Source organism: Meles meles, chromosome 7 (genome assembly GCF_922984935.1).
Source record: "Meles meles chromosome 7, mMelMel3.1 paternal haplotype, whole genome shotgun sequence".
Classification (NCBI taxonomy): Eukaryota; Metazoa; Chordata; class Mammalia; order Carnivora; family Mustelidae; genus Meles; species Meles meles.
In genome coordinates this window covers 63,012,205-63,156,383 of record NC_060072.1, presented here as the reverse complement: position 1 = coordinate 63,156,383, position 144,179 = coordinate 63,012,205, and the positions used below count along the sequence as shown (strand labels likewise).

At 37.1% G+C, this 144,179-nt stretch overlaps 1 non-coding gene and 1 pseudogene across 1 annotated transcript; both read left to right on the top strand.

Moving 5' to 3' along the window:
- The first annotated feature begins 46,322 nt into the window (after positions 1–46,322).
- Positions 46,323–105,305, top strand: LOC123946353 (annotated as a pseudogene).
- LOC123947786 lies at positions 55,752–55,853 on the top strand. The gene has a single exon (XR_006819824.1). It is a non-coding gene; the product is annotated as a U6 spliceosomal RNA (small nuclear RNA).
- Positions 105,306–144,179: the final 38,874 nt, after the last annotated feature.

The following is a 144,179-nucleotide window of genomic DNA, read 5'->3' as shown; positions in this document are numbered from 1 at the left end:
GGGCTCATGGAGATAGTCACTTTGTCACTGGTGCACCAAAAAAAAAAGATACATTGTACTAAAATCCAGACTTACTAAGAAGGTGCCGTGTTGGATAAGCTATTTAAAACCTAACTGAAAGGGGCGCCTGGTTGGCTCAGTGGGTTAAATCCTCTGCCTTTGGCTCAGGTCATGATCCCAGGGTCCTGAGATTGAGCCCCCCATCAGGCTCTCTGCTTAGCAGGAAGCCTGCTTCCCTTCCTCTCTCTGCCTACTTGTGACCTCTGTCTGTTAAATAAATAAATAAAATCTTAAAAAAAAAAAAAAAAAAACGAACTGAAAAAGGGCAGAATGATTAGTAGGGAGGCCTAAAGCAGGATGTCTCCCTCTACACCCCCCACCCCCACTGGCTCACCTGGATCAGGTAATCTGACACTGGACATAGCTCCTTCAAGAATTAGCCATTAGGGTCTCTGAGGACAATCAGAGATTGAGTTAAAAAGAAGAAAAACAGGGTCTCCTGGGTGGCTCAGTGGGTTAAAGCCTCTGCTTTCAGCTCAGGTCATAATCCCAGAGTTCTGGGATCGAGCCCAGCATCAGGCTCTCTGCTCCGTGGGGAGCCTGCTTCCTCCTCTCTCTCTGCCTGCCTCTCTGCCTAGTTGTGATCTTTGTCTGTCAAATAAAAATCTTAAAAAAAAAAAAAAAGAAGAAGAAGAAAAACAGAGAGGCCAGTGAGGAGAAGCTGGGAGCGCAGTATTCATTGGACAGAACTTCCCCTTCCAAAGGGGAAGGGAAGGAAAAACGGTCCGTAACATCTGCGAGAAGAGAAGGTTGTTGAAAAGAGGTTCCGAGGGATCCTTTGTAAGGATTAGGGCTGCTTGGCCAGAGAGACTGGTATCTTACTGGCTGCCTGGACATGTATGTAGGTCATGGACTTACTGATGTTCCCACCTGTGCCTCCTTGAAAACAAGAGCAGGAGGACTGGAGGAAGAGATTTGGGCCCCGGGGATAGGAGCATAGGAAGCATGGAACAGCCTTAGAGCATAAGAACGTGCACTGCTTGCAGACAAATGAGATACTGCAGAAGTGGCTCGGGCCAGCCGTTTAGTGCCAGACAAACAGAGCAAAATGGCAGGCAGGGGCAGCTCAGCAGCAAGAGGCTGGTGGTGTCCCAACACCAACACCATCCAGAAGCGGGTGCAAGAGGCTCGGTGGAGCTAGCTGTCTCCCACCTGTGAACTGTCAAGTTAGATGCCATCTGCCCAACTCCCAGGGTTGCAGATGGGATTAAATGTTTGGATTTCAGCAGCAGAAGGGTCCCATGACCTGTCCCTGTTGCCAGGGAAGCAGTGACTATTAACAGAAAACTAAGAGGGTCCATGAGGAAGAGACTGGTTTATCTCCCTACCTGCCCCAGCACACGGGGAAAGCTGGAGCCCAGAAAAGGGAATCAAAGGAAGGGTCCCAGAGGCACACCCAATGCTTCCTCTTTCCATTTGAACGTGAGTGAGGAGTAAAAGAGCAAATTACAGCACAAAAGTGATGGGCCCTGGAGAAGGAAGTAAACAAGATGTAAAAGACAGAAGCTCTAACTTCTGTAGCGAGAGATTTTAAGCAATCAAGAGCAGTAAGGAGGTCAGAAAATTTGTATTTTGTAATTTCTATCCAGTGGGGATGGGGAAGTCTGACACAGTGTCCTTGAGGAGGGTGACTGAAGAAGGCAAAATCCCATTCATGTGATGCCTCTGCTAAACAGTGTACAATGAGCTAATTGGAGATGTATGGAGAAGGGCGGGAGGGAGACTGAGGGAGGTGAGCAGGGGTTAGGACAATGTGGGCTACAATGCGCTAACCAAAGAGAACTTTGGAATGAAGCTATAGGGAGCCACTGAAAGGTTCTAAACAGGGAAGTCATATGATGAGTGTAAAAAGTACCCTTTGGCAGCAGAGGAAACACTTTGCAAGAAAGCCAGGCTCATCTAATCTAGGTGGGTTTAGAAATGACAATAAGTAAAACACCATTAAAGAGTCCAGTATAATTAACATACTTTAGTTTCAGATGAACACTATAGTGAGCCAAAGATTCCCAAGGACACTGGACACCCAGTGCTCATCACAACAGGTACCCTCCTTCATCCCCATCACCTATTTCCCCCAACCCTCCCCACCTTCCCTCTGGTAACCATCAGTTTCCTCTCTAGAGTTAAGATTGTGTTTTTATGGTTTGTCTCTTTTCTTTGTTTGTAAAATACCATTTTTGTTAAGGAATGCCTAGGTCATTCTTGGCAACTGTATCAACACGTTACAATATTTTCTTCTCAATGTACAACAATCAGCACAAACCTAAAGGCAAAATAGTTTCCTATGTCTTTAAGATCTGTTCAAAGCTACATAAAGATGCTTTTAGAATCTTTACAGTAAAGCAATTTAGAATGCTAAACTGAATTAATCTCTCTAAATCCCATCTTTTACCCCACCACTGACCTGAAAGTATTCAGTAGAATGTCAAACTTTAGAGAGAAAATTCCCCAAAGGTGCTTCCAAAAATTCATTAACAGTATGGTCAGAGTTAAAAATGTTCTTGAAAACCAAATGTCAAGTAGAAAAACATTTCTAATCAACATTGCTGAACATGGACATTTTTACCTCATTAGCTAGTCACTGGAAGCTAAAAACTGAGCCCTGTTCTAATTTTTTTATGTTAGGGAAAATAAAATATGTTGGTGAAAATTTGACTGAGAAAAATGGGAGATTTTTTTTGACCTGGTACATTTAGGAAAATATATGGCCGACTGTGTTATATGTAATATGTGTCATTAAAACTGCCTTAGGTTAGGACACAGGAGAGGAAGAGGAAGACTACCCAGGCCAGCAACTGATGGTTTCATTTAAGATCTCCTGTCTTTCCCTGGGGTTCCTGTGGTAAAAGAAAGTGAGACAAACGTATCTTTCTTTTCATCTAACTCTAGAATATTATGCCATTTACTTGTTTTTTAAAATTTCAGTTTTAAAGTTTTTAGCTGGCCAAAAAAAATAATAATCCTCAAAGAATAAATATCTAAAATTTAATCAGATAGAACATGTTTTAGTTATGAAGCATAGTCAAGAAATAAAGGTATTTCTTTTTATAAGGTTAAAATATAGTAGAAGTCCAAGATTAAAACAATTAGGGACTGCAAATTAAATCACTGCTTTACCAAAAAAAAAAAAAAAAAAAAAAAAGCCAAAAGTCTTAGAACTCAAAGGGCAGTCTTCAACAACAGCATCATTAGAATCACCTGGAAGTTTATTACAACCAGCAGCTTTCAGGCCTCACTCAAGAATTGCTGAATTAGAATCCATTTTAACAAGACCTCTAAAAAATTCTTACATACCCTGAATTTTGAAAAGTTATATAAAGTCCTGTTGAATGCCTAGATAATTCTAATGAATGGTTTCTACCACATGTCTTTTCAAAGTTAGCCTAAACCTGTTATCAAGTAGGGACACATTCTTTTTTCCTTTTGGATAGCTAAAACAAGCCTAAATTTGTTTTGTACATACTTAATTCTTTCTCAAATTTCCAATACATTAATATCTTTATTTGGAGGAATGAATTTTGTTTTGCCAAATAAAAGGAGTCCAATCAGCTGATTTGAGGAAAAGGATTTCTAGAAATAAACACTGTGGTTTGAAAAGTACCCTCATAAATTAAAAGTTCCATTTTCATTATTGAGAGCTAGCCTTGGCATGTTATAATGAAAGAGGGTTTTCTTTCTGTCAACTGTGCCTTTTTTTTTTTTTTTTAATTTGGGCTGAGTTTGAACAAGAACCATTCACCAGCTTTTATTATTCCTTACCCTCTTTTTCTTGTAACAGTCGCGATCAGCCCCTACTTCAGGCAACACCTCTGAGAGTATAAAGTCCGGGAGATGGGGATAGTCCATTTGCACTCTGTGATTTCAAAGACCTAAGACAAATGTTAAGAAAAATCATGGAGGAGAGACATGATCATGAAAGTAAAGAAGAAAGAATGGGACAAGAAATGTCACCTGGGAAATGTCAGAGATGGCATATTGTGAATAAGCTCAATTGCATAAATCTGCTTAAAAAATAAAGCTGTTTTCCTAGGTGCTGTGTGCTACATCATCTTATAAATTTTACTGGACAACTTTCATGCTGAATGGTTGTTTTGTGGTTATAAAATTATGAAGCAAAACTTGCACTGTAGTCTTTGTTTACGAAAATAATATAGCAACTTTAGCTTTGAAAATGCCAAATGTTATCACTCAGTATGGTTTATTCATTCAGTCCTACATGCATTCCTTCAGTAAATCTTCATTGAGTAAACTATGTTCCAGGAGCCATTCTAGATGCTCAGAATAAATCAGTAAGTCAAAGACCGCTGTCCTCCAGGGGCTTGTGTTCTGATGGGAGAAAGAGAGAAATAAAAATAACCTATAAGCAAAATATATAAATAGTTGCTAGAGGATTCCATTATCAACTAAACTGGCAATCCATTTGCATCGATTCCACATGCATTGAGAATAAGGGTGTGTAAACAGTGAAGGGAGGAAAGTGGACAGAATGAGACAATGGAGAAACTAGGAGCTGTTCTTAAAGAACAGTAACTGAGTGAAGGGGAAACAGCAGGACAAGGAAATACTATAAAAGGCAGATTCTATCAAGCGGTTAAAAAAAAAAAGCATTATAAAGGGTTTCAGAGGACTCAGGGGAAGGAATTTTTTATTTAAATAAATGAAAGGACAAGAAATGAGGAAATGGAATATTCCATCAGAGAAAGGAAGTGCTAATTTTAAAGAGCTTAAATAATAGATGTGACAAGTTGTGCTTTAAGAAAATATTTCAACTGTGTAATAATAATAAAAAAAATTTTCCCAAGTTGAAAAATATATTTTAAAAATCTGGCTGATTTCAAACATCACAGAATGAAGGCTCTGAGCTTTGGCTAATCCAATAGGAATATTTATATGAGGTTTTATAAATGGCCGGTATCCTCGTTTTGAGATGGTTTCCTTTTGGTTCTGTACCTTCTGCATTCACGGCTGGTATCCCTCAGCTACTGTGTTTTTGTGAAGTCTAAATTCAAATTCAAATTTAATTTTCTTAGTTGGCTTAGAAATTGTTTCATTTATTAGTGAAATCACTTTTGAAATATAGGGCACTGTTAGATAAAGGTGGGGATTGTAGCAGTTTTAAGCTGCCAATCAAATAGAAAACCAAGGTCTAAGAGGATAAATCATCAGTAAAACACTCAGCAATAAAGGCTTCCATTGTTAGGCTGATGTTTTCTTAGGGGCTCCAAGAAACGATGAATTCATTCTGATTCTCTTAAGAAATGGGGCTTACCTGATTCTTTTCTTTTCTTTTTTTTCTTTATTTCCCCCTAAGCAACAGACGGTGAAACAAGGAAAGTCAGTGTTGGGACCATGGAGAAAACTAAATGTGCACAGGAAGAATATAGAAAGACTTTCTGAATTCCAAGAGGCAACGAATGAAGCAATAAATATTAGCCCAATATAAAAATGGTATTGAGTAGGGGGCGCCTGGCTGGCTCTGTCGGTATATGTGGCTCTTAATCTCAGGGTCATGATTTCAAGCCCCAAGTTGGGTGTGGAGCCTCCTTAAAACAAAAAATGGCATTGTGTATTAACAGTTAATTTTATATGGTGCTTCACAGTTTACAAATGTTTTTCACATGCCATAAGGTATTTAAATCAAAACAACTCTACTTTCATCAATTATTAATTATCTCTTAGTCACTATTATTCATAAAATAGGCTCAATTTAATTCCACCATCACCTGTGGCTAAGGCCTGAACTGTGGTTGTTTCGAGTTCTTTCTTGGGATGGAAGGATAGAAAGAAACCTGTGAACTGCCTCATCCATAAAATCTGATACCATGCAATAATCTGGAGGAGCAGAGAAACAAATGGATATGCAAAGGTTCTTTCAATTGCAGAAAACCTAGCCCAAACTGACTCCCACCAACAGGCCTCCTGCTTGCTGGTCCATTTAAGGCTAAGTCCAGAACTGCGTTTAATTGTCTGGTCTCCCTGCGTTGGGTCACGGTTCCCTTCAGAACCAAGAGCTATAGCCAGCAAAGGACCCCAAATGCCTTAAATTGTCTAGGATAAACCCAGATCAAATGCTGCATCCCTGGAGTTCAAGTAGAAGATACAGGAGTAGAGTTCGCATTCTGTTGCTGTGAGAATGGAGGATAGCTAGCACAAGCAACACACAGCTACTATAACCAAGGAGCAAAACATTGCAAAGACGAGGGTTTCATACCCTGCTACCGTGTTCTTTCCAGGGCGAGTCTGTGCCCTCTCTAATCCAAAAAGCTCCCTGTTCTTTATGAAACAAATGTCACATTTCTTAGCCTCATGTTTTAGGTTCTTCCCAACCTGGTCATGCCAATTTACCAGACTATTCCTATCTCCAACAGAACCACTCTGGGCTTTTGTTTCTGCTGCTTTCTTTATAAAATGTTTTTGTCTTTGCATTTCTGCCTGTCTTAAGTAAATTGATCATAGACTAATTGAGGCAAGTGCCACGTGTTTCTATAAAGCTGAAAGTCTGTCTTCCTTTCAATACCCCAAACTGTAAACCTCTCACAGAGTACCTACCTTATTCTACCTGAGTCACAGTTATTTCTGGACCTATCTACCAGAATCTCTATTCCTCACTGAAGGTGGGGTTTAGCTCTTTAACATCTTTGCTACCTGTGATACAACAAAGTACCTTACACTCAACAATATGGATGTTTTTAAAAAATAAATAAATAAACATGGAATGTTCAGGAAAAAAGCAACTCATCCTAGGTCTTCCCGATTTAGGCAGAATTTTTTTTTTACATTGGAAACAAAGTTTTAGCAAATCAATAATTCATTTATTCATTCAGCCTTTGATTTGTTCAACCTTTGACCACTGCAAACTGTGCCACGTACTATGCAAGGTGATAGAGATGTGAAATTAAACGGCTTCTTTCTCATCCTTAAGGAACTCAGTGGCTTACATGGAAAGACACACAAGTCATTACAGTACAATGGGATAAGACCATGTGGGAACACAGAAGTGTAAAAGATGAATTATGTCATAAAAATTCTTACAAATCTTCACAGAAAAAGAAACATTTGAGTTGGAAAGAAAGGGGCAGGAGAAGAGCAGGCATAAATAAAATCAAAGACACAAGTTGTAGCTTAGAAATTGTGACAGTGTATTGTAATCAGTGGACAGTCGATTTAGGGGTGCAAAGGAAAATGAGGTTGGGAACATTTACCAAAGCCAGCTAATAGAAGGCTGTCTGTTATATTCCAAGGAGTATGTGTTTCATCATGTAGGTAATTGAGCATTAGCCAAAGTTTGAGGCTGGGGATTGGTATCAGATTTACACTCTAGAAGATGTATAAGGGTGGACCAGAGGTGGGAAAGAGACCCTGGAAGATGGTTAGAAGGTGAGTATAACTTTGAAGATTTTAGGCTGGAAAACAGGATAAATTTTAATGTCACTGTCATTCATTGAGGCAGAGAATATTAAAAATAACAGATTTGGCAGAAAGGAAGAAAATGATCATGTTGAATTTGAGGTTCCTGAAACCTTTAGGTGGAGGTATCTGACAGATGAAATACACAACTAGAAATCATTACCATTTTACCTGTTTCATTACTGGTTATGGGATTAATAAAAATCAAAGTGTTTTAAGGGTAAAGCATGAAAGTATACAGTATTATATACAGTAAAAAATAGTGCACAATGAAAATTATTCTTGTACACTGTCAAGATAGATAAACATATAATTTGCTATTTGGCTTATTTGGTTTACATTTTACAAATGAGGAAGGAGATTAATCAACTGATGACTAAGTCAGTAACATTTCATGTAAGTTTGATCCAACGACTGAATGTGTAACTTTTTGTGTAAGTTTGATCCAAGCTGTTTAGGATAGTGACTTCAAATTCCTGGACTAGACTCTCACCTGGTTGGTGAAGTTCAGAGGAGCTCATACTTTGCAAAACATTTTCCAGTCTTTTCTGTTGAGACTTTATTGTATTTTTCTTTGCCTTTACTCTCTGGAATTTTATCCCAACTACTGTCACTTTCTGTGCACCATAAAAATCTACTCAGTAGTGTGGCTATTTAAAAGAGTTACATTGCTAAGATATGTTGAGTTATTTTGTCAGAAACCAGTGAAACCACAAGAAATGATAAGCTGAAAGATTTCTTTGGGTTTCCTTGAAAAGTTGTATTAATCTCAAGCAATATGGCAAAAAAGTTTTATATGCAGGTTAAACATCAGTCACCTTTAAAGTTAGAATGAGGAGCTCTCATTTGAATGCTTACACACATGGGAAAATCAATTTCTTACATGCTAAAATTCACTTCTGAAAACTTTAGCCATTGACAAACGTTGACAACTGGGCTCACAACTGTTCAAGACTTCTCTGAGGACATTGTGACAGCAGCCAGAGATGAAGTCTAATGTAGATATTACTGAGTTTGCCAACTAATTAAATTTAAACAAAAAAAAAAATTCTAAGATAGAATCCCACCCTCCAGGATGTTATATTCACTTGTAATAGTTATTTATTTAGCCTTGTAATATTTAATTAAATATGATGTAAGTTTAAGAATATAAAAAGACAAGCCACAAACTGGGAGAAAATATTTGTAAATCACCTATTTGATAAAGACTTCTACGGACATATGCAACAATAAGATAACAGCCCGATTAAAAAGTGGGCAAAAGATCTGAACACACACTTCACCAAAGAAGATATACAGATAACAATAAACATATGAAAAGATGCTCAATATTCTGACATTAGGGAATTGCAAATTAGAACAATGTGATACCACTGCACACAGGATACAATGGCTAAAATCCAAAACACCAACAGTAAATGCTGGTAAAGATACAAAGTAACAGGAACTCTTACGCCTTACTGGTGGGAATGCAAAATGATAGAGCCCTTTTGGAAAACATCTTGGCAGTTTCTTATAAAACTAAACACACTCTCACCCCATAATCCAGCAATCACACTTCCAGGTGTTTACCCAAGTGAGTCGAAAGCTTATGTCTATATAACAACCTACACATGGGTGTTTATAGTAACTTTATTCATAACTGCCCAAACTTGGAATCAGCCAAGATATCCTTCAATGGATACACATTGAATGATAAATAAGCTGAATGGCTAAACAAACCGGTATGGCCATACAATAGAATATTATTTAGTGAGGAGAAGAAATGAGCTATTAAGGCACAAAAAGGAATCTTAAATGCATATTGCCAAGTGAAAGAAGCTAATCTCAATGGGCTATATGCTATGTAATTCCAACTATATGACATTCTGTATAAAGCAAGAGGGAGCAGGAAGGAAGGTTGCAGGGGTGGGGGAGAGATGAAGAGATAAATAGGCAGAGCACCAAGAATTTTGGGGATAGTGAAACTGTCTGTATGATACTAGAATAGTGAATACATATAATAGTGAATGTAATGTATTTGGCAATACCCATAGAACTGTCCAAAACAAAAAGTGAAACCTAATGTAAGTTATGGACATTAGTTAATAATAATGTAACAACATTGGTTCATCAGTTGTAATAAATATATCACACCAATACAAGAAGTTAACAATAAGGGGAATACTCACCACCTACCCCCACTGAGGGTAGCAGAGGTAAAGTATTAGGAAGCCTCTGTACTTTCTCTTCAATTTTTCTATAAACCTAAAAATGCTCTAAAAAATAAAACCTATTAAAAACAATGATACAAGAGACTACATTATTTGTCCACTAAGAAACGAACAAATAGTATGAGAATGTTGGTGAATTCCCTAAGAATTATAACTAATGGTGTCCATGAAGACTTCATAGAGGTAGTGAGCTTCTTTTTTTAAGGGGCAGATGGGCAGAGGGAGATAGAATCCCAAAATCCCAAGCCAACTCTATGCTGAACAGGGAGTCCAATGCAGGGTTCGATCTCACAACCTGAGATCATGACCTGAACTGAAATAAAGAGTCAGATGCTTAACCCACTGACCCACCCAGGTGCCCCACCCAGTGAGCCTTAAGTTTTGGATGAAAAACTAAATTTAATGAGAATCATTAAAGCAAATAAGACATATTTTATCAGGTAGCACTTCATAAACAGAATTTGGTGTGAACGATAGTCATTTAGACTGTATTGTGTTACAGTATGTTGACAGGGAAAGGTGGCATAGCAGGGAATGATTTTAAAAAAAGCATTATCTTTCTTATATAATTTATTCCAATGTAATAATGTTTTTCCTTGTTTAAAAGGCTTGGGGGTGGCTGCCTGAATGGATCAGTCAATTAAGCATCTGACTCTAAGAGTTTTTGGCTTAGGTCATGATCTCATGGGTTGTGAGATGGTGAGATCCAGTCAGGCATCCGGCCAAGTTCCGGCTCCAGGCTCAACTGAGTCAGCTTGAAGCTTCTCTCCCTCTACTCTTCCCCCAACTCATGCACACTCTCCTACACTCTCTCTCAAATAAATAAGTCAATCTTTTTAAATGAATGAATGACCGAATGAAAGGTTCAGAAAAAATAAGCATGCTGGAACCATTAATGAAAGTTTGTGAAGGTGTTGAAATCAACAAATTCATCTACCCCAACTTGGAAATATTTTTCCCTTTGCCAATGCTCACGTATTTACTTACCATTCTATTTTTCTCTTACTGCCAAAATTTTCTAATATGTAAGCTATATTCAATTCTTCAGCACCAAAACTTTATTATTTCCCATACACCTACCTCTGCTTCTCTAAGGCTCAGTTTCAAGAGTTACTTCAATGGTCTCTTTTGTCTCAAACTCAAAGATCTTTCCTCTATTCTCTCTCTCTCTCTTATTTTTTTTGACACTTTTTGAGTTCTTACCCCTATTGACCACACCCATTTTTCTTCAAAGTTTCTGTATTCCCAGATTTCAAACATATGGGATTCCTCTTCTCTGATTCTAGTACTGACTATTCTGGTGATAATACCTGGATGGATACAGTACCCTCCTCCCATTACCAGAGTGCTGTGCTGTGAGTGTACAAGTATGGATACGATCTGGTGGAACTCAAGACCACATGGCCTATTTGCTGAAAGAAGAGACATAAAGCACTATGGGAGCTGATGCTGGCTTAATAAATATGTGTGGGTACGTAGCATGGGATCGGGGAAAGCAAATGCAGAAGCATGGTAATAATAACTCAATATATCAGATACTGGCTGAGAAGTTCAGCAAGTTCAGAGTTTAAAAGTAGATACAAAGGTGAAGATCAAGAGAGCTGTAAAGTAGATTGAAGACTAAGTTGTAAAAGATCTTATTCATTATGCTAAGTTTTTGCCTTGTAACTAATAGAACATAATCAGTGCTCAATAACTACAACTTAAGTACTAATTCAAAGAATCAATCTATAGACCACTTAGGATGTATTAAATATTTGAGGGCAAAAATAAGGAATGGTCTCTGATTATGAGAAATTTATTATTGGGTACCTGGGTGGCTCAGTTGGTTAAGTGTCTGTCTTGAGCTCAGGCCATGATCCCAGGGTCCTGGGATTGAGCCTTGCATCGGGCTCTCTGCTTAATGGCAAATCTGTTTCTGCCTCTCCCTTTCCCTCTGTGATCTCTCTGGCTCTCATTCTCTCTCAAATAAGTAAATGAAATCTTTTAAAAAATAAATTTATTATCTAATTGTAGGAAGCAGACATTTATAGAATAAGAGTACATAAAATAATACTAAATTATATGGGGCATTGAATAAGTATGGGAGAAATGAATAATAATTCATATGTTGATAGTCAAGATGTCTTGACTCTCTGAAGTAAATGATTTAGATTTGAATTAGGTAGACCTTGAAAGTTGAGCAGAATTTGGTTAGAGTCTGAACAGAAAGGAGAGCGTTTTACTTGGAAAACCTCCAAGGCATGGAGCTGTAAACTGACCACAGGTGGAATGAGAACAATCCTAGCCTCTGACCCATATGAATACTAGAGTGTGCTGGGACATGAGATAGTCTTTATTGGTTGTGGTACCATTAATCACAAGGGGCCCGCACAAGATCCTCTTCTGATATTTAACAGCAAGCTGCAAAAAAAAAAAAAAAATGGAGATAAGTTGCAAAAACTTTGATAAGAATTGAAATGGATGGTAGTGAAGACAGGAGGAATGAGCATAAGTATAAGATGACATCAGTAGAATAGAAAGAAATGAGGCAAAATTTAGGATTGTTTAGAATAAAACTGAAGTCATTTTAATATATAAAAGTTCTAATGCCTCATTTAGAGCTTTTGTAATAGCCCAAGGGCAAAATACTGGCAGATACAGGCCTTCCTTGTGTGTCTTGTTAACCTCTCTGAATTAGTCTCTTATTATCTTGCCTTCTGTGTCACTATGGCATGCTTTAGTCTGGATGATTTTTTTTTTCTTCCACCTGCCTGTTCCGCTCTGTATGTCATTCTGCCCCAGGAATACCCTGTCTCCTACTCTACGTCTATTCATGTCCTGACCATTTTAAAAAATCTATTATTTATTTTACAAAGGGAGAGAGAGAGAGAGACAGCACGAGCAGGAGGGGCAGAGGGAGAGGGAGAATCTCAAGCAGTCTCCATGCTGTGCATGGGGCCTGACATGGGGCTTGGTCCTGGGACCCTGAGATCATGACCTGACCAGATTCAGATGTTTAACTGACTGTACCACCCAGGCATCCTCAAGTCCTGACTATTTTCACGGCCCAAATGAAATCATACTCCCATTTACCTTTACCAACAACTTCTCAGAAGTCTTAGGGTAAATTAGAAAAGTTCCCTTCTGAGTCAGTGAAGCGCTTCTTTTGGCTGTTAATTGTGGCCAGAGGAAAAAGCTTCCTACCCCAAGTCATTTTATTTGGTATTATTAAATTATTCTTCCAGCCCTAAAGACAAAACAAAAATAAACACAAAACCAAAGCAAAATCTACAGTAGAGACATTCGTATCTTTCTTAAGGACTTTTCTCAGTTCCTTTTCTTTCTTTCTTTATCTTTCCTTCTAGAAAGATTTCCATTATTTATAGTTCTTTTACCACTCCAAGGTCCAACATCCTCTAGTATATACAGAGGAACAAGCCAGTTTACACACATTCCCTCTTGACTTCTAGGCTCGATTTAGAAGCTACACCAAGGTGTTTCACCCAGTGATTCTCCCTGTTCCTGGGCCAACTTCTCAAGGGAATGCTGCTTCCTTCCCACAAACTATAGCTGAAGCATGACTAAGGGATTGGCCATAATTTCTTGTTCTGTTTTTCTCTAGTCTCTACAATACCACATAAAGCTATATATACATATCAGAGTTCTCTAAAGGTGAGATAATTTAATTACAGTTGTGAGAGGTATACCTAAAGATTATGCTTTATGCACATTTCCATTTAAAAGATTCTGAGATAGCACACACTTTGCAGGAAATGTCCTGGTGAATACATCTTCCTTTCTGGCATTTCTTTTTTCTCCTTAGACTTAATTGTAAAGCAACCTCTTGATTCAAATCTCCTGATAGCAGATTATGTCATGCAGTCTGGACAATTCCATGTAGAACAATAATCATAGTACACCCACTAACCATGGGTTAACTTTTAATGTAGCTAGTCTAGCTAACAAGATTTAAGTGAAAGATATCTACCAAATATCAAAGACTCAGCGTGTGCACACAGACATGAGTATAAAGTAATTAATAATTTATATATTAATAGCATAGTGAAATGATATTTTGGATACACTGGATTGAATAAACTCTATCATTAAAATTGATTTTACTGGTTTCTTTTTACTTTTATTAATGTGGTTATTAACAATCTAAATGTGTCTTATTATAATGTTATATATAATTCTTTTTTTTAAAAAGATTTTATTTATTTATTTGACAGACAGAGGTCAGAGGTAGGCAGAGAAGCAGGCAGAAAGAGAGGAAGGGAAGCAGTCTCCCTGCGGAGCAGAAAGCCCAATGCGGGGCTCGATCCCAGGACCCTGGGATCACGACCTGAGCTGAAGGCAGAGGATTTAACCCACTGAGCCACCCAGGCACCCTGCTATAAATAATTTGGATATCGTTGGTCTTGAATACTAGAGAGGGTGGTTTTGCTAGGTGGGGTTGGGGGTAAGTTGTAGGGAGAGGGGGAAAAAAGCCTCAGTAGGAGAGTTGTGGTGATTTTGAAGTTCTAATTACAGCAGAAAAGTCTGGGGTAGATTTTGTCATATGAAAGTTAAGTTGAAGGCCCGGGCATTCTAAAGCTCATGGCTTTATGGGGGTATACCTCCCCTGTGTGAATCCCAGAATTTTTTAAAACTCTCCCTATGGTTATGACTGAGTCATAACCACACACATGCTGAGCTCCAAAACTTAAATTTTACTTCCCCGGACAATGTTTTCTAAATTGGACTGTATGTTCAATGCATGTAGGGGTTAGCGTGGTAACTTCAGCAAGTCAGGGAGACCAGGTGAGCTGTGCGGGAAACCAGAGAACACATCTGCATGACGAGGGGCAGTGGATGCTCGCTCCAGGCAATTGTTACCACGTGGAAATGTCAGCCCTGGCTTGCCAGACCTTCTGATGTTTTTAGAAAAACTAGGAATCCCAGATTTTCATGTGACCTTTCCTTGCTTAGTCTTTTAAATAATACTGGGTACAATATACAACCCATATCGGAGCCATTTATACTTTGGGTTAAAAATCTGTAATTGGTGGCCTAAATTTAGAGAGAAAGAATAGTTTTCTAAATAGTCCCATAATTTTTTGGATTTGCAGCAAAATTACAATGAAGTCAGAATTTCACATAGGGGTGCAGAGCGTGTGACTATCATTCACCTTCTTTATCTCCCTTAGGAAATTTCAAGGACAGGTAGGCAGCAAGAAGGGGCCATTTCTTTGAGTCACATATTCTTCATTAATTTTTATAGATGAACTATTTCAGGCAGTCAACAAAATTAGACAAAACAATATAATGCATGATCAGACTTATTAGCCAGTATAAGACATAAATTTGACAAATGCGTAAATTGGTACTACCTCTATGGAGGCCATTTGGCAATTCTTATGAAAATTAAAATGTGTCTGTCCACTCTGTATTCCTCTCCTCCATAATACTGAATTACACCAATTACTGCCTCTTCCCCAAGATATTACTATCCTGCACTTAGTGTTTACAATTCTCAGACTATGCATTTATACTTCTGAGATGTATTCATAAATGATATAGTATTATCTATTAATGTTTTAATACTTAATATAGTATACCATGATAAAAATTTCTTCTGAAACTTACTGTTTTTCCTGAATGCCCCTAGTCTTTTCTCCTCTGTAATTTTAAATTTTTTTTAAAGATCTTATTTATCTGAGAGAGAGAGAGCAAGCAAGAAAGAGAGCAGAGAGCGAGGAAGAAAGAAGCAGACTCCCTGCTGAGCAGGAATTTTTTTCTCCCCCCTCCCCTCAGCTCCCTAGGCAGATCCCTGGACCTAATGATCTGAGCTTAAGACAGCCACTTAACAGACCAAGCCACCCAGGCACCTCTCTCCTCTGTGTTCTACGTGCCCTTTCTGCATCCACTTCCCCTACTAAAACCAAACCATGATCCCTGTTGGCTTTGGTCCTCCTTATGTTTCATGAAATTCACCCATTTGATGCATGTATCTAATTCATTTCGCTGTAGAAAATTCTAGTCAGAATAACACAATATAATAAGTCATTCTTTTGTGAAGAATCTTTAAGGTTCTTCCTTTTCTTTTTTTAGTATATGTGCTGCCAACGTGAGCACAAGATTTTCCCAATTCTTAACCACAATGCTGAGACGTTCTTGTACAGGCTTACTTCCTGCTGCACATGTGGCAGGTGTTTTAGGGCAGTGATACTCAAAGTGTGTCCCTAGACCAGCAACACTGGCACTACCCAGTTACTTGTCAGGAATGCAAATTCTTGGGTCCCACTCTCACGGAACTGGAAATTCTAGGAGTAGAGTTTAGCAGTCTATCAGAAGAAGCCCTGCATAAGGTTCTGTTGCACACCAACATTTAAGGACCACAGCATTAAGGTATAAGCCTAGGAGTTGTATTGCTGCTCATGGACTATGCCCATCATTTCTCTATTAGAGATTTTAAAAGTTATTTCCAAAATGCTTAAAGGAATGTATAGGCCGAGGCTTTGATACCTGATAGAGCAAGTAGAAGACAAATTATACCACTGTTTTAGTAGTTAAAACAGCACAGTTTTAGCATATAATAACATAAAGAACAGTGGTACGAAATCAAAAGAACAGAAATAAAGCCAAATACATTTGTAAGTGTAGGTAAGAATATGGGGGCATTTTAGAAAAGATTAATTTTCCACTGAGTTCTGTTTAGACAACTGGGGAGACATGTGGAGCAAGATAAAATGCGGTCCGGTTCTAGGTCAATTCCAAATCAATAATTTCAGGAGCTAGACATACAAGTTGTGCATGTGTGTTGTGTGTACATGCGTGTGTGTAACCAAAAGAATGGTAGGAGAAAAGAACACATGGAGAATCTTGCCCTCAGAATGAAGAAGGCCTTTCTCTCTCTGACATAAAATTCAGAAGCCATAAAATAGAATTCAGTTTTAAAAAAAAGAAAAACACCTTATAAGTGAAAAAAAAAGACAAGGTGAAAATATTCAAATTACACACCTGGGAAAAATGTAATTCATATCACAGACAATGGGCAATTTACTCTATGGAAAAATGGACAAAGGAGATGAAAAAGAAAAGGTTCTTCTAGAATAAAACACAAGTATCTCTCTAACATGTGAAAAGATACCCAAATGTGTCTGTATTTAGAGAAACAAATTCAAACAACAGTGACACAAAATTTGCACCTACTCAATAGGCTAAAATCCAAAATATGCTATGTTGACAAAGTTGTTAGAAAATAGTAACTTTCATGAATTTTTAGTGAGAGTCAATTGGTACAACCATTAGAGAGACTATTTAGCAGGATTTATCAAAATTAAAATGCATATACTCTTTGGCATCATAATTCTATTCCTAGGGTTTTATCCTAAATGTATATTATTATATGTGTGAAAGTGCTATATACATGATTATTGTTGTGAAATTATTTATAGTAGTAAAAGAGAAAACAACCAAAGTTCCATTAATACAGGGCTGATTACATAAATCATGGTATATTCACACAATGGCATATTTTGCAACTGCTAAAAAATAAAAAAGGACCAGGAAATATTTTATAAATGGATTAATATGGGTTAACATGGAAAGAACTTAAGATGCAAAAGAACACAGAGTGTATGCTACAAGAAGGGCATAGAAAATTCATTCCAGGTATATTTTTATATTTTTATGTTTGAAGTATGTAAATATGTTACCAATTCAAAATCATATGTGTCTATGTATATTTGAATGGATTTGCTCAGATTCTGTATTACTGAAATCAACTATACTACATTCTATTAATATGGTATAATATTTAGTGGGTGATGTTTAACAAAAGAGTTTTTATGTTGATAGTATAACTACCATATTCCATTTTCTAAAATTGATTTGAGAATATATTTCCTTTTCTGCATGACATTCTTTTTTTACTGGAGTAGAATTGACATTCAATGTTACATTAGTTTCAGATGTATCTGCATATTTGTAGTGATTTTTTTTTCTGATGCTATATTACATGAAATATATTCCAAAATACTATTTGCCTACCGGGAATTTTTTATAAAACCCTTCTGCCATCAGGGAATGATATATCTTACAGAATATTTTTACAAGTTGATTTATTTCAATTTATTCTTAAATATTACTTCTGATTAAAACCAGGGCTTTGACTTAGATGCCCCATTTTCCCCTTCCAAGTTCAAAAAAATTTTCCATATTCCAAATCTTAGTTCCCCTTGGACCTCTCCCCTTTCCACCATTCCTTCCTACCAGACAGCTAGACTTCTTATTAATACACACTGAGAGATTTATTATGATTTTATAAATTTCTGATATTGAATTCTGATTAAATTATGAGCCAAAGTAAAATGTGTAAACATCTATTTTAAAAATTTGTGATTTTATTCAGAATTCTCCATGACTAACCTCAATTGCATCTACTTACTTTAAAGCAAGCCCATGGATGGTTTAGATCTAACAACTGACTTTCAACCCTTCCATTCTTGTTGGCTTCCACTTCTCTCAAGGACTAAATGCAGGAACATTAACAAGTTTTTTTGTGGCTTCCAGGAGTCTACCTGTACATCTGTCAGGATAGCATTCTGTGATGTTCTGTGATGCCTCCTCTCAGATTTTTGTTCAAATATTAATTTCTGAGGGATACATGCCCCTATCATCCTATTCAAAACTGATACTCTGGAATCACAAATCTTCCTTATCTTTTATATAGAGGATTGTGTGTATGTGTGTGTTCATTCTTGTATGTTATATTAAAAATTTTAAATTTATAATAGAAATATTTTTATGTAAAGATATAGATATACCCATTTACCAGATAGAAGCTTCATGGGATTAGGATTTTTTTTTCTTCACTTTTGTTCACTGCTTTATCTCCAAGTATCTAGAACAGTGTCTGGTACAAGAAGGCATTCAATGAATACTTGTTGAATGAAGAACACGTATAATTTTTCATGGAACCCAAAAAGCCTTAGGATCTCAAGTTGTAAATCCAACTAGAATACATCTTCAGATGTAATTTTAAAATGGAGCTAAACTCTCTAACTTGGAAAGTTTCAATTCTATCATTTCTTTGATAACTATCCACTTTTTTTTTTTTTTTAACAAGAAATGTTAATAAGAAAGTCTGTTCCAAAACTGAACCAGCCTGGGAAAAGTCCAAAGAAAAGAGGAGCCCTGGAGGAAAGCAAGGTGAAAATCAACAACAGCAGAAATGTAAATGAACATCCAAAGCTTTATAGGGTTATTATCAACAACAATAATGCCAATTGTATGATAAGTACTTTGGTTACAATTTCATTTTTCTAACTGTTCTCATCTGAAGGCAGAGGCTTTAACTCACTGAGCCACCCAGGCGCCCCAGTAAATGTTCTCATCTGGATAAAAATATACTCATGTGCTTACTGACTAAATATACTATCACTTGTTTTCAGTTTTAGCTGGAGATATTTGAGGGGGGAACCCTCCCAGCATGTCTGAAGACATCGTTGCAGGATATCCTTCTCTAGAATCTTTTTTTTTTTTTTTTTAAAGATTTTATTTATTTATTTGACAGAGAGAGAGAGATCACAAGTAGGCAGAGAGGCAGACAGAGAGAGGAGGAAGCAGGCTCCCTGCGGAGCAGAGAGCCCGATGCGGGGCTCGATCCCAGGACCCTGAGACCACGACCTGAGCCGAAGGCAGCGGCTTAATCCACTGAGCCACCCAGGCGCCCCCCTTCTCTAGAATCTTGAACCACTCATTCTATTAAGAGAGTTTCAAACATTTCTGTTCTGGGTTGTAACTAAAGTTAATGAAAGCTAGATTTCCTTGTGAGGATTTGCTAAATTCCCTCTAGCCAGATGGCTTCTATATCCTCGGTTTCCTTCCTATGCTGATCTTTGATGGTCCTCAGCTGTGTGACTCCCCTGCTATTTAACCTTGCCTCATCACACTGTTATCCTGCTACAGGCGATTCTCTCCAGATCAACCCCTACATAAATCTCTTTTACATAATTGCATCCAGAAATAATACTGAAATACTATATGTGAAAAAAGAAGCAAAAAAATTTCATGAAATAGAATCATAAAAAATGTACACTTTTTATGGCAATCTTTTTTTAAGAGTGTCCAATCAAAATCTTAACCCTTGCGAGTAATGATTACTAGTGTTGCGTGTAAAGTTGTAGAATGTGTGGCAAAGTGCTTGGCTTATAGTTCTTATTTTTAATATTGTGTCTCATTAAAGAAAATTTTTAAAAATCTGGCTCAGTTTATACATATATATGCATAATTAATGAATATGCAATTTCTAAAAACAAGTGCTATTAACACAGTTAATGAATGCTTGTTGACTGATAGAATGAATAGTTACGTTACAAGTTGGCTTTTTTTTTTTCTTATTATAACCCAGTTGTCTCTGCCTCAGCTTTCAGGAGTCATCCTTCACCTTACCATAAATAGCATCATCCTCAACAACTCAGTATCTGGTCTTGGAAGACTTTCTCCTCAGTATTTCTAGAATCACCAAGGAATGTTCACAGGCTCCAGAATTATTCCAGTTATCACTGCTACCAAGTGCTCTGTTCCTCATGGCAGACTTTGTCTCCTTTCTACTCTGGATCTCCTCCTACAGGCTGGAAACTTCTTCCCTCAGGCCATTCTGACTCTCCCTTTGGTATTTCATTCCAGCATGGGTCAACAGTAGCCCCAAATCCCCACAGCAAAGACCAACCAACACGATTTAACAAGAATCTACTAAAGGTTTGGGTAGAATACAGTGAAATACACACACACACACACACACACACACACACACACACACAATTGGATTAGACATATAAAATCTCTCAACATTCTTAGACCAGGCTATGTCACAGTTCCTCCTGGACAATTCTCAGCTGAGTGAGTGTTCCTTCATTATCATTAAAAGGACCACCACACCTTCTTACCTGTATCTTCCTACCAGGGAATCTAGACCACCATTCTCAGATGCCCCCCAAAAGGGATCTTGAGCAGCTCTTCCCAGAAAAAAACAAAACCATTTATAATATACATTCTTGGAAGAATAGAGCTTTCTCTTTTTTAACCCTCACCCATTCCAGAACAGGATATTGGCTCTATCTTTGCATAGCATAAAGGCCAATTAGCAGCAACAAAACTTTCTTCCCCCCCAAAAGAACACATGATTCATCTGTGAGAAAAGCTACTTTCAGCTTTGAAATAATACTGACCGATTCATATACACTCACAACCACATTTATATTAAAGCCATCAATATGACAAAACAGGAGTCCGGTTTATTCTACATCTGGATCAATGAGATGCTTTCTGATCATGTGGGGCACACTCCTATATTCTAACAAGAAAAATATTTTCGGTGTACATTTTCAAATGGTAACAGAAGAACATGTCTATTCTTAAGAAAATGGTAAAATAAGAATTTTGTGAGTATATTTTCAAGCCTCTTATTTAAAAAAACGTAATAGTAACAATTATTTTAAAGTATTTGAAAACCTTGGGTGGAAATGTCAGGACCAAACAAGCCAGCAGCTAGAAAATCTACTGTACCAGTATTTCCAAACATTGTATATTTGAATCATCGGGAGAAGTCCTGTAAAATAGTGATATGCGGGTCCTATCCCCAGTGATTCTGATTTGTGTGGGGTGTATCCTAAACATATTTTTGTAAAAAGCTCTCTAGGTGATTCTACCTGCAGCAAAGATTGATAATTGGCATCAGAAGGGGCAGGGGGTGGGCGGTGGGGAACAGGATTACAGACCCTCCCTCTGAATGGTGTCAATAAATCACAAGTAAGTGGAACAAAGCACTTTCTACATTTGATCAGGAAGACGCATGTTTTTTCCCCCAGAATCTGAGCAAAAATTTACTTGTGTGGTCTTCCCAGAAAATTAGACTTTTTAACTCTAATTTTTTAGAAATTCATGTCTAAATCTATAATTCATCTTTTTCTCAGAGGAAAAAAACAGGTCTAAAAGTTTACATTTTAAAAGACTGAATTTAAAAAATTAAAAATAAATAAACAAGCAAAAGACTGATTTAAAAATAAAACAACATGTTCCACTCTTGATCTGGTAGAAGTGAACATCTTGGCCAAAATAGTTTAACAACAAAAAAATTGAATTTGTATGAATGTAGCTAGTGGTATTTGTTAAATTGGAGGCCCTTCAGTGGGGATTTAAATGTTGAATTTCTAACTCATACACAGGGAACATGGTACCATTTCACAAATTATTATCATTTGTAAAATTTAAAGTTACTCAAGTTTTTGGTACAGTAGGGACTTAGGGATAGATGACATAGGAAAGTATTAATTTATTGTACACCTTTGAGGTATTTCACCTAGTTTTACAGAGTCTAAGCTGTAACCTAGAGAGCTGTGTGCTACTGATATGCATAGTAACACATGTTGATCAAACTTTCAGAAACACCCAGCTGCAAGTGCACACTGGTAATATAATGTGAATATTAGAAAGGGATTATCTTACTGTAGACATTTTCCCCCTTCAGAGATAGTTTGGACTGAGCCAAATAAGAAATTAGTTTTCGTATTAAAAGTTTATCTAATTTTTTAGAAGTATCTACTCAGTTTTGCTTTGCCATCTGCTCTTAATTAGGGTATTCTACAACTTTGTAAAGGTTGTAAACTAACTTGTAAAAATCTGATAGCAATGCAAATTATTCCTGGCAAATAAAAATTAACGATAAATTTGAAAATGAATTTCTCATGTTAAGAAGCATTACTCCTCTTCATAGAGAGTATTGCAGCTCAAACGTTTGAGCTTTTTATTGGTTTATTTTTTGACTTGTATGACATTAATCAGTTGCATTATTCTAAATTCTTCAGAGAAATGACCAACAGAATGGAGACACACACACATACACACGTGCACACAGAAGGAGGGAGAGAGGGAGAGAGAAATTTGCTATAAAGAATTGGCTCACAACTATGGAGGCTGAAAAATCTAAGATCTGCTGTTAGCAAGCTGGAGACCCAGAAGAGACAATGGTACAGTTTCAGTCCAAGTATGAGAGCTTGAGAACCAAGAGAGCTATTGATGTAAGTGCCAGTCTAAGGCCAAGTGCAAAGGCACGAGAAGACCAATGTCCCAGCTCAGAGATATAGGCAGAGACACGGAATCCTTTCTTACTCAGTCTTTTATGCTATCCGGGCTTTTGACTGATTGGGTGAGGCCCACCCACACTGGGAGAGAAATCTCCTTTACTCTCAGACAACTGATTCAAATGTTAGCCTCATCCAGAAACACCTTTACAGACACATTCAGAAATAACATTTAACCAAATATCTGGGCACCCCAGGGGTCAAGTTGACACATAAAATCACCATCTTAACTGGAATCCATACACATCTCCTTGAACTATCCTTCATCTCCAAATAAAGAGAAGGCCATACTCCATCTAAGATCATATAAATCTCCTGCATACAACCAGAAGTGCATTAATATCTTCCCTAGAAGAGAAGGTAAAGTCCTTGAGTGATGCTTACTCTTCTCCTCATTATCCCATAATTTAAACATTGTGATGTAAAATTAACAATAAATATTATGATATGAAGCCGATATGTCTCACATTACATGATAAGAAAATAAAAGAAGGAAAATAAAAAATATTTATGGAAAATACCTTTGTATACACGCATACATGGACATATATGTATAAACACACAAAAATATTTATAACAAATCCAGGCGGAATACTCATATGACAGTTACAGTCCTTATTTCTGTAATTGGTCACATGTTCATAGCTGGTATTTATAACTTTCATTCCTGTAGGGTCTGGGACTTTAAGAATCCTGCCTGGATTGTGTTACTGTAGTTTTCCACTGACCTTAATCACAAGGCATGGTAATACTAAGAGATGCTCTAAGAGAGCTCCTGTATTCCAGACATTCTTTCTTACATTCACTGTAGAATAGTAATCTAATTTCCCCTTGGTAGTCAGGATCAATTATTCCAGCTGGCACAGTAATTCCCTTCTTTGCTTGTTGATTCAGAGACAGGAGGAGTCTAAGGTGGCTGGGCAGCAGACTTAATTTCCAGCTCAATGGAATCATTGTTGCGTCTCCTGGTGGAAGTATTTCTCCCTTTTGGAGTCAAGACTTCCAGGCCAGGGCAGAACATTACATTGCAAGAACAGGAAGCAAACATTTTATTAGTTGCTCACTGGGGTTAGTAGTGGTGTCATTCCCATTTCTACCCCTGGGTTCTTGTCTATGGGAGAAAGAGCACCATATACTGGGCACTGATTCAGAGTCTATATACTTCCCAGAGAACCTTGCCTCAACCCTGTGAGGTATTGCCACCTAGCTGGCTCTGTGATTGAGTCTTCAAAAGGCCATTTCCTTGTTGTATCAAATCAGCTGCTTCAGGATAGGAGGGACTGTGGTATACCAGGGAATTTCATGAGCAGGAACCCACTGCCTCACTTCTTTGGCTGTGAAGTGAGTTCCCTGATAAGAAGCAATGCTGTGTGGAATACCATAATGGTAGATAAGCAGAAACACGGCAGGCAGGAATACAGATTCATATCCCAGTTAAGTATCTCTTCCAGCAAGAATGAAATGCGGACATTTCCACAACTGGTGATGGTAGAGGTCCAAGTTGCTGAGCCCATGAATAACCTCCATCCCTGCCACCATAGCCACTTTGTTCAAGAACCCATTGGACAATGACAGGGTGGCTGAGGAAAGAGGCTGATTACTATCCACAGAACAAGTCTTTCTATCCACTTGGTAATTATTGATTATTGATTAGCAGCAGACACATATACATATACCCTCAAAGATGTATGCAGAAATAATATTTAATCAAGTATCTGGGTACCTCTTGGTCCAGTCAAGCTGACAAGATTAACCATCACACCACTTGTGCATGTAATTTCAAATTTTTCCTCATCATTCTTTCATTTAATCACCATGAAACTCCTGTTTTTTTAATATATTTTTGGATGCAGGTTCAAGTTTGGGTACTAGTTAATCAATCTTTGATGTGTTCCCTTTATATGAGTTATATTTTTTTAACTTTTATTTATTTTTTATTTTTTTATAAACATATAATGTATTTTTATCCCCAGGGGTACAGGTCTGTGAATCGCCAGGTTTACACACTTCACAGCACTCACCATAGCACGTACCCTCTCCAATGTCCATAACCGCACATACCCTCTCCCAAGCCCCCTCCCCCCAGCAACCCTCAGCTTGTTTTGTGAGATTAAGAATCACTTATGGTTTGTCTCCCTCCCAATCCCATCTTGTTTCATTTATTCTTCTCCTACCCCCCTAACCCCCCATGTTACATCTCCACTTCCTCATATCAGGGAGATCATATGATAGCTGTCTTTCACTGATTGACTTATTTCACTAAGCATGATACCCTCTAGTTCCATCCACGTCGTTGCAAATGGCAAGATTTCATTTCTTTTGATGGCTGCATAGTATTCCATTGAGTATATATACCAAATCTTCTTTATCCATTCCATCTGTTAATGGATATCTAGGTTCTTTCCATAGTTTGGCTATTGTAGACCTTGCTGCTATAAACATTCGGGTGCACGTGCTCCTTTGGATCACTACACTTGTATCTTTAGGGTAAATACCCAGTAGTGCAATTGCTGGGTCCTAGGGTAGTTCTACTTTCAACATTTTGAGGAACCTCCATGCTGTTTTCCAGAGTGGTTGCACCAGCTTGCATTTCCACCAACAGTGTAGGAGGGTTGCCCCTTCTCCACATCCTCGCCAGCATCTATCATTTCCTGACTTGTTAATTTTAGCCATTCTGACTGGTGTGAGGTGATATCTCATTGTGGTTTTGATTCATACTTCCCTGATACCGAGTGATGTGAAGCACTTTTTCATGTGTCTCTTGGCCATCTGGATGTCTTCTTTGCAGAAATGTCTGTTCATGTCCTCTGCCCGTTTCTTGATTGGATTGTTTGTTCTTTGGGTGTTGAGTTTGCTGAGTTCCTTATAGATTTTGGACACTAGCCCTTTATCTGATGTGTCGTTTGCAAGTATCTTCTCCCATTCTGTCAGTTGTATTTTGGTTTTGTTAACTGTTTCCTTTGCTGTGCAAAAGCTTTTGATCTTGATGAAATCCCAATAGTTCATTTTTGCCCTTGCTTCCCTTGCCTTTGGCAATGTTCCTGGGAAGACGTTGCTGCGGCTGAGGTCGAAGAGGTTGCTGCCTGTGTTCTCCTCAAGGATTTTGATGGATTCCTTTCTCACAGTGAGGTCCTTCATCCATTTTGAGTCTATTTCCATGTATGGTGTAAGGAAGTGGTCCAATTTCATTTTTCTGCATGTGGCTGTCCAATTTTTCCAACAGCATTTATTGAAGAGGCTATCTTATTCCCATTGGACATTCTTTCCTGCTTTGTCGAAGATGACTTGACCATAGAGTTGAGGGTCTAATTCTGGACTCTCTATTCTGTTCCACTGATCTATGTATCTGTTTTTGTGCCAATACCATGCTGTCTTGATGATGACAGCTTTATAATAGAGCTTGAAGTCCAGAATTGTGATGCTACCAACTTTGGCTTTCTTTTTCAATATTCCTTTGGCTATTCGAGGTCTTTTCTGGTTCCATATAAATTTTAGGATTATTTGTTCCATTTCTTTGAAAACGATGGATGGTATTTTGATAGGGATTGCATTAAATGTGTAGACTGCTTTAGGTAGCATAGACATTTTCACAATATTTGTTCTTCCAATCCAGGAGCATGGAACATTTTTCCATTTCTTTGTGTCTTCCTCAATTTCTTTCATGAGTATTTTATAGTTTTCAGCGTATAGATTCTTAGCCTCTTTGGTTAAGTTTATACCTAGGTATCTTATAGTTTTGGGTGCAATTGTAAATGGGATTGACTCCTTAATTTCTCTTTCTTCTGTCTTGTTGGTGTAGAGAAATGCAACTGATTTCTGTGCATTGATTTTATATCCTGACACTTTACTGAATTCCTGTACAAGTTCTAGCAGTTTTGGAGTGGAGTCTTTTGGGTTTTCCACATATAGTATCCTATCATCTGTGAAGAGTGATAGTTTGACTTCTTCTTTGCTGATTTGGATGCCTTTTATTTCCTTTTGTTGTCTGATTGCTGAGGCTAGGACTTGTAGTACTATGTTGAATAGCAGTGGTGATAATGGACATCCCTGCCATGTTCCTGATCTTATCGGAAAAGCTTTCAGTTTTTCTCCATTGAGAATGATATTTGCGGTGGGTTTTTCATAGATGGCTTTGATAATATTGAGGTATGTGCCCTCTATCCCTACACTTTGAAGAGTTTTGATCAGGAAGGGATGCTGTACTTTGTCAAATGTTTTTTCAGCATCTATTGAGAGTATCATATGGTTCTTGTTCTTTCTTTTATTAATGTGTATTATCACATTGATTGATTTGCGGATGTTGAACCAACCTTGCAGCCCTGGAACAAATCCCACTTGGTCGTGGTGAATAATCCTTTTAATGTACTGTTGAATCCTATTGGCTAGAATTTTGGTGAGAATTTTCGCATCTGTGTTCATCAAGGATATTGGTCTGTAGTTCTCTTTTTTGATGGGATCCTTGTCTGGTTTGGGACCAAGGTGATGCTGGCCTCATAAAATAAGTTTGGAAGTTTTCCTTCCATTTCTATTTTTTGGAAGAGTTTCAGGAGAATAGGAATTAGTTCTTCTTTAAATGTTTGGTAGAATTCCCCTGGGAAGCCATCTGGCCCTGGGCTTTTGTTTGTTTGGAGATTTTTGATGACTGTTTCAATCTCCTTACTGGTTATGGGCCTGTTCAGGTTTTCTATTTCTTCCTGGTTCCGTTGTGGTAGTGTATATGTCTCTAGGAATGCATCCATTTCTTCCAGATTGTCAGATTTGTTGGCGTAGAGTTGCTCATAGTATGTTCTTATAATTGTCTGTATTTCTTGGGTGTTAGTTGTGATTTCTCCTCTTTCGTTCATGATTTTATTTTTTGGGTCCTTTCTCTTTTCGTTTTGGTAACTCTGGCCAGGGGGTTATCAATCTTATTAATTCTTTCAAAGAACCAGCTCCTCGTTTCATTGATTTGTTCTTTTTTTTTTTTTTTTTTTTGGTTTCTATTTCATTGATTTTTGCTCTGATGTTTATGATTTCTTGTCCTGCCAGGTTTAGGGTTTCTTTCTTGTTCTTTCTCCAGCTCCTTTAGTGTAGAGTTAGGTTGTGTACTTGAGACCTTTCTTGTTTCTTGAGAAAGGCTTGTACCACTATATATTTTCCTCTCAGGACTGCCTTTGCTGTGTCCCACAGATTTTGAACCGTTGTGTTTTCATTATCATTTGTTTCCATGAATTTTTTCAATTCTTTTTTAATTTCCTGGTTGACCCATTCATTCTTTAGAAGGATGCTGTTTGGCCTCCATGTGTTTGGGTTCTTTCCAAATTTCCTCTTATGATTGAGTTCTAACTTCAGAGCATTGTGGTCTGAAAATATGCAGGGAATGATCCCAATCTTTTGCTACTGGTTGAGACCTGATTTAGGACCCAGGATGTCATCTATTCTGGAGAATGTTCCATGTGCACTAGAGAAGAATGTGTATTCCATTGCTTTGGGATGAAATGTTCTGAATATATCTGTGATATCCATCTGGTCCAGTGTGTCATTTAAGGCCTTTATTTCCTTGTTGATCTTTTGCTTGGATGATCTGTCCATTTCAGTGCGGGGAGTGTTAAAGTCCCCTACTATAATTGTATTATTGTCGATGTGTTTCGTTGCTTTTGTTATTAATTGGTTTATATAGTTGGCTGCTGTTAGATCTTCCTGTTGGACAGACCCTTTGAGTATGATATAGTGTCCTTCCTCATCTCTTATTATAGTCTTTGGCTTAAAATCTAATTGATCTGATAGAAGGATTGCCACCCCAGCTTTCTTCTGATGCCCATTAGCATGGTAAATTGTTTTCCACCCCCTCACTTTAAATCTGGAGGTGTCTTCAGGTCTAAAATGAGTTTCTTGTAGGCAACATATAGATGGGTTTTGTTTTTTTTACCCATTCTGATACCCTGTGTCTTTTCATTGGGGCATTTAGCCCATTAACATTCAGGGTAACTATTGAGAGAGATGAATTTAGTGCCATTGTATTGCCTGTAAGGTGACTGGTACTGTATATTGTCTCTGTTTCTTTCTGATCTACTACTTTTAGGCTCTCTCTTTGCTTAGAGGACCCTTTTCAATATTTCCTATAGAGCTGGTTTGGTGTTTGCAAATTCTTTCAGTTTTTGTTTGTCCTGGAAGCTTTTTATCTCTCCTTCTATTTTCAATGATAGCCTAGCTGGATAGAGTATTCTTGGCTGCATGTTTTTCTTGTTTAGTGCTCTGAATATATCATGCCAGCTCTTTCTGGCCTGCCAGGTCTCTGTGGATAAGTCTGCTGCCAATCTAATATTTGTACCATTGTATGTTACAGACTTCTTTTCCCAGGCTGCTTTCAGGATTTTCTCTTTGTCACTAAGAGTTGTAAATTTTACTATTAGGTGACGGGGTGTGGACCTATTCTTGTTGATTTTGAGGGGGGTTCTCTGCACCTCCTGGATTTTGATGCTTGTTCCCTTTGCCATATTAGGGAAATTCTCTCCAATAATTCTCTCCAATATTACCTTCTGCTCCCCTCTCTCTTTCTTCTTCTTCTGGAATCCCAATTACTCTAATGTTCTTTCATCTTATGGTGTCACTTATCTCTCGAATTCTCCCCTCGTGGTCCAGTAGCTGTTTGTCCCTCTTTTGCTCAGCTTCTTTATTCTCTGTCATTTTGTCTTCTATATCACTAATTCTCTCTTCTGCCTCATTTATCCTAGCAGTGAGAGCCTCCATTTTTGATTGCACCTCATTAATAGCTTTTTTGATTTCAACTTGGTTAGATTTTAGTTTTTATTTCTCCAGAAAGGGCTTTTATATCTCTAGAGAGGGTTTCTCTAATATCTTCCATGCCTTTTTTGAGTCCGGCTAGAACCTTGAGAATCGTCATTCTGAACTCTAGATCTGACATATTACCAATATCTGTATTGATTAGTTCCCTAGCCTTTGGTACTGCCTCTTGTTCCACTTTGTCATTTTGTCCAGATAAGAGTATATGAAGGAGCACATAAAATACTAAAAGGGTGGCAAAGACCCCAGGAAAATGTGCTTTAACCAAATCAGAAGAGACCCCAATTCTTGGTGGGGAGAGAAAGGGGATAAAAAGAGGTTCAGAAAAAAAAAAAAAGAAAAAATTTAAAAAAGAAAATAAAGAAAAAATATATATATTAGATAAACTAGTTAAAAAAACGTTAAAAAAGAAAAGGGTAAAAGTTAAAAAAAATTTAGCAGAAGAAGAAAAAAAATTGAAAAAAAATTAAATTAACCACAAGACTAAAGAATCATGGGGAGAAAGCCATGAGTTCTGTGCTTTGCTTTCTCCTCCTCTGGAATTCCGCTGCTCTCCTTGGTATTGAACCTGCTCTCCTTGGTAGGTGAACTTGGTCCTGGCTGGATTTCTTATTGATCTTCTAGGGGAGGGGCCTGTTGTAGTGATTCTCAAGTGTTTTTGCCGGAGGCGGAATTGCACCGCCCTTACCAGGAGCCGGGCTAAGTAACCCACGCGGGTTTGCTTTCGGGAGCTTTTGTTCCCTCAATGCTTTCCATAGGAATGAAATGGCGGCCTCCCAGTCTCCAGCCCAGCGGACCAAGAGCTCAGGGCCCCACTCCTCAGTGCGCCCTCAGAGCGCCCAATCGCTCCCATCTCCCTGGCCTCTGGCCGCCCTACGAGCTCACCCAGCCTGTGACTGCTTCAAGGTAACCCTGAGTTGAGAGCTCACTCCTCGGCTCTGTCTCTGTAGCTGGCTTCCCCATTCTAATACCTGCAAGCTCTGCGACAGTACGACACCCCTGATCCTTCTGTGACCCTGTGGGACCTGGGACCATGCTGACCCCACGTGGGCTTCACCCCGGTTTAGTGATGTCCCTCAGTGGAACAGACTTTTAAAAGTCCTGATTTTGTGCTTCGTTGCTCCTTCTCTTGCTGGGAGCTATCCCCTCCCTCCACGGTCTATCTTCCTGTCGCTTTGGATTCACTTCTCTGCCAGTCCTACCTTTCAGAAAGGGGTTGATTTTCTGTTTCTAGAATTGCTGTTCTTCTTCTCTTCGATCTCCCGTTGGATTTGTAGGTGTTTGCAATGTTTAGATAAGCTATCTAGCTGATCTCCTGCTACCTAATGTAGTCTCAACCTGCTACTTCTTCACCATCTAGACTCCTCCCTCTATTTGAGTTATATTTTGAACTTATAAAAGACTATGAGCATTTTGGAGGTTTCACTGAGATGTCCAGGGAAGCAAAGCACAAATTTTCTTTCCTCTTAGAACACCCTAATGAATCATTGAACACTAGATCAAAAACTAATGATGTACTAATTGAATTTAAATTAAAATAAAGAAAAAAAAGAGTACCAAGCAGCAATAAATTAATTTTACTGACTTTCATTTCTTTACTATTTTCATTTTGTATTATATGCTTTTATTTTCTATTTCTTAAATTTGGTTCTGCTTCTAGTTTGTATAGGACGGCAAGAATGAAAATTTGTTTTCATGATCTGACCATTAAAGATTTGTCATGGGTAAAGACACAGATTTGTTCTCTGATAGGTAAGAGATAATAGATTATTTCAGTTACTAGTCTTTTTTCTTAGTTTACTTGTGAGTTCAAATCAATTAAGAAAATATTTCATGCTTGTTGGGAAAAAGAACAGTACTTTGGGACCTGAACCAGTGATTCGTGTGTGTTATGTTCCTGTGTCCTAAGTTGTGAAGTAAAGCTGCAAAGTCTGTGTGAGCATCTGTGTCTATAATTGAGAAAAAGCTTTACTTCTCATTGGTGAGTGTGGAATATTTTCCTGCTCTAGGGGGTATTAATATTTTAGATAGAAAGTCTCTAAAAATAAATAAGATCTGTTCTCATATAGAAACTGTTATCATGGACATAACTCTAATATCCCCAGAATATAAAGACAAAACTTCTGATATTTTTAAAATGTGCTTTTTGAAAAACAAACAATCCTTTCTCAGCAAAACTGTTAGCTGAGACGCATTTTTTCATCTGTGATTAAATGAATGTCAATAACGTGAATCTCAAACAAATCAGACCAGCGTGACAATTTTGGATTAAAAAATCATCTGCAATCCCTAATCTCCCTATCAGTATACAGTAAAACTGTAAAAAGTATTTTTATAGTACTTTTGTTTTCTCTTGAAGGGACTAGTTAATCTGTGCTTTCCAGCATCATACAATGATTTACTAATTAGAAAAGCTAATATTGGGGCACCTGGGTGGCTCAGTGGGTTGAAGCCTCTGCCTTCGGCTTGGGTCATGAGCCCAGGGTCCTGGGATCAAGCCCCGCATCAGGCTCTCTCCTTGGCAGGGAGCCTGCTTCCTCCTCTCTCTCTGCCTGCCTCTCTGCCTATTTGTGATCTCTGTCTGTCAAATAAAAAAAAATAAAAAAAGAAGAAAAGCTAATATTAGTCCCATAAAGTCTTTTTAAAGTTTGTCTACTCAGAGGTCCATTTGTGCAATCCATAGCCCTTGATAATTTCTAAGTTAGAATACTGAAATATTGGTTACCAAATAGTTAATTTTATGTGGATAAACTGTTATTAATATAAATATATTTTAGAGACTGTACATCATGCAGGAAGGCTCTGAAGACTGACAATGCTCTCACTGTAAAGAATATTTTCTCACCTTTATTGGAAGACTATTTTCCAGGGATCTCTTTCATTTCTGTATGTCTTACAAGCAATAACAATGGCTACCTTTGCTCTGGATTATTTTTCCAAGGATATTTGTGTAACAAATGGTTTTGGAAGACAGTGTTTCTCTCCACAGCTGGGGGCAAGGTTATTTATAGGCCCAATTAATACAGTTAATGTCGCCTTCAAGTAAATTTCATTTCATTTCCTGGGAGCCTATTGTAAAAGATTTGAGTTTCCTAAACTCCATTTTCTATAACGCAAACTCACTGTATGCTCAGCATCCACCTGGCCCCTTTCCATGGGTCCTTCCAGAAAGCGATAAGCAAGGGCAGCTGATGTGAACATGATGATCATGCCACTTGCATTGCTTGAGTAATAAACAGTCCCTTGTCTCTGACCCAGGAGTGTTGTATGTTCTGCAACATCCATGAAACTATGGCAGACTAACCTGTTAGAAGTAACAGCTTATATTTTATAAGGTAATGTCACAATTCCTGCAGCCAAGTGGGAAACCAACAAAACACCTTCCACACCAGTAATAAAGAGAGAGAAAAAACAGAATTCATTAGTAAGTAACCCCTTCATATTTACATACATGTGGAGGTAGCCTGAAAGTGTCTATGAAGGCTGGATAGAATTTCATGCATATTTATACACTTAAGTGGAAAAAGAATAATTAGAACTTCTCAAATCTTCTTGGAAGATAAAATGGTACACATGTGTCCTGATACCCTGAGAGACAATTCTGAACTAATTCTGAAGGTGTTTATAGTTCCAGTGGTCAGAAGGACTAAGACTTTGCATTGTGAGATCAAAAGGTTGAGACTTTTATTGAGACAATAATGTGTTAAGGAAATACCCTTAGGAGGAAAGGAGGGGAGGCCTGTGCTTCTCTCCTCTTCATTAAAAAAGAAAGCTTGGGGCGCCTGGGTGGCTCAGTGGGTTAAGCCGCTGCCTTCGGCTCAGGTCATGATCTCGGGGTCCTGGGATCGAGTCCCACATCGGGCTCTCTGCTCAGCAGGGAGCCTGCTTCCCTCTCTCTCTCTCTGCCTGCCTCTCTATCTACTTGTGATCTCTCTCTGTCAAATAAATAAATAAAATGTTTAAAAACAAAAACAAACAAAAAAAAATAAAAAAGAAAGCTTGATCCTTTTACCCCATACTCAACACTTAGGGGAAAAACTTCAAATTCTTATGACATAGTTACACATGTATCTCAATAGAGAGTATTACCCTTCTTCAATAATTAATCATATAGGACTGAATGAATGGATAAAGGAATCTATTTTGTGATTTCATACGTTTTGTTTGGAATATTGATTTTTCTTAAGATTTTACTTATTTTATTTGAGAAAGAGAGACTCAGAGAGAGAGAGAGAGAGCACACAAGAAGGGGGGAGAAGCAGAGGCAGAGGGAGAGGCAGACTCCCCACTGGACAGGGAGCCCTACTTGGGGCTCCATCCAAGAACTCTGGGATCATGGCCTAAGCCAAAGGTAAACACTTAACCAATTGAGCCATCCAGGTATCTCTGGAATATTGGTATTTTTGATGGGTATATGAAAGCCTCTTAATATTTTTCTATCTCTAACACTTAGTTTTTTAGACAATGTTTTAATAGACTGAAAGGAAATATTCTTTAAATAGTATCTTTTTTTTTCTAAGAAATCCGTAAGACTGGTTCTCATACTTCAGAAAGAAATATTAACTCTTTAATTTTAATGGAAATATAATTATTTTCATAAGTTCATAGGGATCCCTTTACTTTTAACTGGGATATCATTGTAGAAATCACTTGTGCAGCCAAGACCATATCCTGTTGGAGAATAAATCCACTGTAATTAGAACTAAAAGCCCATGAAGGAACAAAGGTTGTAATTTGGGTCTGGAATCAGAGTCCATTGCCCTCTAGGACATGGGTCTTATACCTTTGGTTGATTTCAAGATCAAAGCCTCATAGGCGGTATAATAGATAAATTAATTCCTCACTTAAGAACACTTCAGCAGGTTTTGTAAACCTGAAGAACTAGAATCCATACATATATAGCCAAAAAGTGAATTTATCATAATTCACAAAAAAATGAATTTATCATTTCAGAAAACGCATTTTCTTTCTGACTTTCACGACATTTTTTAAGACATTTAATTTTTCATCAATTCTCATGTTTATTCTATTTAATCAACCATTTTTCCATATATACTCTTAAATGTTCATGCCTTAAATCATTCATAATACCATTTTTACCTAATTGTGTGCCATGGAACCTGCCCTAACCACTCAGGAACTCAGAGATTTAGTTTTCAAATAAAAGGATAAAAGTCGGAGTAGGAAGAATATTTTATGAAAGTATAATCAACTTGGATTTTGCTATGTGGTCTTAGGAGTCACTTTTTTCCCCCTCTGTAGATATAAAAAATGAGCTGAAGTTTGGAGATTCACCAACATGTAGGAATTTGTTTAGAACTTCCAACAATCCCTAATGTGAAAGGGATGATTTGGGTCCTTTGTCTTCATTACATCCTCTTAGTAAGACACCAGATCATATCATGTATACTTGCTTCTTAAGAGACAAACAGAAAAATCGCAGCTAACAACCTCAGAAACACAGAAAGGAATCTACTGTCGCCCTGTTATTCAGATCGGAGATGGACAAGCAGATGGACCCTAAACTGAATGCTGTAAATCACATAACCTGCTATTTCTTCCAAATTTCTTAGGCTTACTGCCATGTCTGCATGAACTTCATGTAGCTTAAAATGATGGTCTTAAGAAAATCAAAAGTTTTAACAACTTTTTATAGTCTACGCTTTTTGAGACAGTTAAGAACACATGATTTATCAATTAATTTTTAGTAAAATGTTATCTTTTATGTTTAGTATTTTTCCTAATCTGCTGGGGGTGCCATACCATAGACTGGGTGGCTTAAACAACAGGAATTAATTTTTCACAGTTGTGAAGGCCAGAAGGCAAAGGCCAAGGGGCCAGCAAGATAGGGTTTATTCTGAGGATTGTCCTCTAGCTTATAGGTGGTTACCATCTCACGCGGGCTCCAATGACCTCTTCCTTGTCCCCTGAAGGAGAGAGAGCCCGAACACTCTGGTCTCTCTTTCTTATAAGGACATCAGTTCTGTTGGATTAAGGTTAAATGAGGTCATATGAATGAAGCCCTAATTACTTCTACTAAAGATTCCATCCCCATGTACAGTCACACTGGGGGTGAGGTTAGGGCTTCAACGTATGAATTTGAGGCAGACACAAACATTCAGTCTATAAAAGTATTTTTTTTTCAGGTATCTTGTATTCCAGTATTCAGTCATTAAAAGAGAAATTTCTTTTTCTTGGATACTATTGAGCAGGTTATAAGCGAGTGCTCTGCAGAAAAGTAATGTTTGCACAAATCTGTGGAGAATTTTCAGGTACACATTTAAGAGTAGCAAAACTTTCCCTGTAATCCAAAACTTCTGGATTCAAATTCAAGGGTTTACACTGAAAAATGATGATATGTCATACCTCTTAGTATTACCAATCCAAGACTGATATAATCTACAAGTTATATTTTTTTAATATCATGTAATTTTAGAAAAGATGTCAAAAGTTGTTGAACGTGAGTCATTCTAATGACAGGAAAAGAATTCTTTGTAGAAACTGTGCTTCCAACATCAAGGCATAAAGATATAATGATAAAGACTCTTGGTTCCTCTCTCCCTCCACCCTATTTTAAAACTCACCTTTCCCTCCCCATATTTCTATTCTGAATCTGAATAATATTCAAGTTGCTCAAGTATTAGATTTGCAGTGAAGGCAACAAGAGTATTATAAAGGTTCAACCAGAGAAGAAAACCAGGGGGAAATCATATCCATAAACAAATACATGCCTTTTTGTTTATGTTAGTGTGGGGACTGGCTACACAAGTGGGGGGGGGGGGGCTGGTGGGCAAGCAGTCAGGAAAGGAATGTCAGAAGCCACTCCCTGGGAGAGGAGTGGAGGCTAATGATGGCAGGTGGGAGGCTCTCCACTCAGAAAAGCCCTGAGCATGTTTTAAAGGACTTCCAAAGAATTGATTCAGGACGGTACAAGATTATCTTCCATTCCACCAATTTAACTGATAAGCAGCTTTAGTCACATCTGCAAAACTCCTTCACAGCAGAACCTAGATTAGAGTTTGAATAACCAAATGTTGCTATCTGTATGCTACAAAATGGTTTTAACTCCTGACTCTTCCACTGATATGCACGTAGCCTTTTTATTTTTATTTTTTTTAAGATTTTATTTATTTATTTGACAGAGAGAAATCACAAGTAGGCAGAGAGGCAGGCAGAGAGAGGGGAGGAAGCAGGCTCCTGGCTGAGCAGAGAGCCTGATGCGGGACTCGATCCCAGGACCCTGAGATCATGACCTGAGCCGAAGGCAGAGGCATTAACCCACTGAGCCACCCAGGCACCCTGCACATAACCTTTACACAGGTATTAAACTCTGACTTTTAATTTCTACATCTGTGAATTGAGAATAAAATCTGTATCACAAAATTGCTGTGTGGATTAAGAACTTATTACAAGTGGTAGGCATTGCCATCATGAATTAATAGTTTTAAAAGAAATTTGACATATGTTAACTAAGTTCTCATTGTTACCCTAAAAAATATAATGCTTAATATATACTCCTTCCTATTAGAAATAGAAAAGGATAGCAATTATACAGCAATAAAATATCAATTAATCAATAATAATGAAAATTAATAAATTGCCAAAAAAGAAAAGTTTTAAAAAGCATATGCATATGGGGTACCTGATGGCAGGTTGATTAAGCATCTGACTCTTGGTTTCATCTCAAGGTCATGATCTCAGGGTCATGAGATCAAGCCCTAACTTGGACTGCGCTCAGCTCGGAGTCCGCTTAAGGCTCTCTCTCTCCCTCTCCCTCCACCCCTCCCCACTGTGCTCATGCTCACTTGTGCACTCTCTTTCTCCCAAAAAGAATAAATAAATATTTTAAAAAGTATATATATACATACATACATATATACATATATATATATATAATACAGAACTTGAGCAAGTATCTAAAACACAACATTCACAGCAAATAAAATTTAACTCTGAAAACTAGAGTTTAGCTTTTCATAAATGCCATTTGCTCTTAACTATAGAATAGTTTGCTTTATAAATCACACATTCAACAAAAGGTTTTAAGTATACCCTCTTTGATGCTTTTCTTCTCTAATATATTTGCTACTGTAACACATGCTACTTTCCATTCAAGAAAAGAAGATAAATGATAAAGGTTTGATGTAATGAAAATCATAGTTTCAATTAAAATGTTAGTTTGCCCCCAAGTTTTCCCAGGAAGATAGTAGCTAAGGAACTAGCTGTCTCCAGAACCCTTCCTCAGCTTCCTTCCCAATATACAAACATACATAGAGTTTTATTAATGTTTTAAAATACTACATTTGATGTCTTACCTCAAACACAGAAATCCTGACAACCATATTTCAAAAAGACAGAAAGTCTATCTTTCTATAAGATGAAAGAAGCACAGTATAGTAGGGACACGAGACAATGGTGAGAAAAATACTGTAGAAGATGCTTTTTCTCTTCAGGAAGAAAATTTCACTTTGCTTCTGTATGGGTGGATTTGAATGCCAAGAGCTAAGAGGATAGTGGGTCTCCCAGGGGCAAGAGGTATTTATTAATTCATAGTTTTTAAACTAAATATTCTGTGACTCATCTATGACTCAGATGCTGATATCAGATTAAATTTGCTCAAAAAGCTGAATAAAATACAAAGAGAAACCAAATGGTAGCATGAGAGAGCAGCCCAAATGGAAGGAACCCAGCTCCTAGACAGCAGGAAAGGCATGTTGACTAACAAAACATTAAAAAAAAAAAAAAAAAAGTTTAAATAAGCTTGAGGGGGGGGGGGGTGGAAATGAGCCTGCAATGATCCTAACACCAGAAAGCTCAGAGAGGGAGCAGAGGAGCAGCCCCACAGGCATAACCCACGGGGAACAGTGCAAATGATCAATGGGGTATGGCATCCCCATGAGACAGAGAAGTGGGTAGCCAGCAACGGTTCTGCTCAAAATCAATAATGACAACAGCAATAAAAGAGCAGGGTGTGGGGTGGTAGGAAGATGAGGGAAATTACCAAGAAAACATCACAATTCTTTGCCTGGTTTTCAGAACTGAGACAATTTTCAGGTTTGGAACCCACTGCCTGGGTTCTAGGAAGCCTGAGGAAGAGAGACCCTGTAACAGCATGGAAGGGTAAAGTGTGGCTGTTCCCATAGTCCTTTCCTCTGCTTATTCACTCAGGTGACTGTACACTCAAGGAAAGGAGAAATCACCAGACATTTCAAGAACTATTGGACATTGAGCACCAAGTAGTTTGCTGTCTTCAATCCTATGCAGCCCCAGAATCCAGGAATTGTCCAAATTCTCCTAAAGAGAAAATCAGCCACATGACCGGTACATTCCAAATCTCAGCCTCCCAACTCAGTGCCCTCATGTTTATTTCCTCAACAGCTTCTGATACTGTCAAACCCATCACACCATTTTTTTTTAAAGATTTTATTTATTTATTATTTCACAGAGAGAGAGATCACAAGTAGGCAGAGAGGCAGGCAGAGAGAGAGAGGAGGAAGCAGGCTCCCCGCGGAGCAGAGAGCCCGATGCGGGGCTCGATTCCAGGACCCTGAGATCATGACCTGAGCCGAAGGCAGCGGCTTAATCCACTGAGCCACCCAGGCGCCCCGCCATCACACCATTTTATGGGCTTTTCTAGTTGTCCTTATTAGCAGAGCTGGTCTACCCCAAGTTATTCCGTCCCATCTAGAATGAAGTTTTAGTCAGCCCTTTGTTGTCTTCTGGAATCATGTATTCATTCTTAAATTCTTTTTTTCAACAGATATTTATTTAGTGACTGTTACAGCACAGCGTAAGATCAGAGTCAGGGAAAAGGCTAAAAATAAACCACCCCAAAAGAGAAGGAAATATTTGGTATTTAGAGATATCATGTAATAGAATGCCTGGTGCTCTTCATAACTTTGGGCAATCCTCCCATCTCCTCCTCACTCATCTCTAATGCTCTCACAACCTTATTTCTATAATTTTCTTTAAAACTATCACATTTAATTCTACTCAATTATATCTATTAATGTTATTTGTGTCAGTCATAAGAAGCCCTTGACTTCTGGTTATTACCCATCTCTGAGACCCCAAACCTATATGGCTCTATTTCCTAAGGTAACCTCTTCTCCTACCCTTCTCCAGTTCCTAAAAACATTCTGCTAAGCCTTCTGAGATATCCAATCCTTTTACCAGGAAAATATCTTATGTCTTCAAATATATCATTGGAGTCTCCCTTCACCGTTTTTATTCCAACAGAAAAAATGCCTCCTTCTCACTCAGATTCCCACTCAGCCCCCTAGCATGAAGGCTAGTTTCTCTCCTCTCTCCTTATTCCAGTAATCTCTGTCCTTCCCAATTCTCTGCACTTAACTGAAATATAAAATTATATTTATCGTTACCTTCAATTCCTCTTCTTCATGCTCTATTTAATCCAATCCAACCCAATCCAGTCTTTTGGGGATCATCTCTCCATTGAAACAGCTCTTGTCGAGGTCACAAATAATCTCCCATTGTTAAGGCTCTTGACTCTCATCTTCCACGGTTTTCCAGCAATATGTGGCACCATTAATTAATCCTCCTTAGTACACTTCTATTACTTGGTTTTCAGATAGTGAATACTCCTGTTTTTTTTTTCTCCTACTTCACTGGGTGTTCTTTTTTTTTTTTTTTTTCCCTCTTCTGCCTATTTCCCTCAGCCTCCACCCGAGTCTTCTACTCTATATTTATGACTTTGACTGTTTCTTGTTTTGTTTTGTTTTCATTATAAGACTCTACTTATGAATGATGCCTTGCAGTATTATTCTTTCCCTGTCTGGCTTATTTCACTTAGCATAATGTCCTTAGGATCTATCCACGTTGTGTTAAATGGCAGGATTAGCTTCCTTCTCATGGCTGAATAATTCCATTGTGTGTGTGTGATGTGAGATATATATATATACATGTATATACAACATACATGTATGATACAATTATATAGATGATGTGACATATATAGGGTGGCACATGTGATATATATGAGATATAGATCACATCTTTATCCATCCATCCATTGATAGACACTTAGGTGGCTTCCATAGTTTGGCTGTTGTGAATAATGTTGCAATAAACATGGAGCGTAGACTTCATCTTTGTTTATGCTCAATCATGAAACGAACAGTACTTGCTCAGGTGAATTTATTCCATCTCCAGTCTTTAAATGCCTCTATAAGTCGACAACTCTCCAGTCTCTGTGTCATGCAGGGCCATTTCCTCTGAGCTCCAGCCTCATACATCCAATAACCTTTTTAACATCTATGAATTGAATTCCTCATCTCCTGAGCCTCCACACCCTCTAGTCCTTCCTATCTTAGTAAATGGCAACTCACTCTTTCCCTTTGCTCAGGACTAAAACCTCTCTATGATCCTTGACAGATCTCTTTTTCTTCTACCCCATATCCCCAGGTCCTTGACAAAGCTTAGCAATTCTGTCTTCAAATATATATCCATATTATGGCCACTTCTTACCACTTTACTGTTACTATCTCAGAAAACCATCATCATCTCTCACCTGGATGACTTTAAGAGCTTCCCCTCTTTGCCCCTGGTCAGTTCATAATACAGAAAGCCGTTAGAGTAACCCTGATACAGGATAAATTGAATCATGTCCTTCTGCTCTCAGACCATGAACGGTTTCCATGCAGAGATTTTGAGCCCTTACAACCATCTGTAAGGCCCTATATTACATCCATCATCCTCTCTGACTTTATTGAATACCAAATTCTCTGTCCTGACCCCAGCCTCTTCCTCCTAACATTCCAGGCACACTCCACACTTTGGGACTTTGTTCTTACCAGTCCCTTTTCAAAAATGCTTTTCTCACCCCCCTGAGTATCTACAGCCACTTACCTCCTACATATCTCTGCTCAGACATCCTCTTATGTGTGAGGGCTCCTGCATCACTGTGTTTTAAACATCACCTGTGCACATACATGTGCGCACACACACACACACACACACACACACAGAGTACTCCTTATCCTGTCTTATTTGTATTTATTGTGGTTATCCCCATTTGAGTATATATATATTTTATATTTTTTATTTATTTGACAGAGAGAAATCACAAGTAGGCAGAGAGGCAGGCAGAGAGAGAGAGGAGGAAGCAGGCTCCCTGTGGAGCAGAGAGCCCGATGTGGGGCTCGATCCCAGGACCCTGAGATCATGACCTGAGCTGAAGGCAGAGGCTTTAACCCACTGAGCTACCCAGGCGCCCTGAGAGAGTATATATTTAACTTTTTATTTATTCTCTCTTCCTACACTTGAGTGTATGGTATAAGATGGAAGAATTTTTCTCCATTTGGTTTACTGCTGTACCTCCAGTACTGAGAACCACGATGTTGTAGGCACTTAAAATTTTTAAATTATTGATTGGAAGAACCAGCAAATTCTTAGGCCATTCTGAATGTATCCAAAAAGAGATTCCTCACTGGTAACTTTAGTGGGATTATCTATGTATAGATGAATTTGGTGTGATATACATATTCAAATTAAAAAACATTTCTCAGGACACATTTTACCAGTGAAGCCTTTTCAAAAGACGTATTCTCTCTTTTCTATCAGTTTTCACAGACAAGTTGAAAAGTTGCAGCTTTACAATTCCACCTATGAACAAATGCTGTCTATTCATTTTGTTTTCCCCACTAACTAGCTCTGTCTTAATGTGTCAATGTGAAGTTATTCTCCATTCACTCAGCAACTATTCATTGCGTACCTCCTATTTGCCAGGCCCTGTGTTAATCGTTGGGGATACAGGGTTCCTTGCCCTCAGGGAACTCACAATTCTTTTTCTCTTCAGTAGTATGATAGACCTCTTACGTACGGCCTTAGTAATATCAGAGAAAATTATGTGGTTATTAGTGGAAATCCTGATACATCTATCATTGATTTTAACTGCTTTGGGTCTATCCCAAAATAAATACCCCAAAACAGATGATGTGATCTAATGTAAATGACAGCAATTCAACACAGAAGACCTCAATCCTATAACATGATTAATCTTTGTAGCAAGTCAGAGGATGTCCCCCGCCCTCAGCTTTACCTCAGTTTACCTCAGTTCTTCATGTGTAAAAAAGAGTTAATCCCTATTAAGACAAAAGATTTTTGTGAGGATAGGTAATAAAATGCAGTACTTAATGTAAATGAACACTGAATATAGGACTTAAATTTATAATAAAAGTATTATTTCAATTGGGAAACAGCCCCGTGTAATGTGACAGAGAGCAAACTTTAGGAAGGAGACAAGCTGGGGTCAAATCCTAGTCCTGGGACTTAGTAGCAAATAAAAACAATGCCATTTAATTCAGAAGGTTAATGTGAGCCATCAGAACTGACGTCCTTCAAAAGCTTAGCACCCAGCATAGGACTGGGCACAGAATAGATGCTATTCTCAGCTCTTTTAATTTACTGTAATACTGTGGCCCCTGACCATGATGATTGCTACTTTATTCCATTTAAAAATATGCCTTAGATTTTTTTATTCTGTAGCATGAGGAAACTGTATCAGATTGGACTCTTTGAAAAGGGCTCCTCAGAAGTATGACATTAATATTGGACTGGGATGCTTAGGCAGAAGTCACTATTACCACATCCTTGAGGGCAGCGCTTTGACGTGCTCAATTAGAGTTTTGCATGGTCAATTCTGAGAGGAGAGACAGAAAAATCATAGTCAGGAAAAGCTCTTCAAGGCAGGACACCAGAGAAAAATAAGAATAATGAGGTAACACTAACTGTAAAGTAAACCAGGCAAAAAGCCAAGAATTTCCATGCAGAGGGAGACCGGAGACAATCAGCTCTCACGTACCTACAGCTTCCAGCAACTTTCAAATGAAAAGAGACAAAGAACACTCTTCTCAGGCAATTTTTGAAAAGTTAAATCCCCTCAGCTCCACTGCTATGACAGGACATCCCCTCAGAGTTCACTGAGGGCTTCAGATGACTGGCTCTCCTGCCACCATTCTAGGCACACGGTGGGATGATCACAGTTTGTGGACATTGCAGTTCTACTCTACATGAATCTCGTGGCGGGGTTACTCTCCCAAGCAAAATGGAAATGGAAGAATGAAACATTTAAGTCATTTGATCATGATCGAACTGAATGGACATTGTGCTTCTCTCCAGGTTCCCAGAACTGGGAGGGTTGTCTGTCCCCTCTCATTTCAAGTACTTTTGGTCTTTCAAAATGAACAGAAAAGCAAGCTTTATATGCTAACAGCTAGAAATGAGCTGATGTTCTGGCACACACAGAGACTGTCTTCTGACAGCATTGCACAACGGCCTCTAGCCCAGCAGCTCTTGCTCCATTTCAGGAGGCCTGGAGCCAACACTCTGTTCCTTAATCTATCACTCAGTGCGTTAGAGACAAAGAGCGTCACTTTATCAACCAATACTTCATGGGCCAATCGACAAACTTGGTTTCATTACCTACTGGAGCATTCTATTGATTTCATGACACCTCACTTAAAAACCAATTTGTGGGGATTTAGGTCACACTTTGATAACTCAGCCTGTGAAAGCCTAACCGCTTTTTATTCTCTGGTCATAGCTGGCCATATCCAAGAGCATAATGAAGAGTCATATGCTTCCATATCACAAGCTCGAAGTGGGATTCATTATCTTAAAACCAAAATACTATTGCCCTTCAAAGTGATAGGGTTACCATGAACTGGTACCAGAAACAGGATCCAGAGAATATCTGTCATTTAGGTATATATTTATATTTATTTTTGACACTATTGCAAAAAGCCCATCCCTCCTGAAGACATCAAATACTGGGCCGTTTCCTAACCCAAGAATACATGGCAGTTGATATTTATCATAGTGTTCAAAAGGCATGTTTTTAGGGGCGCCTGGGTGGCTCAGTGGGTTAAGCCGCTGCCTTCGGCTCAGGTCATGATCTCAGGGTCCTGGGATCGAGTCCCGCATCGGGCTCTCTGCTCAGCAGTGAGCCTGCTTCCCTCTCTCTCTCTGCCTGCCTCTCTGTCTACTTGTGATCTCTCTCTGTCAAATAAATAAATAAAATCTTTAAAAAAAAAAAAAAGGCGTGTTTTTAAATGTAAATTTTTCTCTGTTCTTTGCCTAGTTGTTTGGGGGTTTGCCCATCTGCTAGTCATTTGCTGCCAGTCTGAGGCTTGTTTTTGATGATTGATTCCGAGTTAAATAAACAGGTTTCTTCTCTCTCATCCATCTCTTGCCCAGTCTGTCTTATGTTCATTAATTCTGTGACCCAGTGACCTTTGAGCAGATCAATCTTTCCTTCCGAGACATCCAATTACAAAATTTAAAATCTATATTATATACTTTGGGTCAAGATAAAGTTTTCTAAAAAGTGCTTGTGAACTGTTTTCTCACTAGAACAGAGAAAGGGCTGTGATTTTCTACATGGCACAGAGACATAAGAAGCTAGGGATATTTTCCTTTGCTGGTTCTAGAGAAAAGGGCTGAAGAACTGAGGGTTTCTTTTGCCTCGCTAGGATCACACACAGATAGCTAATGATGGCCTGAGGCCCCGGTACATTTAAGGGAGCTCTCCAGCCTTCTCTTGAACTAATTCCTTCCAGAGCCTCTGTTCAAGTGTGACTCATCACTTTACAAAGCCACTGCCACTATGTCCTCCTCCTGCCAAATGTGGAGGGCATGTCTTTCCCATTGGATTCCTGCCATTTCTTTCATACATTTGACGTAATCTTCTTTCTCATTGTTTTTGTGCATCAGATTGTGCAAAACTGCAGACAAAAAAAGTAGAGAAAACCTAAAAACCTGCAAAAATGGCTCTGATGAGAGGACTTTGGTTATCCTGGGGTGTTCTTCGGCTATGAAAAATCTTCACCAGTTTGAATATGGAGTTTTAATTTCATTCTGTTTGTCTGTGTGTGTTTGGTGGGAAAGTGGGGTATTTTAAGACTTCATATGATTGAGGAAAGTCAAAGAGATTAGAGGAAACATAAAAATATAACTAGCTTGAAGAAGTTAAAACAATTTTTTAAATAAAAAAAAAAAACCACTTGTAGTCAAATTGATCATCTGAGCAGACACTAGACCTTACTAGAGATTTCATGGTAACAGAAATATTCATCACATCCTGCCCCTGCCTGGACCTTCCTCCATTAATTATCCCCTCTCTTCTCAGTACTGTCAACCTTTTCCTTTCCGCTGGCTTCATTCCTGTAGGCTAGAAACATGTTCAAGTCTCTCCCATCTTGGGAATAAATACTTCCTTAACTGTCTCCACTCCAGCTACCACACCTTCTGCTGTAAGATGTTTTTTTTTTCTTTTCATTCAACTCCTAGAACAAGCAATTTACATGAGCGGTCTCATAACATTTAATTCTTTCCCTTGTTGATTACAAACCCTCTATCCCTACATTATCACATGCCAGAGTCGTATCGATGTTACTAATTCCAACTTTATGAGTCTTTTTGAATATAAGTGACTGAAACCTTATGTCAGTCTGGGCCTAGCCAAAAGAGAAGTTAATTTTATTATTGTGGTTATTGTTGTTTAGCTCCTTTACCAAAAAAGTACATAGTCAGAGCTAACTTTAGGTACAGAGGACCGAGGACTTACTGTCACTTTCCCGACTGCCTCTTATTTTAGCTTTACTTCTTGGCCAGTGCATGCTTCGTGGTGGCAAACAGTGACAAAGATCTCTAGATTCACCTTCTCAGAGCTCCAAATGTGGCAGAAAAAGAAAGTTTGTTTGACCAGATCTCAGGGTTAACTTTGGTCAGCATGAGTCATGTACCAACTGTTAAGCGAAGCAGTCCAAGGGGCTGTGACCCTCTGACTGGTAAAGACTTGTACGTTCTTGGGAATCGAGTAGGGCTTTGAATTTCAGCTCTCAGAGTGTTTATTCTTAGTAACAATACCACCTACCACGTCCCATCCTGTCCAGTGAACATCGGTTACTTACAACAGCCATGCAAGCTATGTATGAAACGTTATGAGGATGATTGATGTTTGAATAACTTCATTGGCCCAGCTCTAAAAATTAACAAAAAGGATTTGGGATCTAAACTCAACTTTGTTTGGTTTTAAAATTGTGCTCTTCCCAGTGCATCATACCAAAATACTCTACTCGAAGCCCTCATCACAAGCCAGGATGTGCTTTAACTAATGTTAGTTAATTCTCTTTTCTCTGCCTATGCAGCTCGGAGCATGTCATAATTCTTGAATATTTCATCTTGTGGTCCCCTCCATAACCTGGCTCCTTCCTACTTTTAATAGTCTCATCTCTGACCATGTTCCCATGTTGTTCTGAACCATTTATTCTTCCCTCAACATACCAGGTTCCTCTTGTCTGAAATTTTGAATATGAAACGTATTCATTACATCTGGCTCCCATTCCCTATGGCAAACCATTCATTTTTCAACTCTGACCTCAAGCATTGATTTTTTCTGTGTCCCTCTGCTGTTCATACACGCCTCCATTATGGAAATGAGCAGAGTGTAGTGGTTCCTATATGATCTTCCCATTGTGCTGGGAAATCTCCAAGCCCAGGCCATGGAACAGGTCACTTTCTTTGCCCATTCCCAGGGACACACTGCAGGAACTATATAAATGTTTGTTGAATTAATAAATGTACATACAAAGAAATGAATTCCTTTTTCCCCCAAAATGGCCCAAACTCCTTTTCCCAGCATAAACTTTGTTGGATACAAGCAGCAACAAGACAAACTGACAGAAAGAGAGAGAAGGAGGGAGAGAAACACCGCTGAACACTGCCAAAAAACCTCCTGCCCTATGGAGGAACTACAGAGAAAATCTTTTCTTACGTTTTATATAATTAAATCATCACTGATATACAACCAATTGTTACAAGGAAGTAGAGAATTTCAGCTGCTTGCCTTCTAAAACAATTCTCGAAAGCTCCTTGAATTACCTTCATTTCATGCTCATTGCTCTTTTTTTTTTTTGATAGTGTTTTAACTGCTCTGGTCTCTAGGTCTTCATCAGCCTGGACTGCAGAACTAGTCACTCCCCACTCCCTTCCATCTGTATGGGCCTCTCTGCAAGTCACCTTTTTTATAAAACAAGAAATCCTACAGGTTTCTATTTTCTGCAGTACAAACTCTAGACTGCATGCATCCCCTTATTTCAAGTCTCTTACTTTTCTTATGCTGCTGCTTCTATATGGAGTCCTCTTTTCGCTTTGTCCACTTGGTGAGTACAAGGTCATAATTATCGCAACCATCATTTTATCTATGAGGACCTGTCATATCTCCCCATATAGAACTAAACTGCTTCTTTCCTTTTCCCTAAAGGAACATAATTTTATCAAAAAGTCTACAATACTTAATTTTTTGTATTTATGCATTTTTATCTTTCCCACTAGATGATAAAGCCCTTATTAACAGGGACTATGTCTTATTTATCTTGTTCCCTGGTACCTAGCCCGATGCACACAACATAAATGTTTGGTGGTTCGGATGAAAAGAAGGAAGAAAAAAAAAAAAGAAATACAGAAAGAATTGTCTACTTTCACTTTTCTTTCAGGCCTCTGAGATTCCAATCCTTAGAGAGAAACATTTCTAATGGAATAAAGGGGAACTGACTTGCTTATATCTAAATTACTTTTGTCAACAATAGCTTTTGTTGCACTACAGGGAAGTATATATATTCATGGATTCTTTGGTCTTGAGTCTCACTTGTCAGACTTTGAGTCTCCCAGGAATTGCCTTTTCCTTAGTTATTTTGAAAACCCATTAAAAATCATTGGGGAATTGGGGCACCTGGGTGGCTCAGGGGTTAAGCTCTGCCTTCAGCTCAGGTCATGATCTTGGGGTCCTGGGATTGAGCCTCACATCAGGGCTCTCTGCTCAGCGGGGAGCCTGCTTCCCCCACCCCCTGCCTGCCTCTTTGCCTACTTGTGATATCTCTCTGTCAAATAAATAAATAATCTTTAAAAAAAAATTCTATCTCTTCCTCTCTAAAAAAACTAACTAAATAAATAAAAAGAAAAACCAAGACTTAACTTTAAAAAAAAATTGTTGGGGAATAAAATCCAAAAAAGACAATATTCTTACTCTATGTGCTAAAATAAATAAATAAGCAAATATGAATAGATGAATTATCTCTGTTAACTACATATTTCTTTCCCCAACAAGTTGACTTGATTTTTAATGAGAAACAAATGGAAACATATAAAAAATATTTTGTCTTAAAGTCATTACAAATTATTTTACTATTTCTTCAATGTCTATTTTGTCTCTGCCTAAACTAGTAGACACTACTGAATTCTTCTTCTTCTTCTTTTTTTTTTCCCTAGAAAATTGTTTCTCTTTTAGCATCTGTGATGTTACCTTCCTGGTTGATGAAAGACTGTCCAAGATTGTTGGGGGAAGCCTGTGAGGAATGACTTTATTCCTCCTGGCCTGAAGAATTTCATGGGACCACTGACGCTAGACTCAGAGACTCTGGGACCAGAGATACGAGGGATGAGGTCAACTCCTCTGGATGTTTTCACAGGGAAGTAGCCCCCTACTCAGATACTGAACCCTAGAACACCAAAAGGTCACCCAGATATTTGGGGATTAAGAACCAGAGCACTGAACAAAAACTTATTCCCTCTTTTATTTTTTATTTTTTGGATGATAGATCATAAGGAAACCATATAAGTTCACTGTTTCATCACTTGGAAAGTAGATTTAACACATATTCAATAAATTGAAGGATGGTTTATTATATTATTTTTCATACTTATTTATGTTACTTTTAAAAATATGGTGCTCCTTAGAAGCAAATTTTTTAGTTTTACATATTTCTATATATCTTTAAAAGGAAACTCTCTGAGATGAAGCATATATATTACATGTACCTAAACACATATATAAATACATAAATTATTATGTATGGACCTATAGTATTCATCAGAACATGTATTTAAAAACTACATTTCTGAATCAATTTTCAAAATAATCAAAAGATATGTAATATCTATGTGATAATGCTATATACATGTGTATACACACACATATCTATGTATGCCCAAACTATCATAGGATAGTTTTAAAATGTAGCATCCAGGGGCACCTGGGTGGCTCAGTGGGTTAAAGCCTCTGCCTTCAGCTTAGGTCCTGATCCCAGGGTCCTGGGATGGAGCCCTGCCTTGGGCTCTCTGCTCATCAGGGAGCCTGCTTCCCTCACTCTGCCTGCCTCTCTGCCTACTTGCGATCTCTGTTTGTCAAATAAATAAATAAAATGTTTTAAAAAAATGTAGCATCCAAAATATATCAGATATTATCATTATCAAAAATGTTGATTCTGTATAAATGCTTCAAAACAGAAAATTAGAAATACTTATCTTGGAAGCCCTTCTAATCACTTCCAGTTTGGCACTGCCCCATTTAAATAAATTTTTGCTTAAATTCTCAAAACTTGAAAAAAAGGAAATACTTAGCTCTTTTTTTGTGCAAAATGCTAATATACATTCATTTCAATTTTCTTCATTTCAAAAGTAATGCTTCTCACTCACCAGTTTTCTTACGACTGAAACATTGGAGAAATATCATGAAATAATTCGTTTGAACAGACTATTTGGTATTCTGTAGACTGAGAAGTCGGTGAAACCGAATTTAAACATTTTGAAACCTTACTTCTGTCAAACTGATTTACCACTGAGGCTTTCTGTGTTCTTATCTCTCAGATCTATCTCCTCCAGCAAAACAAGCCCTCTGATTTAGCACCGATAGTTGTACATGTAACTGTAAGATTTCTTTTAAAAGTGCTTCCAAACACAGTTAATCTTAAATTTTACTTTTCATGCAGTTTGTATCAAATGCTAGTAAAAGAGATTGCTTTACCCTGGAAGCTCTTGACCTGAGACTCTACTTAGTAAATTTGAGTACAATTAAGTAATAGTCTCTTTAATTTCACATGCTCAAAGAAAAAGTGCAGACCGGAAGAATTATCTATGTGAAATTAGAGCTAGATTTCACATTGAAGCATTGCTAGTTTCCTGTGAAAATCCACTTCTCAAATGATTGTAACAACAGCGTACAAATCTACACATTAATACGAGTACCCACAGAAATGAATATCCACCAACAGGACACTTTCCCAATTTAGTTTTAGAGGAGCCATGGGGAATACTTAGGCTCAGGAGTGAAGGCAATAAACAGGCCACTTTACTATTTGGGAACAGGTACCACGTATTCTGAAATGGCAGCATTTTCATGATTTCAGCAAAGACAAAGTATGCCCTATGTGTATCTCATGGGGCCTTGGAGTAAAGCCAAAGTCCACAGCGCTGGACTGATTTGGGTTAAATCATCATATACTATCAACCAGAACAACACAGCGATTCAAATCATTTGCCCCAAAAGCAACTTTGAAATAAACTCAAGGAAATCTGGTTAGAACAAGTCTATCCCTGTTTTTAGGAAGTTAAAAAAGTGGAAATTTAGTTTTTCAGAGCCACTCTGAAGTATACATGTAAACAAATGTAGTGTCTAATTATTAGAAATAAGTTTCTTTAATAATAGGTCCTTTAGGTTCTTTTAAGGCAGGTTTTCTGGCATATATTTAAAACACTTATTGCTAACCTGGAAAAAAGCAACGTAACAAATCATCTAAGTGAGTCAGTCCTTAACTCCAAAAGAAGCTGCGTGCTGAAAGCAGTTAGTATTTTTTAGATACTTTATAAATTTCAATTTATATTTAAAGAGAAGTCAGTCTTGTTTGAGAAATCCTGGCTTATTAACTTTTTTTTTTAAGTCACTTAATAGGGAGCAACTGGAACAGACTACACAGGGCTGATGGTAATCAAATAAACACACCTATTAAAAATCCGTGTACCCCTAGCTCTGAGGGATTTTGGTATTCATCAGTGAAATCCCTTTTAACAACTACATTTGATTCCCCACAATCATTCATGCTCACAAACATCCAAACCAAAAGTGGACAAATATTTTCATCCTGTATTAAGCGAGATTATAAAGGCCTGGGCATGATAATGAAGTGAGAAACATTCGCTGGCATACCATGGTGCTGTAAAAATAGTAATAACCTTGGACAAGAGAAAGCTGAGTCCACTCAGAGCGAGAGTCGCTTTCTGAACTAGAAATGAAATCAATATCTGCAAAATCAGAAGAAGACGAAACCTAAAATGATATTTACCTTGAAATTTATAAAACGGAAAGCATTTCTGGTATGAAGACTTTAATCTTCTCAAATGCATAATGGCATCATATTTGCCACTGAGGGCATGTTGAAATATTTAGCTCTGCTTTGCTTAATTGCTCAAACTGTACTTCTGGAAGAGGTAAATGTTACAAATATTTGTTGAAATCAGTTGAAATGTGTGGTATTTAACCAGTTTAAACCAATTAGCCACCAGGTCATAACCATTTCCATTTATCTTATTTCTCTGGGGAAAAACGACATTGTAATACAACGGGAAGGACGCTTACACAACTCATACTGCTGTCTTTAAAACCACCTACTCATCCACAGGGCCATAACCATGGGCTTTGCCCTTTGATAAGTAACATGGTAATTCTTACAGGCTTTTCGGGTAAAAACTTCTGGGAGTCAGTGAGAAGATGATTTTTACTTTATGCTACTTGAACTGCAGAACAGATACAGAAAACCACTTCACTTATTATAGTGATGGAAGGCAAATAGAGCCCAGTGGTCTAAGAGCTGCAGGGCCGAGACCACAGAGACACTTATGTTTAGCTCCTATGTCTTTTGGCGATTACACTTGAAACTAAGTACTGATACAATATTTAGCAATTCTGTTATATTTTCTGAAATAATGGCTATTTGTAAATAGACAACTGCTTAATGTCCTGTTTCACAGTTCTTAAAAAAAAAAAAAAAAGAAAAAAATCAAAGCTTATTTACTGGATTATAATCAAGGATCCTATAATTCAAAGACAGTTAATCCTACTTTTGCAGGTGCCCTTATTGACAATTAGCAGTGAACCTGAGGAAGCTATTAACCCTTTAAATGCCAGATTCTTTAACTTCATTAATTATGTGATGTAAAGATAAATTGGAAATTATATATATAGAGAGAGATAGATAGATAGATAGATATAGTGTGTTGAGATTCTCATAAGAAACTATATAAAATGCTATGGAAATCAAGGATAAGAAAATGTTTACTCTATTTAGACAAGGACACACTGACAGAAATACTTTTTAAAACAATCAATATACCTCTCTTTCCAAATGAACTATATATTTTAACCAAATAAACTATGTTTTCAACAGAAATATGGAAAAAGTTTAAGGTTTTGATATTGGTGTTATCACCTTATTTTCTTTAATGGTATGTGATAAAAATAAAGAACACAGGGGAATAAATACCTGGCTTCTGAAAATTTTTAAAAAAAATTGCTGAATTAAAGTAAAGAAGCCCTAAATAATTAGAAAGCTATACCTAGTTCATGGCTCAGGAAGCATGCCATTATTAACGTCACTTCTCCCCAAATTGATCTATAATCCCAAGCAATCATATCAAAATCTCAACAGCATTTTCCTTTTGTTTTTGTTTTGTTTTTGGTTAGGATTTGACAAACATTGAAAATTCACATGGAAATATAAAGAACATAAAATAGCCAAAAATATTCAAAAACAACAAAATTGGAGGGTTCATACTATTTGATTCCAAACATATTGTAAAGCTGTGTTACTCTAAGGTAGTGTGGCATTGACACCAAGAGAGACAAATATATCAATGGAGCAGAATAAGCTGTTCAGAAACAGGCCCTCGCTTACACAAACAAATGATTTTTGACAAAGTTGCAAAGGCAATTCAAGACAAAAAGAATAAGCTTTCAACCAAAGGTGCTTAGAAATCCAGACCAAGGGTGTTTGGAAATCCAGATGCAAGAAAATGAACCTAGATACATATTTAGTGCCATGTAAGAAAAATACTCAAAATGGATCATAGATTTGAATGTAAAAATCTAAAACTATAAAATTTCTTAAAAAAAAAAAAACCCATAAAAGAAGACCTTTATCACCTTGGGTTGTCAAAGATTACTTAGGACACCAAAAGCATGATCCATATAAGAAAAAAAAATGATACTCTGGGCTCAAAATTAGAAACTTCTGTTCTTCAAAAAAGACACTTGTAGGATAATAAACAGATAAGCCACACTGGAGGAAAATGTTTGCAAAGTATGTAGCTCATAAAGGATTTATATAAAGTACTCTCAAAACTGAATTAAAGGAGGAAAAAAAAATGGGCCAAATACTGAACATACACTTCACCAAGGAAGAAATAGTGAGTGATATGGTAGGTGAATTATGCCTTTGCAAAATTTATCCGTGCCCTAATCTCTAATCTCTGAAAAACAAACAAACAAACAAACCTGTAGATGTGAGGTAAATTAAGGATTTTGAGGTGAGGTTATTATGGATTATATGGGTAGATCCTAAATGTAATCACCTATTCTCTATAAGAGGAAAGCAGAGGAAGCTTTGTCCATAGAAGAGAAGGCCATGTGATGGAAAAGAGGGAAACAGAGAGAGATGATGTTATGCCATTACTGGCTTTGAAGATGGAGGAGAGTGAAGGATCATGAGCCAAAGAATTCACAAAGTTCAGCTGTAGATCCTGGAAAGAGCAAGGAACAGGATTTTCTGTTAGCATCTTGATTTTAGCCGATTAACACTGATTTCAGACATCGAGCTTCCATAACTGCGAGGGAATAACCTTCTGTTGTTTCAAGCCAAGTTTGTGGTAATATATTACAGCAGCCAGAGGAGACTAATACAGATGGGTAAAAGCACCTGCAAAGATGCCCAACATCATTAGTCATGAGGAAAATAATTAACAAACCAACTATAACAAGTGTTGGTGAGAACGTGAAGGAACTAGAACTGACACACCAACAGTGGGAACAGGAAATGGTTCCACCACTTTCGAAGACAGTTTAGCAGTTTCTTAAAAAGTTCATCAACATGGGCCATATGGTGCAGTCATTCCAATCCTAGGTATTTATTCAAGAGAAAAGTTAACCTCTATACAAAGATTTGCATGTGAATATTTATAGCAACTTTATTTGTAGTAGCTAAAAACTGGCAATGGCCCAAACGTCCATAAAGAAGTAAACGGATAAACAAATGGTGGTATACCCATACAATAGAATGAAACTCAGAAATAAGAAAAAAGGAGTGCATGATATGTGAAAAGTATGGGTGAATCTCAAAATAATAATTCTGAGGGAAAGGCCAGATCAAATAAAAGAGCGTACATACTGCAAGATTCCATTTCTATAAAACTGTATAAAATGAAGACTAATCAACAGTGACAGAAAGCAAATAAGTGGCTTCCTGGGAAGAGGGCATAGGAAGGACAGATGGGAGGGACTCGAAAGGAGCATGAACAAACTTTGGGGATGACAGATGGTTTCACAGTTGTATATGCAAGTCAAAAATTACCAAATCGTACTCATATCTAGTTCATTGTGTATCAGTGATACTCCAATCAAACTATTAATGATAAATAAATTTAAAAAAATTTTTTAAAGATTTTATTTATTTATTTGAAACACAGAGAGATCACAAGTATGGAGAGAGGCAGGCAGAGAGAGAGGGGGAAGCAGGCTCCCCACTGAGCAGAGAGCCCGATGCGGGGCTCGACCCCAAGACCCTGAGATCATGACCTATGCTGAAGGCAGAGGCTTGAGCCACCTAGATGCCCCCCTCCCAAAAAAACATTTTTGATGATCTTTTTTCACTCCAGGAGCTGGACCTAAATGTCAAATTCATAGACTATTAATCTTGAGGCATTTGTTTTTTTCAGAGTATGTAAGACACCAAACACTTTTAGATGCCTCAACTTGTTTACTCGTTTGATTTGTAGTCAAGTTTCATATTATGTTATAGATTATGTCTTAGTAAACTCTTCTTCTACTATGAAATAATACCCTGTAGGTAACATCTATTAATTAACAAGCAGTGTTTAGTTTTCTGATTCAATAAAACTACCTCAAGGAGAAACAAATGGTTCAGTTCACCAGAAAAAGAAAATATAAGTTATACTATCTACAAGATGTCTAGAATGAGTAATTGGTAGAACTATAGTAAAGAAAATAGTAAAGGTCTAAGGAAAATTAATATGAAATATAATCATAGGAAATATTTGTGAAGACAAGAATGAGTCACCTAATTTCTATTCCATTCTCAATTCCGTTATTTCATGCTTGCTTCAGCAGCACACACACTAAAACTGGAACAATACAGAGAAAATTAGCATACTTCTGTGCCAGGATGACATACAGGTTCATGAAGCATTCCATTTAAAAAAAAAAAAAAAAAGATTTAAAATAACTTCTAGTATGTCTATGCTCTCTTCATCTTTTAAGTTATTCATAAAACACATTTATGGGAGTACCTCGGTAGTTCAGTCGGTTAAGCATCTGCCTTTAGCTCAGGTCATGATCCCAAGACCCTGGGATCAAGCCCCATGTCAGGCTCCCTGCTCAGTGGGGAGTCTGCTTCTCCCTCTCCTTCTGCTCCTTCCTCAACTCATGTTCTTTCTCTCAAATAAATAAAATCTTTTAAAAAAGCACATTTATGGAGTACCAACCTATATTTAAACACACTGTTTAACTTCTAAGTACTTAAAGAGAAATAAGAAAGGCCCTGCCCTAAGGAAGCTGACAGGTTAGGAGGTGAGCTCAACAATTTAAGAAAAAAGAAAAAAAAAAAGAAACTAGACCATAAATTAATGCTATGACACTTACATAAAAGGACTTGCTGATGATAAGGGGATCATGAATGGATAATAAAAATGGGAATCATGATTAAAGCACACCCTTCAGCTTAATTTAAACAAAACTGAATTTTCTTGATTGTACCAGTTAATAACAAAATAAAATATTAAAAGGACCACTTCTCTATTTCCTCCTTTCTTTCAGTTTTATATGTACAAGTGTTTTGTCTACTGCAGGTGAAATTAGGATGCCTGATTGATGTGGCCAAGTTGTGGCTTCCCATTGTTGTAAAAAGCTGCTGGGTTATAAACCAAATCTACATGGCTCAAAAACATTCTTTTATAACAAATACTGAGCATGCATTTCAAACATTTAAACCGTTTATGCAGATCCACTTTTCAAACAGAAAACAACAGCAATGTTCACTACACCATTAAGAGAACACAAAATGATTCTCATTTTGCATTTCCTTTGTCAAAATATTTCACCAAACACAATTCCAACCATAACTTCAAAATCATTTATAATGTGCAAACCTACTACTGAATTATAGAAATCATTACCAGATTTCCTGCCAAGAATTTAAAAAATCTTTAAGGCACTTTCCCGCATGAACCATGTAAAATGGTGGCCGCTTAACTGAAGCTGAGCTAATGTGTCCCTTGTCAGAAAATTCCAATAACCCAAAGCCAAAAACTAAGATTCATTTCAATCTGGTGGCTAAGGCCGTGACATAAAAATCCTGAGCTGCCAGCAGCCATATTTCCCACCATGAGAATAAGAATCTTGACAGAATCCTGACACGTTGAGAAAGACAGAGCCCTGAGGTGGAAGGAAAGACATTCTTATTTCTTGTTAATAAGAGAACTGCCCTGTGGTCTTGATGGTTTTCTTAAAACAAAGTTACCAAAACTTTCTTGGATTCTAAGAGCTTAAAGCTTTTGGCTTAAGCTAGTTTGAGTTATAATTTTTAAAACATTGCAAAATTTTTGCAAAATTAAAAAGAAACACCATGAAAGACCAAAAATATTAATAATCATTCTTTCTCTAAGGTATAAATAATCATATAGCTACAATAATTAAAGCAGTAGGATTCTAAGGATGGAATATAGACACAGATTAATATAAGAGTATTCAAAACCAGAATCGTACCAACTATATATCAATGAGATATATATTTATCTTTAAAAAATGCTACTGGGCCAAGGGTTTCCCTAATTGGAAATAGGTATATTCAGATATGTTCTTGACAGCTGACACTAAAAATAAATTTCAGATGTATTAAAAGTTTTACCTGTGAAAAGTGAATATAAAACTACCAGAAAGGGACACCGGGGTGGCTTGATCGATTAAGCAGCTGCCTTCAGCTCAGGTCATGATCCCAGGGTCCTGGGATGGAGCCCCACATTGGGCTCCTTGCTCAGCCATGAGCCTGCTTCTCTCTCTCCCTCCCCTTGCTGCTCCCCCTGCTTGTGCACCGGCTCTTTCTCTCCCTCTCTGAAAAATAAATAAATAAAATCTTGGGAAAAAAAAAAAGAGTACTAGGAAGAAATTTATCTGGTTACTCATGTGAGAATGTGGCAAGCCCTTTTAAACATAAGACTACAGCTTGAAGTAAGAAAGGAAGATAGACTTGAATTTGAAAAATTCAAATTTTGAAAAGTTGACTTAAAATAAAAACTTTTACATGAAAAAAATGGCAAAAATGATAACATATGTCAACTGAGACAAAGACTGAATGTCCTTGATATATGAAATGCTATTTTAAAAAAAAGGACAAAAATACATACAGAAAAATGGACTAAGAACACAAGGATATAATTTTACCAAAAAAAAAAAAAAAAAGAAAGAAAGAAAGAAAAGAAAAGGAATCCATAATAAACACATGGCAAAACAGTCAACTTCATTTTAAAAGGGGATATAATTTTCAACTGTGAGATTGACAGAAATGAATAAATGACTAAAGACAGTATTGGTGAGAGTATAGAACATTTTTACATGCTTTTAACTTAGATATAAATTACATAGCTCTCCTGGAGAACAATGTGATAACTTGAAACTTAAAATATAGACTCTCTCACTCACTACTCTACTTCTAAGAACTTAATATGAAGAAATAATTCTGTAAGCCTATAGGTGTAAAAGGACTAGGAGACGCACCAAAAACTTTAATACAGAATCAAATAATATAGTAAGTGCTCAAATGCAGAGGACTTGTTAATTATGACAAAAACATATAGTGACATACAAGTAGTCATTAAAAGTGATAATTTAGACACATTTATTGACATAGGAATATAAAAATTATGTTATTAACTAAAAATGGAAATTTATAAAACCATACTATTTCTTAGATGTATACACATATGTATATGTGATATTTTATATCATAAGAATTGAAAGCAGCAGGGAAAACTCCTTTTCAGGATATGAGCTACATGGCAAATATCCAAGCAGTCTCTGTTTCTGCTTACAGTGCATGCTAATAGTTTTTACTGTTAACTTTTTTCTAAAAGAATAGTGTACTTGTTTATTCCTCTTAATTCTGATGAATTAGTTGTTGACCTAAGAGATGTTAAGCTCTGTGTTAAAATTAAGACTCTAGAGAAATGCTATATCTTGTATGTGAGAAGGTTAACCTTTTCTATATTAACCCATCAGCTCTGACAGGCTCTGTTAAGTCTCAGACTCAAGTTTTTCCAATTCAGCTAAGAGGATTAAAATATGGACACAGAAACATTAGCACCAAGATCTGAGTTTCAGTATCACGCAGGACCAAGAATCATGGGCTCATACACAGCTACTCACTGCTACCATTTGCTTTTTACTCCTGATCTGGAGGAAATAGAAGGTGTCACTCCACAAACAACTGCCATGCTCCCTTTAACACTGCAACTAAAATCTGTGAAACCAGATGGCTTTGAGACTGTGGCAGAGGTAGACAATATTCTTCATCCCTCTTTTCCTCATTACCTTCCATCCTGTAAATCTGTTTCTCTGTCTTCTCCTGGTTTCTAATACCCATACCTCCTTTGCCCTGACCCAAATTTCTACTCCATTACTTCTCCTAGATCCTTGATTTTATCCTCTTGAACTTTAAACTCGTGGGGAACAAAGTTCCTATCTTCACTAACCCTTCTCTTCCTTTTCTCAGCAGAAACCTTTCTCTGCCCAGCAACTGTGACAGAAGCAGATCTCCTTCAAGGAAGAGCTTCCTCACCAGCTGAAGGGAGCATGGTAAGCCACCATCTATAGGGGTCAATTCCTTCCTGGTTGGCCACAGCTGAAGAGAGTCTCCTTGTCTAAAGTCACACTTGTCTTGGGGGCCGGCTGCTCACTGAGTGAGGTAAGGTCAGCCATTTTAACCCAAATATGGGACACTCTGGTGGGCTATCCTCACTCAAGTGCTCCCTGCAGAGTTGGTAAGATTGTGTCTGCTCTCCCTTGCAATTTAACTTCTACCTTTGTCAAATTTGACTTCTTCCCTCCTTCCTTTCACAGGTGTTAATTCCTAGAAAACAATTTGCCTTTTAAACTCCATTCAGTGTCTGCTTCCAGAAACGCAACCTGTGATCATTGGTATTAGTAGTGCTCCAACAAGCCATCAATAAAACAGGACTTGGGAGCTAATCATTCATCACCTGGCTGACAATGAGGAGCCCTGATGGCAGATGGAACACAGCTCTTGGCACGAAATGGGCTTTCAGTTGTTAAAACTGTCACTGACAGTGAACTGGAATGGTACCAGTGAAATAATGGGCAATAAATCTGGTGAGAATATATTTATGCTCATGGGCAGTGATGAATGTCCTGGCCAGTTGTTCAGAAGGGAAAAGACAAGAAATTTAGGAGGAGGAGGTGTCCTGTTTGGCAGGCATAATTGCTCCTGATCATTAGGAGAAGAAACGTTCCTATACATAGCTGCCAGTACAGTGGGAGCAGGGAGGAATAAGCATGGAATCTAGATGATCCTCATTGTGTCTTTTTGTACTTCTTTGTCCAATTTTGAATGGAAATAAACAAATACAGTGACCCCAACCTGAGAAGATCATAGTTAACAAGAGGCTCAGGCCCTGGAGATCAGTAAGGCTTGTGTCATGCCACCAAGTGAGCCAGCAAGGACAAGTTGAGGACAAGTCATTATGGTTCCTGGAATACACAGGAATCATGGTGGGGGTCTTGTCCCAATCTGAGTCACAATTTCACAATGCCTAGTTCTGAATTGGTTATTACAGAGGGAAAACTAGACATATAGCATTATAAGGATTTACTAAATTGAGGAAATAGTAAACATTTCCTCATTATATCATCATTAGAAATTGCTTTACAGACTAAATACAACCGCCCAAATTCCTGAGAAATAATTTTTCTTCTACAAGGAGAGAAGTTGATCATGAATGTGCTGAAACATTTGTCTTTCTCATTTGAGAGTCAAGATCTGTTGGAGTTTGGACTTCTACAGTAGGGTTTTCCTCAATTTCAAGTTTTGGAACGTTCAAAATACTGCCTAACACTGGAGAATCTATGGAAGTTATTGTCCCAGGGTTGGTAGAACAGTGACTCTGAGCCATGATTAGGGTAAGCTGTTAAAATGGAATATGGATGTTAAGTCCTCAGCCAAAGATGCCTCCTGCTGATCTCTCTAAACTTTTCTGCTTCTCTGGAGCTGAGAGAATCTTTTCTTTGGGAAGAGAGAATGTAAAAGAAAAGGCCCGCTCTCCAGTTAGTGTCATTTGAACATATAAGCTAAGTATATGGCCACCTTTGTTCTCCTCGGTGGGCTGTTGGTCTCTAAAGCAGTAGATGACCATCCATTTCCCTACCAGATGGGGAGCCCAAGCAGCTGCCTCAGGTCAATTATGACCCAGCACATCAGTTAATAGTCTGAATGTGGCCACAGTACATTTGATCCAGCCACCATCTTTTTCACTATATCTTGATATTTCTCTCCACTCCAATGCCACCACATCTACATTTGCAATTGAAAGTTGAGGTAAAATACAGAATTTCTTTATGTTAGTTTCATCTTTCTAAGGCAGAGAAAGCATCTCCATTTCTTGGATATTGTTTTAAGTCATAATCATGTCTACTAGATCTCTCAGCCTTGTGTCATCCATAAATCTTAACCTAGACATAGACATTTCTATAAAGAAAGATTTATAAGAAGCCTGCCTAGAGGAAGTGAGATGCTCCAGATGACCTCTGAAAGTCCCTGCCAAGCTTATGTTTTGAATTTTCCATAACATTTCATTATGTAAAACAGACCCATTAGCTGTGTTTACTCAGGCACATGGAAGAAGATTAGACAATTACCTAAAAATCCACTGTGACTTTTCAGTAAATGTTATTAAAGAAAAAGTGGGAAATGGGGCTTGAATTATCCAGGGTGTTTATTTCCATTGATCAAAGTCATAAAATAATTACCTCATTTCACTTTGCCCGACTACTTATAAGTTCATGATAGATTTCATCTTCGGACATAAAGAGAAATAGAGTGAAACTACATAAAACTGACATAGCAGATAGCTTTCTCTTAAGGTTCCCTTATTTAAAGTGAAAGTACACCTCCATCAAGTCAGGATTGTTTGAAGTGTACGTTAGGTCTGTGAGGATCAGTGCATTAGCATATATTTGGTAGATCCTGACCAAGAAATGGTGGTCAAAATATAACATTTTATACCAAAATCTTACTAACTTTACACCATAAAATTATGAAGTGGCTCTTCTAGTGCTTAGTCAGAATCATGCTCATAACACTCAGCTTTCCTAAAGATCATAAACAGGGGTAAATAATATATGAGATACTCTCTAGAGAATTCTTCAATGATCAGAAGAAAGAGACATTTTAAAACTTTACTTATAACGATTAAACATTTGCATGTGAAGTTGAAATTCACCTAGGAAAACAAGCTGATTCTCATGATGGTAATAAAGAAAACAAAGCAACTACTAAGAAAAATTGAACTGTTATGATTCAAGACAGTGATTAACATGAAACCTAACTTTGCTTTTTCCATGGTTGATGGAGAAGTATCAAGTCACAAACCATGCTCATCATAATTTTCTATATATGGTACTGGTGAGGCTATTTACTTTTGGGCAAAGATCAGGAAACATTCCATGGCAATGAGATCTCTTAATCTGTGAAACATTATCTCAGGGGAAATGGTAGAATCCCCTTCACTGGTCACTCACTGTTTACTTAGGAAGTATAGTGGACAAAATATGATAAGAAATATCATGGGAAGCAAATCCTTTTTAAAGGGAGAGGTAAGAACTAGAGATAAAAAAAAAAAGGGAACAAGTTCTGCTCAGTGCCCACTCTGAGAAGAAAGTATTTCTACACACTTATTTAATGTCCATAGCTACTCTGGGAAAGCATGTTATAAACATCTTACAGATCAGAAAACTAAAGCTAAGGGGGAGCTTGGTGAAGGCAACAGTACTGAGTTACAAAGCATGGGTCTGTCTTGCTCTGTGATTGGTAATTTTAAGTGTCAATTTGATTAGGGCGTGGGTTGGCCAGATAATTTGGTTAAACATTATTCTGGGTGTGTCTGTGAAGGGATGAGATTAACATTTTATTTGGTAGACTGAGGAAATCAGATAGAGCTCCTGAATGTGGGTAGGCCTCATCCAGTCTGTTTGAGCCCTAAATAAAACAAAAGATAGAGAGTAAAAAGTTACTCATTCTCTCCAGCTATATTTGAGCTGGGATATTGGTCCTCTGCACTTGAACTAGAACTTACACCATCAGCTGTCTTGGGTTTCCAGCTCGTAGAAAGCAGATCACAGAATTCAGCCTCCATAATCACGTGATCTAATTCTTCATAATAAATTCTATTTATATATAAGTAAATATAAATATATAGTATACATCATATGTCTCGTATTGGCTGTATTTCTCTGGAGAACTCTGACTAATGCATGCCCTTAGGCTCATGCTCTCCTGAGAAGAAGATATGTTGAAGTGACTATCACAAAAAAGTTAAGTGCAGCAATATTTAATTCTCTACCCCATTAGGCACAGTTTCTATCTTTGCCATGAGTGGTTACACTTTATGTCCAGACATGAACCTATAAGGATATGAAAAATAAGCATACAATAGCAAAACAAGATTATCTTCTCATCATTATATTTGCAAATTAGGAGATTAATGAAAACCATCAAGAGCCCAGTTGTAATAATGTTATAGGGATGAAAGCAAGATTGCTGGAGACTTAATAATCTATGACAGAAAACCAAGGCAACTATTGTCAACAACTCATCCAATCTTTTGTTGTCAGAATTCTCTCTTTCAGGGGCAGTAGGAAATGTAGATCACATTTTTAAGAAGAAGAAGAGAAAAGAATTTTATGAGAGGACAGAAAAATTATGGAAAGAATATTCTTTTCTGATGAAACACTGCTATGTTTATAGGCTGATGAGAAAAATCAAGTAAAAAAAGTTTCAAAGATGAGATAATTCATAGTTAACAAAAATAATTATTATTAATTAAAATCTTTTTTTAAAAAAGATTTTATTTATTTATTTGACAGAGAGAGAGAGAGAGAGAGATCACAAGTAGGCAGAGAGGCAGGAAGAGAGAGAGAGGGGGAAGCAGGCCCTCCACCGAGCAGAGAGCTGGATGCAGGGCTTGATCCCAGGGCCCTGAGATCATGACCCAGCCGAAGGCAGAGGCTTAACCCACTGAGTCACCCAGGCACCCCTTATTAATTAAAATCTTGATATAATATTTGGAGAGATGGAAATCAGAGAATGTAAAAGTGATTCATTCTGCAAAAAATGGAAGAAGGTAAAAATGTGAAAAAACAGAGCCACACAAGGCTTTGTAGTAGTTATCTCTAGAAAATTAGGAAGACATCAGCTATGAATAAATAGGTCATTATTAGGGAGTTGAATAAAGTAGAAAATACCAGAATAAGTAATATGTGCAGAGCAAAAGGGACAGGGATGGCAAGTATGAATTGGATTGGCAAAGAGGAAAAGGATTGCTGAGTAGCCCTCAGGGATTTAAGATAGAACAACACATCCTCTTAGATGGTATATACCATCAACCATCATCATTGCAGAAGGAGAAAGGAGGTACTTTGGTTTTTCCTTGGTTGATGGCTCAGAGAGCAGGAGATATGATCAAAATAGCAATGCTGCAAGTGAGAATAGAATTGAAATGAAAAGTCAAGGAACCCTAGCTAGGTGGGGGAAAAGAAAAAAATCAATATAATTGGGACTAACACTTGGAAACGAATGAAAAGTTAGGCCCTGGAAACTGACATGAAATGAAGAGAGTCTCAGTGAAAGTGGAGTAATGGCAAAGACAGAAATATAGGCCAGGAGGACTTCAGTTAAAACTTTTTTAAAATAACCTTTGGATGATAACGTGTTCGAAGTGTAGCCAAATATGTGTGTCACTAACAGGTGTGGGAAGGAATGGCCACTAAAAGAGAGGAGGTCACAGGAATGAAAGGGTTAGGTATTAAATGGATCAGTTGTAGACACATCAAAAGCCATCCAGCTTCATGGAGCAGAGAAGGTTCTAGTTAGTTAGCTGTTAATATCCCTGAGAAATCAGAAGGGGGAGGCACATAAATCACTATGGTAGAGATGAAGTTGCTAAGTAGCAGCTGCCATTGAACAGTATGAATTTTATAGATTAGAGCATGCTTATGGAGAATAGCAAGCAATGGTGGTATAATTAGGTGAAGTCCAAGTACCAGTTTAATGAAAAAGGTGGAAAGATTATTTAAAGGAAAAAAAAAAAGGTCGAGGTGGAAGAGAAAATTGATTACCAGCAAAATGGAGGTTTCTAAAAGCACTGGGAAAGATGGCTAAAGGGCTTAATGTGAGGAGCCAGCAGAGAAGAAAGATATTGAAGCTAATTGCAATAAGGCTGTGGAGGAGCAGGGAGTTGGGAGTGGGAAGTGTACAATCGATTGGGATTGCAGAGACTAAAGAAAAATGCCAAGGGTTGGAAGGTGAAAGGTCATGATGGGGAAAAGGTTTGTATCCAGTCCCAGAGCAGAAACTATTAACTAGTGCCAAATCATATTGCTGTATTTTATTGGATAACTTGTGATTTCTATCTGAGAGTGGCCAAAAAATGGATACAAATGTCTGGGAACATTTAAAAATCATTCTTCAGTTTGTAGCTGCAGGTACAATTTAATTTAACAATAACTACAAATACCAGCAAAAATTAATATCTTTAAAACCTTTTGAATATATTTCATTTCCAAACCCCATCAAACACAAACACACACACACACACATTCACAAAATGTCTTACTTCTCTTACTATATCATTGTCAATAAAAACACTTACCACTCTTCTACTTTGAAAATCTCAATCTCCTCTATTCTTGCCCACTCTCCTACCTTCTGCCTTCCTTTTCTACCTTTCTCTCTCTTTCTTTCCATCCATCATCCTTCCTTCTTCAGCCCAGGACATAGTATAGTGACCATGTGCTCACTGATCTGGATCTTGATTTATTCCATTTATTTCATTTTCAATCAGATTCTTTCTCAGTTGTTTTTTTTTTTAAGGAACATCTTCATCTTTCCCTAAATCTAACTGATACTTTATAGAATATTCCATTTAACTACACTAGAATATATGTTCTTCTTTTTTTTTTTAATATTGTATTTATTTATTTGACATACAGAGATCACAAGTAGACAGAGGCAGGCAGAGAGAGAGAGAGAGGAGGAAGTAGGCTCCTTGCCAAGCAGAGAGCCTGATGCAGGGCTCGATCCCAGGACCCTGAGATCATGACCTGAGCTGAAGGCAGAGGCTTTAACCCACTGAGCCACCCAGGCACCCATAGAATATGAATATATATATATATATAAAGACACAATGTTGTTAAGATATATATATAATATATATATATTATATATATATAATTATATTATATATTAAGATATATATAATATATATATTATATTATATATAATATTATATATATATATTAGAATATATATTCTTCTTAAGCTTAGATGGAACATTCACCCATATAGACCATATTCTGGGCCATAAAACACTCAGCAAATTCAAAGGATAAAAATCATACAATGTATACTCTCAGACCACAATGGAATCAAACTAGAAATCTATGACTAAAAGATAGTTGAGAAAAAAAAAATTTGGAAGTTAATGAACATATATCTATGTAACTAATGGGTTACAAAATTCTCAAGAAAAATTTACCACATTAAAAGCATACATATTTAAAATGAAGAACAATCTAAAATTGATAACCTAAGTTTCACCTTAGGAAACTGAAGAAAAAAGAGCAATATTAGTCTGAATCAAGCAAAATAAAAGATTAAAAAAATTAGAGAAGTCAATGAAATGGAAAATGGGAAAAAAAATAGAGAATGTCAATAAAACCAAAAGTTGGTTTGTTAAAAAGATTGATAAAATTGATAAAACTCTAAATAGTCTAACCAGAAAAGACAAAGACCGATCAATATACCACACACACACACACACACACACACACACACTCAACAATACTTTCAGTATCAGACATGAAAGAAGGATCATCCTTATTGATCTTACGGACATTAAAAGTATCATAGGGAAATGCAAATTAATTTATTAACTTAGTTAAAATGCACCAATTCTTTGAAAGACGAACTACTAAAACTCTCATAAGGTAAAAAGATAACCTTAATGGCCCATACCTATTAAACAGATTGAGTCAATAATTACTAACCTTCTAAAAAATAATGCCCAAGGGCTTAAATGGCTTCACTAGTGAATTCTCCTGAACATTTAAAGAAAAAATAATGTCAATTATCTACAATCTCTTCCATAAAATAGAAGCAGAGGGAACACTTCCTAACTCATAAGGTCAGCCATTTACCACAAGAACAAAGCCAGTTAAGGACATTTCAAGAAAACTAAAGAATAATAAAATTAAAGAAAAACGAATGCAAAAAATCTGAACAAAATATTAGCAAATCAAAACAGTATTGTATAAAGACACTTATATACCACAACCAAGTGGAATTTATTCCAGGAATGAAAGGTTGCTTCAACATGATAATACCAATTTATGTGATCTATCATATTAATAAGAAGGAAAATCACATGATCATGTCAACTGACACAGAAAAAGTACTAGACAAAATCCAATAAATTCATGATAAAACTCTCAACAAACTAAAAATAGATGAAAGCTTCCTGAACTTGATAAAGAACATCTACAAAAAACTTATAGCTAACATCATACTTAATGGTGACAGACTAGATGCTTTCCCCCTCAGATAAGAAATAAACTAAGTATACTCCTTCTAACCACGCCTACTTAACATATTGGAGGTTCTAGGAGTGCATTGGGCGGGGGCCAGGGGGAGGCACACAGATTGAAAAGGAGAAAATAAAACTGTTGTTATTAGCAAATGATATAATTTTCTATGTAGAAAACACCAAAGAATCTACAAAACAATCTCCTGGAACCAATAAGTGAGTATAACAGGATAGAAGATCAACATGCAGAAGTCGATTGTTTTTTTTATATACCAACGATAAACAATTAACATTTGAAATTTAAATAAAAGCCTTTACAAAACCCTCCAACATGAAATGTGTAGGCATTAATCTAATAAAATATGTACAGGCTCTGTATGTAGAAAATGAAAAAGTTTAATGAAAGAGATCAAGTAAGATCTAAAGACATGGAGAGAGATTCCATCCTGATGGATTGAAAGACACAATGTTGCTAAGATGTCAATTTTTCCCATCTTAATCTACAGATTCAACACATTCAAATAAAAATCTCAGCAAACTATTTTGTAGGAATCAAGAAGCTGATTCTAAAATGTTTGTGAAAAGACCAAACACCTGAAGAATCATATAATACTGCAGAAGAACAAAGAGGACTCATAACACTTAATTTCAAGACTTACTATAAAGCTACAATACTCAAGGTAGCATAGTACTGGTAAAAGAATAGGAACATATATCAATAGAAGAGAATGGAGCCTACTTGTAAACTCATACAAATATAGTAACTGATCTTTCACAAAGGTGCAAAGGTAATTCATTGAAAATAAGATAGCCTTTCTAACAGGTAGTACTGGACAATTGTATGTCCACAAGCAAAATAATGAACGTAGACACAGACTTTGATATATCTTATATCAAAATTAACCCCAAATGTATTATGTACCTAAATGTGAAAGGCAAAATTATACAATTTCTAGGAAAAAAACAGGAGAAAATCTATTCAGACTTTTAGGCAAAGCACTAAAAGCATGATTTATGAGGGGAAAAAGTGCTAAATTGTACCTTAGTAAAATTAAAAACTTCCTTTTCCTGCAAAAGATGCTGTTAAAGAATGAAAAGACAAGCTGCATCACAATATATATTATGGAATATTACTCAGCCATCAAAAAGGATGAAATCATACCATTTATATTGATGTGGATGGAACTGGAGAGTATTATGCTGGGTGGAATAAGTCAATCAGAGAAAGACAATTATAATATGGGTTCACTCATATGCAGAATATAAGAAACAGCACAGAGGATCATAAGTGAAGGGAGGGAAAACTGGGAAGAAATGAGAGGGAGACAAACAATGAAAGACTAGGGAAATAAACTGAGGGTTGCTGGGGGGAGGTGAGTGGAAGTATGGGGTAATTGGGTGATGGGCGTTAAGGAGGGCACATGATGTGATGAGCACCAGGTGTTATATGCAACAGATGATTAGCTGAACTCTACATCTGAAACTAACATTATACAATATGTTGGCTAATTAAAATTAAAAAAAGAAAAGGGAAGCTACAGACTGGGAGAAAATATTCACAACACATATGGTAAAGGAATTATATTCAAAATATAAAATGAACTCTTAAAATTAAACAATAAGAAAACAACTCCTTTAAAATAGGCAAAAAATCTGATTAGACACACCAGGATATATAGTGGTAAATAAATATATGGAAAGATGCTCAACATTTCTTATTAGAGAAATGCAAATAAAACAATGCAATATCTCTATGTACCTATTAGAATGGATAAAATAACATTTTGAAAACCTAACAATACCAATTGCTGGTGAGGATGTGGACTCACAGAAAATCTTATTCATTGCTAATGGGAATAGAAAATAGTATTGTCACTTTGGAAGATAGTTTGAAAGGTTCTTTCAAAGCTAAACATAGTCTTATAACAAACAACCACCCTCTTAGGTATTAACCTAGCTGGTTTGAAACTCAATGTCTACACAAAAGCCTGCATGCATATGTTTATAGGAGCTTTATTCATAATTATCAAAAACTAGGAGCAACCATGGTATCTTTCAACAGGTGAACAGAAAATTGTGGTACATCTATACAATGAATTATCATTTAGTGATACAAAGAAATGGGCTGTTAAGTCACGAAAAGACATGGAGGAATCTTAAATGCATAATGCTAAGTGACAGAAGCTAAGCACTGTGTGTTGTGTAAGACTGATGAATCATAGGCCTGTACAAGTAATACATTATATGTTAAAAATAACAATAAAAAAAGAAATGTACTCATTAAAAAATAAATAAACAAATAAGAAAACAAAAAAAAAAGAAGAAAAAGCTAAGCTGGATATAAGAAATCTGAAAAGAAATCATGCTATATGATTCCAAGCATATGACATTCTGGTAAAGGCACAATTATAGAGATGATAAATAGATCAGTGGCTACCAAGGGCTCAGGGTTCTGGACAGAGTTGAATAGATGAAGTTCAGGGATTTTTTTTAGTATAATGAAACTATTCTATAGTATATATATATAGTATATACTATATATATACTATTCTATAGTATATGATACTGTAATGATGATTACAAACACTATGTATTTCTAGAACCTGTAAAACTTTACAGCAGAAAAAGTGAACATTAATTAATGTAAATTTAAACAAGTCATTCAGAAGAGTGAGGAATGTGGATTGAATACATATCATGACAAAAGAATCTAACTGTATAACAATGTATGAAGAAATGTCATTGAAGTGAATGGGAGGGAAGGGGTGATGACCTAAGTACTTTGAGAAATGAATGGAGTCTAAAAGACTAAAGTTAAAAGGAACTGCACATTAGCACTATCTTCTAGTTAATAAAGCTGTTTCCCAAAGTGTGGAGGTTAACCATTCTGATACCAGTATACATATATATTAGAATAAACAATTACCTAAATGGATGGCAAAGGGTGGGAATCAAGTTTCTCTTGTTGGACTGGGAGGTTACAGGTTAGAATGATCTATGTGGTAAATATCTAATAACAATAGATATGTTAACTTAATATAGATAGTGATGAATATGATATAATAGAAGTATTTATGGATATGTGTATACCTATGAGTTAGTATGTGTACATACTTCCTTGTTCTCTTATAAAAGAAACCAGGGCTCCTTGGGAAAAAAGGGACAGGAAATGAAATGAGCCTAGAGTATTTTATAGTTTCAGAAAGTAAAGCAGTACTCAAAAAAAAAAAAAAAAAAATCATTGATGCAGGTATGTCAATGGGATATACGTGCCAACCAAAAGGGTTTTCAATGGCCAAAAGTGAAACAATTTGAACAAAAAAAAAGAAAGCATTGGATTATAAACCAAAAATATAAACTAAACATACAAGGGTCTATACTGATATAAATAAATGATATAATAATTAAATGGGGAGAAGAGACAAATATGTGTTGCATAACAATTCCACATAATTTATGTAGATACTCTGTCCTCAAAGAACTTTTCACTTCCTAAGTGTGGGTTGCAAATAGTGACTTTTTTTTTTTTAAAGAGTAGTGTATAAAAGGGAGTGGTGGTGGTGTGGAAAGTAATTTTACAGTGGGCTATAGTGGACTATAATCTGAAAAACACTACTTCACCCAGATTATCAAAGATAGTAGAAACTATCATTGTTGCTTATCATGACTTATCACTAGTCATGTTGATATCAAAAGATACAATATCATGAGGATGGCACTTTACCTGTATGGTCTTCCCCAAAACTCTTAACTTCAGTAAAATCATGAGAAAAAAGACATCGGACAGGAATGTTCTACAAAATACCTAACCAGCATTTCTCAAAAATCTCAAGATCATCAAAACCAAGAAGAGTCTGCTGACAAACTGTCATAGCCAGGAGTTGCCTAAAGAGAAATAATGACTAATCCTAATGAATCCTAATGACTATCTCAGATAGAATCCCTAAACAGCAAAAGGACATTAAGTAGAAACAAAGGAAATCTGAAAATGTACATATTTAATAAGGTAACATACTAGTTTATTATTTGTGACAAATGTACCTTATTATCGTAAGACGTTAATAATAGAAAAAAACTAGATATGGGGTATATGGGAACTCTCTGTATTATCTCTTTAATAATTTTTCATACATTTAAACCTATCATATACTATATATAGATAGATAGATAGATAGTATGCTATACTATATATGTATAAAATCTGTAAAATTAAGTCTATTTAAAATAAAAAGCTAATTAACAATGCAAAAAAAAAGCATGAATTCCAACACTAAAACCTCACCTTTCAACAAAAACCTTTCCCCTCATCATCAGTTGAGTCATCTATGCCATAAATCTAGATGCATTTTTGACCTTCTCCTTCCTTCATCCTGCTCATTTAAATAATCACTAAGTTTGGCCAATTATTCTTCCTTAATAATTTACAAATTCATTTCTATTTCTTCATTCCCACTTCCTTAGTCCAATATTTTTCACCAAACTCCTTAATAGAATTTTAGTTAATGTCTGCGCTTGTTTTTTCCCTACTTCAGTCCATTGTGTCATGCTATAACCACAGTAAACCTTCAGAAACAGCAAAATGACTTTTTTTTAACTGCTCAAAATCCTTACTGACTCCCCTGTGCCTTCAGCATGGAGTTCAAATAGCTTAATCACTTCATAGAAGACCCTGTGGTAACTACTTTTTCTACTTTTCCACCACCATGTCTCCATATGTCCATCTTTTTATCCTATCCTATTGAATTACTTACAGTTATTTGAGTGGCTTGACACTCATATCATTCTACAATATTTTCCTTCTACAGCTGAAATCTTACCTTTTCTGAGAAATCTTTTCCTCTCTCAGCTTATTAGATGCTCTTTTTCCAAGCCTTCTGGGTATAACTCGGTGAAAACACTTATTACACTGCCAAATAATTTGTCATTTTTTACTCACATACCCTCACCTTAAGCTTTCTGAGGGAAAGGACAATATCTTTCCTCTCTGAATTCTAAGAATCTAGCATAGTGTCTGAATATAACATTCAGCAAATATCTGTGTAAAAATTTCTACAAGTCAAATTCTGAAATGACAGCTGGGTCTAAAGAAACTGTCTCTATTCTTTTAGAGAAAGTATAGTGTATATTTGGGTGGAGGAAGTGGGAGCTGCTGGTATTTGTTAAGTAAATATCATGTGCTAAAGGAATGGGATTAGGATTAGGATGGGAATTATATATATTTATAATATATATAATATATTTATATATAATTTTATATATATATATATTTATATATATATATAAATAAATATATATATATATTTTATATATATTTATATATATTTTTTATACATATATGTATATACATACATATATGTATAAAAATATATATATTATATAAATATATATGTATAAAATATATATATTATATATATATGTATAAAAATATATATATAATTCCCATCCTAATCCTAATCCCATTCCTTTAGCACATGATATTTACTTAACAAATTATTTATATATATATAATTCCCATCCTAATCCTATATATATAGATACATATCTATATATATATATATATTTTTTTTTTTCTTTTTGAAAGAGAGAGAGGCAGACAGAAAGAGTGGGTATATGGAGTGGGAGAAAGAGAATCCTAAGCAGGCTCCATGTTCAGCACGGAGCCTGACATGGGGCTTGATCTCATGACCCTAAGACCATGACCTGAGCCAAAATCAAGAGTCAGACACTCAATCAACTGAGTCACAGAGACACCCCTATATATATTTTTTAAATCCCCTTTTACACCCAATAGAACTGAAGCTTGGGTGGAAGAATTTACAGGGGATAGGAGTTTTGAAGATCAGAGGCATCATTCTCACTTTGCCTCTCATAGCCAAATAAATTGAGAAACAACAGAGAAATGTGAGTCTGGCAGTTCCAAACACTAGCTTTATTATAGGTAAGCTGGACTGGAGATCAGAGTTTGGATCTATGGTAACAGGACTAGATCTTGGAATTTCATACACATAAGAAATGGATCTGCAGAGCCGAGAGACCTACAAAATTATTGCTTCAAACCATACATCACTACTACCATTATTATCAATATTGGGGAGAGAGAAAGATAAACTTCCAGATCTGCTCTAAGTTTTTGGAAATAAAATCTTTCAATGTCAATAAAGAACTAAGTATTCTGGGATATCAGACACTACTGAGCACTGACTGCTGGTTCCTAGAACCTCATATAGTTTTATGTTTTTGCTGAGCTTGACTTAGAAAAAAAAAAAAAAAAAAGATTCCTGTACTCATTTTACTGAAAATAAAGTGCATAGTGTTCCTCTAAGTTTTTCATGAGAAACACAGCATGGGACATAGAAAATAGAGATTGAAAACTTTAAAAAAGAAGTAAAAAACTGTAAAAGTTTTGGAGAGAAATGCTAGAAAAAGAAGATAAAGGAGTTCTGATATACAGACATTCCCTAATTTATGATGATTTGATTTAAGATTTTTTAACTTTACGATGGTGTGAAAGAAATATCCATTCAATAGAAACTGAACTTCAAAACTTGAATTTGGATCTTTTCCCAGGATAGCAAGTGGCATGATGCTCTTTTGTGCTATTGGGCAGTAGCATCTAGCCTCAGCTCCTGGTCAACCACACAATCACAAGGGTAGACAACCCATTTATTTACAGCCATTCAGTACCTGATAATCATTTCTCTATTCACTTTTAGCACTGTACTCAGTAAATTACATGAGCTATGTAAAACTTCATTATTAAATAGGCTTTGTGTTTGATGATTTTGCCCAACTATACACTAATGTAATGGTTGTGAGCCCATTTAGGTAGGCTAGGCTAAGCCATGATGTTCAGTAGGTTAGGAGTATTAAATGCATTTTTGACTTTTTGGTATTTTCAAGTTACAGTGGGGTTATCAGGAAATAACCCACATAAGTGTAGGAAGATCTGTATACAACTGAGTTTCGAAGACATCCAAAGTAATAGACCAGAAAAATTTTAAAATTTATAATAAAAATTTCATTACATAAAGAATTTATGTAATGAAAGAACACCATGACTACCAGGCAAAACTGAATGGAATGATCAACCCAAGATATCATTTCAAAGATCCTAGACTTCAAAAATGAAGAAAGAATCCTTAAGGAAGCCAGACAAAGACAACACCTCACTTATAAAAGGAAAAGCAGGCTGGTCTTACATTTCTCCACCACAATATTTAACAGCAGAAAGCTACAGGATAACCAGTTTCTTGAGTACAAGATACATACCCAACAAAAGAAAGTTTACACAAAGTTTTTATTTTTTTATTATTTTTATAAGATTTTATTTATCTATTTGACAGAGAGAGACACAGTGAAAGAGGGAACACAAGCAAGGGGAGTGGGAGAGTGAGAAGCAGGCTTCCTGCCAAGCAGGGAGCCCGATGCTGGGCTCAGATCCCAGGAACCTGGGATCATGACCTGAGCTGAAGCCAGATGCTTAGTGACTGAGTCACCCAGGTACACCTACACAAAGATTTTAATATGTAGCCAAATTACCTTTCAAAAGATGCCTACCAAAACTCAGGGAAAGTACTTCCTGAGATATACTTTGTGTAGTAAATTGATACATAGGGAAACTGTGGCAAAGAAAGTAGCAATGAGCACAAAGGCTAAAACAGAGGAAAAGATTGGAGGGACAGAACAAAATACAATTGTACTCTGAAAATGCAGAAATGATAGAACTAATAAAAATTTGTCAGGAAAGAGGGGCAAGGTTGCAGGTAAACTAATTTTACTCATTACCTCATCTGTAATTTCTGGAGTCAAAGGATATCCTTTAATGCTGGCAGATCAATTAATAGATGTTTAAACACATTTAACAGTATAAAAGTAAATATGAAGAAAGATAGCACTATTGACCAAAGTCTATTGATGGAGAAAGAGAGAAAAAAGTAGAAATATGTTAAATGTACCATTACTTACAGAACTAATAGAAACTGGCTAAATAAACATTAGCCAAGTGGTTCTCAGAGTAGTCATCTGGGGACATTTAGGGGTCCTGGTAACACTTTGAGAAAGTTCAGGAGATCAAAAATACTTCCATAATAATATAAAATGTTATTTGGTCTGTTCACTATGCAGATGTTTATAGTGGTGCTGCCAAATAAGAATGGGTAAACTTATTTCCATTTTAGAAATCAAGGCAGTGACACCTAACTCTAATAGCAATCATTGCATCCTTCACTGTCACACAGTTTCAAGAACAAACAAAAATTGTCAGCTTTACTTAATCATGTTCTTGTTGAAATGGTAAAAAAATAAAAATAAACAAATAAATATTCTTAATTTTATTATACCTTAATCCTGGAAGTTTTTTTTTTTTTTAATCCTGTATAACAAAATAGAAGATACAAAGAACACTTCTGCTCTTCACCAAAGAGTGATGGTTGTCTCAGTGAAAGCACTTGTGCAACTGTTTGAGCTGTGAGTAGAACCAGCTGCTTTTTACTTGAAAGAATAATTGGCAATCTATGATAATCTGATTTTGGTATTTAGCTGACGTGTTTTTGAAAATGTACAAAGTAATCTTATTAGTTCAAGGAAAACCACTGAAAAGCGAAAAATTAGGATCTTGGAAAAATTCTATCTGCTACATTGAGCTTAACAGCGCTCTAATAGTTAAAAGATTTTTCTGATGAGAACTGTGATGATGCTAATAAATGTGTCCTTTATATTATTTGATAGAATAAGTCAACATTTGAAAGACATGTAAAAATCAGTGAACCAGAATTTTCCAAATGACCAATGCATGATTTTACAAAAGTACATATAGGTGAAAGATCCATTTGAAGAGCCAAATAGATTTTAATGCAACAGAATGCCAAGACTGCATTGATAATGGTTTAAAATTCTACATTATGGCTAATATCTTAACTATATATCTTTGTGAAACAGGATTTTCTACATGCTCTTCAACCAAAACAACATGCCATAACAGATTGAATGCAGAAGCATATGAAACTCCAGCTGTGTTCTATTAAGCCAGATACTGAAATGATTTGCAAAACAATACCAAACCTCTCATAAGCAATATCAGTTTTGAAGATAATGGTACCTATAAATATATGCTATTTATGTTAATATATAATGGGCTTATTACTGTTACTCTGAAATAAAATATTTTTAAAATATCTCAGCTCTAACTTCTAGTATAGGAAATATTGATAACTAATAGCTCATATAAACATACCTTTGAGGTTCTCAATAATTTTTAAGACTGTAAACAGTTCCTAAGACAAAGTTTGAGAACCACAGCATCAAAGTGTTTTATATAATTTGACAATTAAAAGTCTATCTTGGAAATAATCCTTTAAAATACAAGATTAAGTAGACTCACTTTAACACGATAAAATATTTCTTAAATATATTTACAATTTTGCATTATATATTTGCTGGATATAGAAGTCTAAGGAAAATATTGTGCCACCTCCTCCAGCTTTCATGATTCCTGACTAGAAATTTACCCTCATTGAAATTACTTTTCCCCTATAGTTGAAGTGTTATTTTGCTTTTTTAAGATTTTTTTCTTTAGTTTTTTGTAAGTTTGATTATATGTCTTGTTGTGCATTTTTTTAGTTTATCCTATTTGGATTTCACATAGCTTCCTGATTCTGTAGTCTTAGCTCTTTTGCCAAATTTAGGACATTTTAAGCTATTATTTTTTCAGACTTTTTCAGCTAGTATTTTTCAGACTTGCCTTTACCCCACGTCCCATTCCAGGACTCTGATAACATGAATGCTAGATCTCTTTTTACTATAGTTTCATAGGTCCCCCAGAGGCTCTATTAATTTTTCCCCCAGTCTATTTCCTCTCTATTGTTCAGATTTAGTAATTTCTGCTGTTCTACATTCAACTTCACATATTCTTCCTTCCCCGTTCCTTTCTGCTATTAAACTCATCCAATGAATTCTTAAGTTTAATTATATTTTTTCAATTCTAGAATTTCCATTTAGCTCTCCTTTATGCCTTCTATCTCTTTGTTGTCATGTTCTATTTCTTTGCTGAGACTTTCTATTATTTTAAGATTTATTTATTTATTTATTTTAGAGAGAGTGACAGAGAAAGTGTATGAGTAGGGGGAGGGGCAGAGTGAGAGAGAGAATCTCAAGCAGACTTCCTGCTGAATATGAAGCCCTATTCAGGGCTCAATCTCACAACCCTGAGATCACAGCATGAGCTGAATACAGGAGCCAGACACATACCAACTGAACCACACTATGACTTTCTATTTTTAAATTTGTTTTAAGCATGTTCATAATTATTTGTTGAAACATTTTTATGATGCCTGCTTTAAAACGTTTGTCAGATAATTCTAACATTTCTATCATCTCAGTGTTCATGTCTTTTCCATTTACGTTGAGGTTTTCCTAGTTTTTAGTATGACAAGTGACTTTCTTTTGAAACCTGCACATTTGGGAGTATTATGTTATAAGACTCTAAATCTTATTTAAACCTTCTGTTTTAGTTAGTTTCCTTTGACAGAACTCTGGTAGAGGAAGAGGAGGAGCCTCCTCTGCATGTATAGGTAAAGACCAGGTTCCATTTCAGTCTGTTAATACCTGAGGGGCTGGGAGAGGGGTTGGGGGGTGGGTGGTCCTTGTTACTGGAGGTGTTAGTGAAAGTTCTACCTCCACAATAAGCTTCTGCTGATACCACCCTAGAAGAGAGGGGTAGAAGTGCCTCATTATTACTTTTGTGGTCTCCATGGTGGTCTCCACTAACACTACATGAGTAGTAGACTTTTCAATGCTGGGTGGGGCTGAGACTCCTGATTGTCTATTAGACTTTCTCTGATATGGGTTGTGGTAAAAGGGTAGGTTGGGGAGCCTCAGACTTTGGTGATAAAGGTAGAGGTAGGGCCACATTTTTCCTGTGGCCACATTTGGCTAGAGTATTATCTAAACATTTTCTGTCTTTTTAGGCTTCTCTTTTCCTGGTCATATGGTTAGAAAGAGTGGGATTTTGTAGGGGTTGTTGTTGTTATTATTATTTTTATTGTCTGTTCCTATTGATAGTTCTAAGTTTCCTGATTTTTCAGTCCAAGTCATGGTTACATAAACTCAAAACAAAACCCAAGGAACTCACCACGGAATTGCTCCTTGGGTCCTAAGGTCCTTAGTGGTCTTTTCTCCACTTTTCTGAGTCTTCTCAGATTTGTTTTACATACAATGCCCAGGGTTTCTAGTTGTCCTTGGTGGGGGGGGGGGGGGGTAGAGAAAAGTACATAAGTACATCTATCCCTTCTTCTCAAGAGTGGAAGTCTCCAAAAGATGAACTTTGTAGTAAGACCAAGGAATAGGTATTCTTGGGTAGCCAAATAGAAGAATAAAGTTGGATAAATATCACTTACTATACACCAGAAGAAAATTCTAAGCGGACTATTTTAATGTGAACTACAAAAATGTAAAAGAAAATTAAATGTAAAAAATTATGTCAATTTTTTAAAAAATTTAAAATGAAATTTAAAATGATTAAAATTTAAAATGAAATTTAAAATGATTAAAATTTTAAAATTTAAAATGAAAATTAAATATAAAAATGTAAAAGAAGAATTATTTTCATAAGCTGAGACTTATGGGGAAAATCATAGTTGTAATATAATATTTAGGAAGTGGGTGTACTTGACTATGTAAAAATTAAATTTATTGCATGGAAAAAATAAAACATGTATCATAAGCATAGTCAAGAAATCAAACGGCCATCTAAAACGTATACATTCTCAATTTATATCACAGGGAGTTAATCTCTTTGGCATATCAAGAGCTACCAACTGGTAAGAAAATCAGCAATAACCCAATAGAAAAAACAGGTAAAGAATATGAAAAGAAACACTCACAGGAAAGCAAATGCAAATGGTTTTAAAATATTTTCAAATTTAGGGGCACCTGGGTGGCTCAGTGGGTTAAGTCTCTGCCTTCTGCTCAGGTCACGATCCCAGGGTCCTGGGATCAAGCCCTGCATCAGACTCTCTCCTCAGTGGGGAGCCTGCTTCCTCCTCTCTCTCTCTCTGCCTGCCTCTCCACCTACTTGAGATCTCTGTCTGTCAAATAAATAAATAAAATCTTTTAAAAAAATTTCTCAAATTTAAAAAAAATTTTAAAATTTTAAATAATATTTAAAATAAAACCTTATTCACCTTAGAGAAATACAAATGTTAACAGCACTGGGGAAACACTGTACCCTCCATTCCTTTCAGACTAGTAAAAGTCCAAAAGTTCAGGGAGCATTTGATCAGGAAGAGTTTTAGAAAATATAGACTTCCCTCTGTTGTTGACTGTTGTTGATGGGAATATAAACTAGTAGAGCCCTTTGAGAAGCATTTTAATAATATTAAAATTACTTCCAGGGATTTATCCTAAGGTATAATTGCATGTGTGGAAAATGATGCATTTATGTGGTTAGTCATTGCAACTTTTTTAATAGCAAAATGTTGAAAATAATCCATTGTTAAATGAAAAAATGTGTGTAATATGCTACCACTTATATTTTAAAAGAGGGAACAAAATCTACATTTTTTTTTTTGACTTGTACTTACATACAAACTCTTTCAAACAACAAACAGAAAATTAATAATAGTGATTAGATGAGGCTTGGGAGAGGTAAGATATTTCCAAGCAAATAGAGGACTCATGGGGAAGGTATATTTTCATTAAATAACTTTTTATATTTTTGATTTTTGAATCACGCCAAACAAGGAAGAAAGAGAAGGAGAGAGGAAGGAGAAGGAATAGAGATTGGAAAGAAGATTTAAGAGACTTATGGGGGGAAAAAAACCAAGAGGATTTTGAAAAGGCAGCATGAAGAGATGGCTGTAGACTCCAATTAATGATTATTTAGTCATTATAAAGGAGAACAAAATGATGACATTAAAAAGAAAAGTACAGTACAAAAATTTGCTAAAAGGATAATGTGTTTTTTAACACAATGTATGTTGACTAATACAAATTATGTTAGTTGTACATCCAGTTTTATTCTTCCACTAAGTGATAAGCACAAAGTGACTTCGTTTTCACAGGCAATGAAACCTTTTTAAAAGCACTTGTGTAAAAAGCTATTGACTCTAGGGGCACCTGGGTGGCTCAGTGGATTAAGCCGCTGCCTTCGGCTCAGGTCATGATCTCAGGGTCCTGGGATCGAGTCCCACATCGGGCTCTCTGCTCAGCAGGGAGCCTGCTTCCCTCTCTCTCTCTTTCCCTCTCTCTCTACTTGTGATCTCTCTCTGTCAAATAAATAAATAAAATCTGAAAGAAAAAAAAAAAAGCTATTGACTCTAAAAGTCAGAAGTGGATTGAAAATTGGTCCTGAGATTTAATCCATCACAGAACTTATCTATTTCATAAAAGGATTCTCCAGATATCAGAGTTAGACTGTCACTGTGTGGACTAAATCATGTAGGATGTATCCGAACATAAGGAGAAAAACCCATCCAGGATGCCCCAACACTAATTTGCTCTTCATAGGATAAAAACATGGTCTTGATGCCAGGGTTGACTTGAGAACCAGGAGGCTCTGCTTGCTTGTAAATATTTCCTTGGATAGAAATATCAAGTCCACATGCTATCTGGAAGAACACTGTCAGCGTCAAGTGAAGAAGAACTGTGGCATAAATTACTCTTTCCAGATTAATGAGACCATGCCTTACTCACAGACTCTTCCTAGCCACTGCATTCCCACATTAGAGATTCTGACCAGCCTCAGGAAGCTCTGTCAAGGCACACTACCTTCGTGCCTGCTCTTTGAGGCCACTGGTTTTAGCTGAATAGCTGTATCCTTTGTTAAAGAAGGTGGGAAAACTTTACCAGATCTGTAAATGAGTGAGTGAGGGGATTGGAGGGAAAGTCCGTACTACACTGGTTGTTACCGTATGCTCTACCACTTTGGACACACTCCATTAATCCGCCCAGTATACTACAGAGCAAATGTGGTTTCTTCTCTTCAAGTGCTGACCTGCCTCTGGGCAGGATTTTTTTAAGCTACCTTCTTTTTTTTTTTTTTTTTTTTTTTTAAGCTACCTTCTTTTTGACTTCATCATTTCAAAGTAGTGTAATTTTTCTAACTCCCTGACATTTTTTTCCCCAATTATTTCCACTGAAGGTTAAATACAACCACTGTAAAAGTTTTATTTTAACATCTAGAGGATGGAACTTTCTTGGTATTTTTGCAGTACCCCTAAGATATGCAACCCCTAGTTGCCATTTGTCAGCAACCTAGGATCACACTGTTCAATGCAGTAATGGACACACCTGCACACACATACATCCACCCTAACACTGAAAACATTAAAAATGTTTCTGAGATAAACAGCCCAGATACAGAGAATGTGTATAAATGTTGGCGCTTCCTCAGTATCCTGTTTGCTCCTCACAGTGACCCTATAGGGCAACTCTCTTGACTTCAGGTTATACAGGAGCCCATGAGGCTCGGCAGGATGAATTATCCTAGTTGGCAAGCAAAGAGGTATTTCATGTTTAGGACTTCTTATTTTAGAACTCTTACTCTTCCACAACATCAACAACTTGCCTAGGTATTGCTTTTCTTCTGCTTTTCTTTTTTAAACTCTTGCTCCACTGTGACCTAATACCCCACCATCAATTCAGTCCCATGTGCAGGTCATATGCCTGAGCTGGTCTTCCAACTTCATCTCAGAAAGGAACTAATTTTCATAAATAAGCCATCAGTAGGTCATTGTTACTTGTTCCTCCCTGGATTCAGTCAGAGGCTATCTGCCATATCTTTGGCATCTTTGTTTGCAGAGCTCCTGAGAACAGGAGCTATGATTTATTTCTAAGCTCCCAAATTACACATCCTTGAACTCTACAGATTACTATTATCTCCCTTCTCAGTCCTGCACTGAAGCCTATAACTGCAAAATATAACTTATAATTTTTAAAAATCCTGTATCAAAATTGTTGAACAAGAAGAGGACAGTTCAATATTAATTTAGCTGGGAAAGGTTAAAAAAATTTATTTGCTATACACATTTGATTTGCAGTGTGCAGTAGGTTCCAGGAATAATCACAGGATTTGTTTAATGAAAGCTATGATGACAAAATGAAATATTGACTTATGCTACCTCGGGCCCATTTTTCATTTATACATCCAATAAGTATTTATTGAACCTTGTCTAAGTTCCAGATTTTTGCTGAATATAATCTAGGTAATTAAATATAATATAATATAAATAATTAAAAACCTAAGAACATGTAATTTCTACCAGGGAATGCAGAGAGAACATTGCATTGGCTACTCAGAAACCTGGGTTTAAGACCTATCTGCAAGTAACTGCTGTGTGATTTGGGGTAAGTCATTAATCTAGTTCTTTTTTCTCACTTAAGAAATGAATTAAATTATATCCTCTTTTGAGTCTTTCAAGATTCAAATTTGTGTGGTCTGTGACAGACCTTAATGACAAAGTTGAAAAATTCAGATAATGCCTAACTCTCCAGAGGCAATTTGGTGGAAAGTTAAAAAAAAAAAAAATATATATATATATATATATATATATATATGTGTGTGTGTGTGTGTGTGTGTGTGTGTGTGTGTGTGTGTGTTTATTTCAAGGATCCATTTTGAGTATTTTCCCTAAATTACTTGATTCTTTGAAATGTATATCTCTCTTTTTAAGTCATCCCCTTTATTTTGATACAGCCTCTTTTGATAGAGATCACTACCACATATAATTGCACTAGAGGTACATATTGGGGAATCACAGTCATGACTGTTCTAAAAACAGCCATAGAAATGAAATAGTAACAACCACAAAACTGATCACCACCCTCCACTTGCAAGGTTACTTTGTATTTGTCTGTTTCACATTGCAAAAATTGTCTAATTTAATTTCCCGTCTTTCTTTGGCAATATTATTTTGTCAATTTACATCTTTGTTTTCTGCTATCAGCATCCTTTGGCATCTCAATCCACATTTGGAGTTTTCTAATATCATTGTAAAATAAATAATTTTTCATAGAAGTTGTTACTGACAAGCTTAAAAAAATAGTTGGGACATAATGATCATTCCTAGACTTGAGCTAAGATACATTCCTATAAATATTTCTTACAGACAGTCTCTCATTTTTTGTGTTTACTTTAAACTTTTCCAACCATTTTTCTTTTGCCAATTTTATTTTAAATTGTATGTAGGATTATTAAGTAATGTGTCAAAGAACCTGTATTGAAAAATCATTTTTAAAATTCCTAAAGTCTGTTCTTCTTTCTATAGAATACCAATGATGAGATCAAGTCTTGCTTACATCATGAACATTGTGAGTGACAAACTGATTCTAAGTAAAAATGTTTAACCATAAAAACTGAAAAATTCAAATATGTCATTTGTCCAGATAACTGACTCAATAAAATATACTTCTATTCCCAAAGAGATAAGTTTGTCAGGAAGGTTCCTACTCACTAGACAGCAGAGTTTGTAAGAATAGGCCAAAACATCAGCAAAGTGTATTATTTCATCTGTAAGGAAGACGGAATAAACTAGTCCTACAACTAGAGACCTGAGGAACAGGGATTTAAATTGTGTTAGTCCTTTCCCAAGTCATTGAAGAAATCTGGGTGAACCTGGAAAGTAGACTCTAGCCAGAAAAGGAAAGGAGTAATTTTAAACAAATAGTACATTAGCAAAAACAGAAAAGTTATGTTGGGAATGAGTTTGAAGATATTGCCTTGAGGATTGTTATTGTTCAAAGTATGCATTTAAAAATACATCCTTTCCACATACACACTCACAGGCAAACAAAAGCATTGCTCTTAGAAATTGTTTGACACATCAGTCTCATCCTTGGCACTTCTTTCTCTCTGTTTTTAAACAAATCATCAAGTAGAATCCTCTAGCTTCACTTTTCCTCCTTTGGTTGGGACATGAGTATAGCAAAACCATAAAATCCAAAAATCTATATTATTTTTTTTTCACCTCGAAGGGATTCCTTTCTCACACAGATTATATAGTTAGGTGATATATAGGGGAAGAACCGGGCTGATGCTAAGTCATTTTAAAAATCCAATTACTTAAATAACTTACAGTTTCTCACTAATAATGTAACAGAGAGCTTACACTCCAGGTATAAAGCAAAGTATTTACTTTAACACAGCAAGTCTACTCTTGCTGAATTTAGCATTAAATATAAAATAAGTGACAAATCTTAATTTGAAATGCTTGATAAAATATGAGCACAGAGATAATTGTTTGTCTTGATCATCAGCATAATTCCAGTTATCTTACCTACAATAGTATGTTAGAAAGACCTGAAGCATTTCACTGATACAGTAACTGAAAGAGAGAAAATAGTATCCTCTCTCACTATGAAAGTTTGTTGACATTAGAACTTTAAGATGACTTATGGAAAAAAGTTGACCACATTTTTAGAAATATCTTAATAGCTACTAGACAATGAAATTCAAAATGTACACATGCAAGATTCTGATTAAAAAAAATAATTGCATGAGCAGTGAATTGAAAGCACATGATGATAATAATGATAATGCTGCTGTTGCTGCTGATTTTTATTTTGAGCTAATTTCATCCTAGAACTATGCCAAGAACTGTCTATGTGTTGTTCTAGAACTCTGTCTCTATATGTCTGTATCTGTAAGAGTACTGTTCATGTCTCTAGCTTGTGGTACTGAAAGTATTCCCATTTTTCTTTTTTTTTTTAAGATTTTATTTATTTATTTGACAGACAGAGAGCACAAGTAGGCAGAGAGGCAGGCAGAGAGAGAGAGGAAGGGAAGCAAGCTCCCCGCTGAGCAGAGAGCCCGATGTGGAGCTCGATCCCAGGACCCGGAGATCATGACCTGAGCCGAAGGCAGCGGCTTAACCCACTGAGTCACCCAGGCGCCCCTCCCATTTTTCAAATGATGAAACTCCAACTATTAAATACCTCGTTGAAAGTCAAACATCTTGGAATTGAACAGCCTGAATTTGAATTCATAAATACAGGCCCCAGAGACACTACTTTTAACCACTGTGGAGAAAAGTCACCACAACAGCCATTCATGTGAAAAAGAACTGGGCAAATTAATTAATATATGGCAATAGTAAAATAGGATTGCTAGGGCGCCTGGGTGGCTCAGTGGGTTAAGCCGCTGCCTTCGGCTCAGGTCATGATCTCGGGGTCCTGGGATCGAGTCCCACATCGGGCTCTCTGCTCAGCAGAGAGCCTGCTTCCCTTCCTCTCTCTCTCTGCCTGCCTCTCTTGTGATTTCTCACTGTCAAATAAATAAATAAAAAATCTTTAAAAAATTATTAAAATAGGATTGCTAAAAATACAAAATGACAGACTCTTGGGCTGCCTTATGAGCTTTTCACTATTTAAATATATGGAGACAGCAGTACTCCTACTGGTCATAACACATCTGGAGCTCTGGGTTTAGTTCTAGACATGACAAATAGAGACAATAAGTAATCGGAGTAAATGCAGGAAACGGAACACTGCAACAGTATCAGCTTGAAGTCATGCTGGAGAAGGAGTGGATAGGAGAAACCAGAGGAGGCTGTCCTAAAAAAGAAGAAGGGAGAAATGACTACTTATTCTGTACCTCCTGTGTAGAAGGCAGGCTGCTAGACAATTTAAGGTAACGAGAAGAAAATGCTAAACCACATCTACTTTTCAAAGGGGCTTATGATCATTAAAAGAAGGCTTTTTCATCAACTGGCATATGTAAAATGAGCTAGGAGCTGAGTTTGGAAACAGGGGCTGGAAAGCACTGTATTGATTATGTAGAGTTATTAACAAAATAGAATGAGTTTTAGAATACCAAAGACAATTACAGATGGAAAGAGTAGGAGGAACAGGAGGGAAAAGAGCTGAGAGGCAGAAGAGACACAAGCCAAGGAGGCAGAGCTGGGACAAAGTGCAAAAGTAAGTATGAGTTAAGCAAAGACAATCTACTGGGGGGCAGGGATAAATTTGGGAGGAATGATAAGAAATGGAACTACAGTTAAGCAGGAGCTAGTCAGATAGGGACAGTAAGTCACATTAAGGACTCTAAACTTTATCCAAAGGCTGGCCAGACAACATTAGCAGGGAAGTTGCATGAAGTTTTAAATTTTAGAAGGGCCCCTCTGTTTAGAAGGAGGAAAATAGATTGAAGACATAGAGAACAGGCAGAAGTGTCAGGTGAAAGGTCATGGTGGCATGCAATGAGGTCGTTGCAGTGGTAGTGGGAAACAAGTGAAAGACAGCCCAGGATAATTGACAGAAAAGGTGGTATCAAGGTTGACATTGAGGTTTCTGGCTTCAGCAAATAGCTAGATGGTTGTGTAATTCACTGAGCTAGATGAAAAATAAGATGAATTCTGTTTTGTACATACCGAGTTTGTGGTTCCTATAAACTCAGTCCAAATGTTCAATATGCAGGTGGACACATGGGTTTGTTGCTCTGAGCCAGAGTTACCCATTTGGGACTGAGAAGCAGGATAGAGGTAGAGACTGGAGATATGGATGTGAATAACTTCATACAAGGAATGTTTGGAGAAGAGATTGCTGAGAATAGAAGCAAAGAACACAAGCAGTTAGGTGCCACGGAAAGGCTGAAGCTCTGCACAATAAAGAAAAACAAGACAGACGAGAAACTCAGACAAAAAAGAAAAAACATTCTGGAGGACAGAGTTGTTCCAAGGGTCTAACAGTGATGAGATTTCAAGTAGGATGAGAGTATCTTTTTGAATTAGTAACCAGAAAGTTTTTGATAAGAGTTTTGATGAAAAGTCTGAGTACATTTTCAGTGGAACATAAGTGTTACTCCTTAAAAGTCTCTGTGACCCTTATAGAAGTATGATTAACAGTATTTTAAAAATTAAAGTTAACGTTGAAAGAGAATTGCATAAACCCTGCTTAACTTTAAACTATTGTGAAAAGGGGAGAATTGAGCAATATTGTAAACTCTGCGTAAGTTCCAGTGGTTCTGCATAATTACAGTAAATGCACAAATCACAGCAAAGCCAAAGGATACAACACATTTTTAAAGAATCAGATCTGGAATGTTGAAATCTATTGCTCATGTGGGTTTGAAAGAAGTAACAGAAAGCTGAAATTCTGAGGTAGAGTCTCTATTCTTGACTGATTTTCTCTGGTGTCCTTTTGAAGCCGTTGGTTAAATAACTGGAGGTCCACCAATGAAGAACTAAACCACTTGATAAATTGACACAGTTTAAGGGGACGAATGTAGTACTTACTTCAGAATAAATTACAACAAAATATTCAGGCCATAGGAAAAGATACAAAATCCTCAATTCCTTTTATAATCCTGTTAATTAGAGTATGAAAAGAAAGGAAAAGGAAAAGAAATGAAGAAAGGAAGATAAGAAGGAGGAAAAAGAACACTACAAACCAGTCTCACTAATAAAAATAGAAGCAGAAATTTTAAGCAAAATATTAGGTTATAGAATTCTTCATTGTGGGAAAAAATATCATATAATAAAATGAGGTCTATTTAAGGATCCAAGAATAATTTAATGTCAAGAAGTTATCAATATAATCACTTAAAGTAGAAAAATAACATAATCATGGTAACATACTAAAACTTAAGCAGCCATTTTTACTAAGGTATTATAAACTAAATATAAATAGAAGGAATTAAATAGGAGAAAACCTAAGTGAGAAAGGAAAACAACCATCAGTCTAAGCAAAGACATACCAAGGCCATTTTAATTAGATTTGGGTGGAGGGGACATATTATTATCATCATTATCTAAATGTTTCAGGAGGTTTTATTAAATCTAACAATGAGCATTATGTAGTAATATAAATATTATAACAATGACTATTTTGATTATATAGCTACATTTTAAAAAATGTAATTAATAGTATATATTAATGAAAGAATTTGGCAAGGTATTTTGATACAAAGTAAATATAAAAAAGTTTTTTTAATATTTGCAATATCTTAAAAAATATTAATGGTAAAAATATTCCAATATAATAGTGCTACAACAAAAATATATGTCTCACTGGAGGTCATGAAATGCGATCAGAACAAAAGAAATGATGTTGTTGGAAAAAAAATATCAATTGTCCCAAAATTAACATAAAAATGTAAAGTTTTCCAATGTCAATCCCAACTGACTTATTTTGGAAGGGGGATGGGAGAAAAGTTAGATAGAATTATCTTAAGCTTTAGGGCCTCCTGGGTGGCTCAGTGGGTTAAAGCCTCTGCCTTTGGCTCAGGTTGTGATCCCAGGGTCCTGGGATCGAGCCCCACATTGGGCTCTCTGCTCATCAGGGAACCTGCTTCCTCCTCTCTCTCTCTGCCTGAGTCTCTGACTACTTGTGATCCCTCTCTCTCTATCAAATAAATAAATAAAATCTTAAAAAAAAAGAATTATCTTAAGGTTTATATAAGGAATAAATTTTAAAAGTAACAAAAAAATTCAACTCTAAAACCATTAAAAAATAACTTGCCATACCAGTTAAAAATAAAGTCAGTACAATCAGATATAAACATATGAAGAATTACATGTGAAAAAAAAATTTATATACTAAATGATGATGGCACAGTTGGCTATCTTTATTCTTTACCCTACCTTATACCATATGTAAGAAAAATTACAAATGAAATACAAAATAATGCAAAAACCTAAAATAGAAGAAAATTTATAAGCATAATGTAGGATTTGGGAAGATACTTTAAAACCAAAATAAGAAACTGAAGCAAAAAATAAAAAAGATAGACATACTTGATTAACATTTTTAAAACTATACTATACATTTTTGAAAAGTCATTAAAAAGTCAAAAGGCAAACCACAGTTTGGAAAAATATATTTGTAATATTTGTTAAAGATAAAGGGTTAATAAGATTAAAAACCTTTGCCAAAATGTTTTTATAATTGGCCATGGATATGAATTTGCAATTCTGACAAGTGCCAATCCAAATCTCCAACAAATTTGGAAATCAGTTAACCTTACTATTCATTCATTCATTTAACAAATATCTGTTGGATTTGTCTAGATTGTTAATGAGATAGAAGGATTACTCTGACTTGTTGAGATAAACCAAAAGAGGGTAAGTGCAGAAGAAGGCAAACACACTGGGAGAGTATTGCAATAATCTAGGAAACAGTTGATGGTGGCATGAATTTAGTTGTTAATAAAAAGTTGAATTCTGAGTATTTGTGAAAGTAGGTCCAATGGGATTAGCTAATAGAAGGGGAGTACTCTGGAGGAGTATGTTTGGAAGAAAATCAGAAATTCTGTTTTATACATGTTACATTTGTAGTGCCTATCAGACATATAAAAGTAAACAGTTTGAAAAAGTTTCTAGAATTTGGGCAAGAAGTCCAGGCTGGAAATATAAATATGGGAGTCAGCAGATACAGAGTGAGCCATGAAACTGAACAATATCACAAAAAGAGTTAGTGTGCATAGAAAAATGTCCAAGGGCTGAATCCTGGGTCACTTCCATAGTTGGAAACTGAAGAGGGTCACCCATAAAAGAAAACTTAGGAATGTTCAGTGATAGGAAGAAAATCTGTAGAATGTGATATCCTGGCTATTAAATAGAGCACTCAAAAAGGAAAGTGTAAGCAACTGTGAAGGGATAAATAAGAGAAGGACTCATAATGCATTAGGAGTCATTGGTGACTTTACTCACATGGAAGTCATTGGTGACTTTAGTACAAGATATGTCTAGGGAGTGGTAGGTAAATCTTGAGTGGGCTAGGTTCAAAGGAGAATGGTTGTTCTTTTAAGCCACTACATTTTGGGGGATCATTTGTTATGCAGTCAAAATTCACTGATAGAAGGAATGTGGTATCAAAGTTTTATTTTTTTAATGAGTTTAGCATATTTTATGCTGACCCCAATGTTCATGAAGAGGGAAAACTTGCTGTAATGGAGCCCTTGAAGAAGAGGGGTGGTGGTGAGATCTAGCTCCAGTAGAAATGTCAGCCTTTGACAGGGGTATGGACAATCCTTTCAGAGTTCACAGGAGAAGAGGAGTAATGGGCACAGATCCACATTGGTAAACGTGCCTCTAGGTCATGTGCAGAGGCTCTCTTTAATGGCCTCTATTTTTCTCAGCGAAATTGAAAGCAAGGTCATCAGCTAAAGCGGGGTGGGAGTGGAAATGCTACAGATTTGAGCAGAGAAAAGATATGAAATAGAAATCTAGCACAGTAAGCAATGAATGGTTTAGAGAAATGTTTTAATATTGTGAGCAGCTCTAATATGCATGGAGTCCTAGGGTCATGAATTTAAAGTGAGAGTAGTCAACATGGTTTTGTATTTTTTCTAGCCATATTCACCTGGATGTGTGCTGGCCAATCAAAGAGCAGAGGATTATGCCCGTAGGCACAACAAAGGGACAGAAAAATAAGGGCATTATTTTTTAGAGTGAATGACAATTGAATTTAGGCTAAATAAGGAGACAAATGAGAACTTGAGGCAAATGAGGGATGGTAAAATGTGGTAGGTTGAGCTGGAGTAGAATAATTTTTACAGTTTACATAGAATAAATTTTACAGTTTATGTAACCACAGAAATAAATTAGAATGGTGGGATGTTGTGGTTAGAGAACAGAACATAAGAAATTGAGATTATGGAAGTTTGAGTTGCTAGTGATGACAAGATCTATGTTATGGTCATAAAGAGTATAGTAGAGGATGAAGGCAGAATGTGGGACAAGATCATTCAGGGAAAGGAGATTTATGCATTGAGAAGCCAGTGTATGTGAAGGATTATGTATATAGATATTGAAAACACTATGAAGGATGAGAAAGCAGTGTTGGAGACAATGCCCTTGTGCCTGATATTTAGGCCTTTAGGAAAGGAAGAAGAGTGACTTAAGAGTTCTCCAGGTGTCTCCAACAAGGTGAAGTAGAATGTGGTTTAACTGATGGATTTAAAGGTAATGACTTCTAGGGTAAGAAGGAGACACAAGTAGCAGGAAAAAAAAAATCAAAGTGAGTCTATGCTATTTCAAAACCATTTGGGGTTGGGGGTGAGGAGTACTCCACTTAGGAGAGCTGCAAGAGAAGGAGTGTCTTCCAGTAGATAAATATATGGTAGGTGTCTTACTTGTTTCAGATCAAATTTCATCATAAGTATTGAAGAACTTAAACCCAAATCACTGTTATTTTTTTTCCTACCACATCCGATTCTTACTGATTTCAATATACATCTACAGTGTCCACTTTAGGCTCTGCCCTTTCAGGTCCTTGGCTTTCCTACTTTCAGTGACCTTATTTGCCATCCTGCCTCAGGCATCCACTTGCCTTGTTAAAACCTCGATACTGTCAGCACCAATAACCGTTGCAGCAGATACTGATGGTTAGCTAACCAAAATTATTTCCAACTCTCCATAGCCTGCATTTACAGTAGAGAGGGCAAAGCTACACACTTTTCTTCAGGATCCCAGTTGGTGGCCACATGAAATATAAATAAATGTATTTCTGCTTTCACTTGTACTTTCTCCTTGCCTGGAGCACAGACTTGTGGCCTAGAGATAACAGTGACCAACGAGAACCCACAAGTTGAGGAGTATAAGAATCCAAGGCTCAAAGTCAATATACTGAGAGTAGCGGAAGGAAGCGTAGAAAATGCCTAAATATTCCAGGAAAGATGGGGGAAAAAGACATGGAAGAAAAAATTTGAGGAGTCAAGATCCCTGGAAAAACAGAAGCCACCAATGCAAGAAATACTGTATTCTCAACTATGATAAATACAAAGAAAACATAATAAAATTACTTAAAACCAAGGGCAAAGAGAAAAATCTTAAAATCAGTGAAACCAGACATACTATCTTTAAGAAAGCAATAATAAATGATAGCTGATATCTCTAAAAAAACAATAGAAAAACACAATCTGATTAAAAGATAGGCAGATGGGGTGACTGGGTGGCTCAGTTGGTTAATCATCTGCCTTGGGTTCAGGTCATGATTGCAGAGTCCCAGGATGGAGCCTTGAATCAGGCTTCCTGCTCAGCAGGGAGTCTGCTTCTCCCTCTGCCCTTCCCCCTGCTCATGTTCTATCAAATAAATAAATAAAATCTTAAAAAATTAAAATAAAAAAATAAAAGATAGGCAGACATTTTTCCAAGGAAGACAGACAGATGGTTAACAGGTACATTAAAAGGTGCTCAGCATCACTAATTATCAGGGAAATGCAAATCAAAACCACAATTAGATATCATTTCAATGTTAAAATGACTATTTTAAAAAAGACAAAAAAATAAGTGTTGGTGAGAATGTAGGAAAAAGGAAATTTATGCACTCTTGGTGGGAATGTAAATTGGTGTAGGCACCATAAGAAACAGTGTGGAGTTTCCTTAGAAAATTGAAAATAGAACTACCATATGTTCTAGCAATTCTACTTATGGGTATTCATCCAAAGGAAATAAAAACACTAACTCAAAAGTGCATATATATGCACTCCCACATTCATCACAGCATTACTGACAATAGCCAAAATATGGAAACAACAAAAATGTCCAAAGAAATTGTGGTGTATGTGTATATATATGTATATACACACACAGTGGGATATTATTCAGCCATAGAAAAAATGAAATCTTGCCAATTGCAAAAACATGAATGGACCTTGAGGGCATTATGCTAAGTGAAATAAGTCAGAGAAAGACAAATACTACATGATCTCAATTATATGTGGAATCTAAAAGCAAAAACAAAATAAACTCATAGATACAGAGAACAGATTGCTGGTTACCAGAGGAAGGGGGTGGGGGCCTGAAAGGAATGAAGGTGGTTAGAAGGTACAAACTTCTAGCTGTAAAATAATGAAATCCTGGGATGTAACATACAGCATAGTGACTGGAGTTAATAGTATTGTGTTATATTTGAAAGTTGCTAACAGATTTTAAAAGCTCTCATCAAAAGAAAGAAAACATTTGTAACTATATGTGGTAATATATGTTAACTAGACTTATTGTGGTGATCATTTTGCAATATATGCAAATATTAAATCATTGCATGTTTACATTTGAAACTAAAGTAAGTTTAAAAAGAGACTAACATAATGTTATATGTCACTTATATCTCAATAAAGAAAGAAACAATGGAAGCCAGAAGAGAAATATATAATGTATCCCAAATGATTAAAGATAATAATTGCCAACCTAGAAATCTACACCCAGCTAAACTATCTCTAAAAATTGATCTTTTAATCTTTAAAATTTGCAGATAAAGAAAAACTGATAGAATTTATCCAGAGCAAAATGGCTCTGAGGAAAATACTAAAGGGGATTCTTACAGGAGGCATAGATAAAGATTAATAGAAAGTGTTAATATGCAGTGTTTCTAAATAAATACTGTATAAAATATGAATGCCTTGTAGAGTGTAAAATGTGGGTAGAATTAAATTTTAAGAATAGTGTAAATATTTTTGAATGAATAAGTTGCGTTATAGTATTTAAAGTTCTTGCATTTTCTGAAATTGCTTAAGTATCAATACAAGGGAAGATTCGAGCAAGTCAAGAACTCATGCTGTAACAGTTTAACTACTAAAAGTAGAGTTTAAGAAAATGCCAAACTAATAAGCTCATAGAACGGAAGGAAAAGAATTGGGAAAAAAAAAACATGTAATTCAAAATAGACAAAAAATGGAAAAGAAAGGTACCTAGGGCAGGTGGAATTAATAGGAAAGAAATACAAAATCACAGATTTATGAACACGAAATAAAAGCTTCGATTGAAAGACAATTTTCAATCCCAAAAAAACCAAAACCTAATTACATGCTGCCTTTGAGAGATACACTTTAATTATAATGACATGCTGTATTCAAAAGAAATAAAATTTTGAGAAGATAAGCGATGCAAACACTGTGCAAAGAAGCTTGCTTGGCTACATTAACATCAGGTGAGGTAAAAAGAAGTAAGGCAAATGCATGTTTCAAGATAAAAAGAACTATTTCAATGATAAAATTGGTCAGTCAACTAACAAGATAGAACAATTTAAAATTTTTATGCATTGAATTAAAAGTAAGCAACATTTAACAGAATTAAAATCAGAAAGACATATCCACAATCATAATGAAAGATTTTAACATGGCGACCTCAAAAAAAGATAAAACAAGCAAGTGGTAAGCATATCTAAGATTTGAACGTGCTTCACAAATGACCTAATTAACATACATAGACACTGTACACAACTGTAGAATATACATTCTTTTCTAGTTTATGGGAAACCTTTACCAAAAACAGATGTACACCAGGCCATAGTAAAGACAAATTTCAAAAGCCTAATGTCGTATAAAACACATCTTCTGATCACAGTGAAATTAAGTTAGAAACACAGACAAAACAAATCCCGAATATTTAAAAATTAAGCAAAACTCACCTAAATCACCCTATGTTAAAGAATAAATCCCCATGAAAAATTAAAATTAAAAGAAGAAAATTAGAATAAATTGGTAACAGAAAATAGCATCTTAAAGTTATGGGAATGCCACTACAGCTTAACTTAGAGGAGTGGCTCTCAAATATCAGCAAACACCCGAATCACCTAGCAGTCTTCTTAAAACACAGGGTGCGTGGCCGAGCCTTACAACTTCACTAACTCTGGGATTGGGGAGAATTTGCTATTTTTTTTTAATTTGTCAGAGAGAGACACCAAGAGAGGGAATACAAGCCTGGGGAGTAGGAGAGGGAGAAGCAGGCTGTCAAGCAGGGAGCCCGATGTGGGGCTCGACCCCAGGACCCTGTGATCATGACCTGAACCAAAGGCAGACACCAAACGACTGAGCCACCTAGGTGTCCAGAATTTGCATTTCTATCGATGTTCCAGGTGAGACTAAGGTTGGTGGTCCAGGGATCACAACTTATATTAAGATACTATGAACACCTTCATGACAATAAATTAGATAAATAAAAACATTTTTAGAAAAACAATTCACTGAAATTTGCACAAGAACAGATACAAAATATGAATGGTTTCATATCTATTTAAAAAATTGTTTTACTTTGTGAATTTCCTATATCCCAATTCCAGTAACTGTTCATGCCAAGCCTCAATATAATCCATTAAACTTGGAAACCTCTTCACTCAGACCTCACTTCTTACTGCCTGTCATTAACTTCATGTCTTTGTGTATAATGTCAGCTCTTTGACATCCATCCTTCACTGCATGACAGGACAAACCCCCATATCTAGTGAGGTTAAATCTCTGCATACTTCACGATTGCACCTGAGTGGCTCATCCCGTGACGACAAACCAGCCAGACTGCTAACCCATCTCACTTTAAAACACTAACCATGAGCCTTCACCAAAGCCTGGAAAACTTACCACATTTTCTCATCAGTTGAGTCTCCCCCTCTCCAGGGTAACAGTTTCAAAGCTGTGGCTCTGCTTTCAAATATCCAGTACTTCTCCCTGCCCTCCTCACACTCAGCAGATGACCCCTTATTTACTATGATAATAACAGCCTCAGCTTCTCCCACCTGATTTACCAACATTCTGCAGCTGCAGGTGTACAAACCTTGTCTTGTTACTGGTTAAAACTGCATTTTCGGGGCGCCTGGGTGGTTTAGTCCGTTGAGCATCCCCCTCTTGATTTTGGCTCAAGTCATGATCCCAGGGTCATGGGATCAAGCCCCAGACAGGACTCCTCGCTTAGTGGGGAGTCTGATCAAGATTCTCTCCCTCACCCTCTGCCCCTCCTCCACCTCCCTCTCTAAAATAAATAAATCAATCTTTGGGGAATAAAAAAAAAAAAAAAAAGCCTGCATCATCATATGAGAACATCACAGTGCCCTAGGTCAAAATTCAAATCCTTGGGATGATGCTTAGAACACATGCACTTACAGAGGCGTTCCTCAAAGTGTGGTAAATGGACCGGCAGCCTCAGCATTGGGAACGTGCTACAAATGCAAATTCCCAAACTACTGAATTAGAAACTCCTGAGGTTGGGACCCAGCACTCAATGTTTATCAAGCCCTCCAGCTGATTCTGATACGCACTAAGGTTTGAGAACCACGAGACTAAAATGTACTGATCTAATTATGTTGTTTTAATCCTGCTCAAAACAGAGTAGTGTATAATACTTTATTATTAAGGAAGGAAGGAAAAGGAGAGAAGCACATCTAAGCACATGCATTTTTTGCCATTAAGAAGTCTAAGGAAATTGGGGCGCCTGGGTGGCTCAGTGGGTTAAGCCGCTGCCTTCGGCTCAGGTCATGATCTCGGGATCCTGGGATCGAGTCCCACATCGGGCTCTCTGCTCAGCAGGGAGCCTGCTTCCCTCTCTCTCTCTCTCTCTGCCTGCCTCTCTGCCTACTTGTGATCTCTGTCAAATAAATAAATAAAATCTTTAAAAAAAAAAAAAGAAGTCTAAGGAAACTTTAAATTGCCTCTTCGTTCTGACATTACTCTTCTAGGTAAAACTGAAGCCCAGTATGGGCAAATCAATTAACTTTCTCCCAAAATAGAGAGCTAATCTCTACTGTTCTATACTAATCTCCCAGGGCTGCCATAAGAAATTACCACAGACTAAGTGGCCTAAAACAACAGAAATTCATTCTGTCATAGTTCTGGAGGTTAGAATCTGAAATCTAGGTTTGTCAGCTGGGTTGGTTACTTTGGGATATTCTTAGAATGTTACACCCCTGTCCCCCTGCTTCTGGGGGCTATTGGCAATGCTGGATGTTCCTTAGCTCATAGATGTATCATTCGAATCTGTCTCCATCTTCTGAGGATTTCTTCCTCACTTGTCTATCTTTTTTTTAAAGACTGTTTTTATTTATTTACTTGATAGAGAGAGGGAGCACAAGCAGGTGGAGTGGCAGGCAGAGAGAGAGGGAGAAGCAGGTTCTCCCCTGAGCCAAGATGCAGGGCTCAACCCCAGGACTCTGTGATCATAACCTGAGCCAAAGGCAATCACTTAACCAACTGAGCCACCCAGACACACCTCACTTGTCTATCTTTGCTTCCAAATTTTCCCCTTGAAATTTTGCCATTTGAGACAATATGGACGGACCTTAAGGATATTATGCTAAGTGAAATAAGCCAGACAGAAATACCAAATACTGTCTGATATCACTTATATGTGGAATCTAAAGAAACCTGGACTCATAGAAAGAGAAAGTAACATGGCAATTATCAGGAGCTGGAGGATGTGGTGAAGGGGGAGATGTCGGCTATATGGTACAGACTTCCAGGTATAAGATGAATAACTTATAAGGATTTAATGCACAGCATGGTGATTATAGTTAATAATTCTTTATACTTGAAAGTTGGCAAGAAAGTAGATCTTAAATGTTATTACCCTCCCCAGAAGGTAATTATGTGATACAATGGAGGTATTAGCGAACACTGTGGTGGAAATAATTTTGAAATACGTAAGTGTATCAAATCAGTACTTTATATACCTTAAACTTACAACATGTTGTATGTCAATTATATCTCAGGGAAGCTGAAAAAACCCCAAAGGCTAAATTTTTCTTTTCTCATAAGGACACCTGTAATTTGATAAGGGCCCACACTAATCCAGTATGATCTCATCTTAACTTGATTACATCTGCAAAAACCATATTTCTAAATAATGTCACATTCATAGAACTGCGGGTTAGGATTTGCACCTATCTTTTGGTGGAAAGGGGGAACACAATTCAACTTAGTATACCTAGTACACCTTCTTTCCATCTTCCAAAGATCCACTTGAAAGGGGAAAGTAAAGTAAGGAATTAGTCTTATCCAATAAATAGAAATCCAAACTTCTCATACAATCTACTGGTAACCCTCTGTGAAGCACTGACCCATTATACCCCAAGCTAAGAACCCATGTCTGACACATCAGCTGGCCCCACTTGAGAAATGTGTGTCTTGCCTTCTTGCTCTTCAGTGGCCATTTCCAGCACCTACACCACTTGCTGGACCAAGGATGCTGATTCCTGAAATCTGCCTCCAAGACTGCCGCATCCCATAGGATCATCCCAATGTGAGATGCTTTTCTCATCCTGTATCTCTCAGGCCTCTCTCTAAGAATGCAATTTAATTCTAAACCTAAAGAAGAAATAATACGATGTAAATTCATATTATGTCATTTTTTTGCACAAAAACACCAGTGAGAGCAATGTGGTATAATTATGTTAGTGTGATCAATGATCCTTATTTTACTTCATAATGTGGCTAGGGATGCAAAGGGCAGCAGTTCTTCCAATCTGTTCCCCGCTTGTTCTTGCATTATAAATTTTTTCAATCTATGTTTTTTTGGGGGGTTTTGTTATGTTTTGTTTTGTTTTGTTTTTGCAGAAATCTTTTAGAACCATTTGTCAATTTGGAAGTTTAGTGCCATTAAGACTAGACACTACAATCCATAAATCCACTTCCCTAGGTGCAAGTAAACTGTGAGACATTGTTAATTCCCTCTGTGTTGTGGAATTTCTTTCTGCTCTCCTTTCAGGATGTATTAGGAAATGTGCATTACATAAGATTATCTCATGTACATTCAAGTGAAGAAGCCAGAATCAATCCATATCTTTAATATGGGGAAATAATATATTTTTGATAAGTATTATATAACTAGGTTAGATTAACATTCTGACATTTTCTTCATACTTTAATGGCTCATCTTACATATCTGTTTGGAGAGGACCATTTTAGGAGAAGCCAAATTCATTTGAAGGAAGCACAAAATATCAGGCTCTTCCTGTTCCTCCATGTCCTCCTCTCATTGCAGTGGCCCTCTGTTTGGTTTTGGCATCATTAACACTTCCCATCTGACCAGAGGCTTCTGGGCTTCTCGGTTGCCTGTTCAACTATTCTTTTAAACCTAATCTTCCATTTCACAGAGACATCCAGTCTCACCCCTACATATCACCTCTTTCATCTCTTCACCTCCTCCTCAGCTTGATACAAGACAGACAGCAAAGCACATCCATTAAATCTAAGATTCTAGAGCCAGAATGGGCATGTGATGTGGAGAGCTGCTTTACCTCTCTGTGCCTCCGTCTCTTCAACAGGGAAAACGGAAGTAAAACAGGAGCTGACCAAGTCTTCCTGGGAACAGTAAATAAAATAAGGTATGTAAGGTGTCATCGAGGTTTATGGTTCCAACACGTCAACCAATGCCATGAAATGTGACTGAGTGGTCAGGATGGATGGAGTCTGAGCATATCCGGTGATAGTATGTCATAGTAATGTACATGCACATAATGTAAATGGTAAATGCGTCATAGGTAAATGTGATATAAATGTGTTAATGTATTGTGTCATAGTATTATCACCTTCACGATCATGCCTGTTGATTTCTGGGTTATCTATTCATCCCTCTTTGGGCTCTGTATCTCCATATCCTATCCAAATGTGGAAGTCACAACCGAATGCCTACAGTTGGCTACTGCCTGCTCTTCTTAGCATCCCAGCATTGTATTATTGATCTTTGGTACTTCTCTAGATCTTGACAACGTCTCTTCCCCTTTTTCCTACCACTGATTCTCCCAGCAGCACAACTGAGACCTCAATTTGGACACTGCCAGCAGTGTTAAAGATACTGAGGCACAGAAAAGAGGAAAAGAAATGCAGAGGGGTAGGATGGCATTATATATGTCCTAAAGTCTACCCCTGGGGGGGGGTGTCTCCATAACCTATTGTTTTCAGAATCGGAATTTGGCGTCATTGAAGAATTTGGTTCAGAAAATAATAAATGTTTGGTGAAAAACCAAGATGTGGACTTGGAAATGTCTCTCCACTTCTGCCTAAATCCGGTCATCACCACCTTGATGTCACATGCTTTAGAGTTATCCCTCACAACATGCCTGGGATCTTGGGTCCACGTCACCTATCTATAGCTGGCCAAACACTTTGTAAGGACAACACTTCATTTTCCAATTTTTGGTGAATGTGTTCACTCCAGGCTTGATTTGGAGTGCATGGTATGGCTGAAATCACTTAAGCACATGTGGCTTAAGCTGTCATTTTGAGTGACACTTTCTCATATTTATGCTCCCGACATCTCTGCAACTAGAAACTGCAAAAGTGGAACAAATGGAGCAGTAATGGCCAAAGAACACAGGAAAGTTTCTCCCTCAACTACTCTCATTTCTCTAGTTTCCAGGCAGTGTTCCCCCCCATTCATCTGCCTCAGGCTATTTCCCCTCCATTAGTCAAACCTTCTAAGTCAAGAAGCATTTCTGTGAAACCAGTCATTCTTTCCAAAATTCCAGAGATGAGCTAAAACGAATGAAAATCAAACCTGTACATAAAAGGCAATGGGTCTGCTACCTCCAGGACACAAAATGTCAATCTTTGAAGCTTATGAAACTTTATATGTTATACTACTGGAACCTAAAATAGAATCCTGAGGATTTAAATTAGGCCTCTAGGATTCTATTAGAGGTTAATTATGCTGGAAGTATCTAGGACATTTAATTTTATAAACTTTGAAGCTAGGAAAATATTCTTAGTACATAGAGTTTGGGGGGGAAACAAGGAGAAAAAGTGGTAATAAAAAGGAAATACTCTGTTTATGCCTTCTTTTGGATTATGTATAGAATTACATTTTGATAGTCTGCCCAGAATTTAAAACCTTGGATGTATATATCAAAGGTGCTCCATACATGCCTTCCCTTTTCCTTCTATTATTGCAGACACCCGAGTTCCCTTAAGCAGAGACTGAGCACCAGAATTTCCTGTCTGCAGCATGCATACCAAGTCAGCGTGGCCAGACCTGAATCAGGAATTGTCATGCTTTCTCAGCTCTTCATATTTTCTCAAATGCCCAGCAGACACAGCTCATTTGGAAGACAGCTCCACTTTATAAGACAATAGCTAAAGGCAAACCCATATTGTCCTCGCAAAATGTGAGCTACGGTATAGAAGAACACTGAAATGGACAATTTCTGTCAGCGCACACAATATAAGCACCACTTTTTTTCAGCTCCCAATAATTTCTTCCAAGTTCTCACCTTCTTCTTACCATTTTACACTCCAGGATTGTGTTGCACATGGTTTTAAAAGCCTAGCTATTGCTGAGCAAAGCAGGAATATTGTGCCTTGTGGACTGTTTATAGGAAGCATGTTTACACATTTCAACATTATGTTAGCGTTTAAAACATGCAACATATTTAATACATTCTAAACTTGTTCTCTTCAGTGGATCAGAATGCCTTTACATCCTGCAGTGGTTTGAATCACAGTTAGAAGTACCTAAAAAGGAGGAATGGACATAAATTTCACTCAAGCACCCCTTGTTATCACAAGCAAGAAAGGCCAACATGTTATTATTTCAGGTACTGCAAGCGACAAAAGAAATCTTTTAAGATTTTTGATAGCAAATGTAAAATGAAAAGTTATAAAACTCCTAGAAGATAACATAGGAGAAAACCTAGATGACCTTGGTATTGCAGTGACTTGTCAGATATAACACAGAAGGCACAATCCATGAAGGAAGAATTGATAAATTGGACTTCATTAAAAGGACAAATGAAAGTCAATGTAAAGAGAATGAGAAAACAAAACACACACGGGAAAAAAATATTTACTAAAGACCCAGCTGATAAAGGACTGCAGTGCAAAATATACAAAGAACTCAAAGTCAACATTAAGAAAAGAAGCAATCTAATTAAAATATGGGCCAAAGACCTTGACAGACATCTCACCAAAGAAGAATCCACAGACTGCAAATAAGCACATGAAGAGAGGATCCACATTGTATGTCATCAGGTGAATGAAAATCAAAACAATGATGAGATACTGCTATATACCTATTAGAATGGCCAGGTTCTGGAACACTGACAATGTGGTCATGTGGAGCCACAGGAACTCTCATTCATCGGTGGTGGGAGCACAAAATAGCACGCCACTTTGGAAGAGAGTTTGATGGTTTCTTACCAATGTGAACAGATCCTTACTACACAATCCAGCAAACATGCTCCTTGGTATTTACCCAAAGGAGTAGAAAGTTCATATCTACACAAACATCTGTGCATGGATGTTTTTATCAGCTTTATTCATAATTGCCAAAACTTGGAAGTAACCAACTTATCCTTCAGTAGGTAAATGGATAAACAAATTGGGGTCCATACAGATAATGGAATATGACTCAGCACTAAAAGAAATGAGTAATCGAGCTATGAAAAGACATGGAGGAATCCTAGTAAAAGAAGTCAATATGGAAAAACTACATATGCATGACTCCAACTATATGTCATTCTGAAAATGGCCAACTATGACAATTTAAAAAGTTTAGTGGTTCTCAGGGGTGGCGGAAATGGAAGGGATGAACCGGCAGAGCATGGAGGACAGTGAAAATATTCTGAATGATCCCATAATGATGGGTACATGTCTAAACCCATGGAATGTACAATACCAAGAGTGAATCCTAATGTAAACTATAGGCTTTGGGTGATTATAATGTGTCTGTGTGGGTTCATCAATTGTAGCAAATGTACTATTTCATGGGGGCTGTGCATGTGTGGAGGCAGAGGGTAATGTGGAAAATTTCTATACTGTCCTCTCAATTTTGCTGTGAATCTAAAACTGCTCTTAAAAAAACTACTCGTTAAAAACAATAATGACTTTTTTTTAAAGGTAAAAAGCATAGGGGGGAAATGAGTGTCTCAACACAGTTCCTAAAAAATTCAAAGCAAGGAGTTTTGCTCCCGTATCTTCAGCCTCCCTTCCTCTCATCAATATAAGGAACACATGAGGATTCTGATGCTCGTAGATGAAGCAGACCTGAGGTTCTATATTCCTCACAAAGTTCCAGTAATGCTGCTGCTGTTGGTCTGTGGACCATGCTTTGTAGAGCAAGCCATACACTACCTGAGGGCCAAGGTGTGCTGGGTTTCTAAGGAATCACATTAGAATCATGATAAATGGAGCACAAACCCTTGTTTTGGCCTCCCTTCTTGACAATTTGTTGCTGGGTGAGCTGAAGAAAAAAAATTACTAGAAGGAGGACCTGAGTTTAACTTAGGTATCTGCCCATTTGTGCTAGGACTAAAGAGAGAACTATAGGTAGAAATACAACTGGAATGGATGTAAATCACAGGATTATGTCTACTCATTACCCAAACGACTTAGGCAAGCTACATAACTTCTATAGAACTTCATTTATTTAGCTTTCAAATTAAGATTTTGGACTTATGAAAGTCTTGACCACAGAGCAAAAGAAAGTCAACTGGGATAGGGGTGTGAGGGTGGGGGGATGGACAGTGAAGAGCTGAGGATGTGTCAAGATATGAGGGTATCAAGGAGGATTGGTTGATTGTGGAGAGCAGAGTATGATTAGTCACAGCCACAGCCAAAGCTTTAATATAAATGTCAAGTTCAGAGTATAAGACAGAGGTAGAAATAGCGTAGTAAAAAATGATGTTTAAGAGAAGGATGTAGAGAAAACTGGTGTGTGCATATTTGCCTGAAGGGCACTATGCTTGGAGATCAGGACAAAAAGCCATCATCAGAATAGCTAGGTTTCCTGTATAGTAAGGATCAGAAGATCTGATCCTGATTACAGAACGATCCCTGATTACAGAATCTGGGTTGTGTCTCCCACTTCATCCTTCCAGACCATCCCAGGAGATCTAGGAAGTTCCATCTGGGAAAACACTAGGAGTTCTTGGAAGGTAAAGAAGGAAGAAGATTATTGGTTGGAATGAAAACAGGGTTGAATGAGTTCCAGAAAGCGGAGTTCTCATACTCATGGACAACAATCTGCAGAAGACAACTTCAAACAACCAACTAGAAGCAACATACAGAGAAGTTAAGATAAAAGAGGCTTCCTCAGAAAAGAAGACTGCTGGTCCACAGCAGAAGAATCTGGAACTGACTCTCCCAGGCAGTTGGGGGGGGGGGGGGGGTCGTTCTGCAGAGAATCCCCCACCACCATCACCACTGGGATCTGTGAGGAAGACAAGAAAGAACAAGCAGAAGACTCCTGAAAATGGAGATGGTGGTAGTGCCAGCAAAGCACCCCAGCCACCTCAGAAGGAAAGGGCCCCAGACAGACCCCATTGTTGAAAATGAGAAGCCGCTTAAGAATAGAATGGAAGTGGGGTGCTTGGGAGGCTCAGTCAGTTGAGTATCTGCTTTCAGTTCAGGTCATGATCTCCAGGTCCTGGGATCGAGCCCTGTGTGGGGCTCCCCACTCAGTGGGGGGTATGTTTCTCCCTCTCCCTCTCTCTCTCAAAAAAGAAAGAAAGAAGGAAAGAAGAAAAGAAGGAAAGGAAAGGAAGGAGGGAAGGAAGGAATGAACGAAGGAAGGAAGGAATAGAATGGAAGTTAAAGTGAGGATTCCTGAAGAATTAAAACCATGGCTTACTCAGGACTGCGACTTAGTTACCAGGCTAGAAGCAGCTGTTTCAACTCCCTGCTAAGGAAAAGGCAGATGTCATTCTGGAAGAGTATGCAAATTGCAAGAAGTTGCAGGGAAATGTTGGTAATAAGGAGTACGTAGTTAATGAAGTTGTGGCAGGAATAAAAGAATATTTCAATGTGATACTGGGCACTCAGCTGCTCTACATATTTGGGAGGCCCCACTATGCAGAAATCCTCTTGGCTTGCCAATGTCCCAGGCTGAGGGAGCCCCACACCTTCAGAGATTATTTGTTATTTGTTAAAATTGGAGCAATATTGGCATATACGCCCCTTGATGAGAAGAGCGTTGCATTATTGTTGGGCTATTCGCATGATTTCCTAAAATACCTGGCAAAGAATGCTGCATCTCTGTTTACTGCCAGTGATTACGAAGTGGCTTTGGCCACCACAAAGCCCCATGAGGGTCTACTGACCACTCACTGTTACATCTGTATCTGTAAACACTTTTTATTATTAGTCTTTTTCTTGTAAAATTGATGTTCTTTAAAATTGTTAATGTAGAACAGGGCTTGTGTTTCAGTTTGTTTTCTGTTTTGTTTTAACTAGAAAATGAAAAGAGTGCAAGCTCCTTTTCTCATTTCAAAGTTGCTACCAATGTACGCAGTAATTAGATGAAGAAGCAGCATTCAGTAGAACATTTTAGTGCCTAGTGGACAATGTTGCTTGAATGCTGGTGGTTCTATCCCTTTGATGCTACACAATTTCCTAGTATGTGTTAACACCATGTTACAAAATGTCCTGACTCCTAGTGCCAAAGTTTCAACTTAATGCATGTACCTGAAAACCCATGCATTTGTGCTTTTTTTTTTTTTAAATGCGGTTTGAAGTGAAACAGCCCATCCTCTGCAAGTCCCTCTGTGTTGTTCCTGAGGCATTCTGTCTTTGCTCAGATTGTTGAAGGATGGTGATTTGTTTCCTGGTTTTTGTATTTGAGTCTAACACACATTCTAACAGGACAGAGGTAACACATTATTAGGTAGCCACGGTTTTCCGGAGAAGTTGATATTTTAGGAATTGTATTTCAGATCTTAAATAAAAGTTGTTTCTAAATTTCAAAGCAAAAAAAAAAAAAAAAGCAGGATGTAGAGTAGGACAAGGTACAAGATAGAAAAAAAAATGAGTCAAGGGAGTCTATTAAAGATGCATTCTATGAACCATGAACAGAGACACGAGAGGCTGTTCTGTGCGAGATCATGACCTGAACTGAAGTCAAGAGTCAGAGGTTTAACCAACTGTGCCACTCAGACGCCCTGTGACTAATCTTTCAAATCCCTTCCAGATCTATAATTTTATAATCATTGCTTCTCTTTTTCTTCATCCAGGCCTCTCCTTAGAATCATCTTGGACCATCTGGTTCCTGGGTTTCCATCTTCAGAGAGCATTCTTAAACTCTCTGTGGAAACTTAGAAGGTTATTCTTGTAAGTCTTGTCTTTTACTGCCCTGATTTCTTATATTTACTATTTTTGTCTTTCAGCACACATTTCATTTTCCCCTACAGCATATTGTATTAGGCCATGTTCTATTTTATTCTTTAACATTTCTTATTTCACTATCACACAGTTCTATTCTTTTGAGTTTCCACTGGAAGCAATTTAAGTGGTATATATAATAATATTTTTCAAAACTCTTGTCCTATGTTCTTTTCCATAATAAAAAAGTCACATTATAAGAGTTTTCTATGTATTTCTGGTGGGTTGATTTTTTTTCTCACTGTAGCAATGTTATAATTAAGTCAATAAATTTGAGTCCACAAACTATTACTAGCTTGAGAACTCTTCTTTGATGATTAATGTTCAGAAAGCTATGTGGAAACTTTATATTTAGTTACTGTTTTCAACTTTCTAAGAAGCAGTGCTTTTGTTTTATGAACAATAAGCACATATTTAAACAATACTAAATATTTTCCTCAGAGAATCTTTAATAGAAATAGATATACCTTGTAAATGCAAATACAGAAATATTTCCATATTTAAATGCTCTGTTAAAATGACATCCTCAAATAATATCTCTGTGGGTGGATGTTTGCATTACTCAAAATTGACAAAACACCTCTAAAACTCCCCAACCAACCATTACTGCTAATGATACGATCAAGGGAGACATTTCAAACTATAAACAATATCTTAAAAACAATCCCGCTAGGAAGAAAAAAGATAAGCTTTACTTCCTTGTAATATATGTTTTTTCTCTCAAAGAAAAATCCTCCTCCTATCAGCTTTCACAGAATGGATGAATATTTTTATTCAGCAGCTTGCAATCCCTTTCTGGTTCTCCACTCCAATTCTGTCTTAATTTTTAGACTCTGAAGCTGTGTTACACACAGTTAAGAGTTTGATGAACAAAACAGGAATATTGTGCTTTGTGGACCTGGGATCATCACATTCTCTCAAGGTCATATGCTTCGGAATCTCCTGGAAACTTGTTAAGAAATAAAATACCTGGGCTCCCTTATTTCCACCAAATCAGAATTTCTGCTGATGGAACATACAAATCCATTTTTTTTTTTTACACTACTTCCGCTGATCCTTACAAGCACTAAAGGTCAGGATGCACTGTACGAGAGTAAAAAGTCCTAAAATAGCCATTTCCAAGCATCTTTTTAAAAGTCTTTAAAAGACTTACCTCTATTGGCTCTTCTCTTTGCTAAACTAGGAATGAGAGTTGATTAATGAAAAAAAAAAGTCTTTTAGGACCAAAGGCCATTTCTACTTTTTTTCATTTTTTTTTTAAACTAGGCTTTGGTGGGCTGATATGTCTATGCCAAAATATGTTCCACCTCAATGCTCTAAGTTACAAATGTATTAATTACCTGAATGGAGGACCCATTTACTATCTGACATCATCAGGTTAGCTTAGAGTCATTTTTCATAAGTCTACATCTTGGGCAGCTGGGCTCCCAGTAAGGCAGGTGGAAAAGGAACTTCTAGAGCAATCTTCTTTTTTTTTATTTTAAAGATTTTATTTATTTATTTGACAGACAGAGATCACAAGTAGGCAGAGAGACAGGCAGAGAGAGCGGAGGAAGCAGGCTCTCTGCTGAGCAGAGAGCCCGATGTGGGATTCGATCCCAGGACCCTGAGATCATGACCTGAGCTGAAGGCAGAGGCTTTAACCCTAGAGCAATCTTCTGTCTACTTTTTTTGTTTGTTTGTTTCTTCCAGGCTGCCTTCCCTTAGCTCTTTCTTTCCTCTTGTCCTGAAGAACAGAAGAATAGCTGTATCTATTTGTTCCTGCTTTTATTTCTCTTCACGCATTTCTCCACAGTCATATCCATGGAATATGCATGCTGCATAATGAGATATGTTATTTCATATTTCAGACTGGTTTTTATCACAGAAGATAATACCTTTCAAGAGATGGTGAATATCCCTAGGTCTTTGACCATCTATTATTGTGCCAGTGCACACACACAAACACAAAACTCAAGTTTGGAAAGCATTCACTCTCCTGTATGTCAGAGTCCTCGGTGATTCTGATCTCCAGAAATTCTTAAGTATACTGCAGTGTGGCTACAGTTGCTTGCAGTGTATGTCCCCTCCTGTTTAAATTTTGCTGATTCTTGAATCACTATATTTGTTTTTCAAAGCTCAGTGTATTTCTACAATACAAGTTAAATTATAACAAAACGCAAGTCTATACTTCTCTTTCTTATGGACTCTTTTCCAGGCCCCGAAGAGCATGTGATAAAAGAAAGAAAACCATGGACTAAATTTGAGTGACAAATCCATGGCCACCACATTTAGCTAGGTTGTCCAAGCACACCCAACATTACAGAGAGGCCCTGTGTTGTCAGTCCAGTGGATGGAGGGGCCTCCCTAAACTCCACAACTTACAGCCCATAATATATAACCACACAACTGGCTGTCCCAGCAGCAGCCAATGTTTCACAGTGCAGTTGCACTGTGAAAGCATTTCATAAATTAGATGCTCAGTACAAATGAATTAAGACTTTGCCTTTGATAAATCTCAAATATAAAGAGCTTACAATGGATATATATTATTTCATTACACTTTTTCCTCTAAAACTGCCACTGTATTTCCTGACATTTCAATTCAATATCTAGGTTCAATCAATAGATATGGAAATGTTTTAGACCCTGAGTCACCTAATACCTAAGTGCTCTGAACAGGTGTCTACTAAGAAACATATAATCCATTTAGTGGAGACCTATAATACTCATTTTGTTTTCACAGATGGTGTTGGATTATTAAAGAGGAAATATGCCAAGAAGTTTTTAGAGTATGTTTCCACTTAAGCTGGACTTTGCATTATTTTTTGTTAAGATTTTATTTATTTGCCAGAGAGAGAGAGAGAGAGAGAACACACACAAGCAGGGGGAACAGCAGGCAGAGAGAGAAGCAGGTTCCCCAATGAGCAAGGAGCCCAATGTGGCACTCGATCCCAGGACCCCGGGGTCATGACCTGAGCGGAAGGTAGACAGACGACGCTTAACTGACTGAGCCATCCAGGCATCCCTGGACTTTGCATTATTTAAAGCTGTGATAATTTAACTAGGTTCTAATCCTCTCATAGTCCAGTCTGATCAAATCCATTATTTTCTGTATCTCCCAAATTTCAGTTTTCCTGTTACTAACCACCTCTCCCACCCCCACATCAAGGAAAAGTCTGGGTGAGAAAAACTTATGATCCAGCTTCAAAGTGTTTCTTTGTAGCCATATCCTTTTCTTTTCAGAGGGCAGGTAATGAATCAGAGTTAGGAAAAACAAATGATGGTAAATCTACTATCGACTATTTGCATGGGGAAGTCATTAAGCTTCTCTTTATCTCAGGTTGGTCATCTGCTACATAAAGTAATAAATTCTTCAAACCACTAAATTTTTTAAGGGCAAACAAGTGTCAGAGTGGTTCAGGGTTGGTTTGTTTGTCGGGAAATACTATAAATCTAAAATATTATCTATACTATAATACTTTAGATTTATAATACTATAAATCTAAAATATTATCACTGTTTACACAGTACACAGTGTGTACAGATATCGTACACAATATCTACCCTGGGTCTGAGAGCAGAAAGATTTGGAGTTAGTGAATTCAGCACTTTCAGTTAGCTCTAGGACTTTGGGCAAATTACTCTTGTGTTCTTTTGGCTGCCTAGAATCTGAACTACTTTTGTATACGTGGAGAACTCCCCATCCTATGCATTCATTGAACTATCTCCCACTAGAGAACCCGAAAAGACCAAAAACCCACTCCTCTATATGTCTCCCACTGCCAGCACCTAGGGTGTTGCCACAAAACCCAAACTTCTACAAATAGGAGCTTCCATATGAGACTCTGAGCTTGGATTGAGTAAAATAGGCAGAGAGAGTGGAATTCATTTTGTCAGCGGAAATTGCACTGGTGCTACTATTTTGGTGCTACTATTCCAGGAGCTCAAGGAGTTCCTATTTGGCTGTTCTTACTAAATGGTACTTCCTGTATTGATCAGGATGTTGCTGTGAGGATCCAGTTGGCTGTTCATGATATTTATCTTAGCTTGATAGGGAAGAAGGGAGAAAATCCAGAGAATGGATTTAGGGTCTGATCTTTCATATCAGAATTCCATTTGAAAACTCTCACTCAACAAGTGGACTCTGTGGTGTAGGGTCCCAGCAATTAGTTTTGGCCCAGCATTGGTGTCCATTAAGTACAAAAAGATCTGTGAATTTTTTCAGCTGCCCTAGAATATGGAGCAGACTGGAGGATGTGTTTACCTTAAGGACCTGTAGCTGTATTCTACTATCCACCCTCAAGCCAGTTAGGCTCCCCTCAGTTGACACCGGATCTGTGAAATTTCAGTCAGCAAGTAACAGTGATTTTCCTCAGTCTTCTCCAGGCAAACCAATGTGTCAGAAACAACTTTGAATTTACCCCTACGTTAAAGCTTCTAATGTGTGGAAACTTAATTGCTTAGAATAGATTAAAATCTCAAGTAAAGGCAAATGCCAAGTATCTCTTCATTAGAAAATGTTAAATCTGTCATTTTTATCACCAAACAATTCACTTTGAGGTAAAAGCTGCATCAGGCCCATTTTATACTTGGAGAAACAAGTAGCAAGCTGTAAGTACCTTTAGTGAATGCTAACCTTGAATTTGGAACTTGTGGTTCTTTCGTTAAAATATGCTAACTCTGTAAATAAAATCCCATATGTACCAATACTAAGAAGACATTTTTATTTCTTCCGTATTAGAATATTTAATAAATGTCTGGTTTCAGAATTAACTAATTCCACCCCTTTCAAAAACATACACTTTAAAAGGAAAATATTTAAAATGGATAACACTACATGTATAGTATGTACATACTTCATCCACAGATACCATTTTTTTAACCTAAAGTTTTTTTAACCTAAAAAATTACTTAAGGGGATTTAATAATCAGGCTTTATGATGAAATTCTGATAATTAAGATAATGGCTGGCATAGTAATAGAGACAAATTGACCAGTAGAGTAGATAGAGTTCAGAAGCTCCAAAAGAGAACGACTTCAGGGTGCAAATTTGGTATATGCAGAGGTGGGAGAAAAGGAGTGTTTTATAAGCGGAACTGGGAAAAAGTTATCCATTTTGGAAAAAGATCAAACTTGATCCCTACCACATGCCATAAGAAGAAGAATGCTATTATTAGTATTATTAATAAAACAATTATATGAGATAAGGATTTAAAATGCAAAACAAAAATATAAAAGTTCTAGAAGAAAATATAGGTGTACACTTAAGACCTTACACCTTAATTTGTAAAAACCAAAACCAAAGAAAAGTAAACTCTACTGTATCAAAAGTAAGAAATTTTGTTCATCCAAAACACCTTAAGGAAAAGGGTGGAGGGATGGGAAAGTCTATAATGAAGGAGAAAACATTTGCACATTTGCAATAACAAAATATTACTATAAAGAATATATCTTTGTGGCGCCTGGCTGGCTCAATTGGTTAAGCGTCTGCCTTTGGCTCAGGTCATAATCACAGAGTGCTGGGATCGAGTCCCATATCAGGCTCCCTGTGCAGTGGGGAGCCTGCTTCTCCCTCTCCCCACTACCCCCCTACTTGTGCTCTCTCCCCCTCTCTTTGTCAGATAAATAAATAGAATATTTTTTTAAAGGAGGAAAAATCTTTGAACGCTCCTTTAAAAATCAATAAGAAAAGGAGGAACTGTATGGATAAAAGACATAGACATTTAACTGAAGATAAAATGTACGTGGACAATAAATAAATGATAATCAATATGATTAATGATCAGGGAAAGGCAAATTAAGACCATAATGAGGTACCATTTTACGGCCATTAAATTTACACAACTTTAAAAATCTGACAATGTCAAGTGTCAGGAAGGATTCCCAAAAATCTCTTATACATTACCATTGTAAAAGCATATTGGTAAAACTATTCTGGAAGATAGTTTGACATTGCCTCCAAAATTTGAACATTCCCATGTGCCATGATCAGCATTGTTATTCCTAGGTGCATATGCTAGAAAAGCTTATATCTGTACAACAGAAGACATGGACAAGAACCTTCTAACAGCACTACTTATAATAGGGAGCTGAAAACAACCAAGATGTCCATCAATATAAATACACTGGTATATTTCCACAGTGAAATATTACATAGAAATCATAATGTTACAGCGATATAATTTGTGGCAGGCTGAAAAATGGCCCCCCAAAATATCCACATTTCCTTATGCCCAGAACCTATGACCATTCCCCTATATGGCAACATATGTGATTAAGTGTGATTAAGGATAAGAGCTTATCCTTATTAACTTGGTAGGCCCTAAGTGAAATCACGTCTCTTAGTAAAGTGAGGCAGACTTTGGCTCAGGTCATGATTCCAGGGTCCTGGGATCGAGTCTCACATGGGGCTCCCTGCTTTCCCTCTCTCGCTCCCCCAGCTTGTGTTCTCTCTCTCTCTCTCAAATAAATATTAAAAAAATAAATAAATAAAGTGAGGCAGAAGGAATTATGAGACAGACACACACAGAACAGAAAACAGTGTGAAGACACAGCAGAGAGAGAGAGCGATTTGAAGATGCTGGTGAATGAAGGAATGCTGGCAGCCATGGAAGCTGAATGAGACAAGAAACAGATTTCCCCCTCCAGAGGCCCCCACAGCCCTGCCAGCACATTGACTAGTGCCAAGTGAAACTGATTTTGGACTTCTGACTTCCAGAATTGTGAGAAAAAAAAATTTTATGCGCCAAGTTTGTGGTAATTTCTTCAATAGCCCCAAGAAACAAATATACAGTTCAATGATACATTCATAAATATGGCAAATGCGTATTTTAGAACATATTAGTTGAAGTAGAATATTAAAATAAAAAGCCTAATTGTCCAATGTATAGTTTTGTAAACCATATTATATTAACATAAAAGGATGTTAGGCAAAAATAATAAATCTAAACAAATGGGGGGAAATCTTCTTTAATTAAGACATCATTGTATTGGGACATCTGAGTGGCTCGGTCGATTAAACACCCGACTTTTTATATCAGCTCAGGTCTTGATCTCAGGGTCATGAGTTCAAACCCTGTGTTGAGTTCCATATTGGGCATAGAGCCTACTTCAAAAAAAAAGGGCATGCCTGGGTGGCTCAGTTGGTCTAAGTGTCTGACTCTTGGTTTCAGCTCAGGTCATAGTCTCATGGGTCGTGAGATCTAACCCCACATCAGACTCCATGCTCGGTGGGGAGTCTGCTTGAGATTCTTTCCCTCTGCCCATTACTCCCACTCACTGAAGCATGCATGGACACTCTTTCTCTTTCTCAAATAAATAAATCTTAAAAAAAAAAAAAAAGGCTATCACTGTATCAAGTACAAGGTACTTTCCTGGCCATCATCCCACTGTCTTATGATGCACAGAATTACAATAGAATAAGCACCCTAATTACAGTAATTAGATACAAAATAAGGTGGAATGGTCATAGAATGGTGAGAATGACATTAGTTCTTTAGGATGCAAGTAAATGAGACACAGAAATGAGGTTGTTGAAACACAGACAGGAAGAATGAGCAATCGAGAGAAAGGAATGAGTAGAGTTACAGATAGCTTCCCAAAGGGATTCGAATTAAATCTGCAGTTAGCAGGCAGCTCATGACATAGCCTCATCCACTGTGCCACTGTCATACATCCAATCCTGTGGCTCTCAAACCTCTAGATGGAATCAGAATCACCTGGGAAGCTGGTATATACCCAGAGGTTCAGGCTTATTCTCTCCAGGGAGCAGGCTCTATGCTCTGACATCTCCAGGTATCCTGATAGGCATCAACGTTTGAGAACTGCTGACTGAGAAAAACACACAGAGGGAAAACTATAATGTCACTGAGAGCAGTCCCCTCAGAATGAAACAGAAAATTTTATTCTTTTCCCTCATTGCTCGTTCTTTTCTGTTCTCTGAGACTACTTAGCTCTCTGTGTCCCTTCAATGAAATCTGAGCAGATTCCATGACGTTTCTGATCACTCTCAGAAAATAAAAAGTCCTCTGGTCACTTTTAGTCAGAAAACATTTAATTTCGGAACTTACATGATCATTCTCAAGTAATGCTCAAGACTCTTAACTGCATTTAAAACTTCCTCCATCTCTACGTTTTGGCAAGGATGTGGAGAAAAAGGAACCCTGTGCACTTAGTGGTAATGTGAATTGGTGGGGCCACTGTGGAAAATGGTAAGGAGTTTCCTCAAAAAAGAAATATGACCCAGTCGTTTCCATACTGAGTATTTACCTCCTCAAGAAACCCCCAAAATTCTAAATTCAAAAAGGTATAGGCACCTCTGTTTATTGCAGCATTATTTACAATAGCCAAGATATGAAAGCAACCCAAGTGTCCATCGATAGATGAATGGATAGAGAGCAGTCCCCTAAGAATGAGATGGAAGTTACACACACACACACACACACACACACACACACACAGAGGAATAGCACTCAGCCATAAAAAAGAATGAGATCTTGCCATTTGTGACAACATGGGTGGACCTGGAGGATATTATGTAAAGTACAGTAAGTCAGACAGAGAAAGACAAATATTATATGTTTTCTCCTACTTGTGGAATCTAAAAAAACAAAAGAATAAATAAACAAAAAGCAGAAACAAAGCCATAATACAGAGAACTGGTGATTGCCAGAGAGAAGGGGGCAATGGGAAAAATGGATGAAGAGGAGTAGGAGATACAGGCTTCCAGTTATGCAATGGATAATTTGAGGGCATGAAAGATACAGTATAGGGAATATAGTCAATGGCATTGTAATAGCATTTATTGTATGGAGACAGATGGTAGCTATACTGGTGGTGAATATAGGTACAGACTTGTCCAATCACCATGTTATCCACCTGAAACTAATGTAACATTGTGTGTCAACTATATGTCAATTATACATATATAGAGATAGATAAAGATATAGCTATAGATATGCTAAATAAGACCCACAGTAATTGTTATGAACAACAACCACCCCTCACCACCCCCACTCAGGCTAAGGGATAGGAGGACAGCCTGCAGTGCCCAGACGGCTCCAGTTACCTCCTTTATCTCGCTGCCCTCTTCTCCATGGACAGGCTGGCTCCAGATCTTCTAGATTTCACAGAAGTGTTAGACAGCTGTAAAGTCCAAGACAGTTCTCATTGACAGGCACCAATATAATCTGGCACTGGTTTCCTCTGAGCTTGGCAGGGATTTAAAGCTGATTCTTTCTCATGGAGTGTATTTGTAATTTCTATGAAACAGTCACTGGCAACAGGATCCCCCACTGTTGCACTCTTAATACAAGTGAGGTCTCCTTTGCCTGGACATTCAGGACTTCATCCTGACTTTCTGAGGCTGATTCCATTTTCTCAAGTGCCTATCACCCCTGCAAGGTTGCCTCAGGTATATGAATTCTGGCAATGCAGGCTGTCTCTAAGGCAGCAAGCCTTTCAGCTTTTCTAGTTGCAAACTGTGCCCCAGACTCCAGCACATAAGGCTTAAGGGGCTTTCTTGAATCCCTTCTCATTCCACCTGAGGGGAGGTAGAAGGGACATTTCACAGCACTGGAAATCAAATGATCTTTACCTAAAGAGATAGAACTAAAACAAACCTAGCATGGAAAGGCAGTGAATTAGTAGCATCAAGAAAAATGAGACAAGTATCCATATTAATTTGAATAGACTAGAAACTAAATTTTTTAACATGGATTAAAGAGGTTCATTAAAATAATTAAAGATAAAACTTAACAAAATTTGTCAAAATACATGAAGGAAAATTCTTAGTATTGAGTGATAATTTGGCAAAGGCACAGCTAAATACACATTGCTTAGCTCTTAACCAATTGTATAAAATATACATAATGAAGAATAATAAATTCAGAATTTTATATATAACAATTTTGTAAGCCTTTAAACAGAGAGTTAACTAGTACACATGGCCCTTTAAATAAATCTCTATATATATTTTGCCAATTCCAAGTGTCCAAAATACGCTATCTTTGCTTTGCAAAAGAGTAAAACTAGATATTTACAGAAGAAATATTAAAGAAGGATCCCAAACATTTAAGAATTCTAAAACAGTCTTTTATGTATTAGACCAAAATATAAATCTATAATTATAAACTTTTCAGGAATTAATGATGATGACTATGTTATATCCAAAATTTACAGGAAATAGCCAAAGTGATGCTCAAAGGTAATTTAAAAATTTTAGGTCATAATTTAAAGTAGCTTAAAATGAATTATTTGTCCTTTATTAATTTAAATTCAAATATTTGGAAAAAATCCATAGACATCTAGGATGATGTCTAGGGGACGACTAGGGGAATCCAAAAGAAAATATTAATAATTTTGAGTCCTTAGAATGCAATGCTGAATAAGACAAAATCCCTACCTTTTTACTCATGAAAAAAAATAGTGCCTGGTTCATCTGTGCTCAGCATGCTTCTATACATAAAATAGTGAACAAAGTGCAAATTAAAACAAAATAGTGAACCACTCACAGTTCTGGTGCTCAAGAACTTCAAAGTCAGGAGGGAATAAAGTAAATATGTAATCCAAATATAGATCAGTTGTTCTCTGATGGTACAAGGGGCCAGAGAGTAGGCAGCTGGACAACCTACAGTCTGTAAGGAGACAGTGAAGGTATCCCAAGGGACAGGATGCATAACCCGAGTCCTGAAGGTAAATGGCATCAGGGAGGTGCGGGTTGTCAGCACAGGAAGAAGCATGTGAAAGGAGAGAGAGCAGAATATGGCTGGAAAACTGCAAACATTTCAGTATTGCTAGAGATTAAATGATTAAATGTATTCTTGGAGGGGCAGACTGTACCACCCACAGAAAGTCTCACAGGAAATGTTAAGGAATTTTAACATCATCTTGGGAAGTACTGAAGAATTCTAAGAAGGAGTGGAACATGAGATGTGCATTTTATTTTTTTATTTATTACTTTTATTTAGATTTTATTTATTCATTTGAAAGAGAGAGAGAAGAAGAGACAGAGGGAACACAAGCAGGGGGAGAGGCAAAGGGAGAAACAGACTCACTGCTAAGCTGGGAGCCTGATGCAGGGCTCATTCCCAGCACCTGGGGATCATGACGTGAGCTAAAGGCAGACACTCAACCATCTGAGCCATCCAGGTGCCCTTAGATGTGCATTTTAGAACTGTGACCAGATGGGGTGTGACATGTTATCCCCTCCTTCCAGGGTGAGACCCCTGCCTCACTAGGAGCAGAAGGGGCTCACAAATCATAGATAGTAGAGTTACATGCATGCATGGCAAATGACACCAAGTAAGGAAATGAATACCCCAAATCTAAAAATGGTGTAGGGAGTCACAACCGAATACCAACAAATACTGACCACTTAAAACACAGAAGATCCAAAATGAGGGATAAAAGTAGAGTGGTCAGACTAAAGGGCTCAAAGGAAGAAGACAAAACACAAGAGAAGAATGGAGTTGCAATTCTATAAAATTAACAGACATTATAAACTCTTGGAACTAAAGAAAATTGGCAAAGCATCCACTGGTAAACTTAAGGAAAACCATTTCAGTGAAGCACGGTACCATCACCCTCTTGGGTTTCCTTTAAGGTCAGCTGGTTAGCTACTTTTTAGAAGCTGGCCATTTGGTCCCATTATATAACTTTAAGGGCTCAATCCCAGCACCTGGAGATCATGATGTGGCTCAGTGGGTTAAAGCCTCTGCCTTCGGCTCAGGTCATGATCCCAGGGTCCTGGGTTCGAACTCCGAATCGGGCTCTCTGCTCAGCAGGTAGCCTCTTCCTACTCTCTCTCTGCCTGCCTCTCCAACTACTTGTGATCTCTGTCTGTCAAATAAATAAATAAAATATTAAAAAAAAAAAACATTTACTTTCTGAAATCCTGAGGAAATTACAAATCTATTGAAGAAGTCTATGGTCCTAATCAAAATTCTTTGAGCTTTGAGCTAGCGTGATTATGAATACCACATTAAATACATTAAATGCCAAAACTAAGTGTGTTGATATACTCACAGATGGAGTTAGGAACTGCAGAATTTCAGTAAAATCAGAGTTCTAGTATTACAGTTGCATATAATTAGCCATTCAATTATTTATTCACTTATTTATTCAATCATACACAAAATATGTATTGAGCACCTACTATGAACTAGGTCCTGTTTCAGGTTCAGGGAATAGTGTGAATAAAACAGACAAAATCTTGCTCTCAGTGAACACCCGCATGTTGCATTATATAAGAGCTCAGTCCATGAAATTAGAAAAACTCATTATGCATGACATTTTGCCTCTTTTGAAGAGAAGGCATGGGTACTTAGAAAGCTTTAGAGATTAGTTTGTGATATATTTTTTCACTTCTTCCCAAATGCATTTAAAATATTTATCAACTCTCTCTCACCAAAAAAAAGGAATAATGTTTCTTTTTTGAAAGCAAAGAAAAAGGGCCTGTAATAAAATTTACTTTATTGTTCATGAGAATGAATTCTAATAACAGCACAGGATGTTGTTTTAAAAACCATTTTGAAGAAATTATAATTTCAAATTTGGAATATGTCAGCCAAACCCTTGATTCGCCAGTCACCTGCATATTTGGAGATTCATTAATCTCCAGATGTGTCTTAATTACACCAATAATGTAAGATGAAGTACACGTCGAGCTATGTTTTGCAACTTTCAGAGCTCACTTCTAATGCCTTTGTTCTGCTTACACACATTGAAGAATTGTTTATCTTTTTGCATATTCATGAGTGGTATCATATAAAGACATGATAGAATTGAGAGCTTTTCACAACTTTCTTACTTATTCACAGAACATGATCACTTAGAAATTCTAATAGGCATAATGATAAATGCATAAATTTCTGTTTGCTTCTCCAAATTCCACAGGTACTTGGTTAAATTTCCCCAGAATTTTGATTTTGTTGTAGGTGAGGCCAAATATTTTATTGTGACTTAACTGCAGAAAAGTTTTTTACGCCTATATGTAAGTTGCTCCCGGTTAGTTTTCCTACTTTGATGAAATGTAACCATTTCTTTCCAACTAGGATATATTTTGACATTTTTAGTGGGTCCCACCCACATTTCGGTTGTTCTTTCCCTGTGCAGTTTTTTCATAATGTATTACTGAGTAAGCTGAGAAAAAACTGATCTCATCTACTATGTTTGATGATATTCTTGAGTTTTTTCTCACTTAGTAATGAAGGTGTTCCTTTTTTTTTCTTAAAGATTTATTTATTTATTTATTTATTTATTTATTTGACAGACAGAGATCACAAGTAGGCAGAGAGGCAAGCAGAGAGAGAGAGAAGGAAGCAGGCTGTCCGCAGAGCAGAGAGGCCGATGCGGGGCTCGAACCCAGAACCCCGGGATCATGACCTGAGCCAAAGGCAGAGGCTTTAACCCACTGAGCCACCCAGGTGCCCCGAAGGTGTTCCCTTTTATAGGAACCTCAGCATCCGTATGTTGAAATACATGCAAAAATTATACAGGAGGCTCATCTTCATTTTCTAACCAAGATCTTGTACATTAAAGATCAGATCTGAAAAATGCTGATTTTTTTTTTTTTTCAAATTCCGATGATTTACAAGTGTTACTTTTTGCCGGAGAGCATTTTAATTTAGGGTAGTTAATGTTACTTGAATTGCTACATCATTAAACTACAGGTTTCCAAGCAGAAAGAAGGCTTGCACTAGAGACATCAAGTCTATAAAACAATAAATAAAGAGAGCCAAACCGTCAAGTTTTAAAAGTTGATATCAGAAATAAACTGCTATGAAATAATTCTTTACAATGTGTGAATGAAGAGCCAACCACCAAAAAGTGAAAATAACATCTAAATGAGAGATAGTTTATATTCTGTTGGATGATGGGATTAAATAACATGAAGACCGAAAATAAACCTATATATAAAAAGTTTGGTTCCCAAAATAATTGTGAAATATTTACACCAGCTCTAAGGAAATGGCTGGAATATAAACAAAGTACCCTATTAGAAAGAGCTTTAAAGAGCACTTTATTGTCGCAATTAATTTACTTTCTGGGGGTGCCTGGGTGGCTCAGTGGGTTAAAGCCTCTGCCTTCGGTTCAGGTCATGATCCCAGGGTCCTGGGATTGAGCCCCACATTGGGCTCTCTGCTCAGCAGGTAACCTCTTCCTACTCTCTCTCTGCTTGCCTCTTCTTCACCTACGTGTGAACTCTGTAAAATAAATAAATAAATAAATAAATAAATAAAATCAGAGACATTGTACTTCTTTTAAGCAAGACAACATGGAAGTGAAAGTTAAATATTAAATTTCCATTTCCACTAACATTTTAAGACTGGTGACATTAGCATGGTAAGTGTCATACCTTGATATCACATCCAATAACAATATGATTAGAAACTTATTTATTCTATAAATGCAAAATATTAAAATTTTACTGACTTTATTTCAGGTTTTCACTATTTTAATTTTATTTATTTATTTATTATTTTTCTTTTTAGCACAGCTGTGTGCACAAGGCAGTACAGAAAGGCAGTATGGTATTATAATTAAAAGAGTTTAGTTAGCTGTCCTGAGTTCAAATGTGGGTTCCATGCCACCTGAATAACCTTGAGCAAATCTGTTCACTTGCATTTGCCTCAATTTCTAAAATGAGAAGAACAATATTTACGTCATAAGATAAGCAGCTTGAAGGAGTAGCTTGCAATGCTTAGAGTCTCAAATGAAAGTGGGGACAAAAGTCCAATTCTGGTCTCATTTACTCTCATTTACTTACTCTTTTTTTGTCTTTCAGCAGCAGCCCAAGCAAGAAAAAAATCAGAACACACAACTGGCTGAATTTCAACTTCTTCCTTCTCTTCATCCTCCAGTGTTCTCGATCCACTGAAAGGAAACTTAAGGAATTTGAAAAATCTTATTTTCCATGTCAGAAGCTATTACATTATCCTCCTTGCAATAGCATGTCTTAATCTTCTCCAGGTTTGATGAATTCTTGGGCCAACTAGAATAAATGTCATATACTTGAAAAACTAGAAAAGAATGAGTATTGAAATTTTCAAGACATCACTCCCTTCACAATAGTAAAAAAAGGGAAAGTTGAGCGATTGAGTTTAAGGACAGGAGGTAATATTTCTAGGCTTCTGAAAGGATACCCATCAAAATAATGGCTAAAAATTATGTTATCTGGACCAAAGCCCTTGCCAAGCTGACCTTGGCAGACACAGTGAATCTGTCCATTCTAGACCTGCCAGTCTAAGCCACATACTTTGCTTTAATAGTTTGGATGCCTCTGTTTCTCCTCCAATCACAGTGGAGGAAGGGCTGAGAAATCAATAGAGAGGCAGTGTAACAATTAGTGAGATTCCCCAGAATGTGCCTATGAGGATCTCCTTCAATTCTTCAGTTTCCTCCCAATATCCTGGAAGAGTGTCCACAAATAAGTCACTTTAAAAAAAATTTAAATTAATTCCATATTAGGTTCTGTATTACAGTGAGCTTTACTACTATTCATGGAGAAATGAGATCCAGCTACAAAACAACAGCCTCATTGATTTAACCTCATATGGCTTTATATGATGGATAGGAGACTTGTTTATATCAATACTTCATATTCTGTTTGAGGATTATCAAAGATTTATGAATTCACTTTAGAAAACGTTGATCCCTAATTGCACTTTTTAAATATCTTCTAAAAACCAGTGACCTCATTTTCAATTAACTAAACCAATTAAACCATACAAAGCTGTTCATCTTGGTCATATCTCAGTAGTTAACAAACTTCAAGGAACTGATTTTTGGCTTCTGTGTGTCTTCTGTTAAAACCAGAACATTGAGCTCTACCTTGTTGCTCTATATATCAATTCTGATATTTAAAGATAGAGGTATATACATTACATTTTTAAATGTATTTTAAAAATTAAATTTATTTTTATTTTTTAAAAAGATTTTATTTATTTATTTGACAGAGATCACAAGTACACAGAGAGGCAGGCAGAGAGAGAGAGCAAGGGAAGCAGGCTCCCTGCTGAGGAGAGAACCTGATGCGGGGCTTGATCCCAGGGCCCTGGGATCATGACCTGAGCTGAAGGCAGAAGCATTAACCCACTGAGCCACCCAGAGACCCCTAAAATTTAAATTTAAATAGTGAAGTCAAACTCTTAAAAATTTGATATTACATCACAGTAAAATGTTCATTTGACCAATGGAACAGTTCCACTATGACACTAAGAGCGTTTAGTATCTTAGCAAATCATATCTTGTAAGGAATGCTAATATTGTCTTCAAGCTTCCTGGAATGCATAGGGCTTTTGCCTCCCTTTACAGATGCAAGTGATAGCTTGTTAGGTATTATTCTTAGAGGAATGATTTTTCTTGGCTTATTTCTTTAATTCCAGTTTTGGAGAGATAAACAGGCATACTTACTCTCACATACACGGAGCCATACCTTCACCAGATCACAATGCCTAGGTAAGATCCGTATATGTGTCAGTGTATTATATCTCACCTAAAGAACCAGATACCACACACACACCTCAGTGTACTTCTGTGGGGATACAAGTAAAGTGAGATGGAAAAAAGGTGCCCGAACAGGACAGAGTAGCATAGCTGAAGGCTGGATGAGCAGTGAAAGGAGCAATGAACCTAAATTATCTCAACAATAATCCCCTTTACTTCTAGCTATGTGACTCAGTCTCAATTTGTTGTCATACCAGGTAAGAAAGCAAAATTAACCCAGGTAATGCCCTGGAGCCAGCAGAGGGTATAATGAGAACACATAGGAGGGCAAGGATTCATACCAACTAGAGGGATGAGCTTAAAGAAGTCTTTCCCAGAAGAGCTGTTGCTTTGAAAGGCACAGGACTGAGCTGGACAGTGAAGATGTTGGGAGAAAGGCATCTCAGAAGGTGCTAGGCTATTATGAGGATTCATGAGATGACACCAGAAACACCTACCCCCAGTGCTTGGTGCATTATGCTAATTCTTGCTCTCTTTAGCTTGACAAGGAAGAATTTGCCTTTGATCAATGTGGTGCCAACCCCATTCTTAGTGCTCAAAAGGAGAGCCCATGGAGTTATGATAAAGCCTGGTCAGGACCAGCTTCAAGGACAGACAACCTGTGGAGATGCACCCAGCCCAACACTCAGAAGGGGCCTGAGCTTGGTTTAACATTCTGCTCTCATGGCCTTGAAATTCTCAGTACTTTTGAGCAAGGTGCCCTGATTTCTTATTTCGTACTGAGCCCCACAAATTATGTAGCTAGTCCTGGATATGGCACCAGAAAATCCAGATTTATGTTGATCAGACTGATTCACATCCTGGTTTTCTTACTTCCCAGCTTCATGAATCTCTTAAGTTTCTTTTTCTACAGCTTCAAAAATGGCAAGATTACCAAAATCTATTCATTTGAGAGGATCAAATGAATTGTGATGGTAAAACTAATCTTTGTTTTATAAGGTATTATAGAAATGGAAAGGACAGCAATCGTTTAGCTACTGGGACCTTTGTGTTAAAGAAGTTACTATTCAGAATGATTTTAAATATCTAGAAATTAGTACATGTCCATCGTTCTTTCTTCTCTTGGGTTTTCTTTCTGTTTCTCCCTCTCCTTTCCTTTGTAACTGATCTCATACTATGTGTCCAATACTGCACTTAATGCTGCAAATGCAGGTCCAACAAGACAGAGGCCCTTCCCTCAAGGGGTTTGTACTCAACTAGAAGAAACAGAAACAGAAACTGATAATGACAGTGAATGGGATGGGTACATGATAGAGGAAAAACATGGTGCAATAAGAACAGAGCCTTGGATGTGGGGAAGTAATGTGGTCAGAGGTGGTACAAGGAAGTCCCAACCAAGAGGGTTGTTGCATTAGTAGAGGAGCAGGATTTAGATGAAGGGGGGAGGTCTTACATGGAAGGTATTTAAGGTAAAAGAGAAAGTGGACATGCGGTCATAAAGGCTTGAAAGTCATGCTGATTATGAAAAGTACAAGTCCTTCTACAAATGGTGCCAAAGATGCACGTAGAAAAGGGAAGGATGGTGAGCAAACTAGGAAAAGCCCAAATCCAAAGATATTAAAGGGTAAACCGAATTTTAGCTTCATCCTGAACTTTCCCTGAGAATTATAAGAAGATAAAGAAAGTACAGAAAGGATAGGGTGAGATACATGTTTTAGAAAGATGTGTTGGAGGCAAGATGGTGGAAGAGTAGCAGATTGAGATGACATCAGGTTGCAGGAGTTCAGCTAGATAGTTATCAAACCATTCTGAACACCTACAAACCCAACAGGAGGTGAAAGAGAAGAAGAGCAGCAATTCTAGGAACAGAAAATCGACCACTTTCTTAAAGGTAGGATGTGCAGAGAAGTGAATCTGAAGCAATAGGAAGATAGACCACGAGGGAGGGGCTGGCTCCTGGCAAGTGGTGGAGCAACAGAGCACAAAATCTGAACTTTTAGAAGTCTGCTCCACTGAAGGACATTGATCCAGAGACTAAGTGGGGTTAGAACCCTCATGGGGACAGTGTGGTCTCAGGACCCATGGGGTCAGAGAAAGAGTGGGGGTGTCCGAGTGTGGCAGAGCACCCAGGTATGGGAGCAGGGAGGCTGGCAGCAGAGATGGAGCTGAGGAGTGAGCTCTCAGCTCTGGGTTACCTTAAACCATGATCCGAGGCACAGTTGGGCTACTGCTCTTTGAGCAGGGACCCCACAGGTGGCAGATCCATGGAGACTCATCTTTCTTCTCCAGGAGAAGTAGCATGGAGACATGCTGCAGAAATCTGCTGGGTTTAGAGATTCCAAACCAGGCTGTGCACCAGAGACAGAAACACTCGATCACAGGCCAGGGGACCACGGGGTGTGGCCAGAGACGAGGAAGACAGGAGGGATTAACTGCTTTTCCCCGAGGGTGCATGGAGGAGTGGGGCCTCTCAGCTCCTCAGGACTGGAGATTGGGAGATGGCCATTTTCATTCCCGTCCTTCAGAGCTCTACGGAAAGCATTCAGGGAACAAAAGCTCCTGAAAGTGAACCTGAGCAGATTACTTAGCTCAGCCACTGGCAAGGACTGCGCATTTCCACCTTGGGCAAAGACATTTGAGAATCACTACAACAGGCCTCTCCCCCAGAAGATCAGCAAGAACATCCAGCCAAGACCAAGCTTACCAACCAAGGAGAAGAGCAGAACTTCAGAGCTAGGTGAAAGCAATGCATGGAATTCATGGCTTTCTCCCCATGATCTGTTAGTCTTGCAAAGTTAATGTATTTTAATTTTATTTTTTTCTTATTCTATTTTTTTAACTTTTCCTCTTTCCTTTTTTAACATTTTTTAACTAGTTTCTCTTAACAATACCTTTCTAATAAAAAATCTTTTTAAACCTTCACTAGTCATAATTTATCCTTCATTGTATTTAACCTTATTTTTTGTAAACATATAGGTTTTTTTTCCTAAAAAATTTTGGGATACAATTTCTTCTAATAGATCAAAATATACCCTACATCTAGCACAGGGCTTTGTTCTAGTCTCCAGCTTGAGCACATTCTCTCCACTTTTTTTTCTTTCTTTTTCCAACCAATGTATCAATTCTTTTTTTAGAATTTTTAAAAAATTTTCATCTTTATAGTTATATTCCATCCCTTCACCATGTTTACCCTTATTTTTGTGTATATATATGTTTTTCTTTCTTTAAATTTTGGGAGGCAGTTTCTTCTAAGAGACCAAACTACACCCAAAAATCAAGTGGGTGGTTCTGTTCTACTTACCAGTCTAATTAATATATTTTACCCCTTTTCTTCTCCCCCTGATTTGGGGTCTCTTCTGACTTCATTAGTGTACATTTTTCTGGGGTCTTTGCCACCCTTTTAGTATTTTATTCTCTCATTCCTATATTCTTATCTAGATAAAATGACAAGGCAGAAAAACAACAAAAAAAAGAACAAGAGGAAGTACCAATGGCTAAGGACCTAATCAATATGGACATTGGTAATATGTCAGATCGAGAGTTCAGAATGACAATTCTCAAGGTGATACCTGGGCTTGAAAAAGTCATGGAAGATACTAGAGAAATCCTGTCTGAAGAAATAAAAGCCCTTTCTGGAGAAATAAAAGAACTAAAATCTAACCAAGCTGAAATTTAAAAAAAATGAAGTACAATAAAAAATGGAAGCTCTTCCTGCTAGGATAAATGAGGCAGAAGAGAGAATTAGTGATTTAGAAGACCAAATGACAGAGAATAGAGAAGCTGAGCAGAAGAGAGACAAGCAACTACTGAACCACAAGGGGAGAATTCAAGAGATAAGTGATACCATAAGATGAAACAATATTAGAATAATTGGGATTCCAGAAGAAGAAGAAAGGGGAGGCAGGCAGAAGGTATATTGCAACAAGTTATAGTAGAGAATTTCCCTAATATGGCAAAGCAACAAGCATCAAAATCCAGGAGGCACAGAGAGTCCCCCTTAGAATCAATAAAAATAGGTCCACACCCCATCATCTAATAGTAAAATTTACAAGTCTTAGTGACAAAGAGAAAATCCTGAAAGCAGCTCGGACAAGAAGTCTGTAGCATACAATGGTAAAAATATTCGATTGGCAGCAAACTTATCCATAGAGATCTGGCAGGCCAGAAAGAACTGGCATGATATATTCAGAGCACTAAATGAGAAAAATATGCAGCCAAGAATACTATATCCAGATAGGTTGTCATTGAAAATAGAAGGAGAGATAAAAAGCTTCCAGGACAAACAAAAACTAAAAGAATTTGCAAACACCAAACCAGCCCTACAGGAAATATTGAAAGGGGTCCTCTAAAGCAAAGAGAGAGTCTAAAAGTAGTAGACCAGAAAGGAACAGAGACAATATACAGTAACTGTCAAGTTATAGGCAATAAAATGGCACTAAATTAAAATTTTTCAATAGTTACCCTAGTTGTAAATGGGCTAAATGCCCCAATCAAAAGACATAGGACATCAGAATGGATAAAAAAACAAAACCAAGATAAAAAATGGATAAAAACCCAAAATATGCTGTCTACAAGAAACTCATTTTAGACCCAAAGACACCTTTGGATTTAAAGTGAAGGGGTGGAAAACAATTTACCATGCTAATGGACATCCAAAGAAAGCTCAGGTGGCAATCCTTTTATCAAATCAATTAGATTTTAAGCCAAAGACTATAATAAGAGACAAGGAAGGACACTATATAATACTCAAAGGGTCTGTCCAACAAGATCTAACAATTTTAAATATCTATTCCCCTAACATGGGAACAGCCAACTATATAAACCAAATAATAACAAAATCAAAGAAACACATCAGCAATAATATAATAATAGTAGGGGACTTTAACACCCCTCTCACTGAAATGGATCATCCATTTCTCAGATCATCCAAGCAAATGATCAGCAACGAAATAAAGGCCTTAAATGATACACTGGACCAGATGGCCATCACAGATATATTCAGAACATCCTATCCCAAACCAACAGAATACACATTCTTCTCTAGTGCACATGGAAGTGCACATTCTCCAGAATAGATCACATTTTGGTCACAAATCAGGTCTCAACTGGTACTAAAAGATTGAGATCATTCCCTGCATATTTTCAGACTGCAATGTTCTGAAGCTAGAATTCAATCACAAGAGGAAAGTTAGAAAGAACCCAAATACATGGAGGCTAAAGAGCATACTACTAAAGAATGAATAGGTCAACCAGGAAATTGAAGAAGAATTGAAAAAATTCATGGAAACAAATAATAATGAAAACACAACTGTTCAAAATCTGTGGAACATAGCAAAGGCAGTCCTGAGAGGAAAGTATATAACGATACAAGCCTTTTTCAAGAAACAAGAAAGGTCTCAAATACACAACGTAACCCTATACCTAAAGAAGCTGGAGAAAGAACAGCAAAGAAAGCCTAAACCCAGCAGGAGAGAGAAATAATAAAGATCAGAGCAGAAATAAATGAAATAGAAACCAAAAACCCAGTAGAACAAATCAATGAAACTAGGAGCTTGTTCTTTGAAAGAATTAATAAGATTGATAAACCCCTGGTCAGACTTATCAAAAAGAAAAGAGAAAGGACCCAGCTTAATAAAATCCTGAATGAAAGAGGAGAAATCACAATCAATACCAAAGAAATGCAAACAATTATAGGAACATATGAGCAACGATACACCAGAAAATTTGACAATCTGGAAGAAATGGAGGCATTCCTAGAGATGTATAAACTACCACAACTGAACAGGGAAGAAATAGAAAACCTGAACAGACCCATAACCAGTAAGGATATTGAAGCAGTCATCAAAAATCTCCCAACAAACAAGAGCCTAGGGCCAGACGGCTTCCCAGGGGGAATTCTACCAAACATTTAAAGAAGAATTAATACCTATTCTCCTGAAACTGTTCCAAAAAATAGAAATGGAAGGAAAACTTCCAAACTCATTTTATGAGGCCAGCATCACCTTGATCCCAAAACCAAAGACTCCATCAAAAAAGAGAATTGCAGACCAATATCCTTGATGAACACAGATGTGAAAATTTTCACCAAAATACTAGCCAATAGGATCCAACAGTACATTAAAAGGATCATTCACCATGACCAAGAGGGATTTATGCCTGGGCTGCCAGTTTGGTTTAACATCCACAAATCAATCAATGTGACACAATACATTAATAAAAGAAAGAACAAGAACCGTATAATACTCTCAGTAGATGGTGAAAAGTGTTTGACAAAGTACAGCATCCTTTCTTAATCAACACTCTTCAAAGTGTAGGGATAGAGGGTACATACCCCAATTTCATCAATGCAATCTCTGAAATACCCACAGCAAATATCATTCTCAATGGGTAAAAACTGAGAGCTTTTCCGCTAAGGTCAGGAACACGGCAGGGATGTCCATGATCACCACTGCTATTCAACATAGTACTAGAAGTCCTAGCCTCAGCAATCAGACAACAAAAAGAAATTAAAGGCATCTGAATTGGCAAAGAAAAAGTTCAACTCTCACTCTTTGCAGATGATATGATCCTTTATGTGGAAAACCCAAAATACTCCACTCTAAAACTGCTAGAACTCATATAGGAATTCAGTAAAGTGTCAGGATATAAAATCAATGCAGAGAAGTCAGTTGCATTTCTATACACCAACAACAACCAAAAATTTCTATGCCTCAACAACAGAAGAAAGAGAAATTAAGGAGTCAATCCCATTTACAGCTGCACCTAAAACCATAAGATACCTAGGAATAAACCTAACCAAAGAGGCAAAGAATATGTATTCAGAAAACTATACACAAAGAAATGGGAAAATGTTCCATGCTCATGGATTGGAAGAAGAAATATTGTGAAAATGTCTATGCTACCTAAAGCAATCTACACATTTAATCAATCCCTATCAAAATGTCACATCAAAATCAAAGAGATGGAACAAATGATCCTAAAATTTATATGGAACTAGAAAGGGCCCCAAATAGCCAGAGGAATGTTGAAAAAGAAAGCCAAAGTTGGTGGCATCACAATTCCAGACTTCAAGCTCTATTACAAAGCTGTCATCATCAAGACAATATGGTACTGGCACAAAAACAGACACATAGATCAATGGAACAGAATAGAGAGTCTAGAAATGGACCCTCAACTCTATGGTCAAGTCATCTTTGACAAAGCAGGAAAGAATGTCCAGTGGAAAAAAAGATAGTCTCTTCAATAAATGGTGTTGAGAAATGCAGAAGAATGAAACAGCTGCATGCAGAAAAATGAAAGTGTACCATTTCCTTACACTAGACATAAAAATAGACTCCAAATGGATGAAGGACCTCAATGTGAGAAAGGAATCCATCAAAATCCTTGAGGAGAACACAGGCAGCAACCTCTTCGACCTCAGCCACAGCAACTTCTTCCTAGGAACATCGCCAAAGGCAAGGGAAGCAAGGGCAAAAATGAACTATTGATGGCTTCATCAAGATCAAAAGCTTTTGCACAGCAAAGGAAACAGTCAACAAAACCAAAAGTCAACTGACAGAATGGGAGAAGATATTTGCAAACGACATATCAGATAAAGGGCTAGTATCCAAAATCTATAAAGAACTAATCAAACTCAAAACCCAAAGAAGAAATAATCCAATCAAGAAATGGGTGGGGTACACAGACATTTCTGCAAAGAAGACATCCAGATGGCCAACAGACACATGAAAAAGTGCTCCACATCACTTGGCATCAAGGAAATACAAATCAAAACCACAATGAGATAACACCTCACACCAGTCAGAATGGCTAAAATTAACAAGTCAGGAAATAATAGATGTTGGAGAGGTGTGAGGAAAGGGGAACCCTCCCACACTGTTGGTGGGAATGCAAGCTGGTGCAACCACTCTGGAAAACAGCATGGAGGTTCCTCAAAAAGTTGAAAGTAGAGCTACACTACAACTCAGGAATTGCACTACTGGGTATTTATCTTCAAGATACAAATGGAGTGATCTGAAGGGGCACATGCACCTGAATGTTTATAGCAGCAATGTCCACAATAGCCAAGCTATGGAAAGAACCTAGATGTCCTTCAACAGATGAATGGATAAAGATGTGGTGTATATATACAATGGAATACTATGCAGCCATCAAAAGAAATGAAATCTTGCCATTTACAATGACATGAATGGAACTAGAGGGTATTATGCTGAGCGAAATAAGTTAATCAGAGAAAGACAAATATCATATGATCTCCCTGATATAATGAATTTGAGAGGTAGAGTAAGAGGGTTGGGGGGTAGGGAAGGAAGAAAATAAAACAAGACGGGATTGGGAGGGAGACAAGCCATAAAAGACTTAGTCTCACAAAACAAACTAAGGCTTGCTGGGGGTGAAGGGTTTATGGAGAGGGTGGTTGTGTTATGGACATTGGTGAGGGTATGTGATATGGTGAATACTGTGAAGTGTATAAGCTTGATGATTCTCAGACCTGTACCCCTAGGACAAATAATACATTATATGTTAATAAAATAATTAATTTTTAAAAAGAAGAAGTAATATTATTTTGAACTTAACTAATTCAAATGCATGATCATTTGTTAAGAGTTTTATTTATGAAAAGTATTTTATTTGTGAATAATCTCTTAGCAAGTAAAAAAAAAAAAAAAGAAAGATGTGTAGAACTGAATGATCATAAAACCTGAAGGGTAGACATTTTCTTGAGTAGCTCCTCTCTTGTATCTTGAGCAAAGGTAAGAAATATATGTGGAAACACAGCTGACTATACTGATTTTCAAGGGGGAATTTAGAGCAATCTTGGGCCCTTAAGAAATGTTTTATGGGGAACTGTTATAGAGCAAGTACTCTGTTATGTTCAGAGAATGTAGAAACAACCAACAGAGGTGTCTACTTCTCAAGAAAAGAATGTTGTGAGTACAGGGATGGTGTTGTTCTCATGATGCTGAGAACAGAAGGGTCCCTAACCTTCCCAGGGACATAGGCAGTCTTTCCATAAAAGAGGACACTAAGTCACAAAGGAATCTCCTAAACTGAGATTTATAGGATCAAAGGGATTAACTAGACACAGGATAAGGTTAATTTGGAAGAAAGAAGCATTCTAGAAAAAAAGAGATTATGTTATGAGAAGTGGGAGTTTATATTGACTGTACAGAGTTTATAAGGGACTGAACCAGGACAGTGACTGTAGAGATGGAAAATAAAAAGAAAATTCAGATTTACAAAATGTCTAGGAAGTGTTGGCAGAAATTCGTTATTCGTTGTGCAGTGGGAGAGGGGTAATACTCACAACACTTCTGACATAAAATATAGGGGAGGGGGTTCCCACACCAACCAGTTCTCCAACTCTCTGAACCACCAGCTAGGTGTCATATAACTTAATTTTGTCAACAACAACCCAGAGTTAGTGCAGACCCCACGGGTTAAGGGCTCAGTCCCACAAGACGGCCTCCCACTTCAAACACCAGTCACATGACTGACCCAGCATCCCTAACTTCTGATAGACTCGCTAGGAATCAGGGGTTCCCACAAGTCCCTCCCCATGTTAGATAATTAGCTAGGTTAACTCACAGAACTTAGGAAGACAGTTTACTTACTATTATCAGTTTACTAGAAAGGATACAACTCAGAACGACTGCATGGAAGAGATGCATAGGTAAGCCTGGGAGAAGGACACAGAGCTTCTAGACTTTTCTTGAACACTCCACCTTCCCAGCACCACGATGTGTTCACCAGACCAGAGCTCTCTGAACCTCACTATTAAGTGTGTTTATGGAAGTTCTACCACCTAGGCATGATTGATTAAATCATTAGCCATTTTTGATTAACTCAATCTCTAGGCCCTCTCCTCTCATGGAGGTGGGCAGGGCTGGAGCTGAAAGTTCCAACCCTCCAATCATATGGTTGGTTCCTCTGTCATTTTGCCCCCATCCTGAAGCTATCTAGAAGCCCACCAAGAGTCCATCTCACTAGTGTACTAGGGGTGGATGAAAGGGGTTTGTTATGAACAACAAACATACTCCTCTCACCTTTATGACTCAGGGAATTCCAAGAGTTTTAAGAGCTCTGTATCAGGAACCAGAGAAGAAGCCCAAATATGCATGTCTTACTACACTGCAGGACAATGGGAGTGGGGGAGGGAGGGGAATATTTCTGTTCCATCCTGCCTCTTTCACTCCTTAGTGCCAATAAACATAAAAGACTTTCCCAAACTATTCAGTTTAGCTAAATTACTTTTCCTCCTCAGGTTGTGCTTAAGAAGGTCTATGATGTACATCTATAATTGCTACAGATTTATATATCTACAGTCACATTACTGTTTGATTCCAGAACAGGTATAATGGAATCCCAGCATAACCTTGGCTGTTCACAGATAGCAGTAGACACCATGGAGGTCAGACATGTCCCCTTGTCAAACAACGACTTACCATTACCTTGATATATCATATATAAGGCAGAAAGACATCTCCTCTCTCAACTCAATTTCCAGGGCTTTCACTGTGAAATCACAGAATTTCAGGGTTGAAAAGCACCTTAATGGTTACAGAACTGAAATACTTGAGACACTCTGCGGTTTAAGTTTTATCTACATATTTCATAAGATCAAGAGACTAGAGAGCAAGGACCACCTGCTTTGATAAGTTTATGTTTAACTCTTGGTTCTGAGAAATAAAATTTTGAGAAGCTGGGAACAATAATATATGACTACTATTTCAAGGCCCCGTGAACTTTCAAATTCAGTTACCAATTTTGTCAAACAACTGTCAAATCAAGGTTGATTTTTTTCTTCCTCATTTAAATGTCTCTTGTGCTTTCTGATACAAGAATCAGGCTTAAATGAAATTAGGTCACCGTTTGCTTTTATTTTGCCTAGACTTTTGACAGGAAAGAATAATGTAGCCTAAAAGGAATATAAACGGGAATGAATGAGTGAAGTAGGAACACATGAGTCATAGGGAATAAGGCTGTTCCATCAGAAACAATGAGAACAACTGCTTTATAGCTGACAAACTAGAAACATACATTATCTCATTCAATTTCATTCTCAATATTGAGAACATTCAGTGAAGGCATGATAAAATATTTTAAAGCCCTAACTATAGTAGTACAATCATTGTAGTTAAAAAAAAGCATTTGGTGAAACATAATTTATCAACTCTGTACTGGACACACAAAAACCTCATTTTGCCTCCTGAAAATGATTGCTCAGAACGTTCCTTCTTTAAGAGCCCAAAGGAATCTTTCAATTTTAGTGTATGTGCTGCCGAAGCGAGCACCCAAAGGAATCTTTCAATAAAGAGAGTTACATGAACTTGTTCAACCTAGAAAACACACACACTCACACACGCGCACACACACACACACACACACACACACATTCCACTCACACATACATACACTGTACCAAATTTATAGTTTTTACCATTAGGAGCAAGGAAAAAGTCTTCACATTGAAACAAAAGGAAAATGACAAGTCATTTGGGGTATTTCATAAGCTCATCACACATTTCTGACGTACATGCATGATTATAAATGCAAGATGTCTTTCTAATATATCATACCAGATATGCTGTAAATTCTGAAACATGAGATCAAATAATGACTAATGGCCGCAAAAATATCATGACTGAATAAATGGGATGACAGCCAAAGAACAGAATCTTGTGAATAAAAAATAGTTAAATTCCACCTAATAGCTTAATTTAATGTTACATTTTACTTGTTTTCCAAAATATTGCATCATTCAATGAGTATCTGAAGTCCTACTATGTGCCAGATGGATTATTCTGTTTATAGCAACGGCCACAAAGAAGTGTGGAAATCAAATCTCCCTCTAAGAGATTGTGTCTCATTCATTGCTGACTCTGAGTTCTTTGTTGTTATTGTTGAAATTGATCAATGTTCTCCACATCCATAATATTTTCCAGACTCGCAGACAAATTAATTCATAGCATATGCATTCACTTCCCCTTAAAAACACAATTTTTACAGTTTTTGTTTCCAGAGAATACAGAGTAAGTTTATTTTTCAGAAGAATTAATGAAATAAGAAAACAATTGCTTCATTGAGTAGTCTAGCCTCAAAACCACAGATAATCTAGAGAACAACTTCAGTGACGTACTTCGTTTTCCACAGGGACCTGTTCCAATTAAAATGAATCTAGTCTTCCATAAAGCTCTATTTTTCTAGCTACCATGCACTTAATGAGAACTCCACTACCTGCTCTCACCTGATCAAATAGGCTTTCAGGACAAATTCCTACATTTGGCTCTTTGAAATGTTGACTTCGTAATGACTTTTTGTATAAATATTTTCAGATCATCATCTTATTTCTTTTCACCCATTTACTATCATTTACTGGAAAAGGGGAAAATCATTTGAAGAATATAATTTTCTAGTTTCCTTTATTGTTCTCTGAAGGTATCTTGTTTTTGTCATTATTGTTGTTCTTGTTTATCTGCCCAGTCTTCACTCGAGGGCAGGTTGATACTTACAGTTTGATGTTGCACTACAACTAAAATATCTTTTCAAATAACTGTTCATTTCTTTACTACCTTCTAGAGAATGCACAGATTTGTTTAGATGTGTTATATTACACCAATCTACTAATCTAATCTATAATCTGTTAATCTAATATTAACACAGACAGTAGTGATTTTATAATGTGCCAAATAGCTAATTAATGAGGGTTTTATGAGATTGACACTGTAGAATTGGATTTCTTTAAATATTAGCCTACAGAGATCATGACATTAGACTGTGGACATATACCAACTAGTGTTAAAGGCTCAATAAAAGAATCTTATTAACCTTAATTCTTCCTCAATTACTCAACGTTGTATTAAGCAACTTGATTACGGTATCTAGTCCTAAAGGATCTCAATTGATATCTGCCTCAACTTGACTTGATTTCTTCAGCAACTTGCCCAAGGTCCCACAGCCAACAACAGCCTGAAGTGGGCTTAGATGTGTATAACTTCAGAGCTTGCACTTTTCACACTAGGCAAAATTATATCAATGCTTCCTTCCCCACTTCCACCCATGACCACCTTCTTTTTCTGCATTTTATTCATAAGTGAATAGTAACCTAATCTACCAAGGCATTCAAATCAAAAATTCAGAAGCCATCTGAGACTACTTCCACTTCTTTTTTTTTCCCCATTTTATTTATTTTTTTTTCAGCGTAACAGTATTCATTGTTTTTTCACAACACCCAGTGCTCCATGCAAAACGTGCCCTCCCTATTACCCACGACCTGTTCCCCCAACCTCCCACCCCTGACCCTTCAAAACCCTCAGGTTGTTTTTCAGAGTCCATAGTCTCTTACGGTTCGCCTCCCCTCCCCAATGTCCATAGCCCCCTCCCCCTCTATGCAGCCATCAAAAGAAACGAAATCTTGCCATTTGCGACGACGTGGATGGAACTAGAGCATATCATGCTTAGTGAAATAAGTCAATCGGAGAAAGACAACTATCATATGATCTCCCTGATATGAGGACATGGAGAAGCAACATGGGGGGTTAGGGGGATAGGAGAAGAATAAATGAAACAAGATGGGATTGGGAGGGAGACAAACCATAAATGACTCTTAATCTTACTTCCACTTCTTTACAATTAGTCCTTAAGATTGGTAGAGTTGGGATACCTGGGTGGCTCAGTTGGTTCAGTGTCTACTTTTGTTTCAGGTCATGATGCCAGGGTCCAGGAATGGAGTTTGGTGTTGGGCTCCCTGCTCAGCGGGAAGCCTGCTTCTCCCTCTGCCTGCTGCTCCTCCTGCTTGTGTCCTCTCTCTCTCTCTCTGTCAAATAAATAAATAAAATCTTTTAAAGAAAGTCAATAGAGTTTACTCTCTTTAACACTCCTGATATCTGAACTTTCATCCCCATTTCTACTTCACTTGTGTTAAATTCCCTTTCTCCCAAAGTTGTCTTCTTTTTCTCACCTATCCTCTATTATCAAATCTCTATGTCATAGACACATTTTCTATAAGGAAAAACTAACTTCACACACACCACCATGATCACTAGCACCACCATAAAATTTTTGAGTGACATCTGACAGATGAAGTTAAAATTCATTAGTATATCATATATTGTTCTCTGTGACCCAATCCCTGCTTATCGCCCTCTAGCCCTTCCTGATATCCTCCCCCTATACTTTATCCTCTAGTCATATGAAACCACCCACTCTTCCCTAACTATGTCAAAGGTTTTTATGTTTCTGCAACTTTGCTCAACTTCTCCCAACTATCTGAATGTACTTTGCTTCCCCCAATCTTCTCAGGTTCAATAGTGCCTCCTCTGTGAACTCTCTCCTATGGGGACATTTTTGATGGACCAACCAACATTAATCTCACCCCAAATTATTGGCTTAAATAAGGATATTCTCACTCTTCTATTTTATATGGCTTCAGGATGGTGTGTGACACAACCATAGCCAAATTTAGTTCCTCTATTACTTTATAAAATTAACATCTTTTTCAAAGTTTTAATTTCTTTAATGGTGAGAAGTCTATCACATTCATCTTTGTAGTGGTCATATATATAATTCTTAGTAGGCACAATCACATACATAATTGTTTATATGGTAGACCTCATTTATGAGCAGAACCATATTTGTATTTGTCATATAATAGACTGTCACGCAGAAGATACAATCATAGTTGCAAGGTCATACAGTAGGCATTGAAATGATGAAACAGTAAATTGATTTTTGAAAAGCAGTATTTATATATTAATTCATATAAAGATGTTAATTTTTTTACATTTTTCAGCATAATGCACTTTCATTACACTATCATAATTGGTGTTTTCTCTTAGTGATTTTATCCACGATTTTCAGATACTTAACAGTTTTTATGATAAACTTATCATTTTTCAGACAGCCCTGCCCTTAAGAAAGATCTCCATCATATGTAATTATACTGTTAATTGCTTTCATGATATTCTTTACCTAAATCAGATTATGTCATGTTTGCTTTAGTGTATTTTTTCCACAGCTTTATTGAGGTATAGCTGGTTTATTTTTTTAAATGTGTATGTATTTATATATTTAATATATACAATTTGATGAGTTTAGACATAAGCATACACAATGGTATCATCACCACAACCAAGGTTATAAATGTATCCATCACCTCCAAAAGTTATCTTATGTTCCTTTGTTTTGCTTTATTGTTTTCTTTTGTTTCTGTGTGGTAACAACACTCAACATGAGATCCAAACATGAGGGTACACTTAATAAATTCTTAAGTGCACAATATTATATCATTAACTATAGGCCTATGTTGAGCAGCATACCTCTAGAACTTATACAGTCAGCTTATCTTGTGTAACTATAATTTTATACCCAGTGAATAAGAACTCCCTATTTTCCTCTCGCACCATATCCTGGCAACCACCATTATTCAATGCTTTGTTTTTTTAAGTTTTACTATTTTAAACACTTCATATTAGTGGACTCATGCAGTATTGCCCTTCCATAACTGACTCATTTCTCTTAGCATGCTAAATTGGATTCCTGTACAATGTTGCTGGGAAGGCAAAATGGTACAGTCACCACGGAAAGCAGTATGGAAGGTCCTCAAAAAATTAAAACTAGAACTATTAGATGATACAGCAATTCTACTTCTGAGAAAATATTCAGAAGATTTGAAATTGTGATCTCAAAGAGATATCTACATTTCCATGTTCATTGCAGCATTATGCATAAAGGCCAAGATATGAACAAAAAAATCCAAATATCCATTGACAGATAAATGGATAAAGAAAATGTGGTACAGGGTTGCCTGGGTAGCTCAGTTGGTTAATCATCTGCCTTCAGCCTGGGATCAAGCCCAGCATCCATCTGGCTCCTTGCTCAGCAGGGAGCCTGATTCTCCCTCTGCCTACTACTCCCCCTGCTTGTGCTCTTTCTCTCTCTCTCTCTTTGACAAATAAATAAAATCTTTTAAAAAGAAAAAAGAGAAGGAAATGTGATACATACATACAATAAAATAATATTCAGCCTTAAAAAAGGAATCTTGCCATTTGCAACAATGTTGATGGACTTGGAAGACATTATGCTTCAGTGTATTCTTAAATCAGCAGATCTGACACTACAATTGCCCATTGCAGGTACATAGAATTCTAGGTATTGAGGAACTACTTGGCCAGTGGTATTGCTCTAAATATTCATTCAAACAATAGTTTTTGAGCATCTGCTATTTACTCGATAGACATCATGGGGGCAGAGGACATTTTGGTTCTCAAGTTCCTTAAAGTATATGAGATAAAGGAGAAATAGAACCGTTTGGTATTAGTGACACCACATAAATATCAGAGGTTGACATACCAAGATTCAAACCTTGGTCTTCACTTTCTAACCACCAGACCTTGATTAAGCAAGTCACATCACATCGGTGAAATTCTTGGTCTCGCTCTGTGTAATCTGGGGTAAACTGTACAGCTATTATAAGATCCTGTGTCTGTGAAAAGTATTTTGCATAGTGCCTGACCCTTAGTAAGGAATCGGTAAGAGGTAACATTGCAATGGAAGTACTTATGGGTAGTCATGTGGCACAGGGAAGAGAAAGGTCAAGAGAGGGAAAAGAAGGCTGCAGGGAAGGAGGTCACAAGAGGTTAGATTTGGACTATTAGTGGAGTTTTCTGAGCAGACAAGGGAAAAAGAACACTCAAGTGGAGAAAGCAATGTGATCTGAGGCACAGATACTCACATGAGTGGGGGGCAAATAACAGTTTGTGATGGCCAGAATTTCTGTCAGGCTGGCTAGGCTCTAGCACCTTATTGTCGGCTATGTACGTGTCACTTAATGAAAAGTCGGCATGATTTATGAATAATTCAGGAAGTTGACAGTAATCTTTGTATGATGCCCAAACCTCAAACACATAAAAGATGAAATGCTGTCATCTTAAGATGTACCGCCTGGGATGGAGTTCTGTGTCCCATTAGCCAGTATACCCTTTAGAGTTCTGACTTGCTTGGTTTATTTTTATTTTTCTGTTTCTTGCTCAGTCAAAAGTGTCTAGTATTATCCTTTGAAATACATTCTCCACTGCAACCAGAGAGGTCTACAAATCTAAATCACAAATCTTGAAATGTTGAACACACTATTTGAAACCCTTTAATGGTTTCCTATGACTTCAAAAAACTGAAATTCAAACTTCTTAGTATGGAAAAAAAGATCCTCCATTGTATATTCTTCACATTCTTCTCTGACCGTAATACTTTCACCTGTTCCTGCTTTTGCACTTGGCAGTAAACAATATCACACTGCTTAAGACTCCCTATATACATCAGGCTCTTTCAAACTTTGCTCCTTTTCTCATCTTTCCCATGATATGTGAATACCCTTTTCCCCTTTACTGTCAGCCTAGCATTCTTCAAGACATGTTCAGATGTCTTTTCCTTCCCTAATAGGCTGGATTGAGTTCACCAACTCTGTGCAGCCTTAGAACTTGGGTTCAGGTTACTTGTTTTTATCTGTCCTATAGAACACAATTTCCTAGAGATCATGTGTCTTAATCATTTATTAATAATCCCAGCACAATTTGCTGCTATCTGGTACTGAATCAATATGCCTGTTCAATGAAAGGTAACTTGGAATGTAAATAATCATTGCAACATAACAATAGACCCAGAAGGTCACGTTATTACTGGTGGACAGCCTTTTCACATAGACATTAAATATTCTTCCAGGTCTCTGGCTCTGTCTTAATCAAGCTAGTGTAGGATAGGATAAAGTTGGCCCTTCTTGTTGGTTTGGATTTTATTCATTACAGTTAATGGAAAGTGTAGAAAAACACTAATTTGTTTGCAACTGGTCCTACCATTAGGAAACATCTCAACAACCAACATTTTCACAGACATTAAAATGACTACTATAGGCCAAACCTAGGGGCCCCAGGGAACTTCCCAAGGTAGACGGGCTTGCTTAGTAACTGCCATCATCCTTTCCTTCAGATGATATCATTTGTGTTGAAGAGACAAAGTGTGGTTAGTGTGAGGTCTCCCTATTGCATTTGCACCTCATTATCTACTGAGAAGCCAAGAGCCTAGTGCCTCTATCAAAACTTGGCCTGTGACCCCAATGTAATGCTAGGAATCTGTTGATAAATAAGGGCAGTCGCCCATCCAGAAAGTCTCTGACTGTAAGCTTGGCACCATCTACTATATGAAGAAGCAAACAGTTTTGTCTCATAATCAGTTTTGCCTTCAGGGCTCTCGAAATTCTGTTTTTACCTCCATTTTTGCTCCATTTGTGTAAGCATTGAGCTGCTGCCACCAATCCACCCAATACAATTCATACCACTCCTTCTAACTATGGGCAGAGCTGTCCCTCATTTCTGTCCAACCACTTTCCGGGGAGCAGCATGTTTAGAGGTGAAGTGCATTGATTCTCTTTTGTTTTCAAACAATCTTCTGCAAATCACCAAAGTTTTTCTTTTCTTGCTATCTTAGTACTTCTGTGTGTGTGTGCGTGAGTCCTGTATAGTACATTTCTGAGCATAACTAAGACCACCACTAGTGTCTCCTGCATCTCCTCACTGAGAGAATAGTGTTACCAGAAATGTCATCTATGCCAGAAAACAGAAGGTACTTATCTTTTAAGTTTAAGTTAGGTCGATCGACCCTCTTGGGTTTTTTTCTTAGGATAGAGGAAGATATAGGAACAGCATTCCTATAGGAATCTCACGATAGTTCTTCCATCTTTAAATGAATGGTCCATCAGCCTACTAGCTGGGGATTTCCTAAGACTGGTCAGTAGTCAGATTCCAATTCTAGATCTAGACTTATTTGGATAGCCTCCTCCACAGATATTCAATATTATAAACATCATGTCATTCATAATCAAAATAACCTTAACCTTTCTTTGTAATAATTTTCAAGAGAATGCTTGCTTTGAAATAAAAGAACAAACAAATGGGGTTTAAATCCCAGATCTGTACTGAAATTTATTAACGTAGAAATAATATCAAATTCCTTCAATGATTAAATGACAAATGTTTCAAATAGTATCAGGAACATAGCCATATATGAGATGTTTCATGGTTGTCTATAAAATGATTTTCCTTGGGGCACCTGGGTGCCTCAGTTGGTTAAGTGTCTGACTCTTGATTTTGACTCAGGTCACAATCTCAGGGTTGTGAGTTTGAGCCCCATCTTGGGCTCCATGCTGGGCTTTGGAGCCTGCTTAAAATTCTGTCTCTCCCTTTCCCTCTGCCCCTCCCCACCTAAAAAAATGTCTTTTCCTTAAAATAGAATATGAAGGGAATCTCTGTTATTTTTTAAAGTCAGAAAACATAAAAGCAAGTGAGATTTAGTTCACTAAGTTCAAAAGGGTCTCCAAATCTTTAGTGTCTTAGAGATTCTAAGCACTTATAAAAATGCTGTTGGTGACCCTACGTGGTCTCACAGTCACTGAGGCTAAGTGCGGTATGTAGCCAAGAGTCTAATGTAAGTGGGAAGGAACAGACTCTGGAGCTAGTTACCGCTGACAGCCATGTGATCTTACTCAAAGAACTTCACCTTCACCTTTAGTTTCTTCATCTCTAAAACAGTGTCTGCCACATGGTTTATAAAGAAGATTTAAAGAGTTGATACATTAAAGCATGCCTGAAACATGGAAAGCTTTTAATAAAATGTTAAATACTATGGTTATAGTCAATTAGACCACTAAGACAGAAGGATGTAAAGGGAACTAAAAAATAAAGGTGTCACATTGGATCCACTCTCTCAAGACCTTAAAGAATTAACTCTGGCCTAAGCATCAATCTTTAATTTTATGTGATTATTAAGAATGGTTATGCATTTTCTACATGCTGAGATTTCGTGTAACCTCTCTTCCCAAGTGGTTTCTTTTGTTCAGCCCCTCTTCCTAACTGTTTCTCATGTATGAGGCACATATCCTTCCCTGGTAATCTCTAGCACATGCATATTCAATCTTAATTGGACTCAGAATTTAACTCTTTATTCCCTTAGTATCTATTCCCTTGCTTAGTGTTTAATCATGCTGACTTAAACATGAAAACCTATGCTATTTCTATTCCATGTTTACATTTGCCTTTTGATATATTTTAAGTGCTTTACTTCAAACATTTTTGATGAAATAAAAATTCCAAGATTTTAGATATTCCATCCCACCCCATTCAAATCATGCCTAAATCAAAAAGACTTGTGATTCTTAAACCATTCAGTCTAAAAGAAAGAAAAACACAGATCAGTACAAAGAAAAAAAGTCGGAGACAAATACTGTGCAAGAGCTTATCTTAAATAGGTTCTGTTTACATTCCTTGTAAAATTATGGTTATCAGGAACCATCATATTTTGATTTATAGCTTTTATTCTATTTAAATCCAATCGGGCCCACTAAGGGTCATAAAAGTGCATTTTTCTTTTCTTATGGAGGTTAAGACATGATGTATTTGGAACAAGTGTATCCTTATAATACAAGCAGCTGACTTCAGTTTTTTTTTTAAGAGCTCTGTCATTTTTTTAAAAGACTTTATTTATTTATTTGACAGAGAGAGAGAGATCACAAGTAAACAGAGAGGCAGGCAGAGAAAGAGGGGGTAGCAGGCTCCCCGCTGAGCAGAGAACCTGATGTGGGTCTCGATCCCAGGGCCCTGCAATCATGACCTAGCAGAAGGCAGAGCCTTAATCCACTGAGCCACCCAGGCACTCCCTGACTTCAGTTTTAAGAGCATCAATAGTTAGGAAAAAACATTTTTTTTAAGATTTTATTTATTTATTTGACAGGGAGAGAGAGAGAGAACACAAGCAGGCAGAGTGGTAGGCAGAGGGAGAGAGAGAAGCAGGCTCCCCACCGAGCAAGGAGCCCGATGCTGGACTCCATTCCACAACCCCGAATCAGGACCTGAGCCGAAGACAGCTGCTCAATTGACTGAACCACTCAGGCCTCCCAGTTAGGCAAAACTTAAAGGAGCTGCACAAGACCAAGGAAGAAAAACTCAAAGACTAAATGCCTCTCAAGAGTCCACTGCTGAATAAAATTTATTATAAATGAATGTGGTATCTTGGTTCAGTCTCAGTTGGGGTTCTATGACAGCTGATGATAGTCCCTCATCCTTTTTAGGTCCTCATTATAATTTTTAATCATTCTGTCACACATTTTAACATGTAAACTCTGGGTCCCCTGTGTCATTTCAGAGAAGGCACTCTCAAGAAGGTTATGAGAAGGCTGGTCAGGAGGGCAAAACACTTCCTGATAAAAACTGTTTCTAAGAGATATAAATAGAAGCTTTTCCAGGACTGCAGTCTGATGCTATATTGGGAATCATGTAACATTTACAATATACTTCCATGGGAGACAACCTTGTGCTAAAACATTCCTAAAAGAGACAGAGCCCTTGGAGTTTATTACATGTGATATTCAAAAGCAGTGGTAAATCCAATCTTCTACCTGAATCC